The sequence below is a fragment of the Platalea leucorodia genome (genome assembly GCF_965183815.1).
Source record: "Platalea leucorodia genome assembly, chromosome: 6".
Taxonomy (NCBI): domain Eukaryota; kingdom Metazoa; phylum Chordata; class Aves; order Pelecaniformes; family Threskiornithidae; genus Platalea; species Platalea leucorodia.
In genome coordinates, this window is record NC_138828.1 from 86,740,844 (window position 1) to 86,848,557 (window position 107,714).

Genomic DNA, 107,714 nt, shown 5'->3' on the forward strand with positions numbered 1-107,714 from the left:
GTTCGCAGCAGGCGGGAGGAAGGAAGTGGTTGATGCTGAACCGTTGCTTTGCTCACCGTTCTGGTGCCGCGGGGAGCGGAGGGCTGGGCACTGGCCCGCAGAGCCCTGGGTGCGGCCGTGCACCGCAACGGCGTTTGCGCTGCCGAGCCTCGTGCACCAAGGGCCGGGGAGGCAGAGGCGTCGTCCCAGCGGTGCTGGTCCGGAGCGGCGCGGCTGGCCTGAGCGCACGGCTCCCTGCGGCTCCCCGTGCTGTGGGGTGGCCGGGGCTGCCCTTGCTCCGTGCCCCGGGCTCCGGACCCGCGTCCCACTGGCTGCCAGGTTCTGTCAGCGGTGCTCAGCCAGAGGGGCTCGCGGTGCCGCGGCGTTGCCCGCGGCCAGCAGCCCCATCGTGCCCCGCGGGCGGGACCAGTGACCCACCCGAGCCTGGGCCCCTGGGTGGGCGGCGTGGTGGGGTCCCGGGGGCTCCATCCCCACCACCCCTGCCCCGGTGCGTGGGGGGTGCAGGGTGGTCGGGTGGGTCCCTGCAGCACCCAGCTGCGTGTTGAGGAAGCGGAGGTTTGCACAAGCCGGTGAGATACACGTGACCTGGGGAGCGCGGCAGGAGGAACCAGCAGCCGCCCCGCGCAGGGCCCTGGTCCCCGTGGCACAGCCGGCCATGGCCCCGTGGCTGCCCACCAAGGAGGAGAAGTATGGCGTGGGTGAGTGTAGGCTTCGGGGCTGAGCGGGTGCCGGGCCCTGCTGCGCTCCCCAGCTCGCCGGAGGGATGCGGGGCTGGCGGACGAGGGACTCGCGGCCAGGGTGATGCTGCTGGTGCCCCGCGGCTGCGGTGGCCCCGTGACAGCGGGTTGCAGAGGGGCTGGCGATGGTGGGGGTCTGCGGGGTGAATGGTGCCGGCGGTGCCGGGCTGGGTGGGGATGGCAGCGATGCGAGGCGGTGCGAGGCGGGGACTGGCTCCCTGCGATGCCGGCACTGGGTGGGCCGGTGGGTGCAGGAATGGATGGGGGGGCGGCGGGGGGCTGCAGGGCTGGTGACGGGGTGGCCCAGGGGACGGGGGCCGAGCAGGGCAGATGTCAGCAGCACCCGTGCACCCAGAGGCGGAGCATGGCTGATGCTGGGTGGGGATGGGGAGCTGTGGGGCAGAGCACGGGGGCAGGGGGCTTGGCACAGGATCCGGCCCTCCCCTCTGAGATAGGGGCCTAGGCTCAGCCTGGCTGCTGAAGTGGGGGGCCCTCCGCCCAAGGGGTGGTTAGCTCATTAACGGGGATCATTAGCTCACGTAGGACCTGCTCTCAGGGGGGTGCCTGGGGACTCCAGAGCCACCTCTATAATTTGTCCGCGGTCCCAGCTGGGGCTTTGCTCGCAGCCTCTGCATCGGTGATGGCAAAGCCCTGGGCAGCCCCGTTCCCTGCACCACCTCCCAGCTCAGGGTCCCCGCGCCGACCCCAGCCCCCGTCTGGGCGCACGTTCCCCATGCCCCACGTCAACGCTTGCAGCCTCGCGTCTCTTCCCGTTTCTGGCTGGGGCTGTTTCCTGCGCCCTCCGCTTGCAGTGCCGGCAGCACCGGGAGCAAGGGCTCGGTTCCTGCTTGTGCCCGGCAGGCGTTAACCGTCCTGTGAGGAACCCTGCCTGGCTGGGGGCTGGGGGTGGGACGGAGCTGGAGGGGAGCGAGCCTGGGCTGGGGCTGGGTGCTGGTCCAGGCTGGCTCAGGGTCCTCGTGCGGAGGGCAGGCTGGCAGGTCCCGTGGGACCTCAGGGTTCCCAGTGCTGCAAGCTGTGCCGGGGCCAGCACAAGGGGTCCCGCTGAGCGGTGCGGGTCTGGGGGCATCGCAGTATGAGCCGGCCCTGGCCAGGGCTGGCGGTGGGCACAGGCAGCGTCCCAGCAGGGACCACCGGGTGCAGGCATGCCTGCAGGGGACCGTCTGCTGGAGCAGGGTGCAGCCGGTCCTGGGGCCAAGCCAGGGCTGCCTCCACCAGACAGAGCTGTCACTGTCCCCGGGACCAGAAATAGCGGCAGGACTAACCGCAGCCTGGCCCGGTGCAGCCCGTGCCGCAGCAGGAAGTGTCTGGCCGCCAGCGAGCTCCTGCGCGCCCACCGCCTCGCTCCTCTCCGCACCCCGCTGCCCTGCTCCCCCGCCGCCCCCACCGCCCTCGCTGCCCCGTTCTCCCCCCTGCCCTCGCTGCCCCGCTCCTCCCGGCGTCAGCTCCCGCCGCCCCCGGGTGCGGGCCCCGGGAGGGCAGTGCTGCGGCTCCGGCCGGGGCTGAGCTGGTGCTTGCCTCTCCGTGCCACTTGCGGTGGGAGCGAGAGCACCGGGCTCGGCACTCGCTCGGGCCCGTGCAGCTGGGCTGGGCGCCCGGGGTGCGGGTGGCAGGCGGCGTGACGGGGAGGGCGCCAGGCTGGCGACCCTCGTGTGCTGCGGCCAGCCCTGCTCTGCCTCTGCCTCGCACCGCAGCCCGGCCCCGCGCCTGCTCGAGGGTTTCACGCTGTTTGTGTGGGGCTGGGACCCTGCACCGTCTCTCGGGGCTGAGCGATGCCTGTTGGCTCTGCCCCGTGGGGGGAGGCCGGCCGGGGGGCATGACCCGGGTGAGGGACCCCCGCTCACGGCTTCCCGGCCCCTCTCCCCGCAGCCGTGTGGAACTTCCCGCGCACCAGCGAGCATCACCTCCCGCTGCAGATCGGGGAGACGGTGCACATCCTGCAGGCCTCCGAGGGTAAGGGGGTCCGCAGCCCCGGCCAGGCCCCGTGCCATCCCCTGCCGGGGAGAGGCTGGGCTCGGTACCCGGCTGCACCCTGACACGGGGGCTTCGTACACCCTCTCTTGGCTGCGCTGCCGGCGGGCACCCAGCCCTGGCCTGCCGCAGGCTGCTGGGTCCCTGAGCCCGGCTGACGACGTCCCCTTCCCTCCCTCGCAGGCTGGTACCGCGGGTACTCGCTCAGGAACAGGGCTGCCCGGGTAGGTGAGGGGCTGCTGGGGGCCAGGGAGCAGCGGAAGGCGTGGGCATGGCCGGTGGCTGCCCCATCCCTGCTGGGGGTCGCGCCAGGCACCTTGTGGCGTTGCCAGGCTGGGACCCTCTGCGGGACCCTCGGTCCCAGGGCGGGAGCCCCCGGCCGTGGCCCCTGGGGAGGGCTGCCTCCTGCCCAGCCCGGCCCGCGGGTGCTGACACTCCGGCTCCCCCAGGGCATCTTCCCGGCCTCGCTCATCCACCTGAAGGGCGCCGTGGTGGAGCGCAGGGGGTAGGTACCGGGCAACGGGCACGGGCGAATGGGGCCCATCCGCCTGCCCAGCGCGGGGGCCTGCGCGGTGCCGCGGGGCTCCAGGGCTCCCTGCGCCTCTCCCCAGGGCAGAGGAGAGCGTGGTCCCCGCCGAGATGCCCATGGTGCAGGAGATCACCACCACGCTGCGGGAGTGGGCCACCATCTGGAAGCAGCTCTATGTGGTGAGGGCTGGGGGCCGGGGGGCTGGGGGGCCGGCGCTGGCGGGGCGCGCGGTGACCCTGCGCTGCTGCCCGCAGGCAGGGCAGACGGAGCGGTACCATCAGGTGAAGCAGATGATGTGCGAGCTGATGGAGCGGCGCTCGCAGCTGCTCTCGGGGACGCTGCCCAAGGACGAGCTCCTGCAGCTCAAGAAGGAGGTGACCGGCAAGATCGACTACGGCAACAAGTGAGAGCAGGGACAGCAGCGCAGGGGGGCCCGGGCCTCTGCCCCTGCCCCAGGCACGGGCTGCAGGGTGCCGAGGGACGCTCGACTCCTCTGCTGCAGTGTCCCTGCTGTCCCGGCTGGCTGTCCCTGTGTCCCCATCATCCTGTCTGTCTGTCTGTATGTCCCTGCTGTCCTGGCTGGCTGTCCCAGGGTGGCTGGGGACAGCAGGTGCGCTGGGGGTGTGCAAGCCACCTAGCCAAGGGCTACCACCGGTGAGCCCTGGCTAGGGCAGGAGAGCATCCCTGGTGCTGCCCGGCTCTTGTCCCCTTGCCAGGGCTCTGCTGCTGGCCAGGACCCGTTGGGATCTGTCCTGCCCCCACACCGTGCCTGCACCCCCAGACCCCATGCCAGCCCCTGCCCGTGCAAGGGCAGGCGGGTCCCAGGGGGTGCACAGACCCGTCGCCCCCCGGCTCAGCCGGGCGCCGGGTCCTGCCTCACCCTGTCCTGGCCTCCCCAGGATCCTTGCGCTGGACCTGGTGGTGCGGGACGAGGACGAAAACATCCTGGACCCCGACAGGACCAGCGTCATCAGCCTCTTCCAGGCACACAAGAAGGCTGCACAGACCATCACGCAGCGCATCCAGGAGGAGACGGTGAGAGCCAGCGCCGGCTCCAGCGCACCAACCCCTCTGTGCCGAGAGCCTGCTGCCCCACGTGTGGCCGTGCCGTGCTAGGGGCCGTGCCGTGGGGCAGAACCGTGGGGCTGAGCAGCCTCGTGCCCCGCAGAGCCCGCAGCAGAGCGCGCTGGGCTGCAGCACCCGCCTGGCAGCTTCGCCCTCCCACAGCCTCTACCTCTGCGTGCGCAACTTCGTCTGCAACATAGGCGAGGAGGCACAGCTCCTCATGGCGCTGTACGACCCCGGCGAGCATCGCATGATCAGGTGGGGCCCCAGCGGCGCAGGACCGGCCCCGCTGCCCGACCCCTTCCACGGGCTCGGCCGGGTGCCCGTCCCGCCACTCCCTGCAGCATCCCCCGGTCTTGTCCCCGCTGTGTGGGGAAGCCCCTGCCCCTTTGTACCCCGTTGCCCACCCTGGGGCTGCCTGTCCTGCCCAGCCTGGCTGCCCACCCAGCGCAGCACGAGCCAGCACATCTCACGGAGGGGAAAAAGGCATGTCCCTTCCCGCTGGGTTTTCTCCTCCAGAGTGGGAGGGTTTGTCAGCAGTGTGCAAGGCGTGGAGCCACGTCCCGTGGGACAGCCCACGGCTTGCCCTGCTCAGGCCATATATGCCCGACGTGCTGTGGCCTGTTGTGGGTGTGCTGTGGTGTGCTGCCCTGCGCTGATCTGCCCACGGCCCCATGGCAGGCAGGAGCACACGCCAGATGCCGGGTACCGCTGGGGCAGGGTGGCCCTGTGCAAGGGACTGGCGAGCCGATTGCCCAGAGCACCTACAAGCTGCCCACCCACAGGCAGGGCTGGGCTGGCAGCCTCCTGCTGCAGCGGATGGCCAGGCTGGGCCAGTCCATGTGCTGTGACTGGAGCCACTGGTCGGACCAGGGCTCTGCGTGGTGGGAGGTGGCAGGGGCTGGGCCCATGAACTGGGGCCCGAGCAGCCTCCTGCCCGTGGCCGATGTGCTCCAGCCCATGTTGTGGTGTTTGCTCATGGGCTGCTTGCTGGCAGCCTCTGCGGGGCTGGACCCGGACACGCCGAGCTCCAGCTCTGATGTCCTGGTGCCCAGCCCCGGTCGCTGGCTCCTCACCCCCTCGCCTTCCCCTCGCAGCGAGAACTACGTGATCCGCTGGGCCAGCACGGGCGTCCCCCAGGACATCGAGCTGCTCAACAACCTCAAGGCCATCTTCACGGTGAGCGCAGAACCCTCGGGAGCAGCGCTGCTGCTGCCTGCCTCCCCTCCTGCAGAGCTGCCCGTGCCTCCTCCCCTCCCCGCTGCCTGCAGAGCTGCCCCCCACCCCGCGCAGCATTTCGGATGCATCCAGCACCATGCACGGGGGCCCCGAGGCTCCGCCGCAGCCTGTGTCCCCCTCTGAGCACCTGAATCCCTGCTCCTTCCTGCTGCTCTCTCCCTGCTGCTCATTTATCCAGTGCCCCCCAGCCTGGCCAGCTCTGCAGCTCCTGTGCAGACCCCAGTCCTGGCGCCCACATGTTGGCACCCTTGCGGCCTCCCCTCCCAGGTTCGGGGCTGCTGGAGCACCCGTACCCCATCCCCGCTCCATCCCTCTCCCACGGCTGGGCTCGGCGGTCCCTGGCCGCCGGCGGGAGGAGGCGCAGGCAGCGCCTGCTGACCCAGCGCTTTTCCCGCTGCACCAGCAGAACTGAGCTGACCCTCAGGACAGCCCAAGTAGAGCTGTCGATATGCAGATGAGCCAGGAAAATCAATGCTAATGAGCAACATCAGCACTTCCAGCCCCCGCGGTCCAGCTCCCCTGGCTCTCACTCACCTCCGACCCCTGCCCGCTGCTGGCATTGGCCGTGTGTCTCTGCGCGCTGCGGCGTGACCCTGCCCCGTGCCACAGCCCTGTGCCGCAGCCCCGCAGGAACGTTCTTGCGCAGGGGCAGCGCCCGCGGGACCCGGCCCCCCCAGGCTGCCCGGAGCTGGGGTGCGTGGCCACCCCACAAAGCCCTACGCCATGTCAGACCTGCTCCCTCCCAGGGTAGCGTGCCCCCCTCGGCCGTGCTGCCTGGCCCATGGGTGCCCCATGGGGCCATCGGTCTCCACCAGCCCCAGCATTGTCCCCATCCCTTGGGCTTGGGGCTGCCTCGAGTGCACAGAAACCCCAGGCTCCCTGAGGCAGGGGGGCTATGTGCCGTCCAACCGAGCCCCTCGGCTGGGCACAGTGGCAGGGGGACTCCCCAGCCCCTGAGGGCAGAGCCGGGGTACCAGGAGCAGGGCCCCGTGGTGGCTCTGCGCCCACTGGTTCACCCTCCCGCACAGCCCCGGGTACCCCACGGCCACCCAGCGCCGGCAGAGGTGCATCCCCGCACGGTGCTGCTCGCGCCCGGCTCACGCGTCCCCTCTCCCCCACCAGGACCTGGGCAGCAAAGACCTGAAGCGGGAGAGGCTTTTCCTGGTGTGCCAGATCATCCGGGTGGGACGCATGGACCTCCGGGAGACCTACAGCCGCAAGCTCAGCACGGGCCTCCGGCGGCCCTTCGGCATCTCAGGTGAGAGCAGGGTCTGCTGTGGGTGCCGGGAGGAGACCCCCCAGTGCCATCCACGCCAGCACCAACCTCTTGGCCGCGGGGCTCCATGGGGCTGGCTGGCTGTGGGGTGCAGTGGTTCGGGGCAGCAATGCCCCAGGGCTGCTCCTGCCTCTGGCCGGGCAGCCCCCATCCCCACGCGTGGACCGCGACCCTCGCTTGCCACTGCACGGCCACGCTTGCCCCATCCCCCTGAGCTCGCTGCCCCGTCTCCTTCTCCCCAGCCTGACCCGCAATTCCCCACGGTAGCACAGGGCCTTTCCCGCACGTGCCTGGTGCTGGGGTGTGGGGAGGGATCTGGCACAGTTGCTCCGGCAGCCGGGAAAGCCTTGGCTCCCTGCTCCCGCGACGGCTGGAGCCAAGTGCTTCCCCCGGCCGCCCTCGCATCATCCCCCCCAGGCTGTCCTGGCCCTGCCGGGGCTGCAGCTGCAGGGCCCGTGGGGATGCAACGCCCCTGCCCCGGCAGAGGAGAGGGACTGGGGGGCCCAGCCGTTCCTCCTTGCTGCGTGGGGCAGGGGACCCCCAGCCTGGCGCTGCCAGAGGCGCCTGTCCCAGCGAAGCGGGGAGCTCCCCTGCCTCCGCCTCGACCCATGGTCCTGCTCTGGGTATTGATCCCCATTGGATGGGCTTGCTAGGAAATTATTGATTTTACTTGGCTAATTAGCCTGTGCTAGGACCTCAGCCACAGATAAATTACCAGGTGAATTATGATATTGGTGGCTAATTGTGCTCTGAGCTGAGCGTGGCCCCGGGGAGGGGCCAGATGGATCATCCTGGTGCCCACTCTGCGATGCTCCGTCCGTCCTGCACCAAACCCCCGTCCGTGGGCGATGGAGAGGTTCTGGGTATGGCTTATTTTGGCCAAAGTCTGCCCTGGAGCTCCAAGGTCACCTGTGGTGGCCATCCGGTTGGTGGCCACACCATATCTGCGTGCCATCCCCCAGGGGTGCACAGCTGGAGGGGACGCTGGGCGCGTGACGCGAGCCCGGGGCGGCCAGCTCTGCCCCGGGGCAGCCAGAGAAGCGCAGGGCGAGGACGGGAGAGCCCGAGGGGCGGGCAGCCTTCAGGCTGTGCCCCAGCACGGCACCCTTCCCTGCGCTGGGGGCTGATGCCGGTGCTGCTGCAGACCCCCCCGGGAGCATTTCCCATGGGTGAGCTCTGCTGGGATGCTGGGTCCCAGCCCGTGTTGGCAACAAGTCCATCCGCCGCGGAGCCATGCGGGGTTTCTCCCTGCTGCGAGCCCCACGCTGCTCGGTGCCCTCTGGCATGGGGTGGCAGAGGGGTCTCTGTGGGGCACGATGACCTCCCCGTGGAGCGCCAGCCAGGACACAGCAGGGTCGGTGCTGGGGGCACAGGCGAAGCGGTGGCTGCAGGACGGAACAAAACTGTCCTGGGTGCTGGTCCTGGGAGGATTTGGCACGGAGGGCCCTGGAGCTGGGGGCTGGGGCTGCCCGCCCCCGTGGCAGCCACCCCACGCTGCCGCCTCTGTGCTGCTGCAGTGATGGACATCACGGACATCACCAAGGGGAAGTGCGAGAGCGACGAGGACAAGCAGCACTTCATCCCCGTGCACCTGTGAGTCCCGCGGGAGCGGGCAGGGGGCAGGGGGGGCAGCAGGCAGGGGGGCAGCGGGCAGGGGGGCAGCGGGCAGGGGGGCAGCACTCTGTGGGTCAGGCTGGCACAGGGACAGCAGCTGCAAGGGGCAAAAGGTGCCAGGATCAAAGCGAAAAGATTTTTCTGTTAAACGTGGCTTTGCAAAGGGACCGTGGATCCTTGGGACACGATGTCACCAGGTCCAGGACCTCAGTGAGGTTAGAAAGGGGTATTTCTATGGGCAGTGCCGTACCCAGAGACACTGAAGCCCTGCCAGAGCTCTGCCTCCCGGCCCCTCGGGGCACGCGTGTGCTCAGGGTCCCAGGTCGGCTGTGGATGCAGTCCTGCACCTCCCTCCCGGCGGGCTGGGGGCCAGCAGGTTGGGGAGCTGCAGCGGGACCCAGGCTGCTGTTCGCTTTGCTGGTGGTAGGTGCCTGGCCGGGGGGAGCAGCCGTGTGGGGTTCCCCATGTGCGCCCGGCAGGGATCTCCTCCGAATCGCCCCGCTCCGGTGTTTGCAGGGCGGCTGCTGACAACGATTTTCTTCACAACATGATCAGGAAAGCAGTGGAGGGGAAGGACATCAACCACAAGGGACAAGGTAGAGCCCCCGTGTCCCCCTGCCCTGCGTGCCCGCGCTGCGCCGTGGTACGCGATGGGGATGGGGTGAGACCCCTTCCTGACCCATCCTGCGTTTCCCTGCGGCTGCTGCTTGTGCTCGGGGTCCCGGGCTGCCCCCGGCCCCCGTGCTGGGCAGCCCCCCCGTGCCGCTCCTCGCAGGGTCCAGGGGCTCGCTCTGGTCCCTGGCCGGCCCTGGGCCCCCTCCCGCTGCCTCCCCCAGGCTCTTGCATGCTGTTACCCATTGAAAAACCACAGTGGCCACGGGGGTGCGAGTTTGATCCTGGGTGCAGCCAGGGCTCGCTGTGTGAATTGTCCCAGCAATCGGGATCAGAGCTGTACGGGGTGACCGGGAATTGGCCACCCATCCAAACGCATCCAGGGCTGAGCCCCAGAGAGGGGCACCCGCAGGAGGCACACGGGGCCAGCAGCCTCGCCCGGCGCGGCACGCCATGGCACAGCTCGAGCTGAGCTGGTGCGGGCCACGGGGCTGACGTCTCGCACTCTGTCCTGGCAGGGTTCTGGGTGTCCCTGAAGATGCTGTGGGGAGACCTGAGCCAAGTGCGGAAGGACCATCCCCACCTTGTGGACCGCAGCACGGTGGTGGCACGCAAGCTGGGCTATCCGGAGGTCATCATGCCAGGCAAGCAGGGTGGCGCGTTGGACCATCCGTGGATGGTCTCTGGGGGTCCCGTGTGGGGTTATGGGGTGTCCTGCTGCAGAGGGGACCCGGCCTCGCTGACAGGGCTGTCCCCCCCAGGAGACGTCAGGAACGACATCTACCTGACGCTGGTGCAGGGCGAGTTTGACAAGGGCAACAAGAAGACGCAGAAAAACGTGGAGGTGACAGTGTGCGTCTGCGACGAGTCGGGCAGCGTGGTGCAGGTATGGCAGGCGCCGGATTAGCCCTGGGGCGAGGGACTGTCCCCCACATCACCCCACCTCGGGCAGAGGCAGCAGCTCCGTAGCATGCCGTGCCAGTGTTGGTGCCAGCATGAAGCGGCTGGAGTAGCCTCTTTGGCTACTGGAGCCCCTGAATCTGCCCTTTAGAATAAAGATCTGGGAAAGCGGTGGGAGGGGAAGGAGAGAAAATCATCTTCCCTTGGGGACAGCCAGAACCCCTGGCCACCCCTGGAGGCCCCGGGGTGTGGGGTGTCCCAGGTCTCCATCCCCGGGAGAGGCAGGAGCAGGAAGGAGCTGGGGGGTTGCCAGGAGGGCGGGGGGAGGCTCAGACCCAGTTCCCCCCGCCCCAGGACTGGCTGCTGCCTCGTCTCTCTCTCCAGGCTGTTTGCTTTCATTTCAAACACAATTCTCTCCCGGCCCCTGAGGAACAGGCTGTGAACTGCTGAGGGTCCTGCTGGGCTGGTCCAGGGGCGCAGCCCCCACCTCCTTCTCCCACAGCCCGGGGGAAAACCTGTCCCTTGCTGGCTCCCTTCGGAGGCTGCACCAGGCCTGGCGGAGGTGGAGAGGATGGGGACTGGGAAGCCTTTTGCTGCCCCTCTGAGCCTCCTGGGAAGGGACAGTTGGAAAAATGTCCCCGTGCTGGCTGGGTTGTTGTAAAGGGGCACCTGTGCTGGGGGGGCTCGGGTGGGGGCTGCTGTGGCGTGGGCAGGGGAGAGTGGCTTGGGGGGGCTGGACTGCTCAGGGGCTGGCCCGGGTTAGCAGGGGATGCAAAATTCTTCAGCCCTTCGATTTTATTCGATCTGCCCACAAAGCATCTCTTCTGCTGCTGCTCTCTCTGCAGAACGTGATTTACCACGGCGCAGGGGACAAGCCGGCGAGTGAGTACCGCTCTGTGGTCTACTACCAGCAGCGGCACCAGCGGTGGATGGAGACGGTGAAGGTCTGTACCGGCCCAGGGTGCTGAGCTGCTGGAGGGGATTCCCCAGGGCTGGCTTTTCAGGGGGCAAAGTCTCCGGCTGCCTGGCTTGGGGGGGACGGGAGATGCTGCCGGTGTCACGGCTGGACCCCTGGATGGAGCCTCAGGGCCACCGGCAGCAGGGGGGCGACGGCTGCCTGATGAGCAGTGCTGAGGCAGGGGCTCCGGGTACGCTGCATCGCCAGCGGTGCTCCTGCATCACTCCTCCCTCTCCCCGTGGGCTCATGGACGTGCACCACCGGCACAGACACCTGTGTCTCCAATTCAGCCTCATTAATCGAAGGGAAAGCATGTGGGTTAGGATTTAAGGAACTGACAGCACAGCCTTTGCCCAAGCACGGGGGGTCCTGGCCAGCCAGGTCGCTCAGCCCGCACCCTCCTGTCCTCACGCGGGCACACGTTCACTCTCAGATTGCTGTTCCCATTGAAGACGTCCACAAGACTCACCTGAGATTCACCTTCCGGCATCGCTCCTCCAGCGACTGTAAGCATCTCCTTTCTTCAGGTCTTCCTCCGCTAACGTTCCCAGCAAGGGCTGCGATGGAGGCGCGCTGTCTGCAGCTCAGAGGCTGCAGGAACAGCAAGGCCCCGCGAGCGGCCCTCGTCTTGCACCGTGTGGGGATGCGTCAGGGATGCTGGGTTCACGTGGGGGGGGAAGGAAGCCGCCCCCCCGTTCTGCTCTGTACCCGCTGCCCGCGGTGAGGCAGCAGACCTCTGGGAAGCTGCTGCCCCTTGCAGGCGGCTGCTGCCTGGGTGCCTGGGCTTGGCTCTCCGGAGCACCCGCTCTGCATCCTGTGGCTTTGGGCTGCAGCAGGGCCGCGGGCTGCAGCGTGTGGCCAGGAGGACGGGCTGCTCCCAGAGCAGGGGTGCTGTGGTCAGTGCCTTCGCAGAGCTGAAAACCGCACGTGATGAGACATGGTGCAGCACATCCTGCGGCTGCGGGGACCTTCCCCGGGGCCCCTGCGGAGACCTGCAGCTGAGGCTGCTGCTCTGTGCTCTGATCCCGCGCAAGCCAAACCCTGCCTGCCCCAAACCCTGCCTGCCCCAAGCCCTGCCTGCCCCAAGCCCGTCTTGTTCCCGCAGAGGCGGCTCTCTGATGGCTGCCTGCCCGGGCAGTGCATGCGGGCGGCCGGCGGCTCCTCTGGCCGCACATCGGCTCATTGCTGCCGTCTCTCCCCCTCCAAGGTTCCCAAACCGCTGCAGCAGCTGCTTCTCCCGAGTGCCCCGGGGCTCTCGCTGTGCGTGGGCACAGCCTGCGGGCTCCAGGAAAAGCAACAGGATTTCCCCGGCAGCCCCCTCCCCGCCCCGCTCTGGCTGCCGGGAGGGCAGGAGCCCCCGGCTGCGTTGCCCTTTCCCTGCCCGCGCAGTGTGTCCTCGGGCTCCTCCTGAGCTGGCTTCACCTCGCCCCGTGTTTGTCTCTCCCAGCCAAAGACAAAAGCGAGCGGATTTTCTCCATGGCCTTCGTGAAGCTGATGCGACCAGACGGCACCACGCTGCGTGACGGGGAGCACGACCTGGTTCTGTACAAGGTACAGGGGGGCTGAGGTACGGGGGGGCCAGGCGGACCCCCCTCGAAGCAGGGAGGCAGCTCTCCCGGTGCGCGGGGCTGGGGTCCCAGTCCCTGCCGGAGCTGCCGCGCCGGTGGCGTGTACCCAAAGTTCCCCGGAGGGTTTCCAGTCTCTCCCTCCCTCCCGTCCTTGCTGTCCTTGATGGTGTGGGCTCCTGCCACAGCTCCCTGCACATGGCGTCTCCAATCTCCACGCTGTTCCATTGCGAATGACAAGTTTTGTTTAGAAAATGGTAACTTAAATTTATCTGACTTGAGAGGGAACGTCCCCATGAAGATATTTGCTGCGCTTTACCTGATTTCACCAGTGTTCATCTGCCTAAAACCGCTTGGTTTTTCTTCTGAGAGAGCAGAGAGAGAACACGAGGAGGGAAAACTCACTGTTCGTTTGGAAAAAATGCAGTCAGCTCTGACACCGGGGCGTGAAAGACCCCGTGAACGCGCTGCCCCCCTTGCCTTGGTGTCCTCCTCTCCCAGGCTGGGGCCGGCCGCGGCCAGGGACCGGGAGGGGCGAGCTGGTACCCGCTGTGTGTCGGCACCGCTTCAGCGTTCCCCACCGGCAGCGGAGCTCCAGCCTCCCCAGGAGGTGACCTTCCCACCTCAGCCCCTTGGCTGCTCTGGTATTTAACTGAAGTTTTCTCTAATTTTCCCTGCTGTTCCTGGTGATGTGACCACAGTTACTCAAGGCAGGCCCATCTCCCTTCCCAAGTCCTGCATCTTTTTGGGACAAGCAGATGTCTCCTGCCTGCTGTGGCAGCTGTACAGCTGGCCTCAGCCAACGCTTCCCATGAACTTGATGGAGGAGTTCCTCCTCTTCATCACTACGTTTCCCTGTTAGCACCCCGATGCTGCTTCTGCAGCTACGTAACGTCCCGGCAGCAGAGGTGCCCCAGCAGACGGGCTGCTGCCAGCACACCGCTGCGCTCACCGTCGTCCCCCGCCGCAGGACTGTGCTGTGGGTCTGACGCGGTGTCACCCCGCTGCGCTCCTGCCCCGTGCTCCTGTAGCTGCCCCGCTGGGGGCTGAGCTGCCCACATGCTCCTGCAGGTCTCTGCCGTCCATCTGTCCGTCCGCACCGGGCCACCCTGTCCACCTCCTGCCCCGAGGCAGGACCAGGCCTCCCCGAGCCCTCCTCGGGCACGCTTCTGCCGATGGGACGGGCTCGCCCCACCCGCCCGGCCGGCCTCTCCCGGCGCTGCCGTTACCGTTCCTCATCTACCGCTCTTGTGATGCCCGTGCTCCCTCCCGCAGGGAGCCCGCGTGCCCTGCCCGGGGACGGGACGGGGCCGCGCTGTTCTTCCCCAGCAGCTCCTATGCATTTGAAATTGTTATCGTCTCCCTCCTCCTTGTTCTTTTAGGGGAAAACACCCAAATTCTTTAAATGCTGCTGTGGCCTGCAGAGCTGCAGACACGGTCCCTGGCTCGCTGGGGGACTGTCCCCTCTGCAGCCCGCGCGGTGGCAGGAGCACCGAGCGCCTTCGGGACTTGCCGGTGCCGGCTGAGGCAGCGAGACCAAACCCTGCGCACCTCCCTCCTGGGTGCATTTGCTCCTTAAAGGGTTGCTGCTGCCCTGGCTGAACCGTCGCGTTCACCAGCATCCTCCACCCTGAGCAAGTGAAAGCCGGCGTGCTTCGCTTCATCTTCTCCCCGGCTGACTCCTCTCTTCCCGGCAAACACCGGGGCTTGTTTCTGGGAGTCAGAAGCTATTTCATCTTTTTATCTTTGTTTGCCAGAGGAATGTGAATTATATGCTTTTAGCTCCTCAGACCTCTTGATCTCACGCTGGTCGAGAAATGTCTGAAATTAAGCCAGTTTACCCTACGAGGGCTTAGCTGCCCTCGGAAGAAGTGCAGTGCCGTGGGTAGGCTCGGCTGAGAGAAGCCAACAATAAACAATTTTGTGATCTTCATCTGACCTTCAGCAGGAAGAATTTTATTGTGCAAGGTTGCAGGCGAGGAAGGATAAATGCCTTGTTGCCCAGTCTTAAGCGAGCGCGGGGGAGCTCGGGGCGGCATGGCCGCGGTCCATCGCCATGTGTCTGGCTGTCTCTGGGCATCCACCATGCCCCAGTCTTGCAAACGAGCACGGAAGGATCATTTAGAAAGTCACCCCAGTGAGTCCTCCTAGATGTAACATCATCTTAATTCTTCAACTTCAGAGTAGGGGACACAAAGAAATAGGCCATTTTGCTGCCATGGAGAGAGAGCCCGGCGTGCCCACGCGGGCAGGAGACGTCCTGTTGGGCTGATGCCAGCGGGACCGCGCTGGCTGCCTGCTTGGCGTCCTGCCGCGCGTCCGTCCCCACTGCGGTGCTCAGGCACGCGTTCCATTCCTCTCGCCCCGCTGCCCGGCCCCCGGCTCCTGCACCTCGCTGGCCTCCCCCCGCGCTTTTCCTCCTGCCACTTCTTGTGTCCTCCCCGGTGGCGCTGGCCAGGATTCGGCGTCTTTCCCAGCCGGTTGTCCCAGCCGAGCACGGGTCCCTGCGGAGCCCCGCAGGGAGCAGCTTTGTTGGATGCTCTGTTGAAATTGATGTCAGGCAAGCCCACTGCGCTGCTCTGCCTGCGCAGGGCTCTGCACCGCGGGCAGCGATTCCCCTGGGCCAGCTCCCGCATCCCAGCAGCTCCTGCGAGCCAGAGGTGACCAAGCCGTAAGGATGCCATTAGGTGGGAGCCACCGTTACCTGTGCAGACCTCCTTGCCCGGCCCCATTCCGCACAGCAAAGTCCCCCACACAGGGGACTTGACGTGGGGTCAAAACCGAGCCCACCTGGCTGCGCCGCCCGCTGCGAGCCGTGCTCTGCCTTGCAGGGTGACAGCAGGAAGCTGGAGGACGCCAGCGCGTACCTGACCCTGCCCTCCACCAGGAACCTGTCGGAGCCAAAGCTCCTCTCCGGCTCCTCCTTCCGCGTGAGCGGGGGCACGTCAGGCTTAACCGTGTCGGCCCGGGACAGCTTCCAAATCTCGACGCTCGTCTGCTCCACGAAGCTGACCCAGAACGGTGAGTGCTGCCTCTCCATGGGGGTGGCAGCGGGGCCGTGCCCCCGCCCCACGGTGCATTTCCAGCTGCCGGACCGCTCTTCTCCCAGCTCTGCCGCTGCTGTCTGCCGGCACATGCCAGCTGCTCCGGGACACAGTGCCGCTGCTGCTGCTGTGGCAGCAGCGGGAGGCCGTGCCGGGGATGGGGGAAGGCTGGGCTCTGCCCACCAGAGCAGAGACATTTGTCCTTAGGCCAGGGAACGGGACCTGCCCTGCCCTCCTTCCTAAACCCATGCAGTGAATACAGCTTGTACCCCTCTGTCCTGGCTGGGCAGGCAGCGGCCGTCATCCCCTCACGAGGGCACCCAGCTGCAGGCGGCTGGGCGAGTTACTGCCCCGTGTGAGAAGGCGAGAGCGGGGGGCTCTGCAGGGCCCGGGGCAGCTCGGCTGCTGCCCACGCTGGGGTGCTGTGCCGGCCCTGGCCCCCTCCGGCACGGCACAGCCGGACCAGGGCTCGCCCCCGTCACAAACGGCACCGGGATGGCATGCTGAAAATGCAGGGAAAGCAGGAACACTGACCGCTGCCTTAGCGTTTTGACATGGTCGGGACTGCCAAGGCTGACAGCTGCTCCTGGGGAGGGGTGCCGGGGGCTTCGGGGGCTGCCATCCCCTGGAGAGGAGCAGCAGCGAGCAGGAACGCCTGCGGCCGGGATGGTGCTGCCCTGCCCGCCGCCCTGGCAATCCAGGTTTGCTGTCCTTGCCCCGTGGCACGGCTGCCGCAGCACCCTGCGCCGTGCAGCTCTGGCACCCGCACTGCTCGGGTGGGCTGTGGTGTGCTGCAGGCTCTGTTTGCATGTCGCTGGGTCGATAGCTCCAGGCTGTAATTCAGAGAGTTTCTCACCTTTTTCTCTTTTTTTATTAAGGTTGTCTTTTGGCTTATCTGCCTCCCGAGCCCTCCTCAGTTAGCAGCAGATTAGTTTTCCAAGGCAGGGGAATGAGAACAAACAGTAACAGGCTGCAAGTGTTTCCAGGCGCTCTCCCGGCTCGGGGGTGCGGAGCTGCGGTCAGCGGCTGTGGGTAGCTGCAGGTTCTTGGCTGGTGCAAACCCTTGCAGATTGTAATTAATCTGCTCTTGCCCCCGGGGGACTGAGCCACTGCCTCCGATCTGCGAGCTGGAGCGAGCTGCTGAGCGTTGCTGTCGAGGGCTCCGTGACCTTCCTTGGGCCCTCCGAAATCAGGGTGGGAATTGGGACTCCTTGTTTTTAAACCCCGTCCTCTCTCAGCTGGCACGGGCTTCCAGCCCCGGGGCGCTTTGCATAGTTCGTTGCAGGGCAGCCAAGAGCGTGCGTGCCACCTCAGCACGGACCCCTCTGCATTTGTAGATGGGATTTTGCCTTGTACAGCCTGTTTTGGGAGGTGGCAGAACAAAGAGGTGTCAGCAACCTTGAGCGAACGCTGGCGGTTATCAAACTGCTTCCCATGCCCCTCTGAAGCGAGCGGGGAGAGCGGGGCCGGCAGCGAGCAGCCAAGCACCGGCCCCGTGGGAAGGGAGGGCTGATGGGGCCGCGCTGCCCGCGTGCCCTCGCAGGCGTCCAGCTCAGGGAAATCGCGGCACGCACACCTCCGCCGTAACGGGGACGAGCAGCCCAGCTGTTTGCCAGGTCTAACTGCACCGTGCTGTGTGGTGGTACCGGTGCTCAGGCCACTGCCACGCTTTCGGCGCGTGTCGGTGTTGCGGCAGAAAGCCCCGCAGCAGCCGCCTGCCCCTTGGGGCGGGCGACACGAACGCCTGGAGGTGATGTCTCCAACTGCCCGGCTAGTGAAATGCTGCACGGGAGCGCCAGCGGGCTCCGCGCTCGGGAGGCAAGCGGCAGCGGTGCTCGGGCAGGGGAAGAGCGTGCGGAAAAGCCGGGTTCCCTCGGGTCCAGCAGCGCCGCCTCTGCAAGGCCAACGGTTGGAAATGCCTCGTCCCGCTTTTGCTGAAGCGCAGTGACGCAGCTGGGGAAACCGCAGCCCTGGCGCGGGGCTCGGGGACCGCAGCCTCACGGCTCGGGGGACGCAGCGCGCGGTGACTCATCGCTGCCGCGCTGACGGGGTCTGGGGCCGCTGCGGTTCAGTGCAAGCGGGGCTCAGGGCCTTTGCTGTTCAGTTAGTTCCCCTCCTGCAGCACAATTACAGCTTCTACAGTAACAACCTTTTATTTAGCTGAGTTTTATGCTTTTATGGTACTGAAGTTAGGAGGCCTTCTGTGCTGAGCAACAGTTGTACAGGGAGCTGGAGGCTGGCGGGGTCCTGGCTGCTCCTGGCAGCGCTGTGCTGACCAGCAGCTGCTGCCGTGCCGAGGCCGCGCTCTGCATGTGCCGCGGCCGCTCCCCAAGAGCGGTGCCGACAGGTCGGCACGCAGCCCCGTGCACATCTGACCGGCAGCGGTCAGCTCTGCTTGGCACAGGAGAGGAGCTGCGGAGCGGCTGCCGTGGGTGGGCAGCGCGGCCGGGAGCATGGCGCAGGCACCGGGGGTGGGTGCCGGGGAGCCGCGAGGGGCATGGGGGCCCTCGCCGGGTCCCAGCCCTGGCATGGTCCAGCTCTTGGAGGGCACAGGTTGGGGGAGGATGGTGACCCACGGCCCCTGTGCCCGAGGTCCCTTCTTTGAAGGGTTCCTGGGGAAGCCGCAGCTCCAGGGCTGAGTCCTGCTGTTTCAGGTTTCGGTTTCTCTCCCATGGGAGAGAGGGAGAGGAGGGCAGCACCTGCCCGTGCCTGCTCGCGTGGCCACAAGACGGAGCAGCGGGAGCTCGGGCATGATGAGTGCTTGCCCTGTGCTTCCCCCGGCATGGGGCCAGCGGGGAGCAGCACCGTGTCCCCCCGGGATGGGGCCTCTCCCGCTGGATGCCTCGGGCAGCGAGGGCGGGGTGGGGGAGCCTGGGGGGTCGGTAGCCTTCGGGTCTGGCAGCGCGTGAAGCTGTGCTGACTCTCCCCTTCCTCCCACCCAGTCAACCTGCTGGGGCTGCTGAAGTGGCGCTCCAAGCCCAGCCTCCTCTCCGGGAACCTCCAAAAGCTGATGAACGTGGACGGAGGGGAGGTCATCAAGGTACAGCTGGGACCTTCCCCCCGGCCATGCCGGGATCTTCCCTCCCACCTCCTCCCTTCCCTGCTCCTGCGCCCACGTCTCCAGCCACGTCCCCAGTCAGCTGCTCCCCGCTGCGGCAGAGGGATGTGAAAGCTCCCAGGGGCCGCAGCCTTGGCACCAGGCGTTTCCCCGCAGCCTGGCCGGGCATGCCGAGAGCAGTCGCCCTGGCCTGGGGCTGGTCTGGGCACACTGGGAGCATCCTGCATGGCCTCAGCGCCTCTTCCCCGGGGAGAGATGCTGCCTCTGCCTGCGGCGATTGCCCCATCGGCCCCGGGAGCGCCGCGGGGGCAAGCAGGCGGATGGAGGGGCAGTGCTGGGCTGCCTGCCAGGGGACAGGCCGAGCCGGGGAGCTGCGTCCTGGCAAAAGGACGGATGCCCCAGGCTGAGAAAAGCTGAGGATGGGCACAGGAGCTCTGTGCCCAGGCAGGTTGCTCCCACGCTCAGAGTTTGGTCTGGGACGATGCTGGGAGTTAACACTCAAGTCCTCAGAGTCCTCTTGTCTCCCCCAGTTCCTCCAGGACACGTTGGATGCCTTGTTCTCCATCATGATGGAGAATTCGGACACGGATGTCTATGACACGCTTGTCTTTGACGCCCTGGTAAGTGGGACCTGCTTTCCCGTGAGCGCTGAGCGTGGGTCTGACCCCACTGTCAGTGTGGGTGCCCAGGACGGGCTGAGGTCAGACTGGGGCGGGTTTGAGATGGGGCTTGCTGATCTGACCGGACAAGCCCTGCTCAGAGCTATGCAGCACCTCCAGCTTCACCGTGGTGCCATGGGTCAGTAGAGCCCGGCTGACCCGGCACGGGGCAGGGCCATGGCTCTGCGGGGACACTGTCCCTCCAGGGGACAATTCCAGCAAGATTCCCAGAGGTTTCTCCTGCACCAAGACAGGAGTGACCCCAGTGACGGGACCAGGGGAGGGTCGGGGCAGCCCTCGTGGGACACCCGGGGTTGGTGATGGTGCGAGGTCCGTGCAAACTGGCTGTGAAAGAGTCCTGCAGCCGCGGGGCTCGGGGCTTGTTTTGGGCTTTCTGTGTCTCAGAAGCCTGCCCATCCCGGCAGGCTGGCTGGGCGTGCAGGGGGCTCTGGCGGCCTCAGCAGCCCCCATGAGGGGTCAATGGCGCTCTGGCTGTGGCTGTGGGCACCCGGCTGTCCCTGGGCATCCTGCTGCCCGCACCGAGCCGTGCCCGCTGCCCGTTCCCTCCAGGTTTTCATCGTGGGGCTGGTGGCCGACAGGAAGTTCCAGCATTTCAACGCCGTCCTGGAGGCCTACATCCGCCAGCACTTCAGTGCCACGCTCGCCTACAAGTGGGTACCTGGCCGCCGCGGTGCGGGGAGAGACAGGGCTGGGACGGCAGGCGCGGGGAGGGCCGGGGCCGGCGCCTGGGGAGCACCCGGTGGGTGGCACGGCATGGCTCAGCGGCCGCCCCAAAGGCTGCTTGGCTGAGGCTGGGGAGCCTGCCGAGCCCCGGCCACACGCGTCCCCGTCCTGCAGGAAGCTGATCTCGGTGCTGACACAGTATGTGGACCACGCGAGCCGGGGGGAGCCCTGCGAGCCGCTCATGCGCACCTTCAAGGCCTTGGAGTACGTCTTCAAGTTCATCGTCCGCTCCCGGCACCTCTTCGCCCAGTAAGTACCGGCATTGCTTCCACTGGTCCAGGTGCCGCGCTCTGCTGGGCTGCTACGCCAGCACCGCGTGTCGGCAGCACCACTGAGGCGTCGGCCCCTGGGGATGGGGTCTGCGGGAGGGAGGAAAGGAATGGTCCCACAGGGGTCCCTGTGCCACGGGAGAGGTGTTGGTGCTGACCGTTGGCCCCAGGGATGCAGCACTGGCACCTTGACCTGCCTGGTGCTGGTGCCGGCTGCTCGGATCGGATGCGGCACCCAGGGGTGGCACCCGCAGCTCCTGGCACGCTGTGGACGTGCTGCCGCGTTGGCCGGTCCCCAGCCAGGCTCTCCTCCACCACCGCGCTTCCTCTCCCTGAGGTTTCCGGCAGTTTTCTGCTGCGCGCTCTGCTCCGGTTGCTGCCGGAGCGGTCGTGGTCTGGCGTGGGCGGCAGGCAGTGCTGTCCGTCTCGGGGCGGGAGAGCTCCTGCAGCGTGGGGGGCTGCGGCTGGACGAGTGCTGTCGCACAAACCGCTCTCCGGCCGACGAGTGGTGTTTCACAGCATTTGCACAGCGCATCGGCGGCCCGGCAGTGCACCTGTGTTAGCACAAAGCAAGCCTGTGGTTTGCTGTCTGTCAGGCTAATTGCTGCCGGTTCCTCCTGCGCGGGCGCTGATCGAGAGCCTCGGTGCGAGGTACTGGTGAGAGCAGCTTTGGTGCCGCAGCTGCGGCGCTGCCCGCAAGCCCTGGCTGCAGTCAGCCGGTGTGGAGCCCGCAGTCCCTCCCCGCCATGCCAGCAGCTTCGCTCTGTCCCTGTGTGGTCAGGCCCTGCTCCGGCTCCCACTGCCACGTGCCGTGGCGTTGGGGAATGCCCAGCTCCTTTGTGTACGGCTAACCCAAATGCCCTGTGAACAAGGCCAGGGGGACCTGCAGTGACCTCCTGCCCAAGGCAGGGCTGGGTCTGCCCAAGCCGCCCCAGGAGAGGTGGTTTTTTCCAACGTGCTCTTAAAAACCTCCCACGATGGAGGTGGCAAAACTTCCCCGGGCAGCCTGCTCCCCGGCGCAGGCGGCACTGCGGCTGGAAAGGTTTCCTGGTGTCCAGCCTCCCTCTTCTTGCGCGTTCCCAGAGAGCTTCTGCCCGCCCGGCCCGTGCTGTTCAGGAGCTTTTTAGTGGATTTTTTTCCTTGGAGAGGAAAGTGTTGCATTTGCCCTCAGTGAGGCTGATTTTACTGTGGAGCAGTGCTCCGCTCGGCTCAGACCGTCTCAGCCTGTTGTTGGCCTCCGTGCCGCCCCTGTGGCATCTCCAGCTCTGCCAACAGCGTTACCCGTGAGCCTCCCCGTTTGGCACTGACGTTGCTGTTCGCGGCTGCGGGTGGTGGTGTGTGTGGTGACAGCGATTCGGGCAGTGGGGTCTGTGCAAAGACCACCCCAGCACATCAGTGACAGACGCCAGTCTGGCCTCAGAGGGTTCGTATGAAGCATCCTCTACCTCTGCAGCTCTGGCAGCACCCATGGCTCCCGGACCTCGTCCTGGGTTGCTCTCGCGCTTTAGCTGGTCACTGGGGTTTCAAATAATTTCCGGTGCTAAGTGTGTATTTGGTCTCGGGGGTCTCTCACACCACATCAAAACCAGCGGCGGCACGGCGCCTGCCCCAGGGCCTGGGGAAGGGGTGCCTGGGCCAGCCCCCCGACTTGTCCTGGCTCAGCAGCTCATCCCCCCGCTCAGCACAAGCTCTAAAGGGGGCTGTAAGAAAGAGAGAGAGACTTTTTACCAGGGCCTGTAGTGACAGGACAAGGGGCAATGGTTTTAAACTGAAGGAGGGTCCATGTAGATTGGACATAAGGAAGAAATTCTCTGCTGTGAGGGCGGTGAGGCACTGGCACAGGCTGCCCAGAGAAGCTGTGGATGCCCCGTCCCTGGAAGTGTTCAAGGCCAGGCTGGACGGGGCTTTGCACAACCTGATCGAGCGGAAGATGTCCCTGCCTGGCAGGGGCTTGGACTGGATGATCTTTGAGGGACGCTTCCTACCCAAACCCTTCTGTGATCCTGTGATATGCAGCATAAGGGGCTGGGAGCCTCCTCAGCTCCTTGTTGCTGCTGAGGATAAGGTCAAAGTCCCCCTGGGTACCCCCAGAGTCCTCCTGGGACCTGGTTTCAGTTGTTCCCTGCGGACACGAGGTTCCCGTCCTAATCTGTGTGATGGGACAAACAAGCCTCCCCCTGGGCAGGCGTGGGTGAACCTGTCTGTGCCGTTGGGCTGAAGGGGAAAACTGAAAACACAACTGATCAGAATTACCAGAAAAAGCAAGTTACGTTCCTCTTTCATTCCAAGTACATGGCACCGAAAGCTGAAGCATCCCAAGAGAGAGGCGGGAGGCGAGCTCCCTCTGCACGCGGCATCGCCGGGCTGCGCTGGGAAAGCAGCAGGGTCGCCCCGTGCCCTGGGGCCACGGTCCGGCAGGCGGGTGTTTTCTGGGGAGCGGAGCGAGAGCCCGGGGTCTGCCTCCTCCACCTGAAATCTCAAGAACCACACAGAGGTGCCAGACGGGCGTTGGTGCCCCATCGGTGCTCTGTGCCCTGCTCGCGGTGAGGAGCTGTGTCGAGTTCCCGGCGTCCCCAGGGACTCTCAGGCCTCATTTTGCCCCCACTTTGTCTCTGCCATCTCACTTTGCTGTCTGCCGGTGTTCCCCGGGTAGCTCACGCTGCAGAGTGCCGGCCCTGCCGGCGTGCGAGCTGCTGCAAGCCCTGTCCGTCCTTCCTCATCGCTCTCGCCTGCCCGCCCTTCCCAGGGTCTGGTTCATGGCCAGGCGGCTGCTCCAGGGCTCTGGGGTGCTCCAGGTATCTACCGCCCCGTCATATATGAAAATACAGAGCAAATTCCCCAGCTTATAGAACTTCTGGCAGAGAAAATTAATTATATGGAGCATTTGCAAACAGCCCTGTGAATTAGTTTGCATTGGAATGAAGACATCCCTGAAGACATTTAATGTTTTTATTCATCTTCCCTTTATCTTAATGATCTTAACAGTGCAATAACATGGACTCCTCAGATCTTCTAAATACTTTAAACGGTGCTACAATTTGTACACAGTCTATAATTTAAAGAAATTAGATTGTAATTATAATAAGTTACTGCAGATTGCTGTATCTATTTGATTATGTGTGCTACCGCTGGAATCAGCTGCGCAGCTCAAGTGGCTCACAGGAGGAGCCCAAGTGGCTGCGAGGGTGACCGAAGCAGGGCCCGGCCGGTGTGGGGCTGGAGGTTCGTCGCGCCTGTCCCATCAGCAGCTCTGTGGCCACTGCGTGGGGAAAGGGCTCCCCAGTTCCCCTTCCGCCTCGGGCAGGAGGCGTGGGGGCTGGGGGGTGGCGAAGGGGCCGGATCCTGGCGCCGGCCGTGGGAGCTCTGTGCCCAAAATGTGCTTTCCCGTGGGAACGTGCCCCCAGCCCTCGCTCTGCAGGGAGATGCCGTGCCACGTCTCCAGCCGCCTTCCCCTTCGGCACCCCATGCACCGCACCAGGGCACGCGGGGACCGTCGGAGGCCCCCAAAGCTCCCCGCGCCCTTCCCGATGTCAGGGAGCTCTCCCGTCCCCTGCGCCGGCCGTGGTAACCCCGACTCCCCTCAGAGCCCCCCCGGCACCCGCGTGGCTCCGTCGCCTCGGGGAGGGGGCTGGGGGAGCTGGGGCTTTGATGGCGGGGTGACATGGTCTCCTGCTCGCTGCTTCCTCCCTGCCGGTTCCTCCGGCTGCTTCTGCTTTTTGGTTGCCACCGAGGGCGGCGAAGTTTTCCTGAAAGTGCTTGTCGTCACCCCAGGGCTCTCCCCGCGCGGGGTCCGCTCTCCTGCCAGCGTGGGGGGAGCTGGGGTTGCTTGTTCTCGCCAGCGTCCCTCCACGGCCGCCTGCTTCGCAGCTCGCAGCCCCCTCGCCCAGCCTCGCTCAGCCCCCCTGGTTCCTGCAGCCAGCCCCCCTCCAGCAGCACCCGCAGCCCCCGCCACGGCCCCGCTCGTCCCCTCTCCTGTCCCAGGGCAGCCCAGCGCCCCGGCGATTGCTGGTCCCTTACCCGCCCCAGCCAGCCACTTGTGCAGCCCAGTGTCCCCCCGGCCCCCTCCCGCGGGGACTTTGCTGGGGTCCCTGGGCTCCCCAAAGGCTGTCGCAGCTGCTGGGCTCCAGCTGCCCTCTGGCTGGAGGCTCCTGCGGAAGAGCTCCGGGGGATCGCAGGCAAGGCGTCCCTTCCCGGGAGCCACGCTGACCCTTCCCAAGTAAATCACGTTCAGCATGGTTTTTATCGCAGTCCGTACTAATTTGCTCACTGTGCTGGTGGCCGGATAATTTTTCCTGCCACTTCACTGTCGGTGCTCGCGGGATTTCTGTGCCGCGCCTCGAGCTTGGTTGCGTGCCGGAGCCTGAAGCTGTGGGAACCGAGGCAGGAGCATGCCCCATGTCTTTACACCCCAGAGGCATTGGGCTCACGGACTGGGCTCCGCCTGCCAGTTTTCCTGATGAACTCCTCCAAACCAACAGGTCGGTGATAAATTAAAGAGCGCGGTGACCCACGTCTGCTGCAGCGATGCAGATCAGCTGTTATCTTGGCTTCACTGAGCTGCACGCTCTGACTGCTTTATACTGCTCTGGTTTAAGTCATTGCACTCTTAAAAGTTCAGAAATCGGTGTTGACAACGTGTCTTACAGTTGTTAAAATAGCATATTGTATTCGTGCGTGCCCTCTTTAAGATAAAAATGCAGAATTTTGTAGGCAGGAGTTTACGGTGGAGGTAAGCTTGAAAAGCCATGCCAGTCGGTTGTGGGTAGGTGCCTTAAAAAGAGGGACTGCGACAAGTCCAACAGATCTCTAATGAACGACCATCGTTGCGTGCCAGGCTGCAGGGCTGCGGGACGGGGCTGCGGGGAGCGGGGCTGCCGGGGGCTCCCAGGTTTGACACAGGGGACGAGAGGGGGGACCTTTGCTGCGTTAGTCTAAGCTTTGCCTTGACTTGGAAGCCAGTCAAGGGCTGCGAACCAGCCGCTGCTCAGCCGCTGCGTTTGTCTGAGCACATCCGAGGCGCCTCAGGCAGATCAACAGGCTTGTTACCGCTGCCAAACCTGCCCGGTTGCCTCTGTTCCCTTGGGCTCCTTTACCAGATAGGAAAGATGAATTTGAAAGGAGAACTATCCAACTGTAATTACATAGAACAAAGCAGCATATTTTTTACAAAAATTAGACTCAATAAAAATAGCCGCTAAGCAAAAGATGACAGATCTTGTTTGTTCTGCTGCTTTGTACGCACAATTAGAAACCAGAACGCAATTAAGAACCAGGCACGTTTCGCTTGCCGCGGCGGCGGTCGGCGTGCAGGGGTCGGCTCGGGCTGGAAGACCGCGGCCGTGGGGAGATCAGCGTCTTATCCCTCATTTCCCCCATCTGTACCTGCGAACCGTTCCCCAGCGGGGCTCGCTGCTTCGCTCACGGTGCCAACGGATGGGGTGAATTAGCTCAAATATGACCTGTTTTTCACAATGAGTTATTATGGTGGCTTTATTCTTATGATTATGCATTTGATTAGCAGCTTTGAAACTTTCTCACAGTTTTGCACATCTCATGGTTAAAATTCCCCACGCGGTTGGTTTGTCCTGCGACTGGTCGTGCTGGTCGCGTTCAGGCTGGAGGGCGCAGGAGGTTTCCTGCTCAGGTGGAGAGATACTAACTCCTTTGAGAGGACTGCGGTGTACAAAATCGTGTAAAAGAGTATATATCTGAGTATGTACAAGTGGTGTATATAAATACTGCAAGAGAGCAGATAGCAGTCTTTAATACGGGTAATGCTGCACATCGGAAGCATTGCTTCTGGCTGGCCCCGGGGCTGGGCAGTGGCCGTGCCGGGGCAGGGGCCGTGCCGGGGCAGGGGCCGTGCCAGGGCAGTGGCTGTGCCGGGGCAGTGGCCGTGCCGGGGCAGGGGCCGTGCCGGGGCAGGGGCCGTGCCGGGGCTTGCTGCTCAACCCAGCTATGGAAAATGGTCACAGAGGAGCGTAATTAATTGGGACCGCAGGTGACACCCGCAGTCCCCAGGGGAAGGCGTGCGGTGCGGTGGCGGTGCGGTGACTCTGGCTGTTGCAGGCTCTACGAGGGGAAGGAGACGGCTGAGTTCCAGCGCTCGCTGCAGCAGTTCTTCCTCTCCCTGAACCAGCTGATGAAGTCCCCACTGGAGGGTCCTACGCTGCTCTCCCAGGTACGGCGGGGGGCTGGTGCCGCGGGGGGGCTCAGCTCTGGTGCGTGGCGGGATGGACGGTGCCCCAGCGGGGGTGACAGCGGCTGTGCCTGTGCAGGGGTGACACCAGCCGTCCTGCATGCAGACCTCCCCATGCACGGGGCGTCACAGGGAGCTGCCACCCTGCGCGGTGCCTTGCTCCCCCCGGGGACCCCCACTTGTGCCCCTGGTGCAAAGCCCCCCGAGGCCCCAGACCACAAAACCCTGCATTGCGCTGGTGCCGGGGGCCACGGCGCGGGTTGGGGTCAGCAGCTTGGGCAAACGCTCTCCTGGCCACGCATGTGCCGATGCCTGGAGAAGAGGGTCTCGGGAGGGCTCCTGGGGCTCGTCCCCGTCCCAGACCTGGCCTGGCCCCGCTCCCTGCACCCCGGGACCAGGCTGGCGCAGGGCGGGCCAGGGGGGAGCAGAAACGGTGCCCGTTGCACTGCGGGTCCCCACGAGCACGGCTGCGTCCTTTACCGGCAGCCGGTGTCGAGGTCCTGCAGGCACCGGTGCGACGGTGCCGGGGGTGGGAGCGGCACAGAGAACGCGACGGAGCCACGTGCGCTCTGCAAGGTCAGTTAGCGAGAGCAGGCAGGAGTCGGTGCTGGGCTGGGTCGGTCTCGCTTTGGTGCCGTGCCAGGGGCGAGGATGGAGAGCGGCGCTGCAGGGTGCAGGTGGGGACCTCGTCTGCAGGCTGGGACGCGCGGTGGCCCCAGGACAGCTGGCACAGCACTCCTGCTCCTGTGTTGCATTATTTCATGGCATTCTTAGATAATCCCTTATAAACTAATCTAATTTAAAAAAAAGTAGTTTGAAGAGCAAGATGACAGCTATCCTCATGGAGAGGAGGAGGGCTGACCCTCCTTATCCCCTCTCCCATCTAAACGCTGATCATTATTCTGATTTCCATCTCAATACCGTTGCTCTAGAGACTCTGTGCTATGGTAACCCGAGGTGCTGCAGCGCTGCCGACTGCACCTGTGCGATTTCGGCGTCACTCAGCACCTTGCTCAGGTCTGCAGAAAATAATTCTTGCACATGCATCCAGAGTGGAGAGGCCACTGTCCAGGGCAGAGGGGAGAGGTCTGCTGTGCATCACCAGAAAAGGCACCCCTGCAGCTGCCCTGTGGCTAAGATCAGGAGCAGCAGTGGTAAGAGCAAATAGTAGCCCCGAGGCACGGGCAGTGCGGGCCACCAGCCGCCTGTCCGAAGTGTCGGGGAGGAGGCAGAGGACTGTCAGGAGCGGACGAAGCCCACGCCTGGGATCCAGCCGTGCCGGGTGTCCAGCCGAGGCGTGGGAAACACACGCGTGCTTCACCCCGGGCGCCCTGAGGCTGCAGCCTTACAGCAGATGGCATTAAATTGGAAAAGATGAGGCTGGGCTGGCATCTCAGTGCTGGGGGAGTCAGGGTGAGCCCCTGTGCCACGGCCAGCAGCGGCTGCCCGTCTCAGCAGGACAATTTTCCAGTTGCAGCACTGTTGTGGTTCCTCCGGTGCGCTGGAGGCACCGTGGGTGCGCGCAACAGCCGAACGTCGTTAAAAAGCAGACTTGAAAATGGTATTTTCTCATGTACTGTCGCACTGCTGTGGCTTTGGGGCAGGATCCCTTGGTTCGGGGTGAGGATTTGGTGGCAGCCGCCCTCCGCCCAGAGCAGCCTGTAGGAAGCTGGGGACGGCACTCAGAAATTTGCCCGCTGCTGCTGCTGCTGCTGCCAGGTTTGCTGAGTCTGACCACGCTTTCTCCTGGGAACGGCCAAATTCTGCAGTGGGATCCCGACTGCCGAGCAGGAGCTTCCCCTGTGAAAATGGCTTTTCTGGTTGGTATTACTTTGTTAGAGAGAGCAGGAGAGATTGAAGCTCTCTGGCAGACCTGTGCTGTTCTCTTTAAGGGAAACATCCCCCTTGGAAGCCCCCCAGGCTCTTCTTTGGGGATTGCTGGAGTGTTGAGCAGGCCCAGGGTCTGGGGCCACGGTCTGTAGTGTGCGCAGGGCTTCAGTGTTGCACAGCAGCAGGACACAGTCCTTCAGGGAGACTTGCCCTCTGCTCCCATCTCTTCTGGGTCTGAATACGTGGGCTCAGATCTCGTCACCAGGCTTCTGGCTTGGTGGTGGCTCCTTGGAGGGTGGCAGAAAGCGGAGCTCGCTCCATCAGGACGGGGCGGCATTGGCGTTGTTTCTCATTGACCTCCCCCAGCTCATTTTTGGCCATTGCCTCCCAACTTTAAAGTCGTCAATTTTGTCGATGCAGCTTGTGTTTGCTATTTCTGAGCGTGGCTTCGCAGTCAGCTGCATCGCAGTGTGCGGTGTCGACTTGCCCCGAGCGTGCTGGCAGCCAGGTCTCGTCCTCGCCATCGCTTCTCCTCCTCGATGCTCACCACCGGCTCTGTTGCTCCGCAGGCGTTATGGTGACGGGGTTTCTCCCACGTCACCGACAAAGTGTTTCTCTGGGGGAGAGACTGCCCAGGTGAAATTATTCCCTGTGGAAGTGAAAATCAGAAAATGGTCTTAAAAGCAAGAAATCCCTTAACTTTAAATGCATGGTGATGGGCTCCGAGCTGACTGATGTGCTGGCAGATGGGACCTGGGACTATAACGGATAGTGCTCCGGCAACGTCAGCTCCATGCCTGGCACCCGTCAGGGAACGCTCACTCAAAGTTGGGAATTATCTGGAAGGGACTTGAGAAGAAAACAGAAAACGCCCTTTGCCGCAGCCTAAGTCCCTGTGGTGCATCTGTGTCCGGTGCCCGCGCTTCGGAGTGTGCAGTCGGGCTGGAAAAGCCCCAGCGAAGGGTGACCAGGCGTACGGGGCAGCTTTCGGGTGGGATCACCTGCCTGGCCAGACCAGACCCCTCCGTCCCAGAACAGAGGGGAGCAGAAGGCTGGGACAGGGAGCTGCCGATTCACCTCTGCTGTGGGGAGGCGGGTAGCAGATGGAAACGGTTGCTCGAGGTCTCTCCCGACTCAGGAAGGAGGGAGCATCTCGTGAGACGGGCACAGGCAATGCTTGTTCATCTGTGGGTGATGAAGCTGTTGAGCCCCTTGTGATGGTCTGTGTCTGCTCCTCGGAGCAGGCTGTGGATGCTGAAAGTTTGTGCAAGTTTGCAAACAGCTGTACTGATCTGTGGAAGAAAAATCCACCCAGGATTATTTAAATATGAAGGTATTTCTGACTCAAGAGGCCCTGACCTTGAGAAGAAACGCTGCGGGCTTGTGAGCCAGCAAGGTCCCATCCCCTTCCCCTCTGAGCCTCAGACCAAGTGCCCAGCCTCGCGCTGCCTGGCTCCCGGTGCCTCTGCCCGGCCTCGCCGTTGCTCCCCGCTCCGGAGGGTCCCGTAGCTTCCCCGGTGTCCTGACCCACCATCACCCCAGCCACAGTTCTTGTGCTGCATCCTGCACGGGTTCCTGCTGGACCCCAGCCACTGGGTCTTGCTATATCCAGCCCTGACGGCGTCTCCTGAACGTCTTGCGCAGGTACTGCAAGGAGAGGACTTTTTTTCTTGTTCTCTCAGTGGACTTTGTAGCTGCTTTACAGAGCTTTCAGACACCCTGCATCTCTAGCTGTGACGACCAGCTCCCATCTAGCAGCTGAAGGTGATACCCAAAAGATCTGTTAGCGGCTGACGTAAGCTCTGCAGCTTCATCCTGTTCTGCCTACTCTTTTTCTTAAAGCTGCAATTATCTGATCAGCCCAAGGCAGAGCTGATAATAGCTCGTTAGCTGCAACACTCCTGCAAAGGCCACCTCTCAGTGGAGGGAGATGGTCCTCTGTTGGGCTACTTCAGGCTGGGAGGTTTTGTACTATTTTGACTGCTCGGAGCCGTGGAGAGGAGGCTGAGTCTCTTTTGGCTCTGCTTGCTGGTGTCAGACAGGCTGGGGCCAGGGACAAACCCACGGCATGGTCCTAGCCGGAGAGCAGGAGCAGCTCTTCAGCCAAACACCTCCAGCATCCCCAGTAAACGCTGTGACCTGGAGGGTGGCCCTGGTCGAAGGAGACAGAAGGCTCCCCGCTCCCTGCCTGCAGCTGCCTTGCACATCTCCAGCCAGGAGGCAGGGTTCTGCTGCAGCTGCTCCCTGCCGTGGCCAGCGGGCCCTTGGGAAGAGCTTCACTCATCCCCCGCTTCCCTCCTGGAGCCCTGGTTTCCTCTGCACCCAAAGAAGTTGAGTTTTGAGGTGGGATTGGGGTACGGACTTCAGCAAACACTGGGGGCTCATGCCAGCCGCCACAGCGCTGAGCAAGGCGGAGCAGAGCATCACACTGCTGCCAGCACAGCTGGGAGCTTCAGGGGACCCAAACTGGGCCCCGTGCCTGGAGGCAGCCCGCGCAGGCGTGCAGGTCACTGCTTGTGGGTGCACGTTCCCCTTGTTCGTGCTTGAGAAGGACACCCTGCTCCTCTCCGTCTTTCCTCGGTTTGGGTCCAGGCTTAGCTGCAGCTCGGCGGAGCGGAGGGGATGGCCCCAGCCCGCTGCAGCCCCTTGGGGTGGTTGGGTTTGCATTTCACAGCCCGGGTCAGGGCTGCGTTTTCCTGGGGGGGTGCTCACGAGCGTCCACGGTTGGAGCTTCGCTGAGGTGGCTCTGACTCTTCCCTGTGGCTGCTGGCACGTGGCGGGGTTTCTGCAGGACGCCCTGCCGCCGGTGTTGCGCAGGGGTGACGGTCGCTGCCGCGTGCACCGGAGGCAGCTCCCACACCAAGCTGGCGACCGCCGGGCTCTGCGCCCATCCCCGCTCTCCATCTCCCTGCCCGCTCCCACCGGCCCCAGCGGTGGGTGCTGGCGGTGGGTGCCGGCGGCCCACCCTCCAGCTCCCCCAGCGCCGCCGGAGCATCACCAGCGACGGCGCAGACAGGGCGGCTGGTTTGCAGAAACATTGCTGTTCTGCAGCTGGGGAGATATCGTACACAATTTGTACGTCGTGGCCAGGCTGACACACTCTTGCCACGAAAAATCCGTAAGAGGGAGCTCATCTTCAGTGGTGAAAGAAAGACATTTTCAGTTCTGCAAGGCCAGGCAGTTACCTTGGCAGTTACCATAACAGCCAGAACCAGTCTGATGAAGAAATCCTTTCTGAGACATAGATGCCGATGTTTAAGAAGTCTTGTAACACTGGAAAAATCCTAGAGGAATGGAAAAAAGTCTACATTAGCTCATTTTTCAAAAAGTGAATCAGATGACCTTGCTAACTGTAGACCAAAGAGGCTGAGCACTGGTCCCAGCTCAGCCATGGAGAGGATGCAAGCAATTCATAGTTAAAGGGTGGCAGTAGAATTAATGTTAATCAGTCCAGCTTTTCTAAGCACGGAGTTTAATAAAAAAAAAAATCAAATTTAGCTGTTACTTTTTTGAAGTTACAAATGTGACTGACTAAGATAACTGACATAATAGGCGAGACTAACAACTGTTTGACTTGATACGGCACTCTGATTTAAAATTAGCATTGTATAAGTTTGTTAAAATAACTACTTTTAATCTCAGTTCTAAAAAAAAGTCATTACAAATGGAGAACTGTCGTGCTGGGATGGGCATTTCTTTTGGGTCCCAGGGGAATCGGCTCTCTCAGGCGTGCCTGTGTTTGCCGGTTCGCCGGCCGCGGCGGTGGCCGGTGCAGGGGGCACGGGCGGCAGCGGCAGTGCTGGATAACGGGGAAGCCTCTGCTCCGCGCCCGGGCTCTGCAGGCAGAGAGGAGCCAGGGCAGGGGACGGGGCTGTGGAGCAGCAGCTGGGAGCAGAGCCGGGAGCTGCCAGCAGCGAGTGCCAAAGGCGGCTCTGAGCGTGGCGTCATTGCAAAGAAATAAGTCAGTCCCTGGGTTTATAGGCAAAGAGGCGTTAAACGGAAATATCTGGAGGGGCACATGATGCGAGCGAGGCTGTTGGTGCATGATGTGCCCAGCCTTGCTGCCCTCAGTTGCAACAGGTATCTGAGTATCGGAGAAGGGCTTGCGCGAGCTGCAGAAATGACTCAGGGTCTGGTGTGTTTGATGGCAATTGACACCAGTTCAGCCAGCCAGAAGAGGACAGTGGAGAACTCGATCACAGTCTTTGCAAACCCAGAGGGAGGAGACGTTGCTGGAGCATCGCTTAGTGCCGCAGGCAAAGGCAGAGCCCAGTCCAGCACTGGGAGCTGGAGCTCACCGAGCTTGCCGGGAAGCGGCGCCGGGCAGCAGGACGGGCGACCACCACCGCTGGAGCCGGCTCCAGGCTGGCAGAGCCTCTGGGATGGAGTTTTTAATCACACCTGGAGATCTTCACAGAGCCGTCCTGGCTTGGGCCGAGGGCGCACCCTGCCCGTTACCGCCCTGACAGGGGCAGCGGCCGCCCAGCAAGGGGGCAGAGCCAAGCAGAGGTTTCGGTCCCGCTGCAGGGTGCTCCCAGGGCAAACCCCTCCAGGGGCTCGCCCAGCCTGTGCCCGTAATCTCCATATTCGCTGGGCTCCGAGGGATGCGTCTGAGGTGAACTTGTCCGGGCGCTTTTCAGAACGAGGTGAATTTGCAACAGGCACCAGCCTCTCAAACTCCTACTGTAACTCAGAGGGAGACAACGGACTCGATGCCGAAACCGCTGGGTGAAAATTCCTGGAGCTGAATCACACAGCGGTTGGCCCCACGTGGATCTGCAGGCATCGAACCGCCTGGAACTGATGTTGAAGTGCGGAGTTGTGTGGAGACCCCCTCTGTCACCCTGCTGCACCCGGGGGCTGCAGGGTCCCCAGCGCCGCTTTCGGCACAGCTTGAAGCCCGGGCAAACCTGAAGGGCCAGCCATCCTGGCAAAGCTAGAGATACGCAGAACTCGGCCAGTCGTTTATGCTACTCAGTCACGTCATAAACATAATGAAGTAGGTTTTAATGCAGAACAATTTGTGGTCAGTGCGTTTGCTGTTCCAAAAAACAGATAGCCGTGTGTCCCCCACCCTTGCAGCCTTCCAGCGAGGGTGCGGAGCTGGGCTAGGTGCAGGGCAGCCTCGGCTGCGGCAGCAGCGACTGCCGCTGGCTGTGAGCGGTGCTGGAGGGTTTTACAAGCGGTGCATGCCAGGGCCTACGTACCTGGTAGTCGCGTAGTAGGAGTTTACGTGGTTGCAAAGTAAAAGCTGGAGATGGTTATTCTTATTGGCGATGGTAGAGGTACGTGTCCGTAGCAGTTCTGGGTGCTTTGCTGGACGCTGGTGGCTTGGCAGGGGAAGCTGCTCCCGGCTGGACGCCCCTTCCCCGGGGACAGCGAGGGCGGTGGGCTGCCGGCCGCGCCAGGCTGAGCGCAGCGCTGCTTCAGCAAGAGGGGGCTGAACGAGGACGGTGCTGGCTCAGCACCCACAACCTGGGGGGAGGCAGGAGGGGCCGGGTGTCACCCCCTGCCCGCACGGCGTCCGTCCGTCCGTCCATCCTGCCCCGCGAGCGCATGGCGAAGCGGGGCGGGTGCAGGCAGCTCTCTCGTCTCTTTGCAGGGAGCAGCCCTGAAGTACCTGCCTTCCATCCTCGAGGACGTGTTTGGGATCTTCGACTCCTCTGCACTGGGGTAGGGTCCCCGTCGCCCCCGTCCCCCCCAGCACTGCTCTGTGGCATGCTCGGCGCCTGCCGCAGCCACCTCTGCCCCCGCTCCCGTCCCTCAGCGACCCCCTGTCCCCCAGTGACCCCCCGTCCCGGAGCTGCCGGCAGGGATGAGGCTGATGCCATCGAGCCGAAGGCGAGGGCAGGCGGAGGGGTCTGGGTTTCCTGATGCGGGGAATTGCCTCCTTATCCCCTTCCTAGTGCCAAACCAGGGGAGGGTTTTGCTCAGCTTTAGCAGTAGCTTGTGCTTGAGGCAGGGGCTGAGCCTGGAAACCCTCCGTCCCAGCCGGGTCCGTTTTGGGAATTGAGGCAGGGTTTTTAGGCTGGGTGTCTCTGCGCGGCTGTCTGCGGTGGGCACGGGCTGCCTCGCGGCTTCGTGCGTGGGCCCATCGTGCCCCGCGCCTCCCTGCACGGCTCTGCCCCCATCGAGTGGCTCCCCCTGCCCAGCAGCCCCGGCCTGACGGGAACGCGGGGCATCGGTACCCGACCCCCCGCTGCGCATTTGTCTTCTGCAGAAGGAAAGGGGCTGCAGGCGCTCGGGACCACAAAACAAGCGGGGTTCTTGCAAGCCCCGTATTTTACACTCGTTAAACCCTCTTGCCCGGACGGCAGGGCCTTGCTGCGGGACTTCATTGGGAACCTGCCGCCCCAGCGCCTGCTGAAGCAGAAGCTGCAATCCCTGACCGACATCGTCAACAGCAAGATCTTCCAGTCCTACGGTGAGAAGGGGCACCGGGGGTCCTGGCGGCACTGCCCGCGCTGAGCTCTCCGGGGGGCCAGGGCGTCGGGCGGGGATGAGCCCCTGGCGCAGGGACCCCCCCCCGCCCCCCAGACAGCGCCGTGCCCGGGGCGGCTCTGCAGAGGCGATTCCCTCCAGCTTGTGCTGGGACCGTGCGCTGCCCGGCCCCTCGCCAGGGCGCAGCTGGTGCCGCTGGGGCGAGCCGCTCCGGCTGCCTGACGCGCTGCCAGGCTGCGGAGGGAGGCACCGTTTGGCTGAAGCAATATGCAGCCGGTGCGACGATGGTTTGGGAGTGGTGTCGGGGCGTGCTGTCAGACTGGAAGGATGTACTGAGTAGGATTTCCCAGGCCTGCCCTGACTCTGATGCTGTTTGATATTCTTAGGAGTAGTCTAAATGATGGAAAAAAGAGTAGACTTGGTAAATTTTGCCCTGCAAGGCAGAAGCGACTGGAGGTACGCTGGAGGACAGACTCAGGATTTAAAATATTCTCAACAAGCTGGAAAAAAGATAGAGACCATTTTTAAGTTAAAACCAGTCCCACGAAAGCGATCACTGAGCAAGCAGCGGAGGGAGCCCAGGGCGGCAGTGCTGCAGGAGGGGCTGGGGCCGGGGGCGCAGCGGGGCTCGGCAATGCCGCCCTCACGGGGAGGGCATCCCTCGGACACGCAAACGCCCCGCACCCTGCTCGGCCTCAGCGAGGCCTCGGCTGGGCTTACTTCCCAGTGCGGTTTGGGGTGGCACAAGAAACTTGTGGTTAAACTGGAGAAAGTCCAGAAGAAAGCAGCAAGAGAAACAGAGCTTAGACGACAGGGTGAGGAAGAGACTGAAGGGCTTGGGGCAGGGAAGGGCACGGGGGAGATGCGATGAGCTTCCAAATACCCACACAGCATCTTCAAAGAGAGGGGGAGTGGGCTGCCTTGGGGAGCTGGGCTTCAGCCGCAGCGGGGAGGCTCAGGGGAGCAGCTCAGCCGTGGGCAGCAGGAACCGTTTTGTGTCTCTGCCCACGGAGACTTTGAGAGCCGGCAATGTGAACGTGGCCTCCTGCCGCCTGCTCCAGCTCTGCTCTGAGCCGCCGCGATCCTGCGAGCGCTCCCCGCATCCCTCCCGGCATCCTTCCCGCATCCTACCCTGGCTCCTTCCCCGCATCCCTCCCCACGCGCCCCGGGACGCGGTACGACCCCGCTCCTCTGCACCCCACAATGGCAGACGGTCGTGCCAGCAAGAAAACAACAGAGAAACGTTTTCCCCCACTTTCCTTCCCCTTGCCCCCACTTCAGCGGTGCCATCGTAGTGATAAGCAGCAACGTGGAACCGTCAGTGCAGCGTGGTGTTGCAAACACCAGCCCCGGGCAGAGGAACAGGGTAGTATGTAATAGGAAGACCACAGGTTTTTCATAAATTCGGCACTAAAGACTCTAGTTTCTCTAGATGGTGTCCAGTTTAAAAAGCCTCCATCTATTTAGTTAAACTGTAAGCACCTTTAACAGAGCAGAGAAGCAGAACAAAGTGTTGGCAGAAACTGAAGCAAGAAAGGTTCAGGTGAGGCTTTTCTATTTCAGTTTAGTTTATTTTAGCAGAGGGGATAAGTAGCTGTGTAACAGGCTGCAATGAATTCTCTGTGTTGGAGCCTTCCCACCAGGATTTAATGTTTTCCCAAAAACCCTGCTCCATCCGAGGAGGAAGTCAACAGCTCCGTGCGCAGGGGTCGCGGCCCGGGCCAGGCATCGCGCTGGTCCCGTCCATCCTGCCGGTCCCTTTCCTGCGCGGTCCTGTCCCACGCCGGGGCGGTGCCGGTGCGCCCGCCAGCCCCGTGCCTCCCTGTCCGCCCCAACAGAGTGCCGGGAGCTGCTGCTGCAGACAGTGGTGCCCATCCTGCAGGAGCTGATCGAGAAGGGGGAGGAGGAAGATGCCTGCATTGAGCTGCTCAGCAACATCCTGGAGGTGCTATACAAGGCCCAGAAGGTAAATCCCATCTTCTCCGCTGCCTCCTTTTCCCTCTCCAGTAATCGCCTTGGAAATGACCTGACTAAACGCGTTTGAGTAGGGCTAAGCACCAGTTACTGGCCACGATATGGTTGGGACTGATCGTGGTCCATCCAAAGTCAAAGGGGGCTGTTGGTGCCCACCATCCCAGTGGGAACCTGCCCGAGCTGGGGGTAAAAACCTTTAGATTTCCACCTCAGCTGGTCTCCGGTGAGTTCCCGTCACTCCCCATAAGTGGGGAAGAGGCCTCCAAGCCAAGGGACAGCACCGACCCGAGGGCAAGAGGGTGCATCGCCAGCCATGCCTCTCGCTGTCCCTGCTCTGCGGGCCCAGGAGAAGGGCACCGGCAGGGGAGGGGGCGATCGCCTGCTGGCCCCTGGGCAGCGTTGCACTCCAAGATTGGCAGTGATGGCCCTAAACGTGAGCGAGAGCCCCGTGGCGCAGGGGTCCAGCCCAGCACACTGCAGCAGGGAGCCGACCGTGCCCGGGCGGCGGGGACTCCCGCGTACCCCCTTCCCCCGCGCTGCCTGCGGGAGCCTGCCTGCTGGTGCGGGGCACCGAAGCAAGGGATCGCAGTAATCACCAGCCCAGCCGCAACCGAGGGCTGGGCGGGCTGGGTGTCCAGCTAGGCACGGTCCTGCTGCGGGTGCCTGACTTGTCCCAGGCTGGCCTCCGGTGGGACGGGCTCGTCCGTGCTGGGCATCAGCCTGACTTCCCGGGCTGCTGTTTGTTGCAGAGAGCGGAGGAGCTGCGAGCACAGCATGGCGCAGGCGAGGGACGGCACAAGGACCGTGGGGACGCGGAGCTGGTGAGTGCCTCTCTGGCAGGCTTCGGCACTTGGCAGATGGTGGGAAGGAGCCAGGCACCCCTGCGCATCTGGGAAGGGCTTATCTGCATTGCACTACAGTGACAAAGCCTGTACGGTCACCTGGAGTCAACGTGCAGAGCTGGGCTGCTGGCAGGGGCTCTGCAGTGATGGGGTCAGGCCTGGGAGGTGCCCTGCAGGGCTGGGAGGCCAGGGGAATGCGTGGCTCTAGGCTTGCTGTGAGCCCCCAGTGCCCCATGTCCTGCCCTGGAGGGGGTGACTGTGCCCAGACCTTCGCCCTGGCCCCCCGCGGCCTCTGTGCTTTGTTGTGCACCGGCGGGTGGGCTCGGGCCATCCCGGCTCGTCGCTGGGGCAAGGAGCGAGCGAGGTGTCACAGCTCTCGGGGGGCACTGGGGTGCGGGGTGGCCAGCGGCGTTCCCAGCGTGGCAGACGAGGCGTGTGCGAGGCATGCCGGCGCTCCAGAGCTGGCTCGCGCTGGGGTTGTGGCCCCACCAGCGTGCCAGTGGCCCCACTTGGCCCCGCTGGACTTGCTGCTCCCCAAGCGCTGGAAGGATAAAGCGTGGGCTTGCAACCCTGGAAGCAGCGTACTAAAGACAGAGCATAACGGGTGAATGCCGACAGCCCCGGCAGCGTGACCTGCGGTCATGGCTGTCCTTGTAGGCTCCTGCCCTGCCAGCACGGCTGTTTGGGCTGAGCACGTTGCAGTCACAGCCCGAGCACAGCCCTCGCACCACTGCGCTGGCAGCTCCCTCCCTGGGTCACCCTTCTCCTCCTCTGTTTCTTGTGACACAGGAACGCGGCACGCTGCGTGGTGTGGGATGCTGGGTCACATCGCTGTGGTGCTGGGCTGATGTACCTGGTGGGGCCAGGCATGTCCGTACCTCGGTAGCCATCCCCCTTTCCCTGTGTTGCCTGGGTGCTGCCTTCCGTCCCCTGCCTTTCTGCAGCTAGCATCGGGCATGTCCCTGGGCCACCAGTGAGCCCATTACCATCTCTCCCCGCAAGCCCCAGTCCACCCCCAGCGGGGCCGAGTGGCTGGGAGCTGCACGGCAGCTGCCGGTGGTGGCCGTTCCTGCAATGTTTGGGGAACGCGCAGGGATCTGTGCTCTGGCTCTGTAGGACACTTCCTCCGTTTCTGTCCTTTTAGGCTGGTCTGTGCTTTGGGGTCCCTTTCTGGGAGCCCTGGGGAAGTCCAGAGGTCAGACCTACAGCACAGTGGCCAGCGCTGTGGAAGCTGCATTAGACGCGTGCCACCATGTCCTGGGTGGGCGAGGTGGCTGCGTGAGCGTGGCTTTCTAATTCCTGTGGCACCGGGAAGCCCAGGCAATGGAAGGGAAAGCTTGGAAATTGCAGTTGAAATGTCTTGTTTTGGCCTTAACTTTTAAACCTAAAATAGCCTTTAAGGAGAAGGTAGTCAGGGTGCTCATGGGTGAGGATAATTCTCTTGTTTGAACCCCGTGTGAGCTGAAGCCCACCTTTGTCGGCAGCGCTGACCGCTCTGGGGACAGCTCTGGCTAGCGCGGACGCAGCCGTCCCCAGCCGCCCCCAGCCAGGTGGCCGGCTTTGCCAGGGAGGCGTACGAAGCCGAGCCCCATATTTACAGCGGAGCGCGTCGCCTTGTTCCAGCTGCAGCTCCAGCTGGTCACCCTGGTGCCGCCAGCCCCCCGCGCAGGGATTCAATGAGCCATACCTGCTGTGCTGGAGTGGACAAGCCTTTTATTTCAGTATTTCATATAAATCACAAATCTTCAGCGTCAGCTCGTGATTTCCTGTCTCCCGAGGTGCCGCGAGCCTTTCCTTGCTGGCAGCATGCTCCCGCCCGGCCACTGCCAAGGACCAGAGCTGTCTGGGCCCACAGCTGAGGATCCCAGGCACAGGGCTCGTCCGGCGGCCACGGTCCCCCACATCTGGAGCTGCAGAGGTGTTAGGGCTCGTCTGACGGCCACCGTCTCCCGCGGCCGGAGCAGAGCTGGTTCCTCCACGCTCCCTGGGGCACTATGGGGTGCTGAGGAAGCTTGTGCCCTCAGTCCTGGCTCCCGCACGCCCTGCCAAGAATAACTGCAAACACTTTGCAACCTCCTTGCCTGCTTTTTTTTGGTGACTGCAGTAATTGCGGCGGTGCCACGGGGCCGATCACACGTGGCCCGGGAGGCGGCGTGCCCCCAGCCCAGCCTGCCAGCGCCCAGTGCCTGCGGGGCTGGGGACCGTGTGCCGGCTCTGTGCCACGGGGGTGATTCCCGTCGGCTGCGGTGATGGTGCTGTCACCTGTGCCCTCCCTCCCGGCACCACGGCAGGCAGCGTGACACCTCTTGCCTTGCAGGTGAAGGTGAAGAAGCACATCCAGCTGATCCTGGAGCGGCTGCTGCACACTGTCAATCGGAGGGTGATCGTCCTGGACCGGGAGAACATCCTGCGGGTGAGTACCACCGCCGCCACCTCATGCTGCGCCGGGCGTCGGGGCCACGCCGCTTCCCACGGCTGCCTTTGGGGGATGCGGGAGGTGCAAAAGGCGTCGCTGATTTAGGGGTCTGGGACGGGGTGACCGATGCTGCTCCTCAGCTGGCACTGCAGCCTGGTACCCAGCTGGCTGGGTCTGGATGTGCAGGCAGGGAGGGGCAGCCATGCCAGGAGCAGGTCTGGAGCAGAGGGTGCGCTGGGAGGAGCAGGCAGTGTTTGCGATGCAGGAAGCCCGTTTTGGAAGCAGATGAGGGGTTTGGGCTGTATTCTTCTGAAAACCAGCAACTGGACGTGGTGAACCGTCACACTTTTACATGCCAAGGGCACGTGGGAGGAATGTGCTGCGACAGCCACCTCTCGTGGGAGGGGTGGGCCGGCCAGAGCGCTGCTCGGCTGAAGCTTCGCGCAGAGCAGCTGCACCGGGTGCAATGATCTATCGTGAAGGAGGGGGAAACAGAGCTGGCCAGCATGGGTTCGTGGGCACTTTGACGTGGACGGGGCGGCAGGCCCAGCGTGCTCGGCCGGGCAGCGGGGCGTGGGCCCCACAAGCTGCTCTGGGTCGCGAGGGTGGGCGAGGAGCGGGGTCTGACTGCGTTCCGGGAGCCCGGAGCGAGCGGCAGGGCCGTGCAGCAGTGAGAAGCACCGTGCTGTGGGGAAGCGCCGTGCTGCGCTGTGTGCCATGCCCGGGGAGGTGTGGGCATCTTGGAGTGGCAGCTCAGCCCTTGCTTGAGCCTTCTGGGGATAAGCCTGCAGGTTTGCCCCCCTGTTCTTTGTTCTCGTTAATAAAGACCTAACTAAACCGAGGCAGTAAAGCCAGTGGGCAGGACAGGAGCTCTATCCTCACTGGCCCTGCCCATGCTCTCGAGCAGATGAGGCTGCCCTGTATGCAAGCATCCCGGGTGCTGGGATTGCTCCCGCCGACACACCGAGGCACTGGCATTGCTGCTCCCTGCCCGGTGACCCCTCCTTGTACCCCCGGGCGACAGGGGAGGCACGAGGTCTCCCCTCCGGCTCCCAGCTCAGCCTGCCCTCCCCTGCCCGCTCGGCCAGCACAGCCCCAGCGGTGCAGCCCCGCGGCGACGTTTCCTGGCAGCGGCTCTGCTGTCCTGGGGTGGCTTTGCTGCCTGAGCCGATGGCGGGTGCCGTCCCTGACACGCGCCCGTGCACGAGTGGCCTCGTGGCCAGGCAGTGCCGCTTCACCAGGCGTGCCCGCAGCTGCGCTGCCGAAAGCTGCGCCGTGGGGCTGTGCCGGGCGTGCACAGCGGGCGCTCAGCGTCGGAGTGTGATTCAGGCAGGAGATGTGACTCAGGCAGGAGATGTGTACAGGGTTGCATTTGGTATCGTCTTGCTTTTAGCCTTTGTTCCCAGGCTGCGTGATTCAGCGCCAGAGGAAGCAAGAGCAAAAAGAGCTGTTAGGCGTGCTCTGCCAGGCTGCGACAGAGGCGAGGAGGGATGCTGGGTGCTGAAGCGTGGCCCCATACACAGTGTGGGAGAAGAGAAGAGCTCCTTTGGCTGTGCCTCACTCCCACCACTTGCTCCCTTTCCCACGCGCCGGCCCTGCCGGGCTCCAGAAACGCCATCTGGCAGCTTTCCGAGTGTTGTTCGTGACTTCCATGCCGCTGCTGCAGCCCCTGCTTCCACCCCGGTGTCCGAGGCCCCTCAGCCCAGGCTGCTCCAGCAGCTGTGGCTGCCAGGAAGGCTCGGGGGCACCAGGGACACGTGCCCATGCTAGGGGTGGCCTCTGTCCCTCCTGTTGCTGCTGGGCAAGAAGGGAGAAGTGCCCCCGATTCACTGTCCCGGGAACTAGGGCGTGGAGAGGCCTCTGACCTCCCCTGCCCCTGCCTTCACAGCTTGGCCCCGTCCCACGGGGCTCACGAGAGCCCGGCAGGGAAGGGACAAGCTGCCGCAGGAGAGGCTGCGGCTGAGGCCCGGGCGGCTGCTGGTGAGTGGGGCTGGCGCTGGGCGCTGCAGCATCTCCCACAGCCGAGCAGCTGGGCCCCTCGGCACCGCGGGGGCCCCTCGGCACCGCCGGCCCCCCTCAGCACTGCCGGGCTGCAGCCCCGCGAGCGCCAGGCGGGTCCCCGGCACAAGGGATGGGGCTTAACGCCGTGTCAGCTCCCGCACGTGTGAGCCTCCTGCTGTGGGGTACCGTGGTGCAGGCGCCAGCTGGAGAGGCCGTGGCCAGACCCTCCTGCCCCCTGCCCGCCCTCACCAGACCGCTGGTTACAACAACCGCTTGCTGTGTCCTGGGGTGCCCGGCACCTCCCGGAGGAGGCTGGGACACATCCTCCTCTCTGAGGCTGGTGGCCCCGCTGGGAGAGCCATGACTACCGCAGACGCTGAGGTGAGAGCCCCGGTGCCGCGTACGGGCAGCATCGCCCGGTCCTGGGCTCTGGGGACGGCTCACCCGCGGCTCCACGGCAGCGGAGGGTGGTCAGGGCACGGCGCGTCGCAGCGGGCTGGGGGGAGCACGGGGAGTACTTACTGCGCCGCACTCAGCGTACACTCGCCTCCCACTGCTGCCGCCAGCCGCTTTGATTTGGGACCCTCATTAAACTGACGCTGAATTTCTCCTCTCGTGGGCAGCCTTGCAGAGGCTGGAATATTTGAGCTGCTAATTCCTTTCTCTCTGTAATTAGCCAGCGCATCCTGCGGCCAGGGAGGCCCCGCCAGTCGGCCGCGAAGGGGGAGAGGGAATTCCTAGCCCTCGCAGCCCCACGCAGCCCCTGCTCCTGTGGCAGCCCCGGGTACAGGCAGGCTGTGCGGGGCTCGGCCCCCAGCCCCCCGGCCTCGCACAGGGGAGCTTGCTGGAAGAACACGTCCCATGTCCCCTGGGACCCCCACACAGCCCGCCCTCCCACCTGGGAGGTCTCGGGGACAGCTCTCCTCTCTCCTGGCCAGGTCCCACAGAGACCATTTTCCACCGTCTCTGACTGGGGGTGCAGGAGAAACCCTGGGCACTCCTGGTTAACCTGCAGGCAGCAGCCTGGGGGACAGGCGGGCAGCCACGCTGTGGGGTGCAGGGACAGGCACTGGTTTCAGCTGGGAGCACCGGGGCTGCAGGCGGCCCCTGGGGAGCCCCAAGGCAGAGGGGCCCAAGGCTGCTCTCACCAAGGGGCTGTGGGTGCCTGGGGCTGGGCAAGCACCACAGCCCGTGCAGCGGAACAGCCGCCAGCCCCTCCTCATCCTCATCCAGAACAGAAGTGCACAGGTGGGAGAGGATGTAACAAAAATAGCGTCTCCGTAGAATTTATTGAATTCTCATTAAATACAGCCATTGTTCCCCTCGCCTTATTTACACAGGGGCTTCAGTAGATTAAACTGAACGGTTAAAAATATAAAAGCTGGTGCTACCCAAACCCTACCGTCAGAGGGAGGGAGAGGAGGAAGGAGACGTGGGCAGGGGGTCAGTGCTGGGATGGTGCCCCCGCGCTCCTGGACCGCCAGGCACCGCTGGCTCACAGGAACCAGAAGCATTTGCGCCTGGATTTCTTTGCATCCAGCTTCGCAGGCAGCTTCGTCACCGGCGACGGCTCTTGCCTGGGCGGCAGGACGGCCCCCACCGCCGCCGCGGGGGAGCTCGGCGTCGTGTCGCCCTCGATATGGCTCAGCACCCGCTGGAAGCGGCCCTCCTGCTGCCGGAAATCGTGCTCCACGCTGCGGGCGAGCAGGGCGAAGGGGACGGCGTTAGAGGGCATTGCCTGCCGCGGCCCCCCGCCCGCCGCGGCTCCACGCCCCGGCACCCGCCTCCACCCCTGCGCCCTGCCACAAGACCCCCGCATGTCCCCGGGGAGCTCAGTCCCCTGCACATCCCCAGGGCACGTCCCGGGGACCTCAGCCCTGCTGTGCTCCCGAGGCTGCTGCACGGGGACGGCACGCGTGGCGGGGACCAGCCTGGCTTCGGCGGCTGTCGTCCTGTGGCCGGAGGGGATGCCTGAGCCCGTGGGAAGGGCAGGGGCCTCACGCAGGAGCCTGCGGTGCAGCGTGGCTGTTTGAGCATCTCCCTGGCAGCTTTCTCCAGGGCTCCCAGCATTTCCCAGTGGGCAGCCTTCCCAGGGTCACCGTGTGCCCCTGCGAGGGGAGGTCCTGCTGGCATGCCCTTCAGACAGCTCCTGCCCACCGCCCTCCCCTCAGAGGCTGTAAGTGGGGGGGCGGGGGCCGGATCCGTCCCAAACAGCCATCCCGCCTGCAGCAGTGCGGTCTGCAGCTGGGCACGTGGCACTGCATGGCTAAACCTGCTGTGCTGGAGCATCCAGGGGCCTCTCCTTCCGGAGGGACAGACCGACAAACAGCCCCTGATGTGGTGGCAGGGGGTGATTTGGGATGGGTCACCCTCAGCTGCCCCCTCAGCACCTTCTTTCTTATCTAGCCTCAAAGCCTGGCACTGCCTCTGCTTTTCTCTTGGGCCAGACTGTGCTTTTTCTGCTGTTTCACCCGCTCGCCAGATCTCCTTCGCCCTAAACACCTGCCCTAAGCACGGACAAACATGCCAAGTCCCTCCTGGGCAGCTGATCTGCTGCAAGGGGCCTCCCTAAGTGCCAGGGACTTGTTCCCGGCACACTGTGCTGGTGGCACCGAGGTGGCACTCAGGCACCGGGCAATTGGGGTTTGCTGCAGCAGAGGCAGGGTCCCCCACTTGGGAGAAGAGCGGCTCTTTGGCCCTGATCAGGCCATCAGCGGCGATGCCCATTAGTGCCCCGCAGGGACTGCTGGCACTGCTGCAAGGGCTGGCCGTCCTCGGCAAGGCAGCCACGCTCCCCGCACAGAGGGGAGGGTCGAGGAAGGCTCTGCACACACCGGGAACACTGCAGTCACCAGCCACAACAGCGTGCTTCCCTTGCTGCCATCCCCTCACTGCAGGACCGCGATGTGCTTCCCCGAGCAGGGTACAGCTTCTGGTGGTGCTGCTCCATCCCCCGGGGCTGCAGGGTCCCTCCCGGCTCAGCCTAACACACGCCGAGACTTTACCCGCAGCCTGCCCGGAGGGAGGAGCCGGCCAACCGCCCTAGCTGGGAACCGGCGCTGATGCAGGGGGGCAAGCCCAGGGTCCGTGGGACCCCGGTTAGCACTGAACCCCCAGAGAGGGGCTGCCCGTCCCTGGGGCCAGGCTGTCTCACCCTGCGGCTGCTGCCACCAGCGCTGCGCCCGGGCCCGATGGGCTGAGGGCAGCTGCAGCATTAGGAGGTGGCCCAAGAGGCAAGGGCTGTGCTGCTGCCTGTCACACCACTGGAGAGGCAAGGGGTAGGTAAAGGGGCCTGTGCCCCCCACCACAGCCCTCAGCTTTCCTGCAAGCGCCGGAGCCCTCCGGTGTCCCTGCAGCACCCCGCAGTGCGCAGGCTGGCTGCTGGCGGCCACGTGCCGTGGTGCTTCCTCACACCGAAAGTGCTCTCATCTCCTCACGCCAGCCACGTCCCATCAGATCAGCGAGGTGCTGCGGTGTGTGCCCGGGACCGTGCACATGGCGCGGCTGCCCCACACACGGGGAGCACCCTGCGAGCCCCACGCGGCATGCTAACACCTCCCGTCACCTCCCGTCACCTCGCCCTGCGAGGACACTGATTGTCCCCAGCTATTTCTAGCAAAAAGGGTGAGCTGTGACAGACAGCCCCTTAGCAGGGGGGCAGCGTGGGGAGGGACCCCGATGTCCCAGCACAGATGCAGAGGAAGGGCTCGGGGCCGCTATAGGGGTGCACAGCTGGCACGTTCGTGCACGGCCTTGGGATGGGATGCAGGTGGGCAGGTCTGCCCCCCGCTGCGGGTGATCCCCATGCCGGGAGCACTGCCCCGGCTCCTGGCACCCCGTGCACTCTGCACTCAGTGCTGCCCCTGCTCCCCATCTCCCACCAGAGCCTCCTATGCGGACGGCAGCGAAGCCCAGAGGGAGTCCCCAGCGGAGCCTGGCAATTACAGGGAGCCACCTCCCCCAGATGTGACATCTCTCCCCACTGCAGTGCCGCGCGGAGACAGGCTCGTCAGACCCAATTAGCACTGAAGTCCCCCACGAGCTACAGCGGGGCAGCCTGTGGTGTAAATAAGCAGAGAACAAGAGAGACAGACGCAGCACCGCCGCGGCGGCACAGGCGCGCGGGGCAGCCGGCGCAGGGGGTGCGAGGATGCGGGTGCGCAGCGGGGGCCGGTGCCGGGGCACCCCCAGCCTGGAGGTGCCCGGAGAAGAGCGCGTCCGTCCCACGCACAGGCGCTCACAAAAGCACAGCGGGGCAGCGGCTAAACCGCCCCGTGTGCACATCGCGGACCGCTGCTCAGTACCGGCTCTGCACGCGGCACCCTGCGCTTCCGAGCGCGAGCAAAGTAAGCCTAATTAATAGCAAAACGAGAACGCGCCTGGCCAGCCACCTGCACATGCACAGAGGGAGATGGCCAGCTGCACGGCCAGAGGGGCAGACGGGCACCCACGGACGCCTGGATGGGCAGAAGGCTCGGGTGAAACTGCAGCTCCCCGATTCCCACAGGCCTGACAGGGAGAGGGCCCCAGCCACGTCTCTGCCTGCACCGCGAGGGCGTGAGATGCCTTTCCCGAGACCAAATGGGCTCTGAGAAGAGAGGGCAGTGGACGAAAGTGCTTCCATGTCCCAGCCCAGTGCCAATGCTGGGGAAGCAGAGCTGAGGCCTCACGGTCCCCTGGCGAGGGGTAGAAACCCGCTGCGTGACCGGCAGCCTGTCTGCAGTGTCTCTGCGGAGCTGGTACAGGGACGACGTGAGGCAGCCTGGACTCAGAGCAAGCGAGCAAGCCCACCCACCAGCCACTAATGAGGCTTTCCCCGATATGTTGCTTCTACAGAAGATAAATGCTCTGCCACTAAACTGGAGCAGCTCTCCTTCCAGCTGCAGCCAGTCAGCTGTCCTTCATGAAAATCACCCCATCTACTCCTGGGAGCGGGAGCTGCTCTCTGCAGAGATAAAGGGACCAGATTCAGGCCAAGTAACACCAGGACCCTGCTCTGGCCTTTCGACACGTGGTAGGAGCTGGCTGCAGAGCACTGAGGTGCCTGCACCTGTGCCGGGAGCGCTGGCAGCACGCTGGGGAAGAGCTGGCAGCGGTGTGCCAGAACAGCTCTTGGCTGGGCTGGTGAGCCAAGCCCTGCTCCAAGGACAGCGAGCATCCGCACCCTGCTAGCACCCGTGCCCCTCCAAACCTGCCGCTGAGGTCCCGGCACGCCGGCTGCCAGCCGTGTCCAGGCGCAGCTTCAGCGTCCTGCCTGGCACGGAGCTGGCAGGGCAGATGTGTGACCGTGCCCCGGCACGGTGCACCCTGCCAGGGGAGATGCTGCCTTTAGGGCCACAAAGAGAGCCATGAGGAGAGAGGGGAGGCTGCGAGCTCGTGGCTGGAGCGTGGCACTGGTGGGGAGCAGCCCGTGAGCCCCGTCTGAGGACTCCTTGCAGAGGAAAGGGTCACCCAGCAAAGACAGAAATAGTCCAGGGAGGGGCAGCTGTGCCATCCTGCCCTCAGCACAGCCCAGGCTCAGGCTCTGGCTGAAATGGCATCTCTGTCCCTGCTGTCCCCATCCCGCCTGCCCTGGTGCAGCAGCCCAGCTGCCTGGGCTGGGGCCGGGGCTGGCCCCTCTGCTTGGCCTCGGCTGCAGCAGAGCTGGGGGAACGGCAGCCCGGGGAATGGCAGTCCTCCAGGTCCGGCTGAGGCACGGGAATGCGGCCCCAGCTCTGCCACCTCCCTGGCTCTGCTGCAGCTCTGCCCGGGCCCGCAGGTTACCCTGTGCTGGCCGATGAGCACACCTCTGTATCCCTGGGGGTGCACGGTTGCCCGCTGGGCCCCAGGCCGCGATGTGGGGCTGCATTTTGCACCGAACTCTCTTTTGGCATGACAGGCGCTGCCATCTTCTCTCCAGTCCCATGGGAGCCTCCCAGCAGGCGCAGGGGCCTTGGCAATGGCCCTTCCGTACGTGGTGCCCCCCGACACCCGCGAGCGGTCCGTCTGTGGTGCCCTGGGAGCAGGAGTGGCTGCGGGGACAGCAGGGCTGACAGCCCTCTGCGTACAGCCCTCTGCAGGGCTGCAGATGGGACGGGCCCCTTGGGACATGGATAAGCAGGATGAGGTTCAAGGACACGGCACTGCACACGTGGCACGGGGACAGCCGCTCCCTGTGTGCACCTTTTCCCTTGAGCTTCCTGCAATGGCCTCTGCCAGGGACCTGTCGCAGGGGGTCTTAGCTGGTCCTGTGGTCCTGTACAGCTGAGTTTGTGTCTGTCCTAAGGTGCTGGAGGCATTTTTGCGACAAAGAGAGCACTAGGAGGGACAGGAGAGGAGGGACCGCTGAGACCCTGCAGCCCCTTGCAGCTCGGGATGCCCTGAGCATCCACCCTGCCACGGGGACAGGAGATGGAGCACAGGCAGGCAGGTCCCCTCCATCGCCCAGCACGGTCCCCAGGAATGAAGACTCGCAACTCCCCTCCGCCTCTGCCTCTTAGCCAAATTAGGAGTCTGAGGGGCGGAGGAGAGCAGGGCCCCCGCCGGGAACGTGCAGGGTGCCAGAGCTGGCTCTTACCTGTAGATGATGCAGGCACAGTCCCGGCAGGTCCCACAGTTGGCGATGTCTTGCCCTGTCCGGTATGAGTGCCGCCTGCGACAGAGCAGAAGTGCTGTAAGCCTGGAGACCCGGCCTCGGTCTCTGCCTGTGCCTCCCCAGCTGCCCCCAGGCCCCTCATCAGCATCTCGAGTTCATACTCCAGCAGCTGGGAGCTGGGACCCAGCTCCTCTCTTCCCTGGGAGCCAGCTCCTCTCTTCCCTTATATCCAGCTCCTGTTCTCCCTGCGATCCAGCTCCTCTCCTCCCTGGATCCCTGCTCCTCTCCTCCCGAGAGATGCTGTTTGATGCCAGGCCAAGTGCAGTGCCTCTCAGCTCCGCAGATTTCTTAGATGGTTGCAAACCAGAGACAGGCACAGCAGAAGCCCCGAATCCTTCACACCTCCTTTCATCTCCATCCCAGAGCTGTACCTCATGCCTGTGGCCTCCCCAGGCCACCGTGCATCTCCCCACACACGGTGCCCTGAGGAAGCGAGACCGTGGGCAGCGCGAGGTCTGCGTGGGGGCACTCACTGCACACAGCAGTGCCCTGACAGATGGGCAGAGGGAGATGCTCCAGACTAATCCCCAGCCTACACCAAACTCAGGATTTATCTCTTTTTGATGCTTTTGCACCAGAGAAGCATCCTCCTCCAGGGAAGGAGCACGGGACTCAAATTAAGCTGATGAGCCCCAAAGCTCAGCTCAGCCCCAAAGCAGTCCTCCTCCCCGATCTCTACAGAAGGTACCTGCACTCCAAATGTTTCTGCTGCTGGTGCTAAACGCCAGCCCCAATGCATCCCCAGGCCGTCTGCACGCTGCCCAGGGAGCACACGCCGCGCTGCCCGCTGGGCGAACGCCTGTGCCCTCCTGCCCAGAGCTCCCCGGCTGCCCGCTCCCTGGGACCAGGTATGCGCCCCGGTCCCCCCGTGCAGAATAAGCGTCCCGGCATCCCTGCTGCCTGCCGGCGGCACGTCCCAGCTCCTGCTGCCCTGGGAGCGCGGCAGGGTCCACCAGCCACAGTGCCCTGGCACCCCAGAGGCCAGGCAGCCGCGGGGCGCCAGGGACTGGCAGCAAACCTCTCGCCCGGCCACAGAGCCAGCCCGATGCTCCCCTGAGCTCAGCAGCCTCCACGCGCCGCTGCCGGCCCTGGCTTCGGCTGCCGGCAGGAGAGCCACTGCCTCCCCGGGGAAATGGCCCACCGACATCTCTCCTTGCTTAGCAGCCTGCAGCTTCTCTGAACGGCGCTTGCGTGCCTTTGGCTTTGCAGCCCTCCCGAGCCCCCAGGGTGCCGGGGCTGTGCCGGGGCTGTGCCGGGGCTGTGCCGGGGAGCTGCCCGCGGACCCCCAGCGCCCCAGCACTGCCGGCGGGGGCTCCCCGCTGGTGCCCCAACTCTGGTTGTATTGATAATTATATTGATAATTACTCTCAGAGCTGTAAGAAAAGGGCCCTATGAAATGCTTTTGGTCACTCTTGCGGACTCCGTCTCCACATCGCCGCCGCCCCTCGTAGGCAGTGCAGGCTGCGGCTTTTGGGGGACAGCTGAGAAAACACCCCCGTGTCCCACATAGCAGTCACGTTTTCCTGTTTAAATCTTCCTCCTATTACTCGACCTTGACCATGATTGTTCTCAGCCCTCGAAAACTAGGTCTTTTAATGCACCAATTTATATATTACAATTGGGATTATACTCTTAGCACATAAATTAGATCATGATACCTTTTTATATATATATATATATATATAAGATACATACGTGTGTGTGTGTGGGGTATCTAACGTTGTATAAACTGCGCCTCTCTACCAGGGTGAGCTCTAATCCCGAGATAGGTGTTTGGTGTGGGATGTTGCTGGCGGTCGACGCCTGGACCCTGCGAGGACACGTTACACCGTCAGCGGCATCAGGGCTGCTGGCACTGCTCTGGTGTACAGCAGGTGCCTCAGAGCCACTGGGCGCCCGCAGGACGCTGAGCCGTGGCAAATGAGGCCACGCCGTTCCTCAGCATCAGGACACCAGGATAATTTTTTATGTGATTTCCTATCCCATTCCTTATGTCTCCGGGCATCTCGTTTGCTCATTTGACTGCAACAGTATACAGAGCCGAGATCTTAATTAAGCTGCCCGCAGTGAAGCTAAATCAGTTTCCCAAGCAGACAAACTCAATTCTGACCGCGGGAGCAAACCTGTGCTCTCACCTAGCACTGCTCTGCACGCGCCCTCGCCGCACCCCGCAGGGACGAGGCTCGGCACGGCCACGGCCACGGGTCTGTGGGCACCCCAGAGGGCAACACCGCAGGCGGCGGGTCGCTCCTGGGCCTTTCTCCTCTGAGCACAGCCCCTGGGGCAGCAGACCCTGGTGCAACCCTGACAGGCAAGGGGCAGAGGGGGCCGTGCCGGGGCTGTACGGTGATGGGCAAGCGGGCCGTGCCGGGGACTGCACGGCGAGGGGCAGAGCGGGCTGTGCCGGGGGCTGCACGCTGATGCCCCGCAGCAGCAATCGCGGGAGGAGCGAACCCCAGCCCTGGCCCAGCTCCCGGCACCGCTCTCAGGTCCCCGTCCACGGAGGCAGGAGCAGCACTGCTGCGCTCGGTCACAAGAAGCACTTTTTCAGCGCTTTGCTCTGAAAAGCCAGGAGAGCGCAGGTGGGGTGCTGGGCTCCTCCGGGAGCCAGGATGTGCTGAGCTGCTGGTGCTGCTCCTCTTTTGGGGCAAGCAGGGCCAAGCCCCGCAGCACGCTCTCCCCCCCTCCGGTGCGGTCACCCGTGCTGTGCCGGGGCAGGAGCGGCCAGGGCACGCACAAAGCCGAGCGGGGCAGGCAGCTTCTGTGCGGCCGGGGGAACGGGTGCTCGGGGCACAGGGAAGGGCCCGTGGGAGCCGGTGCCCCAGGGCTGCTGGCAGCTCCCGGCCGGGACGGGCACACACGGGCTGCACCCGCGGCCGGGCATCCTGCGCCAGGGAGGGGGCATGGTGCTGCACACCCCGCCTAAACACCCGTGTGGGCTTGCACACTCTTGCTAACGCCTCCGTGGGATCCACACCGCCTCTATTGTCCCTAATTGGAAGGAGGTACTTAGCAGTCATTTGTTTCAGATAAAACAATTAAACACATGCGAAGACACCAGGGCCAGGACTACCAGGAGCTGCCCATCTGGCAGGTCCAGATCTCCCGTGTGCCACCCTGCCTCCCCAAAACCGCATGCCACGTTAGACACACCAATACCGCCACGGCACACTGAGCTCGGTGTTCCTGGCTTTCTCTTCAGCACTTCTTACCCCGCGAGGAGCCGAGGGCACAAGCTGCGCAAGCACTAGAGGTTGGGAGCACGTTTTCACCCCGAGGGTGGTCAAACACGGGGACAGGGGCTCGAGAGGTGGGGGATCTCCATCCCCCCAGACTCTAAACCGCAGCTGGGCAAGGTCCCGAGCAGCCTGCCCGGGCTGCACCCACCTTCGGTGGGCGTTGGACCAGAGCCCTGCGGCGACCCCTTCCCACCAGCGCTGCTCTGGGAGGTGGCACGAGGGCAGCTTTGCCTGCGCTTCAGTTATGGCCAACACAGGCTTCGTTAGCTGTAATGACGGGATCGTTCCACTGCCCTGGTTGGAGCTTGCTGTCTCAGGGTGTGGGGAATACATCCCAGAGGGTTTTACAGGAGTGTGCCAGGACCGGCATGGGGCGAGCAGCTTCTCACATCTCTGAGGAGGTTGGTGGCCCTTGTGTGAGATGAGTTTGGAGGGTCTCAGCTCTGGGCCGTCACAGACTAACCTCTACCACCTTGTTCTGTTTGGCAAATCTAGCTGGGAGGCCAAGGAAAATTGGCCCAGGAGATGCCCTGCCCCACCACCCATGGAGCAGGTCCTGTGCAGGGCAGGGCAGGGCAGGACGGGGGTGCACGGGCACCTCCCTGGGGCACAGACACATCAGTCACTGAGGCACCGGCCGCTGAATTTGTGCCTTGGGTAACTCAAAGAATGGGGCTGAAAGCAGGCATGAGAAATAGGGAGTCTGTCCCCGGGGCATGGCAGGGCGGCTGCCCCTGGGGAATGGCGGCTGTCCCCGGGGCATGGCAGGGCGGCTGTCCCCGGGGAATGGCGGCTGTCCCCGGGGCATGGCAGGGCGGCTGTCCCCAGGGAATGGCAGGGACGTTGTCCCTGGGGCATCGGCCATGGCTGAGCTGAGCCTGCAGTCGGGATGCGACATCCCAGGTCTCTACTCGCAGTGACCGATGGGCACGTCAGCTGCACCAGAGCCGGGCAGGGGACCCAGCTCCCCTCGTCCCCCTGGTCTGCACCCCCCTGCACCCCTTCCCTGGGCATGGGGAGGGCACCGCGGGCACAGGCAGAACAAGTCGGGGCGGGCGAGACATCGCACCAAGACACGGCGTCGCGTGTGCGTGGACAGCAACTTCGAGTTTCTCAGAGGGAAACGCGTCCGGGAGGCAGCAGCACCCAAATCTCTGGCAGGGCCCCCCCATCCTCCATCCACAGCCCCACCAGGGACATCGGCCCCCCCGGCCCCCACCTCCATCCCTGCCTGCTCACCCGTCCCGCTGGGCCTCCTTCTTCTCCAGGTCCTGGATGACATCCAGCAGCACCCTGATGGTTTGTTGGCTGGTCTCCAGCACCCCTTCCAGGGACTGCAGCTGGGACTGCAGGTCCCCCTGCTCCCCGGGCCCCCGGGGGCCCTCTCCCTGAGATGTCCGGGCATCCTCGTCCCCCGCTGGTGGTCCCACTGGCCCCTTGGCCACCACCACCAGCTGCAGAAGGTCCTGGATGTGGCGCAGCGTCTCCGACTGCTCAGCGGTGAGGCAGGGCTGCCCATGCCGGGGGACCTCCGGTGCCTGCCTGCCTGGCTGCGTCCCCACACCGGGGCCCTGTGGGGCCAGGGGCAGCGGCTCCCCGGGCCCCTGCAGTCCTGCCTGGCCGTGCCCAGGCTCAGCGGTGCGTCGCTGGCTGCAGATGCCGTGGGGCTCCGGATGGCCGAGTGCAGCTGGTGTCTTCTCCGGTGCGGCTGTGGCAGAGCCGTGCCAGCCCGGCACGGGGGCTGGCGAGGTGCAGCAGGGTCCCCCCCAGGGCGTGCCGCAGAGCTGGTGCTGGGGTGGCGGGGGGTCCCATGGGGGGTTGCCCTGAGCTGGCTGGCGGAGGCCGTGGGTGTCTGCGGCAGGGACGGTCTGCTGGCGGTGCGGCGAGGGCTGGGGTGGTGGGCGCCCGCAGGGCAGGCTCCGCTCCGAGTCGCTCCGGCCAAGCCCCAATGGCTCAGTGGGTGGCCACGACTGGCCACAGGGCACAGAGGATGGGCGCGGAGGGGCCCCACGGCCACTCCTGGGGTTCCCACGGAGCCGGGTGCAGGCAGGGGGGGGCGGGCAGGGCTCAGGGGTGCAGCTCTGCACCGGGGAGGTGCAGCGGGCAGCGGGGCACCCGGCCGTGCCCGGATAAGGGGGACAGGGATCCCTGGGTGGTGGCGGTGGCACGCGGCACACTGCGGCCTGCTGGGCGAGGGCTGCGGCATGGTCGTGCGTGAGCAGGCTGCCAGGCACCCGCGGGGGCACAGCCCGGCTGGCGCCAGTGGGCACGGCCCCCCCTGGGCACCAGGTGCTCCCTGCGGCGGCAGGCAGCACCGCGTCCCTGGCCACGTCGCAAACGCTCTTGCTGTGGGGCTGCGAGGCTGGAAAGGGCTTCTGGAGGCTGGGGGAGGTCTGGATGGCGGTGCTCATGCACGCCTTCCTGGGCATGGGCAGCGTCAGCGAGCCTGGCTGGGCCTGGGGCCAGCTCCGCCGCGAGGCACAGAGAGCCGCCGGCTCAGGGGTGTCCCTGGGGGGCGGTGAGGCACGTGGGGTGTTGGGGCCGGGGGCGGCCATGGGCCCCGGGGTGGGGCTGGCCGCCTGCTCTGCGCTGCCCTCCACCAGGTCCTTGAAGCGGACCTGCTGCGTGCGGTTGCGCCGGCGCCTGAGGCGGCTCTCGATGTCGGGTGAGTCGCGGTTGAGCAGCACCGAGCGCACCGTCATGGCTTTCTCCTGGCCGCCCTCGCCGGCGGGGGCCGGGCCGGGAAGGGGCTCACGGCTGACCATGGCTCAGGGCCCCGTGGCTGCTGCCCTGCAGCGGAGCGCTGCGGCAGGGTGCGGGGGGCCGAGCACCGGCGGCCGGAGCCCTGGGCTGCACCCGTCCCCGGAGCTGCCCGGGGCAGCGGGCGGCCTCATCCCGTGCCACCGCGGAGAGGGGATGCTGCGCGGGAGGTGGGCAAGGGGCCGCTGGGCATGCTGCCTGCCGCCCGGCCCTACAGCCCCTGGCACACCGCCCCGACAGCCCTGCCCGCCGCCGTGCCTCCCCGACGGTGCCGGCAGCCCATGGTCCCACCGCCGTCCGCCCTGGCTCAGTGCTGCCCGCGGCGGGCTGCCCGGAGTGCCGGGTGCTGGCTGTGCCTACCCATGGCTCCTGGGCTCTCGGACCTGTGGGGACAGAGAGAGGTGGGTGAGCCCTGGCCCCGCTGCTGCAGCCCCCCAGGACGGGAGCGTCCCCTGCGCGCCGTGCTGCCCTGTGGAGCCGCTGGCCTCTGCCCGCCTCTGCGCGCTCCCTCCCAGCCCCGCCATCACAAAACGCAGAGAGACAAGCTTTGATCTCTGGCGCTGCCTCTTCAGCACAAAGAGAGAAGGAAAAAAAGAAACCCCTTTAGCATAAACACGTTACAAGTTCACAGCTCAAATCAAGCAGAAGCAGCTGTTAAAAATAGCTCTGCCTCACTGGGGCTGGTGCCTTGTGTTCGCAGGGTGCTGGCAGCAGGAGGGCAGGCACGGGGCCGGCACAGGGGGCTGCTGCCCGTGGGCACGGGGCACAGCTGGGCTGGGCACGGCGGGCTCCTGCGTGGGACGGGTGAATGTGGGGCATCTGCTGTGTGCGGGGCACCGGCTCTGCATGGGGCTGGACAAGGTGTGGGGTGCCCAACCTGTGTGAGGCACGGCTGGAGTGGGCACGGGACCTGTCGTATGCGGGGCAGGGCTGCACTGGGCACAGGGGACCCGTCTTGTGTGGGGCATGACCGGACTGGGCACAGGGGACCCGTCCTGTGTGGGGCACTGAGCACAGGGCCCCATCCTGCACACGGCACCCACCAGAGGTGCGGCAGGGCTGGCTGGGCTGCAGGCGTGGGGGACCTGCTCCGTGGGCAGGGGCTGAGACCGTGGCTCGGGGACACTGAGATGCTTTGGGCGCGTGAGAACCAGCTGAGAGGGAGAACAGGCATCGCAGATAAGACAGCGACTTTGGTGAGGCCAAGGGATTGCTCCCTGCCCCTCACCGTGGAGAAGGGCGGTTGCTGGTGTCTCTCCAGCTCTCACCCCCGGCTCTGCCACAGAGCTGTGGCTTGGGCAGGCTGCGGTGGGGCTGCCTCTGGAGAGCGAGGTCTCCCCGGGGCATCGTACCTTCTGCCATCGTGCGGCTGCAGGCAGCCTGCCCGCCCGCGCCGACCGCAGCTCTCTGCCTGCCCTGCCTCGTGCGCGGGCACGCGGCACGGCTCCCGCTCGCAGGCCACCGCCGGGACCTGACTGCAGGATCGAGGCCACAGCTCGTGCCTGGGGATGCATCCCTGACGCCAGCAGCGCTTCCCAGGCGGCAGAGGGGCAGGACCAGGGGGCTCTCACACAGCGGGGATCACACCCAGCCATGTCCCCATCCCTGCCGTCGTTAGTGCACAGCTATGCAGGGCTTCTCTTCCCGGCGCAGGCAGGACAAACCTCCCTCCACAGCCCTGTCCTGGCCATACCCACACACCAGCACCAAGCCCCCACGCCCGACTTGCTCTGCCTCTGCCCGCCCTGGTCACCAGCTGCTGCCCTGGCCCGTCACACTGCTGGGGCATAGGACACGGGCTGCCCACCGGCAGCCCTGCCCGGGATGCCCCCGGGAGCAGAGGAGGTTAATGGCTCATTTCGGGAAGCAGCGTCAGGGACAGGGTGAGAGAGACAGAGACGCCCGCCCCGGTGGGCAGCGGCGCTGCTTCGCCTGGCGGCTCAGTCTCCCAGCATTCAAGGTCTGCAAACAGCCAGAGGTACCTGTGGCGTGGGCAAGGAGCAGAGCGACGCGGGCTCCCCCGTGGCATGGACTCACATCCTCACACCACGCTATGTCCCGCATCCCGCAGCACCGCAGCTGGCACCAGCAGCCCCTGCCCCAGGCCACAGCCCACTGCTCCCCCGGTGCCCCCGCACCCTCTTCAGCACACCGAGACGGGAGCCTTGCTGGCTCCGCAGCCCTCCTGCCCTCACTGCAGACAGACACACGGCACCTGCCAGCCCCCCCGGCCCCCCTCGCCGTCTTGCCTTGCTCCCGCTGTAACAAAGCGGCTGACTCAGCACAGCAGCCTGAAGTCACCCTGTGCTGGTAATGAGCAAACTTCCCGAGTGCTGAGCGCGCCGGTGCCCGGTGCTTCCCCAGGCCAGCAGCAAGCCACCAACCCAGCGGAGCAGGGGCCTCCCGCAGCCCTCCCGGCCCCCCGCCCCAGCGCCTCTGCGCCCCCCGCACAGCATTAGTCAGGATGCTGCTCCATGCGCCGCCCAGCCGCCCGGCACTTTCCTTCCCGAGCTTGGAGCCGTGCCCAGACACCGGGAGATGTTTGTGAGGCAGGACGCGACGGAGATGGGGACAGCAGAGGGATGGGGCACCTCGTTAGTATGGACAGCAATAGGCAGAGGAGGGAGCTGGCTCGGGGACGGAGCCAGCGCCACCTGCCCCCGTGCCCCACGCTCGCCGCAGGCTGCGTGCGAGTCCAGGAGGAGCAGCCCTGCGTTCACGCCTGCCGGCGGGCAGTGGCCGTGCCGGCACCCGCGCGGGACGGGGCAGAGCCCACCGGGATGCCGAGGGGCCGCGGGGCGAGCCCCTGCCTGAAGCCCTGCTGCGGCCACGGGGTCACCTCTCCCGGCTCGTGCCGCAGCAACGGCCTGTGCCCAGAGCTCAGTGCCCCCTGCCCAGCTCCCGCTGCAGTGTCCCTGGCTGCATCTGTGCCAGGGAGGCAACGTGCCAAGCAGCAGAGGGGGGCTGGCTGGCACGTCTCTGCGCTGGACCGGCCTCCTGAGAGCAGCCTGGGACCAGCACGGCCGGGATGAGCGCTCCGGGAGGGCTGCCTGCATGTGGCCAGCCCCATCCAGAGGTTTCCTTAATGAGAGCGCTAACGGGCACGGGGCAGAGGGTGCCAGGAACCACTCCAACAGCTGAGCACGGGGCAGGAGCGCTCCTGGCACCGTCTGAGCATGGATGCAGCCCCCATGAGTCCACAGCACGGACCTCGCTGAGCCACAGCCGACGGCAGAGCGAGACGAGGCTGTTCCACTGCCTACGCAGCAAACGCGATGCTGTCAGTCAGCGGGGCCTCCGCTGAGGCACCCTCTGCCTCCCGAACCGCACCACTGGAGAGATCAGAGACAAGCCACAAGGACAAAGAAAAAGTCTATAAATTATACATGCGCTAACTCCATTTGGGAACAGCTCTGAGGATGTCAAACACCAAAAGCTAGGACCCTCCCACTCGTCTCTCTGCATATGCTTTATGGTACGCTTAGATTTAGTGCCGCGTTCGGGCGCTGTTTGCAGCGTGCCAGCATCTTCCAGTGCTGACAACGAGCCCTGCTGCAGGACAGAAGCAGGACTGTGCAACCCCGCGGCTGCGGTGTCTGCCGGGCCCCACCGTACTGTAGCTGAATCCGAGGAAACCGCTCTGCTGATGGATCCGTCTGGAAGCGCGGCTCCAGGGACATTTTGGATGCACAGAAAGGGCCACCGGGAAGGGGCGGTGCAGGAAGCAGAGGCACCCAGCACCCAGCCGCACCAGTGTTTTCCAGCTGCTATCCTCAAGCCTATTTACTGGGAAATGGCACTCAGCCCCCCGTTCCTGGGGCTACGCGCTCACCCACGCCCCCCACGCGTTCGGCTACCCCAGCCCACACACTGTGTGTCCAGCATGCAGCCACGCTCCCCGCTCGGCGCCCGCTCGGAGCCCACGGGCTCCTGCTTGCCCTGCCAGCGCTCAGCCGGGGAGCGGGGCTGCGCCAGCTCCTGAGGCCGCAGCAGAGGCGGGGGGCTTAGTCCTGGTGCTCTGCTCTTGCGTGCCCCGCTGGGCTCTGCGCCTGTGGGACACCGGGGCCCTCCCTGGGCCGTCGGTGGAGAGCGGCCTCGGGAGAGCCCGAGCGCGCGGGACGGGGCAGCGGCAGAGCCCCAGCGCCGCGGGGAGCCAGGAGGGCGCGGGTGGGCTGGCACCGGCCAGGGCACACACCGCCAGCCCGAGGCCGGCCGTGGGAACGGGCTGGGAGCTTGACTAGCAACAGCTGGAGGACGGCAGCATGTACCAGCCGTGCCAGTCAGCACAGAGCCATGGAGAACACGGCTCATCAAACCAAGTTGCTGTCTGTTTTGATGAGGTTCCAAGTTTAGCCGATGAAGGTAAAAGCCTCGATGGAGCAGACTTGGATTTCTGTGAGGCATTTGACATTTTGACGAAGAAAGCAGAATAATACGAAAGCAATGTGGCACACATTAAATGGATTAAAAACTGGCTACCCAGCATGTCTCAAGACATAATCATCCAGCGATCATCGCCAATTAGCCGTGCTTCTGCCCAGGTCCTGCAGAGGGGCAGCCGGGCCCTGCACGGTGCTGGCTGCCACTGACCGCACAGGAAAAAACTCGGCACTGAGAAAACGTGCGGATTATACCAAGGCTGAGAGGAGGGCAAGGAAGGAAAGAGACAAACAGGGAGCCATGAGAGGGGCACGGAGTGGACGCTGTGCAGGAAGGGTCTCTGCCGTGGAAGCCTCGGGCTCCTCTCCGACCGAGCAGGCACAGTGCAGCAAAACGCGGTGGCTGAAAATCAGGGGCCAGCGCAGTCAGAGGAGCGACTGTCCTAAAAAGTGAGGCCGGCCGGCACTAGAGCAACTTGGAAAGGATTTGCATGGTGGTGGATCCTCCACCTTGGCAATTTTTTTAAGGTCTGAGTGTTTTTCTCCTCTAGTTCATATGGGAATTAGGAGTGCACGAATAAGGTGAGACAGCCGGTCACATCAGATGATGTATGGATAAAACCAGATGACGCCACTATAACGCAATAGATGACACGAGTACTTCAGCGGTGGGTGCTCCGGTTCAGCTGGATGCTCAGCGCAGCCGGGAACGGTGTCTCCTCCGCTGAACGGGCCCGGGAGCCGAGGAAGCGTCAGGGACTGCTTCCTACGACCTGGCCACGGGCACCACTGAACTTCAGATGCCGACTCCCACCCAGTCCTCAGATCGTCCTCGCTCCCTGCAAACATCGAGCACTCCTCAGAACGACGGGGATTTGTGAGCAGCACCGGGGCCGTGAATCACCCACCAGCTCACCATGAACCGGCCGCTCCACTTTGGATGGTGGGATCCAAAACCTGGTCCTGCATCGCCAGCCCCTGCTTTGCTGGTGCACTGTCAGCTCCTACCTGCAGCCTGTAAAGGGCTTGTGAATCTCCCCTTGCAGAGCCCACGGGCCCATGACTGGGTCACTCCTCTTTGGCCAGTACTGGTTGATGGTGAATTTTGTGAGAGGGAGGCACCAAATCTCCTGCATTTGTGTCTTGAGACTTGTCTCTCATGGGCTGCAGGGTTGACCTCAGAGGAACAGAGCCCCGTTTCACACCGTGCTGTCCAGAAAGTTACCAGCATCCACCAAAAATACTGCAGAGCAAAGGGAAAGCCTCCAGCTGCCTCCTCCTCCAGGGCAGCAAGGCCCAGCTCAGCTCTTCCCCCTGGCTCCACGGACGTCGGTGTCCTGTGGGAGAGACCAGCCCGGGGCTGATGAGGCTGCTGGGCAGACCCCAGCTACGGCCATCGAACAGCGGGACTGCAGGCACCGACAGAGGGTCCAGCTGCCCCCCCAGCTGTGAACGACCCTGCCCGCCCCCCGCCAGCTTTGGCCCTTTCTCCACCCATCCTCCACCTCGTCCTCCTGGTGATGTCTGTGGCAGAGGGAAAGCCAGAGCAGACACATAAATCTTCTCCTCAAGACGCAGGAAGCCAGGAGATTAGATTTATGAGAGAGGAAGTCATATTCTCCTGGAACTGCAGAAGAGAACAGCTAATTACCCCGGTTCACTCGCTGGGTACAACGGCTTCTCTTGGGACAAAACCTTTGCTTTTCCTGATCTCTGGAAAGGAAAGGGGTGCTGCTGGTGCTGAGAGGGGCGGCACCCGAGGATGAGGCATTTGCTCCCAGCGGAGGACCGGGCAGGAGCCAGGTTCACAACACGTCACTCGGCAGCAGAGCTTAATCCCGCTTTGGCTCTGAGAGGACTCGATGCGTTTGTACTCGGATCGGAGCATCTGTGGTACCTGAGGATGGAGGACTGAGAGCATCTCCTCGGGCAGCTAGCAAACCCAAAATCCGGTTCCTCGCTGAGGAAGCTCCACCACGAAGCCAGCTCATGCTCTGCCCTCGCCGTTCTCTTGGAGGCTCTTCCAGAGCCCGGCTGCTCAGAGGCTCACAGACCTTCTAATTTCCTGCAGGCACTTAATCACGGCCAGTTTATATCTGACTGTGCTCGTGCCAATGTAGTGCTTCCGCCTGAACAGCTTTTCTCCCGTCTCAGCGTTCAGCCCTCGTGCGTTCACGGCGAGGACACCCGTTCTTTCTCCGGCCACGCTTCGCAGTGCTCAGCAAGTCCAGCTCTGCCAGCATCCCCCGAGGCCAGCTCCCCGTCTCTCCAATGATGCTCACAGCCTCCCTCCGCACCCGCAGCGCTTGACCTCCTCCCTCCTGGGAGCGCCCAAGGTGAGGTCTTCGGCTCTGCTCGAACACTCTGGGGCTCCACCAGAAACACCCGGGCTGGCCCGGCTAAGGAGGGCAGGCGCAGTCCCCTGCAGCCGGGGCAATGCCCTGCCTGCCTCGTGCTCCCCAGCAGCCCCAGCGAGCATCGCCCGGGGCCTCCGGGGACCCACTGACACGCGGGTCCTCCCCTGTGTCAGCCGGGGCCTGGTGCAAGCAGCAGCTCGCACGAGCCAAGGGATCTGCACACATCTCTATTTAGGTCACTGGCTGAAGTGCTCTGCAGGAAAATTAGTCACTCTCCCAGCCACGGGGCCCAGGAGAAGGCTCTCGTCGCCCGGCTGGAGCAGGGAGCCCCCGCCACCCGCCTCCCCGCAGCGCCAGCGCCCCCGGGCTCCCTGCGGGCACCTCTCCGGGGCTGCCCGGGGCTCCCGGCCGCACGAGCCGCCCGCGCCACGGCCGATGCCCCGCGGAAGGGATCCCGTCAACTGGGGAAGCAACGACGTCCTCCTGCCAGCACGCAGAGGTCATCGACTCTCGCTTGCGTCGCTCCTCTCTCTTTCAACTGCAGATATGCTGGTGCTGTCAGATGGAGACTTTACGTGGTCAGGAGACACAGTGAAGTACAAAGCCTTTGCACAAAGCCTTCGGAAGCCTGCGGAAGCCAAATTATTCCTCTGTCTCCCATGGATGCTAATACGGCTGTCATGACAGTAGTGTCTCTGTTCTCACTGCTACCCGCTGCCTTTCCCACCTCTCTCTGCCAGGCAGAGGAGCACCGATATCACCATTTTAAATGATACATGAAGAGGTAGGGTGACTTGCCCAGGGGAACGAGGGCAGACCGTGGCAGACAGCCCGTACGGAGTGGGATGAGGTCAGGAGGAGTTTGTTTAACGTCCCAAGTCTTCCTTCAGCCGCCTCCATGGAAGAGCGGGCGAGCGTCCCTCGCACAGTCTGCAGCTGCTGCTGGGCACGGCGGGTCAGCGCTTTTCCTAGGGGCTACAGGAGAGACCACCGTGGGAGGAAGCAAACCCCTTGTTTGGCTGCTTCCTTCCCAGCGAGCATGGCGTGGGCAATACCACGTTCCTCCGAGTCCCGGAGACGCCTTGCGCAGACGTGGGAAAACACTTGACGCAGAGATCTGGCCCAGAGAGCGGGAGAGCTCGGCCGGCGCCCAGCACCGAAGCGCACGGGCTGTTCCTGCCGTGATTGCAGCACAAGGGAAGTAGGGCACGGCCCAACTCTCGGCCACGGGAGACGGGGCTCATCACAAGACTTCCCGCAGCTCCACGCTCCCCTGGGGAGGAGCGAACGCCTCAGCTCTTGGAGAAAGGCACTCAGGCACCCACCTGGAGTCAAACTGCCCCAGCGAGCGGAGCAGCCGGCCGAGCTGGGGAGCCCTGACAGACTGGGACTCCGTGTGCTCCTTCACATGCCAGAAATCTTGTTAGAAAGCCACAAGCTGCCCACAAAGCGCCTTTCTGGAAAAAGCTAGAAAGGCTTTGCCGCCCGGCAGTTCAGAGGGGCGACCGCAGCGCCCTGGTCGACGCTGCGTGCGCCAGTCCAGACTCCTGGGGGCTCGGCCGCGGGCGCAGGCTGCACCCCCCCGGCGGCCTCGTCCGCCCCCACGGGGCAGCCCCCGTCCCGCCGGCGCTTGCCCGGCCACCGTCCTGGCAGCCGGTGCGGGAGGCCTCTGCGGCTGCAGCCTCCCAGCACAGATAGGGAGAATGTTGTTTCAGAATACAAATTCCTGCCTTTAAGTGGATTTCCAATGCCATCTAGCAGCTGCCCCCCCCCTTTATCTTCATGCGCTTTAGACAACGCTGCCTGCCAGGGGAATTCAGGAATTAGCAAGTGTATTTCTTCGCCATGTGCCTCGGTTTCCCCACCCACCAAACAGCCAGGATGATACGGACCATCTTCGTAAACAGGCAAGAGAGACCCCGTCCAAAAGCACCATTTAGGACTGAAATAGTATTGTTACTACAGATGGGAACAGACCCGCTAATTATTTGTGGCCTCTGGATGCTACCATGCTATTAAATAATTATAATAATTATAATTCATAAAGAAGATAACCTCAGTCTAAAGGAGCTTCTGCATTTAAATCCACTCTGCTCCTCCGAACGCGCTGGAAGGACTGAACACTTCCCGCAGAGAGGAGACACGCTGGGAAAGGACGGCGGGTGCCAGCCTAAGTCCGGCTCTGCCTGGGAGACGCTTCCCCGGCGGCGGCTCTCCGGCCCCTCTCCTCGGGCAGCACCAGCAGGGAGGGAGCGCGGCCCGCGGTCCCCAGCGTCCCCAGCTGCCGTGGCTGTCCCAGCCCCCGGGAGGTGACAAGTGTGGAGACCACCGGGAGCTGCGAGCTGGCAAGGAGCACTCTGCGCCTTGGAGTGCAGGCAGGCAGCCTGGCTGACGCCCGCCGTCCCTGTGTGGGCACACGCTGGCAAAGCCCAGGTCTTGGTGACTACTCATACGTGTCCACCTCGTGCTCCGAACATCAAAAGGGTTCCGTGGAGACCTCTTCTGCAGCCTGCCCCCGCACCTCTGCGAGGAGCCGTGGCTCTAACTGGGTTTTATGTGTGCTCCCGCGGGGAGGAGAAGGACTGGAGCAGCCCTGAAAGCTGTGCTTTCCCATTTCACGGAGAGCAGCTAAGGCTGCACCCGGCTGCGTTCCTGCCTCAGCGGCTGCCGAAGCCCCACCAGCAGACACAAAGGCCTTGAATGCAGAGCACGGCGCTGGGAGCTGCTGGGAGCAACGTGGGCTGAATCCCTCCAGCGCGAGCAGCCGTACCCTCGGCCGGCGTCAGCGCGGCGTGCGGTACAGAAAGTGACATCCCTGGGATCATGTGTGTGCGTGTGTCAACCAAACACAGCCCTGGCTGACGGACGCGTCTCCTAACGAGATGGAGCAGAGCGCCAGCCAGCCGGGCTGAGCGAGGCAGGCTGCTCCCGGAGCGCAGCTCCCTCCCTGCATCTCCCGCACGGAGCCGCTCGGCAAGCGGAGGTGCCGCGGGCCGGGGCGGCACAGCAGGGCAGGCGGAGCGGGCACGGGGCTGCAGCGCAGGGGGGCCCGACCCTCGGGGGTCTTCGGCTCCTCTAACACAGCAGCTCTCAGCACAGATTTACCTTCCTCGGCTGCACACCACGCTACCGCCTCCGGCATGGCTGTGTCCCCCAGAGACCCCTGCCATGGCAGCCAGCGGCTTGCTCGCTGCAGGGTGCCACCGGCCACCTCGGTGCGGGGTGCTTGGTGCAGGGTGCCGGGTGCTCTGTGCCACGGGCCACCTCAGCGCGGGGTGCCGCTGGCTACCTCGGTGCGGGGTGCCCAGCGTCGGGAGCCCGGCGTAGGGTGCTCGGTGCGGGGTGCCACCGGCCCCGTGCCTCCCGCGCTTCCCCGGGCAGCCGCTGCCCGGCGGCGGGGCAGAGGAGGGGAGGGCAGGGCCCGGGGAGCGCTGCGACCCCCGGCAGCACGGGGCGCCGGGGCGGCCGAGGCCGCTCGGGGCCGGGCACCGGGCACCGCGCACCGGCGGCGGGGGGGCAGGGGCGCGGCGGATCCCCCCCCGCCCGCCCAGCGCGGCTCCGGGCCCCGGCCCCGCCGGCCACCGCGCATCCCGCGCACCGCCGCGCCCGGCTGCCGGCCGCGGGTGCCCGCACCGCCCCGGCGCCCCCGGGGTCCCCGCCCCGCCGCGGAGTCCCGGTTTCGGCGCTCCCCGTACCGCTCCGCGGTTCCCGGCCCCGGGGCCCCCGCCCCGCGTCCCCGCCCCGCTCCGGCGCCCCCGGCCGCGGGGCTGCCGCGCCGCCCGGGGTCCCGGTCTCGGTCCCGGCCCGGGGGCCGGTGCCGCCGCCGCCGCGGCGCTCCCGGCGCGGCGAGCGGGCGCCGCAGGGCCGATGCCCGCAGAGCCGAGCCGAGCCCAGCCCGGCCCGGCCGCCGCCCCGCTCCGCCCCGCCGGTCGCGGCCCCGCTCCCCAGCCCGCCCGGTACCTGGTGCTCGGCGGCGGCGCGGGTCGGGCAGCGGCAGGCGCGGGGCACGGCGGGGCGGAGCCGCGCGGGCTCGCCGGTACCGGGGCGGAGCCGGCGGGGGCGGGGCGGGGCGGAGCCGGTGTCGGCGCCGGAGCGGCGGGCGGGCGGTGCCGGCGGGACGCGGGGTCCAGGGCGCCCGGGCGGGGAAGGCGCTGGGTGCGCTGCCCCGCAGCGCCGGTACCCGCAGCGCCGGTACCCGCAGGCTCTCGGCCGGGTGCTGCCGGGGCCGGGCTCCCCGGGCGGCGCGATGGCTGCACGCCCGGAGCCGCGCATCCCCGGCCCCGCGCTCCTCCGCTGGCACCGCGCTGTCGGGCAGGCGGCGGGAGCAGAGCTGACCCGGGCCGGGGAAGGGACCGGGACCGGGACCGGCGAGGCCCTGGGCAGCGCCCGCCCCGGGGGGTGGGGGTGCCCTGGCGGGGGGTGCCCGGGGCCGGGCACGCGGTGGGGCTCAGCCCCGTCCCCCCGCGATCCCCAGTCTGCCCAGTCCAGCGGCGCCGCTGGGCCCAGGAGCCGCTGCGCGGGGCCGGGAAAGGCGCACGGCCGCCCCGGGGCACGGCGGCGCGGCGTGGGCGCCCGGGGAAGGCGGCCCCCGAGCCGGGGAGCAGCGGGCAGGAGTGCTGCCTGCCCCCCGACACCACAGACCCTCCTCTCCGGCTTTCGGCCCGTCCTGCCCCCGGCCCTGCTGGGCGCTGGGGGTCCCAGCCGCGCTGGGGCCGTGCCGGGGCTGCAGCAGCTGGTGCGGGGGCTCCGGGAGGTGCTGGGCGGTGGGGCTGTGGCTTGGCTGGGGGCTGGCTGGGACCATTCGTGCCTGTGACCACCCAGCGGGTTGGGGGCCCCCGTGCTGTGCCGGGCTACCCCCGGGCCCGTTCCCGTTCCCCATGCGCATGCCATCCACAGGAGAAACCACATCCATATGTGCAGCAGTGCCTGGCTGTGTGGCTCCCAGTAATGTAATTTAAATGTAAATACAGCTTCCCTTGAAGAAGGTGCAGCAGGCGGTGCAGGGAGTTCACCTGAGTCTAATTCCAGCAGCCACCAGAACAGCTGTTTCCAGATGACTGAACTAACCTCATCAAATCCCCAGAACAGACTGGCTCGCTGCAAAAGGTCCCTCCCGTCGCCGTCCTGCCTTGCCCCGTGTTCCCCACGGGGCCGTGCTGGTCGCCCAGCGCTTCTCTCTGCGGGGATGGAGGGTGACGTGCTCCCCTGGCTGGTACGTGAGACCTGGCCCCCCGAGCCCCAGCGAAGGCGAAGGCTGCTCCTGCTCTGCCCCGGTGAGCAGCGTGGCTGCGCAGCCGGGCTGCGGGGAAGGCGACCCCAGCTCCCACCATGGGGTCTCTCCCGAGAGCAGGGCTCCGTGGCATCGCACACACGGACGCTTAGGGAACATAGGTGGATTTGTGGCATTTTCCCCACTTTGCCAGCGCTCAGTGCTTGCTCCCTTGCAGGCAGGGCATCCCCTGCTCCCGAGCTGAGTCCTGGAGCAGGCCATGCTGCACAGTGAGAAGGGACTCACCTCCAGCTTTGCGGGCAAGTTGTAGTCGCTTGGACTCGTGCGGGCAGCCGCAGGCAGCCCGTGGCCTGGGTGTTTGCAGGGTCCCTGCGGCGTGCCTGCGCGGCCTCCCTGCGTGCAGGTGCTGCTGCCCCTGCCGCGCGCCAGCCTTCAGCAGGGAAGCCTCGGGTCTGTGAGGCTGTTTAGCGTCACTTTGATGCTAAAAGGACTGGGATCTGTTGGGTTTTATTCATTTGCTTCTCACAAGACAATTCCCTGCAAACCTGCCCGCGCCCTGGGTGGCAGCCAGGGCTGGCTGTGGGGCACAGTGCTTCCCCGCGGCAACCCCCTGCCATGTGCCGCAGCCCCCCCGAGGAGCTCCCCCGGCCCCACTGCCGGGGCTGCCACGGGGTGAGCCCGGGGCCCTGGGTCGCAGGCAGCAGCCGAGTGGCCCTGGGCTGTCCCCTTTGGCCTCTGAAACGCCCCCTCCACTGGCCGCTCCACGCAGCTGGCCTGGGGATGCGAGGGCTCCATCCTTGCCACGGAGCAGAGAATGCCGGAGCCGCTGGAATGAGCCAGGAGGAAGCTCTGGCAGCGGCTGACCTGCCGGGGCTGGAAGGGGCCCGCGTGGCCCCGTGCCTTTGTGCGGTGCCGCCGGGGCTGCTCCTGCGCACCGGGACAGGCAGTGGTGCTCAGCGCCCAGCGGTGCCTTCGCAGCGCTCACAGCGTGACAGTCTCCAGGGAAGGGCTGGCACCCGAAGCCACCCACAAAGCTCTGCCGGTGACACTGGGGCACGGCAGGGCCTTCGCTCCTCCTGAGCCTGCCAGACGATGCTCCTACCCCAGGAATAGCTGCCCTTTTCCCGCAGTTTCCAGCCCCGGGTGCACCCCCAGGACAGCTTTCTGGCTGAGCCGTCACACGTGGGCTATGCCGGACACTGCTGAAAACCGGGTCTTTAATAACAGGGAGCGTCAGGCGCTCTCGCGGCCAAGCGGCCACCCCCGTCAGGCCCAGCAGTGCCAGGCTTTCCACCACGCTGGAGTGGCCTGACCGACCCCGGGCTCTGCCCGTCCCCGGCACACCATGGTGCTTCCAGGGGTGTTGGGCTGGTTTGTGTGTTCCCCGGCGTGTGCGGCTCTGGTGGCGGTGTGCGGGGTGACAGCACCCTTGCAACGGTGGTTGATGTTGAGAGCAGCCAGCTCTTCCACACGCTGACTCTGCTGCTGGACCGGGGCTGCTGCACCCCCGGGCGACCTCTGGGATACAGGCTCCTAAAATGTCGCACGAGGTCTTGGAGTTGCTTTGCACGCACCCAGGCGTGGGCTGCGGTGGTGTCTCTTTGCAAACTGCCCCAGCAGGGGACCGACCCTTCTGTCCGGCAGCAGCCGTCCTTTGGGGATGTAGTGCTTTAAAGCGTCTCTCTGCGCTCGGTGCTGCAGTTGGCCATCGCCTGAATGAGCAGAGCTCTGGAGGATCCTGGCAACTGAGCAGCACCCCGGTCAGTGACCCGGAGCCCTGATCCCGTTGGCTTTCGGGCTTCAGTCGCTGCTCAGTTCCCCACGGAGTTTCCTGTGGCTTTGTCCCAAGAGCAAGCCTCTTGCAGACTCATCTATGTTAGGAGTATCGTCAAGAAAATGCTGTGCTAATTAGCTAAATGGGAGATGAAACACTGGTGAGCAGCAGGTGGGTGTTGCACCCTGCCACCCGCACCTCTCATTTCACCAGCAATGCAGCTGAGCACAACTTAAGAGATCAGGCACGGCCTTTCTCAACGTGCCGGGACAGGCATCCTGGTGTCGGAGCCGTTCCACCCTCGGACTGGGATGCGTGGGACTGGGAGAGGAAGGGCTGGCTGCGGGAGCTGGGGCTGAGCGGGGCAGGAGGAGAGGTCTGGAGATCCGGGGAGGAGGGTACCGGGCAGGCAGGGGGCAAGGGGCCCCCAGGGCAGCTGGGGCTCCAGGGTACGGACCGGCTGGAGGGACACGGCTGGGTGCGTGGGGTCCCCCTCGGCCCCAGCGCGCCCCACAGTGCTGGCCACCGGGGGCCCCCTCGGCCCCAGCACACGCCGCGGTGCTGGCTGCGGGGCCCCGGCAGGGCCTGACCAGCCCCTCTCCCCCAGAGTCACTATGTGGCCTGCATGGCCGCCATCCTGAGCCAGATGGACAAGGACCACTACAGCTCCTACATCAAGGCGTTCCCTTCCCGGCCTGAGCTGATGGTGAGTGCTGCCCCGTGCAGCAAGACCTGGGCCCTCCATCACCGGCACCTCCCTGCCTCTCCACCCCACGGCTTGACTGGGGCATCCCACCGGTCCCAGTGCCCTGCCTGCACCTGGGCACCCGGCACTGGTGCCACCTGCCCTGGACCCTGGCACACCCCATATCCCCGCTCCATGGAGGTGAAGCTCTCACTGTTGGGTGGCCAGGGTCACTCCCAGCCCCGGTGCTCAGCACAGCATCACCCCGGGAGGGCATCATGGTCGAGTCCAGCTCCTGACATCTCCTTCCCAACAGGACTTCCTCATGGAGACCTTCATCCTCTTCAAGGACCTGATTGGCAAGATGGTGTACCCCTCCGACTGGATGGTGATGAACATGGTGCAGAACCGGTGAGGACCTCTGGGCTGGGGGGCCGTGGACGTTGGGGCTGGATGCGAGAACCCAGGGTGCCTTGCTGGGGCCTGGGAAGAGGGCACGCAGGCACTGCAGCATGGCCGCGCTGGGCAGCCCCAGGCCAGCTTAGCCCTCTCCAGATCCCCCTCCAACAGCCTTGCGTCCGTGCTTGGGCTGGCTCAGGGCAGCTCCAGGCGCTTCCTGCTCCATCCTGGGACAGTCCGGCCCCATCTGGGAGCCGGGTGGCAGAGCTGCTCTCTGCAGCCCGTCGGTGTGCCTGGGGGCTCCCAGGGGCGGTGGGAAGCTGACGCCAGACACCCCATCCCTCCCACCCTGGCTATCTGCGCGCGGCGGGGATGCCGGGCGTGCAGGACCGGTGTACCTGCGCAGCGCTCGGCTGCAGCACAGTGGGCAGAAAGGGCTAGCTGGGGTGCGGGTGCGGGCAGGAGCACGCTGCCAGCCCCAGGGCGCTGCAAGACTGGGCCCCCGCCTGCCCCCCGCACCGATCCTTACCTCTCCGTCACCGGGAGCCACCAGCCCGGCTCTCCCCTCGCTGCCGTTCGGCCCCGCCGCGGGCGGTGGGCAGGCAGCACCGCTGCCCTCCACTCAGCGCCCCGCGACCGCTCGCCCCACAGGGAGTTCCTGCGTGCCATCAACCAGTTTGCTGCCACCTTGACGGAGATGTTCCTGAGCAACAGCAGCTTCGAGCTGCAGGTGAGCAGGCGCTGCCCGGCCCCGGGGCTGCCCGTGCCCTGCGGGGGCCGGGGAGGGGATCCAGCCTGGCACTTGGTGCTGCCTGCCTCCCCAGCCCCCTGCGCCACCGGGCCTGCCATTTGTCCCCGTGTTTTCACTGCAGCTTTGGAACAACTATTTCCACCTGGCCGTGGCTTTCCTCACCCAGGACTCCCTGCAGCTGGAGAACTTCTCCCAGGCCAAGCGCAACAGCATCCTGGCCAAGTGAGTCACCCTCGCCTTCGCTGGCCCTCCCCAGCCGGGCTGCCTGCCGGCATCGCCTCAGGGCTGAGCTCTGCAGCTCTGCTTCAGGCATGGTGTGCCTGCCTGCTGCCACACCGCGGGGTCAGGGATTTTGGGATGAGCTGGTCGGGCTGTGCTTGGGCTCCTGGCCTGGATGCTGTGCCCCAGGCTGCAGAGCGATGCTAACCAACATCCATCCTGGCAGGTATGGGGACATGAGAGCCACGATCGGAGCTGCCATTCGGGATATGTGGTACAACCTAGGTGAGCTGCAGTGTGGCCAGCAGTGAGGAGGCTTGGCGAGTCTCTGCAGGCTGACATTCGTCAGCACTGTCCCCAAAATGGGTGCCGGGGAGCGGGATATTGCTGGTGTGGGGCATGGGAGCCTGCAGGCATGAGCAGGTTGTGGGAGCCTGCAGGCGTGCAAATCTGCAGGTGTGCAAACCTGTGGGACGTGCGAGCCTGTAGGATGTGCGATCTGTGGGATGCTGCGGGATGTGGAAGTCTGTGCAATATGTGAGCCTGTGGGATGTACGTGTCTGCAGGCGTGCAAGGCCATGGGTGTGCGAGCCCGCAGGCGCTGTGTCCGGTCATGAGCTCGCACGCCCTGCGCTGTGTCCGGTCATGAGCTCGCAGCCCCTCTCCGGGCTGGCCTCTGCCTGCAGCCCTGCCTTCCCGCTCCCATCCCGCGGGCTCCTGCCTTGCCTTGATTCCCCTGCACGGTGCGGGTCGCGCTGCCGGCAGCATCCCGGGGCCGGGCAGGTGGGGAGGATGCAGCACCTCGGGTCTCTGCCCCACGCCCCAGCAGAGAGCCGGGAGCTGCGGGGAGTGTGTGGGGCAGCCCACAGCGCAGAGTGGCGGTGGAGCAGTGACAGGTGCCCGCAGGCTCCTGCGTGGGTTGTTCACATGTGCCAGGGCCTCCAGGACACCAGCACAACCACAGCCGAGTGTTTGCCGTGCCGTCCTGGCCATACAGCATTACCTGCCCACAGCATGGCTGCCCCAGAGGATTGCCCAGCTCTGCTGCAGCCACCTGCCCCGGGCGTGCAGACCTCCTGGCACTGCTTCCCCTCCTCTTCCACGTGTTGCTGCCTGTTTGCAGCCGCGGGGCCCCAGGCCAGGGCTGGCCCCGGGATGCCGGCTGCAAGAGCCCGGCCCCCTCAGCCCTCCCTGCCCTCCCCAGGCCACCGCAAGATCGAGTTCATCCCGGGTATGGTGGGTCCCATCCTGGAGATGACGCTCGTGCCGGAGCTGGAGCTGCGCAAGTCCACCATCCCCATCTTCTTCGACATGATGCTCTGCGAGTACCAGCTGACCAAGAGCTTCAGCCGGGTGAGTGCCCAGGGCTGCGGCTGGGCCGTGGCAGGAGGCCAACGTGGCCAGATCCTGCTCCTTACCCAGGCTGGACTGTCCCTTTCGGGGTGGGTGGAGGCGATGCTCAGCCTCCTCTCTCTCATCCTGGGATGCGGGGCTGCAGGAGGGAGGAATGAGGGACAGGGGATGGGGGGAGCTGGCGGGGATGCCATGAGGAGCAGGGAGAGCCGCCGGGCGACGCAGAGGATTTCCCAGGGACGAGCGGGGACAGGTCAGGCGTCACCCACTCAGCTGGTCTGGAAACAAGAACACAGTGGGAGGGGGGAGGTCTGCGCAGCCCCCCTGCATTTCCATTTGTCTTCCCTGGTTGCTGTGAGTTTTTTCCATGCAAAAGGCTTTTCCAGGTTTTGATTAGGTGGCATTTGTCTCTTCTGAGCTGGGAGCCTTTCGCCCTGTTGGGGCATCCCATGGGCGGAGAGGGGCTGGGACTGCCCACAGAGCCATGGGTGATGTGGGTGCTGCTGCAGCCCCTTCCCCAGCCCCATGCTCGCACCCGCGTCTGCAGCCACAGGAGAGCTGCGCTGGAGGAGCGGTGTGGGCACGGCTGGGCTCAGAGGACCTCAGGCCTTCGCGGGGGATGTCCCCAAGCCATCCTGCTGCAGCACAGGGGCTCTGCAGCTCAGGAGCCAACCATGGCATTGCCCCTGGCCCAGGGGGACAAGGTCCCCCGAGTTTGGGATGTGCAGATGCCAGAGGGACCCAGCGTGGAGGCAAGGGGTACCAAGGGGTACCAGCAATCAGATATCTGCTCCAGACCCCCCCATCCCATCCTGTGCACATGCAGGATCCCCCAGGCTTTTGGGTGCATCGGCTGCAGCCGGAGCACAAATCCCATGGACCTGAAAGCTGAGCATCAGCTGGGAGTTGGGGGACCCCGGGCTGGCACAGCCCTGCCACCACCGGCAGGGAAGGCTGTGGCTTTAGGGGGCACAGGGCACTGCCCAGAGACCTCCGGGGTCAGCCGGGCCCAGGCTACTGGGGGACGGCGATGAGGCCAGCGCGGGAGCGGGACGGGGGCTGGGGAGCAAGTCAGGGGCCCGGAGAGCAGGATGGGGCCCTGCCTGTGCTGGGGCAGTGTGGGGACCCATCCGCACCAGGGAGGGGGGACAGGGACCCTTCTGTGCCAGGCAGTCCCGGGGGAAAGGGCTGCAGCAGCCCAGCCTGGGGGCTGTGTGGGGGCCCGAGCTGGTTCCGGCTCCCGCAGCCCCTCCTGTCCCAGCGCTGTGGCCCCATGTCCTGGGGGGCTGCGGCCGCGGCAGCCTGGGGCCAAGCTCAGCACCTCCTCGGCTCCTCGGCCATGCTCATGCACATCTCTGCAGTTTGAAGACGAGATCCTGCGCAAGCTGGACAGTGAGGTAGAGGGCGGCCGGGGAGATGAGCAGTACAAGCAGCTTTTTGAGAGCATGTGAGTGTGCAGTGACATCCCCGCAACCTCCTCTCTGTGGCACGACCCTTTGCTTTCTACCATCCTCCTGCCCTGCCTGAATCTCGGCCATCCTGCTCCTCCTCATGCTGTGCTCTGACCCAGAGCATGCCTCTCGGGGAGCGGGACCTGAGAGGAGGAAGGCTGCTGCCCGAGCAGCACCATGTGCCCCTTGCACACTGCTGCTGCCCTGGCCAGCCTGCCCCTGCCTGCCCCCGGCAATGCCCCTGCCCCAGGAATTGCCCCTGCCCCAGGAATTGCCCCTGCCCTGCCCAGGCTTTGCTCCTGCCCCGTGGTGCCCACCACAGCTCCGTGTGGAGGGTGGCTGGAGCTGTCGGGTCTCTCCCCCACCCCGATGTGCCTGGTGGGGGGCAGCACGGGGTTTGCTCTGTCTCGCTGCAGACCAGGATTTGCTTTTTATCCCTTGTGGGGGGATCCTGCCCACCCCCAAATCCCTGCACCTTGAGGGAGCTGAGCCGGGGCAGTGGTGGGAGCGTTGCAGAGCCGAGCATGCAGTGAGACCCGTGACCTCCTCTCCTCCCCAGCCTGCTCAGCTGCTGCCGGAGACACCCTGAGCTGGCCAAGCCTGGGGAGAACTTTGTCGAGCTGGTGACCGGCCTCCTGGAGCGGCTCCTCGACTACCGGGCTGTTATGAATGATGAGAACAAAACCTACAGCATGAGCTGCACCGTCAACCTCCTGGTGGGCACCTGCCCCATGCCCCCAGCTCCCCCGGGGCTCAGTCCCGTGTCCCCCCAGGTCCCCCCAGGGGCTGCGGTGCCCCTGGCACAGCAGAGATGGGGTGCACAGGGTGCCAGACCCAGTGTCCCCTGGGAGGTGCTTGCTGGGAGGCACCATGCAGCTCCCCACTGCCGAGGGCAGCCCAGATCCCACACAAGGATGGTCCCGGCAGCACCATGACCCAGAGCAAGGCGTGGGACAGTGGGGGGGCTGCGGCACGGGACCCCTCCTGAGCTCACTGAAAACAGCCTCATCTGCTCTTCCCCAGAACTTCTACAAGGAGATCGACCGCCAGGCCATGTACATCAGGTGAGCACAGCCCCAGGGAGACCAGCATCACCCCGGGGTGAGGGGTCCCGGGGCCCCGAGCTGCCCCAGCTCCCCACCACCCTGGCCCCAGGCACGGGGACGGGGATGGTGGAGCGGCCGGAGTGGCAGGGCACCGGGGGCTCTGCCCCTACCCGGCTGCCGGTGGGGCGTGCTGCCCCGTGGGGTAGCACGGGCCGGACCCCCAGCTGCACTGGCTGTCGTGCCCCGCACACGGTACCCTCGCTCCCAGGTACCTGTACAAGCTGAAGGACCTGCACATCAGCTACGAGAACTACACGGAGGGAGCCTACACCCTGCTGCTGCACGCCCGGCTCCTCAAGGTGGGGCACAGGGGGCACAGGGGCTGCGGGGGCTGCCCAGCCGGGGCCCGAGGGCTCGGCATGACGGGCTCCCGCTGGCTCTGCGCAGTGGTCGGACGAGGCGAACACAGCCCCCATGCAGGGCTTGCACAGCCCCAGCCTGCACACTCAGCGCCAGTTGAAAGAGGCTCTTTACAACCAGATCATCAACTACTTCGACCAGGGCAAGGTGAGCGCGGCCGTGCGCCCCCAGCAGCCCCCTCGTCCCGCCCAGCTGGTGGGAGCTGGGCTGTCCCAGGGCGAACCTGGCTCCCCGGCCACCGCTGCCTCCTGCTCCGAGCCCCCAGCCTCAGCACGGCCCACCCGCCCACCCCACCACTGTGCTGGGGCTGGAGCTGCCCCACAGCGAGCCCGGGCTGGACGGTTCACCCCACAGCCACCTGGCTGCTGCGGCTGTCCTTCCCCCCATCCCGTCCCATCCCGTCCCGTCCCATCCCGTCCTGTCCCGTCCCAGCCTCAGCCCCCAGCCCTGACACTGCCCGGGGGCCAGTAGCTGGGGCACCCCAGGAGAGGGGCTCGCCTGGGCAGGGGGCTCAGGTGCTGGAGACAGCGGGAAGCTGAGTCCTGCTGCAGCCCACCAGTGCCCAGCCGGACCACCAGCCCGCACGGGGAGAATCTTCCTCTTCTCGGTCAGGAGCAGGGCTGTGGGTGCCCCCACAGGTGGGGCTGGTCTCTTCTGGAAGCCCCCAGTGCCCCCCCGCCCCAGTTCACCCGGCGGCCCCCACCCTGACCCCGTCTTCTGCAGATGTGGGAGGAGGCCATCCACATCTGCAAGGAGCTGGCGGAGCAGTATGAGAGCGAAGTCTTCGACTATGAAATGCTGAGTGACATCCTGGTGAGTGCTCGGCTGGGCTGGGGGGGCGGCTGCCGGCAGAGCGGGCTGGGTGCTGCGAGCTGTGGGGAGAGACGGGGGGTCTGCAAGGCTCCCGTCCCGCGGCAGGGCGCCGGTCCATCCCCCCTCTGCCCCTCTCTCCCTGCAGCAGCGGGAAGCCAAGTTCTATGAGAAGATCCTGAAGGTGCTGCGGCCCAGCCCGGACTACTTCGCCGTGGGCTACTACGGGCAAGGCTTCCCCACCTTCCTGCGGGTAAGCGGCTCCCGGCTGCCCCGAGGCCAGCGCTGTGCCAGCAGTCGGCACGCTGCGCCTGCCCGGGCCAAGCCTCACGGCTGCGGCCATCGCGGGGTGGCTGAGCCCTGATGGTGTCCCTGCTCCCATGGGACGGGCTCCTCGCCGGGGTGGTGGTGACGACCGGGTCGCCAGTGCGGGTCTGCGCCGTGTCGTATCGGGGCTGCAGGGACAGCTGTGTGTTGTACCCTGCCTGTGGTGCAGAGATGGGTCTGTGCTATTTATGAACAGATTCGGGTACCTCTGGGGTCTCTGTGGGAGCCCCGACGACCCTCTCCCCGACGACCCTCTCCCCGACGACCCTCTCCCCGATGACCCTCTCCCCGTCCCTGCAGCGCGGTGCTGTAGGCAGGGGCTTGCTCAGCGCCTCTCCCTTTCCCTGTGCTGGCAAACAGGCTCCTGGCGCCCACCGGCGAGAGCAGGGCTCATCTTTCCGGAGGAGAGCAAGGTGTTTCACCCCCATTCCCTCCTGTTACGTTCCTTAGGTTTTTAATCCACTCAGATATAAGTTGGCACGGTTGGTGGGCATCTGCCATCCAAAGTGTTAGTCCTTATTTTCCTGCCCCACTGTTACGGCCACAGCGAGGACGGCATCATTTTCACAGAGGTCATGGTGGCTTTCAGGGGCTCCTTGTGGTCTCCTGGGTGGTTTCTGTATCCACTGACCGCAGACCCTGGTTGCTGCGTGCCCAGCCAGAGACCTTCGCTCCAGAGCCTTCTCTGCCCGAGCCAGCCCACACTTTAATTCCTTTTTCCTCCAGTTGCTGGGTTTGGGGAAATATTTGGTTTGAGAGGGGGGTCTCCCACTCAGCCAAGGGCCCAGCCTCATCGGCGCCTGCACCCCTAATGCACCAGGGCTCGCTGCAGCCAGAGCACGGGGCCGAGGGCTCCCCGGCCCCGCTCCACAGCGTGCTGGGACAGGCTGCCATCTTCCTCCTGCACAGAACAAGGTCTTCATTTACCGGGGAAAGGAGTATGAGCGCCGGGAGGACTTTGAGATGCGGCTGCTGAGCCCCTTCCCCAACGCCGAGAAGCTGAAGAGCACGTCTCCACCCGGCCAGGACATCACCGGCTCCCCGGGCCAGTGTATCCTCCGAGTGTGGGGATGGGGCTGGGAGGGCGGCCGGTTCCCTGTGCCATCACCCCCTGCGCGGGTCCCGCAGCGCCTCCCCCCGCACCCCTGGGGCTCTCCCCGTCCGGGCCCTGGGGCCCCTCTCCCCCACAGCCCCCAACCCCGCGGTGCATGCCCATGGCTCCTTCACTCCCGCAGATATCCAGTGTTTCACCGTACAGCCAGTGGAGGAAGCCAAGGTCCGGTTCAAGGACCGGAGCATCCCGGAGCAGATCACCAAGTGAGTGCCCCGGCGCGGGCAGGGTGCACCCGCTCTGCTCCGCATGGGAGGGGACACGACAGGGGGACCTCTCACGCTCTGCCCCTTCCCTCCCCTGCAGTTTCTACAAAGCCAACCACGTCCAGATGTTCAGCTACTCGCGGCCCTTCAAGAAAGGCCCAAAGGATCCAGACAATGAATTTGCAGTGAGTGCTGGCGGGGGCTGCCGGGAGCCCTGGCTGGGAGGGACGGGGAGAGCTGGGGGGGCCCTGTGAGGAGCCAGGTGTCCAGAGGAGGGGGGATGCAGGAGAGACAGGGGGTCCCCCCGTCCTGGGATGGGGAAGGTGGTGGTCCTGTGCCCATGGGAAGGGGAGGTGGGAGCCCCCCGCCCCATGGGGCAGGCAGGGGTGTCCCAGGGTGATGGGGAGGAGGGCGGCGGGATGACTGCTGCCCTCCCCACAGAACATGTGGATCGAGCGGACGACCTTCGTAACAGCCTACCCCCTGCCCGGCATCCTGCGCTGGTTCGCAGTGACCTCCACCACCACGGTGAGGAGGGTGGGGGGGTGCGGGGCCCTCCCAGGCCATCCCTTCCCCAAGTAGCACCACAAACCCCAGATCCAGGTGGGCGCGCTGCCCCCAGCCCTTCCAGGCTTCCCAAGCTCAAGTGGCTAAAGCTGGGGTACGGGGAGCACATCCCGCCTGGTGCCCCATCAGTCTCTGCTCTCGGCGCAAACCCAAGCCAGCCCACCCAGCGCTCGAGCCCCCAGACCCCACAGCTCGCTCCTGTGCCCCTGTGGTCCCTCGGGTCCCCGGGGCCTCCCCCCCGGCACTCAGGGCACGGAGAGCCTCCGTCAGCTGGTGCCGGTAGCATCGACAGGGTGACAGGGACTGGTTTGTGTGGCTCACCCACCGGAGTGCACATCTCCTCCGTGGGAAGCAGGAGACTGCGTGCAGGGAGCAGCACAGGCCCTGGAGGAGTTTCAGCAGACCACTGCTACTTCTGGCACTGCTGACAACAGCTCCGCACGTGGTTTTACGCCTCTGTCAGAGGGACGTGCTTGGCCAAAGTTTCAGGTGCTGCAGCAAGGAAGATCTGAAATGCACCAGCAGGGCTGTTGTGTGACAGTTGTGCTGCGGGGCGACTGTACGGCTGCACGAGTGCTGCCACACACGCGTGTGCTGCAGTGCTCAGGCTGTGCACGACGACGTTACCCAGGTGTCCCATAAGCTCACCGCTGAGCTGCCACTGCCACGCATCCGCCAGCTGGCCTGCAGCCTCTTGCCGGCAGGGCTGACGCTGCCGGCAGCCTGTGCTCGGAGCCAGGGACCGGCACTTCCAGTGCTTCCCCCATGCGCCTCGGCTCAGCTCCAGGCGGCCGGTGCCAGGGGCCCGGGGGGCTTCGCGGGGTGAGATGCACAACCCCAGGGCCTCTCTCCTGCAGGACCGGGGAGAGACCACCCTACCAGCCTGCACCAGGATGGGCAGGTCGCTGGGTCAGCCAGCTGCTGACCTTCCCTCCTTCCCTCCCTCCCTCCCTGGGCACAGACCATCATCTCCCCCCTGGAAAATGCCATCGAGACCATGATGAAAACAAATGAGAAAATTATGAGCGAGATCAACCGACACCAGAATGACCCCAGCCTGCCCATCAACCCGCTCTCCATGCTGCTCAACGGCATCGTGGACCCTGCTGTCATGGGTGGCTTCGCCAAGTATGAGACGGTGAGGACACGTGGGTGCTGTGCCGGGCACCGGCACCACTTTGTGCCATCCCCTGCCTGCACCGAGCCGAGCCAGCCTGTCAGCGGGACTGAGAGGGGGTTGTTGCAGGCCTTTTTCCAGGAGTCCTACCTGCAGGAGCACCCTGAGGACGAGGGGAACATCGAGAAGCTGAAGGACCTGATTGCCTGGCAGGTACGGCCCACAGCATCCCTCTGGCATCCGGAGGGGACGGCTGCCCCAGGGCGCCAAGTGCCAGCGTCCCTGTCCTGGGGAGCCCCACCAGCCCAGGCAGATCCGTCCCTGTTCTCCCGCAGACCCCGCTGCTGGCAGAGGGTATCCGGATCCACGGGCGGAAGGTGACGGAGGACCTGCGGCCCTTCCACGAGCGCATGGAGCAGTGCTTCGTGCAGCTGCGGGCCAAGGTGGAGAGCCAGTATGGGGTGCGGGAGATGGTGAGTGCCAGGGCAGTGAGCACAGCGCAGGCACAGCCGAGGCTGCACCGGTGGCGCATGGCACACGTGGGGTGATGCTGGACAAGCCAACGCAGGTTTGGGGCAGCAGGGAACAGCTGGATGGGGCCGCAGCTGCAGCAGCAACAGGGTGAGGGGCACTGTCTGTGGGGGACCTTGGGGTCCCTGCCTGCCCTGGGTTGGGGGACAGCACTGCCGTGGGGTGGCTGGTACTGGCACAAAACCAGGACCGGGCAGAGAGGGCACTGCTGGCCCTGGCTGAGCCAAGGGAAAGAGGGGGAGGCTCTGCACTCTCATCCCTCCTGGCTCTCTCTCAGGCTCCCTGTGCTCTCAGGTCTGCTTTGAGGACCGGCGGAGTGGACGACCCCGGTCCATGGTCTGGGGACCCGACTGGGACCGACTGGGCCATGCTGGAGACAGGTGAGTGCTGTGGTGGGGAGCGCTGGCCCCAAGCCACCCTCTTTCACCACCCTCAGCCCTCCCCGCTGGCCCTGCGCCGCTGAGCCAGCCTCCCTCTCCTCCCCCCCAGACGCTTCTCTGCCACCTCCCCAGTCCACTGCCCTCCCCGATTCCCTTTATGCCAAGCTGCATCTCGGGGTCCATCCCGCCATGCCACCACGGTGGCCCTGTCCCCGTGGGGGGCACGGAGCAGAGACACCCCATGTGCAGCCCTCAGGCTCCCCTGGACACCGCTGCCACCTGAGCCATCCACGCCTGTCTTGCTGGCTTGTCCCCCCAAGCATCCACTGCTAAGCTCTGCTGGAGATGGTGCTGGTGCCTGGCTGAGGGCGGCCACTCCTAGCCACGGCCCGGCTGGCCCACAGCGTAGCCCTGCTCCCGTACCCCTGCCGCCTGCCTGCCCCTCACCACCCGCAGTTGCTCCACAGCACGGAGGCAGCCCCGACCCCAAAGCCTGCTGCTCGCAACTCCGAGAGCGAGGACCGCAGGAACGAGCGCAAGGAGAACCGCTCCAGCACCTTCTTCGGGTACTGGCGGCAGGACACACGCCAGTCCATCTCAGAGCTGCCAGAGCCCAAGGTGATGCTCAGCACAGCCCTGGTGCCTCCCCCAGGCGTCCTGCTGCTCCTGGAGCCCCCGCCCAGCCGGCAGCACCCGGCCTCAGGGCAGCCGGGACCCCTTGGGGGCTGGCGGCGGCCCCCGCTGCCGGGCGCAGCCAGGACGGCAGGGAGGGCAGGAGCAGAGGCTGGTGGGGCCCAGGGCTGAAGACCCAGGGCTGCGGGCAGGGGCCGCCTTTGGGCTGCGGGCAGGGCGCTGCGGAGCGTCGCACCCTGCCAGAGGCTCCTGCGCTCCCTGGGCTGCGGTGCTGCAATGCAGCCCGGCCCCCCGCGGCGCTGAGCCTCCCCTCTGTGCCCCAGGATGAGAAGCGGAGACTCTCCCGCCACATGAGCGAGACCAGCCTGGGCAGCTCCGAGGGGAAACAGCCCCCGCCAAGCCGCGACGCCGCTGGCTCTCAGCCCAGCTCTGCAGGTACTCCCCACCACGGCTGCCAGCTCGGGGCGCCGTCCTGGCCCCCCACGCACCCCTGCCGTGGCTGGGGGGGCCCCTTCCCTAGCCCCCACAGCCCCAAACTGCACCCAGCCCTTGTCTCCACGAGCAGGGCCGTGCCCCCACCCCAGCACCGCAGGTACCAGCACCCTCGCCCCATCCCCACAATGGCGCAGGCAAGTCCTGCAGCCAGGAGCGGGCAGGGAGGACTTGGTACCAGAAGCACGGGTTACCCCACGCGGCTCGCGTGTCCCCCACCGAACGCTCCCCGTGGAGCTGCCGGTCGTCGATCCCGGACCTCGTGCCGCTGGGTCTCGGTGCCAAGATCAGCTCCCAGCGGGAGCCAGCCCCCCATCCCGGCTGGGCTCCTGCCCCACAACCACCCCCAGCCTCTGCCCAGGGCCGTCCTGCTCCCGCGGGCAGGAGAGCTGGCCCCGGGAGCCCAGGGCACCTGGCAGCCCGGGGCACGCAGATGGGCCCCATGGGCCCTCCCAGGGCCCCCACGGCCCCCCAGGCTGGATGATCTACCCAGCCCACCTCCCCTGCCCGCGCAGGGCTGTCCCTGTCTCCCACTGGCTTCGGCGGCCGCGTGAAGAGTGCCAGCAAGGCCCCGCCGCTGCCCCGCAAGATCAGCCCCACCGTGTACGAGACGTTCCTGGAGCAGAGCGACGCTGCAACCGGAGGGAAGGTACCGCCCGGCCCAGGCCCCCGGCCCCCGGCCCCCGGCCCCCGGCCCCCCTGCCCCGGTAACTGCCCGCTCTGCTTGCAGGCATCCATGTCGCCGACAGCGGATGGAAGTAAAGCGTTGAAGTCACCACCGCCTCCGCCACCGAAGTCCAAGCGCATGTCGCAGCTCTGACCCGGTGCCTGCCTGCAGCTGCAGCGTCCACTCGCAGCCACCCCTGCCCACGGGGACAAAAAGCCCACGGTGCCCCTGCTCCCAGCTGGTTGCTGGACAAATGGCCCTGCTTGATCCTCGCCCGCTGGACCACCCCTCGCTCACCCCTCTTGCAGCATTTACACCACAAGCATTCTGCACAGCCGCGGGACTGCCTGTGCACCCCAGTACCCAGGGCAGCACGGGGCACTGGCACCCTGTGCCCAGCCAGGTCTGGCCACTGCCACCCTCCAGGTGCCCCCCGGGCTGGGACCCACCTGCCCCCGAATGCTTCCCCACCCGCGTTCTGCATCAGCCCTCAGCCTTCCCGCCGGGGTGAGGCAGCTGCACGCCAGCCCGTGCCAGGACGCCTCTCCCGCGCCGCGCCGTGCTCCCACCCACGCAGCCCTTTCAGCGGTGCAACCACACCATGCCCAAGAGGACCTGCCTCCCTCCACCCGGAGCTGCCAGCGGACCACCCCAGGCGCAGGGCGACAAGCAAGCTCCCTGCCGGCGTGCCGAGCTCTTCCCTCCCCTCCTGCTCTCCCCCCCGGGGGCAGCTCCCGTCCCTCGGCTGCCCACCCCATCCCGCAGCACCCGGACAAATCCTTCTGGCCTGGGCACTGTGACTGCATGGAAGCCAGCCAGGCCTGCGAGCGGGCACGGGCAGCGTCGTGCTTTGCGGTGTCAGCTCTCCTGCCGGTATCTGGCCTCGCAGCCCTGCCTGGGCCGGGCTGGCACTGCTGCCTCGGCCAGCGGCGCTGGGCTCCAGCCCCTGCCTCCCTGCTGCAGCAGGCCACAGCACTAATAAAGGACTAACGCATCAGCCGGGCACCCCGCGGTGGGGCTGAAAACCCTGTCTGAGCCCCAGTGCCCAGCCCAGCCAGGGCCCTTCCCACAGCCAGGCACCACCCCGGCACCGTGCCCCAGCACCCCAAAGAGCAGGGACTCGCCCTCCTGCAGCCGGAGCCCCGCGGCAGGGAAAGCCCAGGGTAACCCCATGCTGCTGGGGAGCACGCTCTCTCTCCCCTGGCCGGGCTGTGCCGGGTCTGGCGTGGTGACTGCCGGGACGCTGCTCTGCCTCCCGAGCTGGCACAGGGCTGTTTATTCGCGCATGGTGTTGCAGGCTCAGGAGTCGTATTTACAGTCTTATGTTAAAGAGGAGGAACCCGGACCCGTAACCAAGGGATGGGGAGGGCAGAGGCTGCCTGCAGCAGGGGGCTGCCATCAGTGGGTTCCTGTCTACACGGGAGAGTAGAATCAACTCCCTAGGCTGGGTCTAAAGGAGGAACAAGGGGAGACAGCGCCTCGTGCCACACACACACAGTCTGGGAGCAGCTGGGCTGCGCTGGTGCCTGGCCTCCCTCCGCGCGCTGAGCGCAGGAGCGGGGCGGTAGAGCCACCCGTCTGTCGCCGAGCCCAGCTCTTCACAGCGGGTTTGTCGAGGAGGCTGCCAGCCGCTTCCCGATGTAGATCCTGGATTGGAGAGAGCAACTGTAAGGCACCCGCGTGGGGACAGCCCGCCGGGCCTCAGCAAGCCAGCAGTGAGGGGAGAGGGCAGCAGCCACGGAGACGACTGTGGCTGCTGGGAGGAGCGGTGCAGAGCAGCACCCAAGGATGAACGGTCCAGCTCCAGGAGCGTGGAGTTGTTCCCACGGGGACAGCCCCCTGCGTCGGGGCAGAGGCCCCCGGACAGCCCCAGGCTGCAGATGCCCAGGGCTCACCCTGCCTGTGCCCAGGGGGTTGGTCCTGGCCTAGGCCACTCGAGAGCACAGGTCGGGCCTATCAGAAACTCACCCCAGTCCCAGGGTCAGCACATGGCTGAGCAGCAGCGAGGGGATGAAGAGCAGCAGCAGCTCTGAACTGAAAAGTCTCTTCTTCCTCCCCACTGCGCCTCCCTGCAGGCTCCACAGCACCGGCTGGGAGGAGCACACAAAGGCAAACTCCCTGGGAAAAGTGCACGGTTAAAGGGGGTACGAGGGAAGAGCGCCGAGCGCTGCAGGGGGTACGGGGACAGCAGGACGGGGGTGGCGAGGCAGACAGCAAGGGCGAGGGACAGCAGGACATGCTGGCGGGGGACAGGGGCCTTACTTTGGAGACAGATGCTGAGGGCGGCGGGCACAGGCCCAGCGGAGGGATGCTGGCAGGCGTTGCTCCTTCTGCTCGGCTTCCTCCAGCACATCCCGCTAGGAGGAAGCACAGGGCAGGTGAGGGCAGGGGCACGGCCCGCACAGGGCAGCGGTGCGGGGGGCCGGCTCCCTTACCTGCTGGGGGTGCGGGCAGCCCAGCTGCGGCTGGCTGCGGGGAGGGAGCAGCTTGCTCTCCCCAGGCTGCTCGCTCGCCTGGCCGGCTCCCTCATCATCCCAGGCCGGCGAGCCGAGTGTGAGCAGGGCACTGCAAACATAAGGCCCTTGTCACCAACCCTGCGCTGCCCCTTGGCCCCCCGACGCCCACTCTGGCCGGGCAGGACTGCGGGTGCCCGGGCTCCTGCTCGGGACTCACCCGTCGCCGCTCTCCGTCTCCAGCTGGGCCTCCAGCAGCATCCGCTCCACGTCAGCGTGGCAGGAGGAGAACCGCGAGGGCTCGGGCTCGGGGCACCCTGGGCCACTCCGCAGCTCCACCCAGGAGCCTGGGGGGGGCTGTCAGCCCGGCGCCCGCCTGGCCCCCTGCCGCCCACCCACCAGCGCACCCCACTGCTCCGTCCCAGAGGCCCCCGCCCCGCCCGGGAGCGCTCCCTGCTGCATCCCACCGCTGCCCAGGGACCGCGGGAGCACCGGGCATGGATGGTCCCAGGACATCCCGTGCACCCCGCTCCCCCGGGACCCCCCGGCCCCCGTCAGCCCGCCTGCCCAGGGGCCCTGCTGAGCCCCGCCATGGAGCCGGCACCCCGGGTCACGCCAGCCCGCCGGGACCCCGCGGCTCCCCGCTGACCCAGAGCCCCGGCGCACGTCGGCCCACCCGGGACCCCCCGACCTGCCCCCCTCCCCGGTGCACGGCAGCCCTCCTGGGACTCCCGTCGACCTAGACCCGCCCCACGGCAGCCCGCCCGGGACCCCCGGGCTCCCCACCGACCCGCACCCCCCGGGACCCCCGGGCTCCCCACCGACCCGCACCCCCGGCCCGGGCTCCCCACCGACCCGCACCCCCGGCCCGGGCTCCCCACCGACCCGGACCCCGGCCCGGGCTCCCCACCGACCGTCGTCGCCGGCGCACGCCATGGCCCCGCGGGTGCAGCCGCGCTCAGCCCCCGCCGGTCACGTGGCGCCCGCCAGCCCCCATGTAAATACAGCCACCGGCACCGGGCGCCCGCGTCTTAAAAGGGCACCGGCTCCCTCCTCTGGGGCCCGCACCGGGCGGGAGCTCCGGCGGAGGCCGGGCCCCCCGCGGGGCCGCCGCCAGCGCCGCCCCGCTCCCGCCGCCTCGCCCCTTTAAGCGGCGCCTACGTGCGGCGCGCGAGCGGGCGGCGGCCGCGGCGCGTGCGGATCCGCACGGAGCCGGGCTGGCCCCGCCCCCTCCCGGTGCCCCGCCCCCTCCCGGTGCCCGCCCCCCGGTGCCCCGCCCCCCGGTGCCCCCCCTCCCGGTGCCCGCAGAGCCGAGCCGCGCCAGTCGCTGCCGCCGTTTATTTCCGCCGCCGGGGGGGAGCGGGGGGCGGCGGGGGGCGGCCCGTCCCGGCCCGTCCCGGCCGCGCAGGGCACAGGCGCCTCCGGGCCCGCCCCGCCGCGCCGCGCCCGCTCAGGGGCTGCCGCCGGCCCGCGCCGCGCCGTGCTTCTCGGCGAACCTCCTGCGGGAGAAAGCGCCGTCAGGCCCGGCCCCGCCGCCCGGCAGCGCCCGGCGACCGAGCGGGCCGCCCTCCCCCGCCCCGGGCGTGCGGCGGCGCCCCGCATCGCCCCGGCGCCCCGCATCGCCCCGGCGCCGGGCGCTCCCCCGGCGCCGGCCGGGCCCCGTTTCCATCCCCAGCCCCCGCGGAGGCCGAGGGGCCCGGGGGACCCCGCGGGCAGGGCCCGCTCTCCCAGCAAAGCCGCACGGCGGCATGAAGCAAGCGGGCCGCGAGAGCCCGCCGGCAGCCGCCCCTGCCGCCCCTGCCCGCCGCCCGGCTCCCGGGGCCGAGGCTTCGGCGGGGCCTGACAGGAGGCCGCCTGCCAGCACAGCCCCCGGCCGATGCCCAGCACGCCCAGGCGCCGTACCGGCCGGCCCCAAGATGTCCTGCCCGGGTGAGCCAACCAGCCCCGGGAAGCGGTGCGGGTGCTGGTAACAAGCTACCAACGTCCCCGAGCGCGGGACCGTGAAAGCTGAGCCTTACCCCGCGCTTCGGATGAGACACACGTGCACAGCGCCCCAGGCCCCAGGGGCGGGAAAAGGTGCCAGGCCAAAGCCCCGCTCCACCGGGGAGAGCGCGGCAAGACCACCAGGCCCCTGCGACCACCAGGCCCCTGCGACCACCACCCTGAACCGGCCCGTGCCCCGCTTCCGCCGCGTCCTGCCTGTGCTGCCGTTAAACACCGGCCAGCGGGGGAACGAACCGTCCTGAAAAAGCAAAATCCTCCCCCGGGAACGGCCACGTCTCACTGTGAATCGCCAGGACTTTCAGCAGCCCGGGCAGAGGGCTGCAGGGAAATCAAGCGTTCAGCAAGCCTTGAGCTGCGAACCTTTCCTGAGCTCGAAACGGCCGCTGCTGCTGTCACCCAGAACTCGAGGCAGACGCATACCCGCCCTCGAGTCTAGGAGAGTAAGGAGGGCCCTTCTTTGGAGTAAAGAGAGACGAGCAGCACAATCGCCTTTCCAAATCCCGCTGGGATCCCTCCCTCTCAGAGAAGTACAGAGATCGCTACTCTACAGCCAGGAGTCAGAAAAGCCTCAGAAAAGGGACATAAAAGATCGGCACGCAGAAGAGCAACAAAGTCAGGTGAGGTATCCACAGGAAAGGATTTCCACCCCCTTCTCTTTGCTCTTGAACAGACCGTGCCCGGTGGATCCAGCGAGAGCCCTCAGCCATCTCTGCGCTCACGTCAAAAGGTCTGGGGGGCAGCTCTGACGATGAGTCTAACGTCCTCTATGCCGCAGGGCTATTCTGAGCTGTAATTCCTCTAAACTGAAATGATCTTTCAGAAAAACAGACCTGTTTAAATTAAATTCTTGGTGACCAAGAGCTACCCGGAGTCACCTAGGGCTAGCCCTTTAGAAATGGGCACCTAGAATTCTTCTCGCTGCAACTTCCAACCCTGGGAATTTCCTGGACTTTCAACAGTAGGGAGAAGTTGATGCGGTGTCAAAAAGCCACAGGATCTCAAAGGTTTAACTGATCCCCGAGCCTCCGCAATCTTCTCCCGGAGCGCTCTGGAGCAGAGCTCAGTGCGACGCCCGAGCGCGGCACCGGACGGGCCCTCCCCTTCCCAGCAAGACCCTACGGAGCGGAGACCCGCTCTCGCGGCAAGCAGGCCTCCCGTCACCCCGGACGGAGCCAAACGCTCCGCTATCTCTACCAGCTTCTACAGCATCCTCTAAGGAGTCAGCCAGGCCCCGAGAAGTCGTCATTTCTGCTGGAAGCTTAGTCCACTGGTTAATCAATGTCCTTTTCAGAAACGACTGCTCCGTTACCTGTGCGAAGTCTGCCTGCCTGCAGCTTCTAACCGTTCGTTACTGTTCTGCTTTCCTCTGCCAGACTGAACAGCCTGGTTCCTTCACCCAGAATTATACATAGTGTGCCGCCTCATGGACAGTAAGTTTAACAAACTTCCCCTCCAAATTCATTCTGAATTTTCTCTATCTTTTCCAAAAAAAGACCCAGACACCAGAACTGGACGCTCATTCCAGTGTTTGCCTCATCAAAACCATGCACAGAGGTCACACTCGCTCCCTGCTCGCTGTTTTTCTCCACTTACACTGAGGAAGATTAATTGCACTGTCCCTGATGCCGAACAGCAAACTTCTTTCTAAAATGAGCATTCCATAGCATCAATACTAATTTCAAAGAAATCTATAGTCCCACAACGACTTCTATCCATCAAATCCATTACACCAACGAACCAAACGAGGTTTCTTTGCTAAGCCCTGCTCCTCAGCAGCTGTGTTTCTGGCAAACAGCTTCTGTCCCACCTAGTCCCCAAAACCAGAAGCGCAGTGGCAATTCAGGAGACAGGGTGCTTCCCAGGAACGACGAGGGGCTGCAGGCTCGGAAGAGGCGAAGCAGACAAACACCTGCCTCCTCTCTCCTTCAGCCATGGTTCCCTGCCTCAGCCCCACTGTCCTGGGCCAGAGGAGAGGAGCGGGAGGACAGGAGGCAAAGCAAGCGCTGCCCCTTGCTTGGGGCGTATCGGGGTACTGCTGGGGAGGGACTCGGACAGGGTGAAACGCAGGTGGGCTCTCACCTCCTGGCATAGTCGTACAGTGCTCGTTTCCGCTCCTGCAAGGACAGATGCCGCTCCACAGGGGACTTTGCAAATTGCTTCGTAGCTGGCTGGAACAGAAAGCACAAGAGCCATCAGGAGACAGTCAAACAAAGCCAGGAGCCCTCCTTAGGGGCTCGGCAAGGACCCGGCATGCCAATTCGGTCTCCAGCTTAAAATGCTCCCTTCCCCTGACATCATGGCTAGTCCCGAACACAGGCCATCATGCTCTGGCTGTGAGCCATCAGACAGAGGAGACAACACAACCACCACAGTACCTTGGAAGGAGGCACAGCTACGGAGCCCTGGATGCCAGAAGCAGCTGCAGCCTGGGAGGTAGACGGGGCGGGCAGGTCAGTACCAGCCTCCTTACTTTCCGGGAAGAAGGGTACTCTCCCCTCCAGCAAGTTGGCAATGGTGGTATCCACGCAGTTGGTTTGGGCTGTAGGGACAAGGAGGATCTGTTTAGAGAGGGAGCTGCTACATCAGGACACTCACATCCTTGCTGCCATCGTGCCCCACAGTGCAGCAGGGACAAGGTTTCTGCTTTCAGGTATCACAGAGACTCGGCATGGAAGGCGGCCCTGCCAGTACCCCAGGCATCGCTTACCCAGGTCTATCCTGATGACCTCCAGAGGCACGTGAGGCAGCACCTCCTTGACGCGCTGAGCCATCGCCGTGATCCGCACATCTTCAGGAGCAACACCAGTCAGGCTGGAAGGCATCCTGGGCCTGGCTGCCAGGGGCTGGCTTGAGGCTGCAAGAGAAAAAACAGTGGGCACAAGAAGGTGGCCTAAAGGTGCACGGCCTTCAAGTTGCAACAGCTCCCCTTTCTCTAGTGTGAACCGGTGAGAGAGCAAAGCCGGACCTCCTGCACACCACCGCCACGTCTGAGCTCAGGAGCGGCGGTCCTCTCCCTGCCAGCTAGCTACACCCCCAGCCTAGGGCACGCCGGCAGCCCCTGCTCCCCGGGAGGATGTCGGACGTGCCCTCTCCTCCCCCTCCACGCATGAGTACCCAAGAGCAGACTGAGGCCTCCCCCAAGGCAAAGCCCAAATGGCAGTTCCGCTGTCAGGACACTACCCGGGACACCCACCTGGGGCAAAGGGGAGAAGCGATGTGTGTCTCAGCCTCTTCATGTGTTCAGTTTTATCTGCTGCAGTGAGCCGTGTGGATACCACACCCAGCTCCATGGCCAAGAGCTGCAGAAACGCAGAAGAGAGTTACATGTACACGGCACACAACACGCACGACCCAGGCATTCCCATCTTGCAGGGGAGTGTATCAGATGTACAGGCCTGCACGGAGCCACGGCGAGGGGAAGAGGGCTGGGGACTGATTTCTCCAGGGCCTCAGTGATGCATTTCAGTGTTGCATGGAGCACGTGAAGGACCAGGAGTAGGCAAAATAGAAAAATAGAAAATTGAAATACATGGGGAGAGCCTTGATAACTGGCAGACAGGACAAATGGGGGGTAGCAAGTAGGCCATGGAAAAACTGAATAATTATAAGGGGCAATAAATACGGGCCAGAGTTCCCATTGTACAAATACACCCATCCAGAAATGCCCTTTGCAACTCTGCTCGCACCCCACTCTCCTCTGTGACCATCCCAAATTGCAGCAGTCCTACACATCCCTCTCCCACGTCATCCTCCTACCTCCTGAACTCGGAGCGCAAAATCCTCACTCAGTTCTTCAGCTCGTCTGGGGACAGACGGCATCCACCTGAATGGGGACAACAGCACTGGGCTGACTGCTTCAAGGGCTGCTGGAGGAGCCAGCCCCATCTGGGATCAATAGTGCAACGGTGCTATCCCCACCTCAGCTCTCCCTGCTCACCCCAGATCTCTCCCCACAAGACAGTGTCAAACCTCAACACTAGCTTGCAAAATTAAGGGCAAGGCACGGCTCAGAAGACAAAACTAGCTCAATGAATCTTTATTAGCACTCAAGCATAACTCGCAAAGTATCTCCTAATTAAGTTCCCAGAAAGGCCCCCAATGAGGAGACACTGCCATTTACATGAGAGTAGAAAACAGATCGGCAAGACTCAAGCCAGACACGGCTGGGGAAAGCTACAGCACAAGGCTTTTCTTTGCTGCAATACCCCGACCCCTAAATTTGACTCCAAGCCCCTTCCGCAGCCTACAGACCCTAATTACACCGACGCTACTCAGCCAGGCTGGGCTCACCGGGGCGATAGACAGGTGTCTGAACCACCTCTGCAATGCACAAGGGATTGCAGGGAAGAGACAGAGGCTAGAGGACTGAGCTGCCTGCAGGGAATCACCCATGGGACCTGAGCAACCCTGGGGTGAATTACAGCTGGCTTCAAAAATATACCCGGCAAACTCGACATAAAAGCCTCAAGAGACTCCTCTCCTTCACCAACTGAGCGCAGGAACCAAGAGCCCTCTCCACTTCAGAAGCTGGGTGAAGCTGGTCCAGAAGCTGGACCTGGCATGGACCAAATCACGCTGAACAAAGCCATGCTGAGATACCACAATGAGGGTGTGCATTAGCGCGTACCAAAAGATCTCTTACTACAACAGCAAAAACGTCAGGCGCTCTGCCCACCCTACACCCTGCCCCAAATGAAAGAGAGAGAGAGAGATAGTACCTTACTTGATAAACTGTGAAGGGGACAAAGAAGGTCCAGAGCAGCTCTGTAATCCAGGAGGAGTCAGCCACACTCTGGGGAAGAGAGCACAATGAGATCCGGCCCACAAAACACGAGCTAGTCAGGTCTCCATCAGGGACGCAGGCGGACAGAACACAGCGAAGCCACGGCAGCGAGTAACAGATAGGCGGGTACAGAGATGTGGAGGACTGGGAAAGAGGGAACGGCAAACCCGGCGCACAGCGAGGGCCGGCCCCGGGGCAGATTCACCTTCATTAGTTCTCGCCAGGCAGAGCAAGAGTGTCAAAGTTTTCACTGCTCCGAGTCATCTTTTCCTCCCACTAGGACAGGATTTTCCCTCAATATCCTCACATTCTCTGCTAGACCGTGCCTTTAGAAAGGACCGAAAATGCCTTAAGATCTACTAACGCTTCCTTAGAATCATGAACGATCCTCCCTTATTCTAATGGGAACAGCCCGTGCAATGTCTCAACTCCCATAAGCTTTATCTCTTCATTCCCAAACAGGCTGCACTGTGAAGTCTTAAACAACTCTTCTCTCTGAAGACAAATCATTAAAGGTGAGCTGTAATTTATTACTTTCTTCCTGTTTCTAAAAATTAGTGAATAACCTTTTCCCTAAGAAGTACTGCAACGCCCGCCAGACGAGAGCACTGGACAGGCGCTCCGACGCGGTGGGCTCTCCATCCTTCTCGACGGGGCGCAGACCATAAGCCAGCCTGACTGTGAGCAAAAAGCTGAACTAAAGACCTCCAGAGATTCCCTCCAACCTACGCTTTTCAATGATTCTGAAGAATTTGCTATTGCATGGACATTGTTCCAAGGATTTTTGTAGTTGGTTACTTTTATCCAGCAGTGAGCAAGCTTTCCACAAGCTGGTGAGGACAACATCTCAAGATCCACAGCTCGCAATGCAGCTGCCTCAGCTTTTTTTACACATGACTTTGTCCTTGACCAAAGCAGTGTGGCTGCAAGACAGGCATCGTGCCTGGTTTATTCCATGGCCTGGAAAGAGGTGCTACAAATGAGAAAAGCCCAGAAACCACAGCCACCAAGGGTAACATAAAGAAGCCTCATCTCCTGGATAAACAGATCTAAGAAACCTAAAATCAAACGCCCTATAGCGATGCCAACAGCCAGGCTTCAGTTACGCTGCCTTGTGCCACAGAACAACACCCGCCTTCAAGGTTCCAGCCAATCGGAGGTGGAGAAAATTCCTTCTTAAACCCAAATTTGGTGGTTTGCTCAGCCCAGTGTCTGATACATATCACCTAAGTGTCTTTCTGTAAAGCACTGATCGAACCATTCAAAGTATCGCATCTCCAGTCCTCAAAAGTTTCTGATGGTTTAAAATTACATGAGAAATCCCCTAGGATTTACTTAGCCAATGTGCACGAAGGGAAAAAAAATCGTGCTCGACCTCTGAAGGTAAAAATCTGAGCCAAGAAGTGACTATAACCAGTATCTTCAAACAGATCTGCAGTTATGTGCATGCTGTCCTTCCTAACATTCATGAAGGAAAGGATGCACAAGCAAATATACTTGTCACATCTCACAGAATTTCTCAGAGGAGCCAAAACCATAAAAAGATAAGGTATTCATTATAACCAGTCCAGAACAGGACAGCTATCCGACTTCTCTGGAGCAGTCATTCAAAAATTTAAAGTATCCTCACTGTAGAAAACTGCATCTTAATCCAAAACTGAACTTGTGCAGTACCAACATTTAGTCTCAGCACCTGCAAAGACTGCTACGGTGTGCTTTGTCAGAAAAAAGTAAGAATTCTCCACTCTTAAGCCTCTCCTCCAATGTGCGAGCAGCTATCCACAATAATCTCTCTGCCTTTTCTCTGATAAGCTGATTAAGCTGAGTGCCTTTAAGTGTTGCTCTCTGGATTCTGCATCATGCTTATGGCCTCCTTGAGCTCTCTCCACTACTGCCCCCCTTCCTTGGCAGCAGCGTTACCAGAGCTTCACGTAACATTTCAGCAGTTTTCGCCATCGCACACATGCAGCGAACACCGCGTTCCCCGCCCTGCCAGACGTTCCTCGCGTCATGCACCCACAGACCACATCAGACTTACAGTAACAGCCGTTCACTGGCAGCTAACAGTACTTCACCGGATCGCAATCAATAATCCAGCTTCTTCATTATTCACTAACCTGAACGGCACCAGCAGGGGTCTCAATATTGTCACTGCAGCACTGACAAAAGCACTAAATAGCACTGGGCAAAGAACTAATCCCTAACAGAATCTCACTTTAAAAATACCTGCATGCTGATGTCTTAGTATGGGCAGCGATGTTTTGGGACCTGCTGGTAAATGGCTTTAAATCTATCCACTCTGCCCTGCTACCTTAAAAAGATGGACAATAGAGAATCAACTAAGACGTCTGACAAATATAAATGTGTCTTTTAATGAAGCAGATCCATAAATCATATCAAGAGGTAAGAAATTCAACAAAATCTCACTCTGTAAATAAGCTGAGAACAGTTTTATTGCAATCTATTTAGCAGCGCTAGTACTATCATCATGAACTTTGCCACTTTTCTGAAGCTAACGTTGCATCATGTTACACAGCTGCATTTCGGAGGCACGAGTTCAAGAACCTAATCCAGAGCGCCTTGCATAACCTTTGGCACATCAGCCACTCTCCAAGGTGGCTGGAGCTATTCTTTCAAAGCACTTTAAAAGAAGGGAGCTCGCAAAGAGGAGATGACACAGTCACGCTACGGTCACGGAAGCCAGATGGCACATCATTAGACAGCTAAGCCACTAAAACCTTTATCAAAATTGCCAGTGTAACTGAAAGAGTATTGACTTGGCGGAACTTCCCTGGGAAAGGCACTTGAAAAACAGAAGTGTGAGCACCGAGAAGCTCGTCCTTGGCCAGGCTGCACTACGCACAGGCTTCAAAGCAGAAGCAGAATTAACGGCATTGCCAAGACCCTCGCACAGTGCACGCCTCCACAGCTCCTCCTTGCCCTACGTCCCTGACTCACCACAGTGATCAAAGGCCTCTGAACTTGTAGGGCAACTGGCTGTACCACATCCAAGATTGAGAACGGCCAAGAGCTGAAAAGGAAGAATTCAGCAGTGAATGACCCCAAAGCTAAAACAAAGTGACAACAGCCCCGCCGCAGGAACATCCATTCCTAGTACCTGAAGCGGAGCAAGCCAGCCCGGCCGTTGGTGGCAGCCTCCTCCGGGAACAGCAGCAGTGGAGGGTTTCCTCTGTGGGACGAGTACACCTTCAGGGAATCCACCAGCTCTGCTCGGCTTCCTGTTACTCCCAGCTCCATGAATCCCCGCGACCAGCAGATGAAGCCAGGGGCACCGTTCAACGCAGGCTGCAAGGAAAAACACAAGTAAGGAAGAGAGGCTGTCCTGTCCTTCCCTCAAGGCCTACTTTCCCAGATGACAGTGGGAGACAAAGCTCCTGCTTATCAGCAAAAATGCCTCTGGGGGCTGAGGGAGCAACCTGCACGCTGAAAGCACTAGTAGCAGAGAAGAACACATTACTGCCAGGCTTCAGTAACTGCTCTGGCCCCAATTCCCTAGGAATTTGATTCCTAATCTTCAGTTCAGACTGTACCCTGTCTGCCAGAGAAACGAACTCCCCTCCTGCCCTGGGCAACAACTGTGTTTCTCCATGTTCTCTCTAGTAGTTCCCGGCACGCTTGGCAAAGGATACGCTACTTCCAAGCGTTACTTTTCTCCAGGTAAGGAGCAAATCTACTGCTGTTCAGGACACAGGACCGACAAACTCACTCCTGGGCACATTCGGAGCTTGTTGATTCAGGAACTCCGCACATAAGGAATTTCACAAGAGTACAGGGAAAATTACACAACCACCAGCTCAGCATGATACCCCGAGCACCACCGCCCCGCCACGCGGCTCCCCTCAGCACTCCCCTGCAGCCCAGCCGGCTGGCCACACGCACAGCGGTGACACCCAGTGCTGGGGGAAAACCCCACAACCAACCCTGCTTCTGACACCTATTTGAAAGGCCAGAAAAAGATACAGATGCGAGGATTTGCCCACTCTCTTTCAATAAAATCAATACCCACTGTAACATTTCCTGTTCCTCCTTGCCCTGCTTTATTTTTTCACGCGCTTTTTTAAAGCGTGACGCTGAACCACAGAAAAAAACTCAAGGCTTGTGCAATCCTGGGTTAATAAATAAGAACTGAAGAGGACCATGGCAACACCTAAATTCTGAAAGGGCTCTCTGTGCACTTCTCTTGGAGAGAGGTGCTTCCAGACCCGCCACGCTTGGCTTCAGGTTACTCACCGTATTACATGAGGTCAGAAGGTTGATGACGTTGTGATCGAATTGTGTCACGTGGTTGGCGATATACACCCTCACATTGACATCACGAAGCTGGGGGTCACTTTGCCGCACAAATAAGCCCAGCACCGAGCACATCACACGTACAATAAACCTGGGGGGGGGGGAAGTAGTTTCCTCAAGTCCTGCAGTCTGAGCCATCGCTGGCTTACACATCCAACAAACAGAACAGAGACCTGGGAATTCACGTGACTTGGAAAAGGACACTGGTACAAAAAGGAAACGATACGACAAATGTCTGGGACAGGAATTGTTGGGGGGCTGCAGCTGGGACTGAAGGCTGCCTGCACAGCTGTAGCTGCAGCATGAAGTATGGGCCAGCAAGCCTCACGCAGAATTTCCTAGCGGGATACCCAGCTGATCGAAGTGTTTCAGATCAGTCCTTGAGCGCTCAAGAGGCAATTGCCAGCTTTGGTCTTGGCAGAGAAGGCACCTTCCTGGGTCCTGGGGACAAAGGATCCCAAAAGCACAGCTCCCTGTAAACCTCTGCGTGAACCAAGCCTCCGTGGCTAAGGACCCCAAACGGGTGAGGGCAGCCCTCCCGCCCCACGCTGCCCCACGGCAGCGGCTGCACACCACATCCCCACCCCGGGCAACAGCAGGAGCTCCGCGCCCTGGGGAGAGCCGGGCTCACGCACCGTCGCAGCACGCTGTCAGGCAGGGCGCAGCTGACCAGAAAGACGTGCACGCCGATGAAGAGGCGCAGGACGAGCAGGCAGAGCCCCACGGGCGCATAGAGCAGCAGGGCCAGAAGCAGGAACCCATCGGTCGGAAACCTGTAGGGCCAAAGAGCAGCACAGACAGCCTGAGCACGGCTGGGACACGCATCGGACAGCCAGACCCCCAGCTGCCCTCCCCAGGGACCGCCCTGCGTCCCCCGCAACCTCCCGGGCCTCCCCAAGGAGACACCCAGCCCCTCCCGGGCCTCCCCGCGGGCCTCCCGGGCACACCCTGGACCCTCGCTGGGCCCCCCCAGGACGCCCCGACCCTCCCGACGGAGCTCCCGCGGGACGCCCCCTCCCCCAGCGGGCCCCCGCCCAGGGACACCCCGCCTCCTGCGTGGGCCTCCCGCGGGCCCCCTCGCACCCGCGGCGCACCGCCGCGAAGCACGGGGCGGACCGCGCGGACCCCCAGGCCGCCGCGGCTCTCACCGGTGCGAGTCGAAGAGCCGCTCGGGGCCCGGGGCCGCAGGAGGCTCCATCCCCGCCGCACCCGGGGCCTCAGGGGCGCCCGCCGCCCGCCGCCATCTTCCCCCGCGGCCGCCCGCCTGGCCCGCGCGGGGCAGCCTGGGGAGGCGCCGCGCCTTCCCGGCGTGCACCGCGCCGCCCCCCGCCCCGCCGCTGCCTCCCTCCCGCCGCGGGCCCTCGACGGCCGGGGACGCAGAAAGGGCGGTCGGCGGGCCCGGCGGGCCCGGTGAGCTGCTCTCGCCGCAAAGCCTCCCCTCCCTCCCCCGCCGGCCGCCGCGCTACGGCTACTGGCGCGCCTCGCAGCGGGACTACAGCTCCCAGCGTGCCCCGCGGCGGACCACAGCTTCCGGCAGGGCTCCGCCTCAGGACTACGGCTCCCATCCTGCCCCGCGGCGGGGCCACGCCTCCCGGCCGGCCCGGCGGGGCGGGACTTCACCTCCCAGCGTGCCCCGCGGGCGGGGCGCAGCAGCATGGCGGCGCTGGCGCGGTGGGCGCGGGCTCCGCTGCGGCCGGGCGCGGCGCGGTGGTGCCGGGCGCTGTGCGGGGCCGCCGAGGGACCCCCGCCGCCGCCGCCTCCTCCCCCCTCCGCCGGGGGCCGGGCGCTGGCGGCGGCGCTGGGGGCCGGGGCGGCGGCGCTGGTGCTGCTGTGGGCCCGGGAGGGCGAGGGCCGCCGGCCCGCGCTGCCCGCGCTGCGCGCCGCCGTGCCCGCCCCGCCGCCCGCCTCGCCCCGCGCCGCCTTCAACTTCATCGCCGACGTGGTGGAGAAGACGGCGCCCGCGCTGGTCTACGTGGAGATCGTGGGCAGGTACCGGCACCGGGCGGCCGCCCCCGCCCGCCCCGCAGCCCCCGCCGAGCCGGCCTCCCCGCTGCCCGGCGGGGCAGTTTCCCCCTTGACCCCGGCCCGGTCCCCTCCCGTCCTGCCCCTCCGAGGGGGGTCTGGCCCCGCTCTCCCAGCGCCCCCGCGCAGGCAGCCCCCGGCCCGGCCCTCTCCTCCCCAGGCGCCCGGGTCGGGTCCCAGAAGCGCCGCGGGCGGGAGGGATCCGTCCCCTGGCCGCCGGGACACGCTGCTCCCGCGCCGCGTCCTTGTCCCCCGGGACGGCTTCGGCAAAGCTGCCTGCGGGCAGCAGCCCCGGGCCGTCCCGTGGCGCAGGATTACTCTGGCTCAGGAGCAGCGCCTTGCATTTACCTTTGAGCTCCATAATGTCCTCGGCAGCCTGTCAAGGCACCTCTGAACAGTAGCTCTGCCCTTCAGCTTGCTGACCGCTCCCTCCAGTGCGGTGTCGCCTGTGGGCTTGCTGAGTGCCTGCAGTGTCCCAGCCTCCGGTTCATGAACACGGAAGGTGTTAAACGGTGTTGGTCCTTCCCTCGGCTCCTGAGGCCTGGTGTTGGTAGCTGAACGCCACCTGGACTTGGACCTTGGCGGTCCAGCCAGTTTTCCATTCACCTTATCTGATTATCAGCCCGCATGTCGCCTGCGTGGCTAGGAGGGTACCACGGGAGACCGTGCCGAGAGCCTCCTTAAGGTAAACCATAGCCACGGCTCCCCCCTCACCTGCACAGCTGCTCATCTGTTTGCAGAAGCCAGCCAGGTTGGTCGAGCATGGTTTGCTGTTGGTGAGTCTGTGCTGGCTGCTCCCAGTCCCCTTCTTGTGTGCTGGGAAGTGTTTCTGGGAGCATTTGCTCCGTAACTTTCCCAGAGATGGGAGTGAAGCTGACTGACCTGCAGTTCTCAGGAGCCTTTTCCTTGGCAGTCTTGCAGGGTGGTTTGACATTTGCCCTTTTCCAGCCGTCGGGAGCCCCTCTTTACTACTGTGACATTTGAACCCTCGCAGGGACATCAGCCGTCCCCCTTGCGTGTGTCCTGTCTGGTGCCGTGGACTTGTGCATGTCCAGCTGGCTTCAGCGATCCCTCCCTTGATCATCTTCTGTGTGATGCTGCATTCCCACAGGCTGCCTGTGGGCACAGGGACTTGGGAGGCCCAAGGAACAAGGCAAAAAGGCACCAAGCACCTCAGCCCTTTCTGTGTCTTGTGTCACTAGGTCCCTTGCCTCACTCAGCACCAGGCCTTTCCGCAGAGGTCAGGGTGATGCGTGTTCCCCTTGGGGACCAGGACCTGCAATCACGAGTCTTCCTCTCTAGCTGTCTAAAGATGTACCCGTCACCTCCCAAGTGGTTATTACCTGCTCCGAGGCAAGGCTCTGTGTGTTCAGGCTACTTCTTTGTGCAGATCGCAACCCCTTTTACTTACCTCCTTGCCGATCTTTCCCAAAGAGCTGCGCCATCCGCTGCAGCTCTCCGCTCGTGTAAGCTGCCCACCGTGCCTCTGTAGTCCCCGTGGGATCGTACCTTTGCAGTTGTGCATGGGCTCCTGAATCTTCCTGCTTGTTCCCCTCTTGTGTGCGTGTTCGTGCGGACCCTTGAGATGGGGACCTCTCACGGGGAAGTGAAGGAGTCTCTCCCACCGTGCTGTTGCCCCGACATCCTCACTATTGCCCTTTTCTTTCCAGGCCTACCAGCCCGGGCCACCCTGCCTGCCCCATCCCCAGAGACCCCACCAGTCCCCTCAGGGTCCCTGCCACCCCTCCCTGACCTGTGCCCACCTTGCAGGCACCCCTTTTCGGGCCGGGATGTGCCCATCTCTAACGGTTCGGGTTTCCTGGTGTCTCCGGATGGGCTCATTGTGACCAACGCGCATGTGGTGGCAAACCGGCGGCGCGTGCGGGTGAAGCTGGCCAGTGGCGAGCAGTATGATGCCGTGGTGCAGGATGTGGACCAGGTTGCAGACATCGCTACCATCAAGATCAAGCCTAAGGTGTGCATCGCAGTTGTGGAGAGGCTCCCTTCCTTCCCTCCCATCCGCTCACCCACCTTCTCTCTTCCAGCACCCGCTGCCCACCCTGCCCCTTGGGCGCTCCTCCGAGGTCCGGCAGGGCGAGTTCGTGGTGGCCATGGGCAGCCCGTTCGCCCTGCAGAACACCATCACCTCCGGCATCGTCAGCTCTGCCCAGCGGGGCAGCCGGGAGCTGGGCCTGACTGCTTCTGACATGGAGTACATCCAGACCGACGCTGCTATCGATGTAAGGGGAGCTTGCAGGGCGCGGCGGGTTGGCCCCTCATCCTGGCTGCCCTCTTTGGGGAGGGGGGAGCTGGGGAAGGGCTGGGGGTGCCGTGAGGTCAGAGGAGGCTGGACACAGAGCACTGGCAGACAAAGGGATTCTGGCCGGTCACCCAGGAGGCACTGGCTGTGTTTCTCGGCCTGACCCTGTTCTCTGGACTCTGCCTCCCTGCCGCGGGTCCTGCTGTGTGAGGGTGTCGCTTTCATGGCCTGTTTACTCCTTTCTCCTCTGCTGCAGTTTGGGAACTCCGGGGGACCCCTCGTCAACTTGGTAAGTTCTGCTGCTTGCACCTTCGATGGCCAGGGCAGAGAGGTGCCACGTGCCCTCGGGTCTGTGCCCCTGGAGCTCGGTGCCCCTCAGTGGGAGCACTTGTGTGTGCTACAGCTGCCGGGAGGGAGGGACTCTGCATGTACCAGGCTCCTTGTGAGGAGGAGCGGGGGAGCAGCCCAGTGGGGGAGCCCCGTGCAGCGTCTGTTTCAGGGAGCCTGAGTCGACAGGACTCTGGCACGGCGGAGCCGAGCCCTGCCCTGGTGAGGCAGGCATGGCTGGTGCTGGCAGGGCAGAGGGAGGGGCTGCGTGGGCTGCAGCCTGTGGGACCGGTCCCTGCCCAGCCTCAGCAGGGTCGGGCAGGCTGGGAAGGGGTGGGCGCACAGACGGGACTCCAGACTTGCCCGGTAGTTCCCCTCCTCTCCGCAGCGATGCAGGCTGGATAGCACAGTGCCCTTTCCTCTGCAGGATGGCGAAGTGATTGGGGTGAACACTATGAAGGTGACATCGGGCATCTCTTTTGCCATCCCCTCAGACCGGCTGCGGAAGTTCCTGCAAAAGGAGGAGCAGCGCAAAAGTGAGTTGGGTGCCTCCCTGCTCGGTGTTGGGGGAAGGAGGCCAGAAGGAGGAGGATGAAAGAGGGAAGCTCTGGCACAGCTGGGCTCTGGGCTCTTCTTCTGAGAGAAGGGAAAGCAGAGCGGGAGAAAGAGTCTTTGGGGGTAAGAAGATTCTGCCATCTGGCATGAAATTCCCCTCTGCCTTGGGAAAGCTGTGCTGCTACTTCCCTGCCCACAGGGGCCTCACAAACTGCAAGGAGGGTGCTGCCCTGCATCTGCTGCAGGTAAAGGCTTTTAAAGTGTCCCACGTAGCTTGCACTTAAAGCCCCAGGAGTAGGTGAGGATTTTTTTTTCGTTTGTTGCTACTTTTCAGTAGATCTCAGCATATGGGAAAATCAGTGGACCATTATTTGGCGTTCAAAAAAGGGAAAGGATGACCTGGAAACTGGGGGCTACTTAGCCTTGTGCGTGCAGGATTCAGCTGTATCATAAAGGACAGGTAGTTAATTTAGTCCTGTAGAATATTGCCCCTTTTTGTTCCATTGTGTTTGTGATAATTTGTTTAATGCAGACTCTTGCTTTCTGGTTCTCACGTTGACACCATGGAGTGATATTCTCTGTCAAAAAAACTACAACTCAAACCAGGAAAGCAAAGTATGCAATGCCTATAAAGCTCTAACTGGTAAATGGAACTTAAATAAGCTGTTGGTAGGGAATCGGGATGACTCCCTCCGCATGGTGTCTGCCTTGAGGTGTGTGGGCTTTGTGACTCGGCTGGCTCAGCCCAGCACTATTTTGAGTGCGTGTCTGTTTTCAGCCTTGTCATTCGATGTCCTTTCCTTCGGCAGGCTCTTGGTTTGGCAATACAGAGACAAAGCGCCGTTACATAGGAGTGATGATGCTGACTCTCACACCCAGGTACGTGTTTGAAAGTCGGGGGCCAACAGACCGGTCTTGTTGGGGCGTGGTGACTGTGTGATGGGATCTTCCAGACAAACTGACAGTGCCTCTTTTGGGGAGGATCATCTTCACAGCTTAAGCATTCACTCTCAAATCTCTTTTTGCTCCTGTTGTGTTTAGACTCTAGGCTGTGTCAGAGGTGAATTAGAAGCTTGCAAGTTTCTACACTTGTAGCAGAATCTGCAAGCAGATAAAAAGTCCCTGAACCTACCCCCAGAGTGCCAGATCAGTCTATAATTGTCATCGAGGAGAATTTGATAAAGAGCCCTTGCAACGCAGCATGAATGAAAAGCCACAAGAAACGTTGTGTAATTAATAGATATGCAACGTGCCAACTGAAAGTTGTGATGAAAGATTTGGGCAAGTTGTACTCTCTGGGAGGAGGGATCTACCAGGTGAATTGCTGTGGTGCAGAAGCAGTTCTAGAATATGGGACTTTCAGAATAAGAAATGGCAAATTTGCCTTCAGTAGTAGACTGAGGGAGGAGGTGAACAGGTAGGAGAGCAGGCTGTGTTGGCACACACAGCGTGGCTGCGACCCAGAGGGTGGCGTGAGGCTCCTGGGCGTCAGGAGGGAGGCTGGGTGCTGCCTCTGGAAAGAAGTCATCATGGTGGTGACCAGTACAGCCCTGGCAAGTGGGAAGAGGATGACTTCTTGTGGGCCTAAGACTCTTCGCCCTCGTGGCTGTGGCTTGGAAAGGCCATTGTGTTACCTCTGCATCTCAAGGAACGCTCTGGTCAGCAAAGGGCGCTGTGAACAGACAACCTCCTTGGGTCTGATGGAAGGGTCACCTGCTGCCCTTGCTTTAGCCGGTCCCCAAGGTGTGCCTGTGGCCTCGGCAGCCAGCCGAGCACCCTGACACAGGTGCCCTGCAGGCAGTGGCAGCTGTGCCGTGCCGAGGGCTGGATGGCCCTGGTCAGGCCTGCACGGAGCTCCTCTCAGGGCTGCGAGCCCTGCAGGGGAATTGCTGCAGGAGCTACACCGGAACGCCAGCCAGCAGCCTTCTAGGTGCAGCAAGTGCGTGTGTTAGGAGCGTGCTAGACCTGTACTCTCACCTCTGAGAGCAGTTCTCCTTTTCAAGGACAGAGTGCCGGCTCTGGTTCCTTGGCTCCTGCAGCCGTCTTTCAAGAGACCTTTAACTGGCTCTTGGGGCTAAGCATGCTAGTGGGGTTGGTGGTTGTAGTGTCCTTGGCAGAAACGCCTTCCAGGGCTGTGCTCTGCCCTTGCTAAAGCTCTCGTGGCTCATGTGTGTTGGTTGGGTTTGCAGGCTGCCTGCACCTCTGGAGGCCACGAGCAGTCTCTGGGGTTCCTGCCTGGGACACGAGCAGACGAGCAGATGCTCTGCGCCTCCTGACATTCGGGGCGGTGGGGTGGGTGGGAGAGCACGGTCAGCATTGCTGGCATGCCCAGTAGATGCCCAGTAGATGGTGCTGGTATTCAGCAAAACCTGTGGGATGTGGGAGCCCAACCCCCCCGCCTTCACTGGACAGGCGTGCGGGATGAAGTCTGTCAGGGAAAGAAGCGTGAAGTGCTTAGGACATGGCTCCTGGGAAGCAGGTCCAGCTTCAGCATAGCCAGCGAGCAGTCTGGCAGCTGGTCCTGGGAAACCATCTGACCGCAAGGCTTGTTTGTGCCCAGCTGCTGGGAAGGTCTCCCACCAAGGGATCGCTCGCCTTGGAATCGGGTGATTACGCTGTCTGAACGTGCTCGTTTGAAAGGCCAGAAACTTGCCCTAGCACAGGAAGAAGGAGAAGCTCCATGTTGGTAGCTCCTCGGCATCCTGGTCCCGCTGCACAGATTGTCTGGCAGGCAGGAGCTGCCTGAGACAGCAGGCCTTTGCTCTGCTGCCTGGAGGGAACGGAGGTGTGCCGATGGCTGTGAGCTCAGCTGTGGTGGAGCTCATAGGTACCCTCGCCTTGGCCACAGAAAGCCACGGGCAGAGACAGGGCCCTGGCTAGCACAGCCCTCTGCAGTCATCTTACAGCATGCAGTAAGTAGGGACTGAGGAAAGGGCTTTGAAACCAGCAAAGGAAAGAGGCGCCGATTATTGGGAACAGGTTCTACAAGAAGCTGCTGCTGGGGTGTGTTGCTGGTCAGGGCCGTTACTAGAGGGACGCCCAAAACATGGGTTGGTTCTTCATGCAATGTGTGATAGAACTTGCTGATGTTGCAGGGTTCAAAAGAGCAACTAGAAAACTTTACAGAAGAAAAATCTTACTGGCTTTCAAATGCAAAGGTGCAGCGTTACAGCTCGGGAGCCTCTTGAGCCAGGCAGCTGGAGGCCATAGGTATCTGGGGAACGATCTCATCCACGGCTGGCACTGTAGGTGATAGGGTGGTGGGGAAGACGGACCCCTCGTCTGACTGACCTGTGGACTGGGTCTGGCTGGGGTGGAGTCATTTTCTTCATAGCAGCCCACGTGGTGCTGCGTGTTAGATCTGTCACCAAAACCTGGTAACACACAGATGTTTTAGCTGAACAGTGCTTACGCAGCGTCAAGGCCTGCCCTGTTTCTCACTTGGCACCTCCAGGGAGGAGGCTGGGAGGGGACGCAGCTGGGACGGCTGGCCTGAACTGACCGTGCCGTGTGACGACATGCTCAGCAGTAAAACCGGGGGCGTTTTTCCAAGGTAGCCATTGCTCGGGGATTGGCTGGGCATCAGTCTGCTGTGGGAGGTGGTCAGCGAGTGCCTTTGCGTCACTTGGCTTTTTTATTTCCCCTCTCCGTCTCCCTCTCCGTCTCCCTCTCCTCTTCTCTCTTTCTTTGCCTGTTAAACTATCTTTATCTAAACGCACAAGTTTTCTTGCTTTTGCCCTTCAAATTCTTTCCGCCATCCTGCTGGGGGACTGACCGAGCAACTGGGTGGGGACTTACCTGCCAGCCAGGGTCAACAACCCACCACAACCAGGTGCAGCCACTCTTAGTGCTATGTAGCCTAAAATCACAAAATCACGCATTTACTATGTTTGTACAAGGACCTGCTTAAAGGCATGTATTGTTCAGTTTTAGTGACTGAGGGGAAGAAGCAGACTTGACTCAGTAAACGTGCAGACCACATCAAATCGGGAGTTCTGTCAGCAGTGCCCGGTGACGGGACAAGAGGCAACGGGCACAAACTGAAACGCGTGAGATTCCATCTGAACACAGGAAATCACTTTTTTACTGTGAGGAGGGTGGTCAAAGCCTGGCACAGGTTGCCTGGAGAAGTTGGAGAGTCTCCAACCTTGGAGATACTCAAAACCTGACTGGACATAGTCCTGGGCAGCCTGCTCTGACTGAGCCTGCTTGAGCTGGGGGTTGGGCTAGATGATCTCAAGAGGTCCCTTCCGACCTCAGCCATGCTGTGATGATGTGAAACCAAGAATGGCAGCTTGCAAAGGTCTGTGAAAAAGTACAGTAGAGTTCAGCAAGGACCAGTGCGACACGGGGAGCCATAACCGAGAGAGCAGGTACCTGATAAGGAGCAAGGAGCTGGGCAGAGAGACCGTGAGAATTTCTGGGGCTGCAGCGGATCGGAGCTGATGCACAGTGTTTGAGGGAAGAATGCTGTTTACACGATGCACGGTCCCTCCACTCTGGTGAGATCCAGCTGGAGCACTGCGTCCAGTTCTGGACACTTTCAGGAGGGGTGAGGAGCAGTTGGAGAGAGTCCAAAGAGGAGCAGTGAGAGGGGCAGAATTGAAGCTAGGTTTAGAAAACCTAATCTGCGGCAAGATCGGAGGAACTGGGATTGCTCAGTCTGTAGACTCCAGGGGAGAGGTGTGGGTATACCTCTGCTTGACACATCTGGCAAAAAGAGGGGGCGTAGCTTTTGTTCTGTGTCCTACCCGCCAAAGGCGGAGACGGGAAACTGCCGCAGGGAAGGGCCCGATCTGGTACCAGGAAGGGCGGTTTGACGCGGGGCTGCTCGGGCAGGGGCACTGCCTCACCAGCAGCTCTGATCCGGCTGGCGGCTGCGCTGGTCGTTTCCAGCTCTCCCTGGCACAGTTAGGACTTCTGTCCTCTAGTTTTTGACAGGAAGAAGGTGGTGTTTGGGTGCCTCTGGGTTTTGCAGCTGGTCACTTGTGCTTAGCAGCGTGCAGGGACGCAGGAGAGGTTCAGTCTCCAAGCTTGTGCAGCCGTGGTGGGGTGGGAGCCCTGCTCTGCCTCCCAGCTCCTTACCGTGATGCTGATTTTCACTCTGCAGCATCCTGGCTGAGCTGAAGCTGCGTGACCCCAGCTTTCCTGATGTCTCCTACGGAGTGCTAATCCACAAGGTGATCATTGGCTCCCCGGCCCATCAGTAAGTGCTGCCCTGTGCCTTGGGGGGGTGGCATTGGAGAGCAACTATGCAGGATGGGATGTATTTAGCTCTGAGTGTTCTGCTCCAGAGCAGCAGGGCTTGGGCCCCACAGCCATCAGTCTGCAGCAGAAGCTGACTGGTGACCCTTGCCCATGCTTGGCGTCCTGTTGGCCAAGGTACCTGTGTGGCTGGAACGCCTGGTGCAGCAGCCCGAGCCTCCTGTAGTGCCTGGCTCCCCTTCCTTCTGGGAAGACAAAGCTGAGTGTTTGCTTTGCCCGACGGTGCGTTCCTGTCATTGTTCTCCCCACAGGGCAGGGATGAAGGCAGGTGACGTCGTGCTGGAGATCAACGGGCAGGCATCACGCCGCGCAGAGGATGTGTACGAGGCAGTACGGACGCAGCAGAGCCTGGCCTTGCTGGTGCGGCGTGGCTACGACACTTTGCTGGTGAGCGTCGTCCCTGAGGTCACGGAGTAGCGGTGCTGTCGCGCAGGCTGCTGCGGGCGCTGGCTGGCCGTGCTGGCCGAGAGCCGAGGACACAGGACCGAGCCGTGTCTGTGCGCTGGTCAGGAAGAGACGGAGTTTGTGAGGGACTGGAAGGGGCCAGGCAGAGGGGCCTGGCCTGGTGCTTGGGTGGACTCGTGGTGCAACCATTCCCCTCCCTACTCAAATAAAGCACTTTTCTAGGGACCCCCAGTGCTGTGTGGCCTCCTTCCCACGGCAGCAGCAGTTGCCTAGGGGAGGCTGGGCTGTGGGGGACCCTGCCCTGCGGAGGAGCACGCCAGCTGTGCCTCCAGGGATCTCCTCCGTGTTAGGGGAGAGGTGTCCTGCCACCCACTCGGCACCCGCGCAGGCTGGGATCTGACTTCTCCATCTGTAACACGTGGGCACCCATCGAGCCATGGCTTGTGAGGCCACCTGCTCTGTGAGTGGCACTGGCCCTGGAGCTGCTCCGGGCTAGGCTGTGCCGGGGCGGCTCTCCCTGGTGCAGCTGAGCTGCTCCTTGGCAGCGCTCGCTGCTGTGGCTGCACCCATGAGGCCAGAGGGACGTGGCAGATGTCTGCCTCGTCAGAGTGCTTCCCCTGGGAGCGTTGCAAATGCTGTAAGGTCTGCATCTACATCTGCACCCATGAAGCAGCTTTCTGGGCCACGGTGAAAGGGGTGCTGATGCTGGACTCTGAGATGGCCGGGGCAGCGTCTCGCTGGCCCTGATGTTGGGGAGGGCCAAAGGTGGGAGACTGTGCTGGGACTAGGCTATGCGTGCCTCGTTGGCGCTGCCTGTCCCTCCCCCAGCCCGCTGTCTGTCTGTGCTGGAGCGCTGCTCTCCCACGCATGCAGCCTGGCCCCTGGGGACCGGCCGGGCCCTCCCTGTGCTCTGCAGCTGGCGGCCAAGAGCCCGGCCGGCTCTTCTGGGAAGGAGCAGCTCCGGCTGTTCCTCGCCTTCCTGGAAGATCCCCTGCTCCACTCTGGCCCCTGCCAGAGGCAGCGGGAGGCAGGCAGCTCTGTGGCGAGGGCTGCCTTGGGCTGTGTCCGGCCCTGCTCCGGCGGGAGGAATGTGCACGTCGAGCCAGGCCCTGCCCGTGACGGGGCTCCTCAGCCCTCGCCCCTGCCTGTTATTTTTAGGAGATGAAAGAAGCTCAGTTCCTTGGGGGTGCTGTGGCGAAGGGTGGCTCGGAGCGCTGCTCCCCCCGTTCGCTCCTCCCGCCCTGGAGAACAGGCCTCCTTTCAGGCGGCCCTGGCCTCGCCAGAGGAATTTGCTCCCCCGGCAAGCCCCAGCCGGCTGCTTGCAGGGGAAATAGCTGAGACGCCGGGCGGCGTTTCTCACATAGCTGCTCCAGCAGCGCTGACCGCAGCGCTTTCCACTGCCTGGAGCCAGGGCCTGCCCCAGCCCACCCGCCGGCTGCCCCTCTCCTCCTCCCCGGGCGCTGCTGCGGGTGGGACCAGAGCGTCTGGCTGAGGTGCGAGAGCTGCAGGAGCTGGGGTGTCTCTGCCCCAGCTCTGCTCCCTCCGTGCCAGCCGAGGCGGCCCGTCTCTGCTGCGAGACTGCAGTGCTCATGAGTCACAGCCCCACGGTGGAATTTCTGCTCCATAACATTTGCGTTGCATCTGGTGTGGGGGAACCAGCTCTTCACTGTGTCCCTGCTGCGCCAGGGTGGCCCCGTCTGTTCCCTCCAGTGCAGCCCCTTGGGGCTGCTTCAGGCCAGAGCAGCTACGCTTGGGTTCGTGCTGCCCCCTCCTCTCACCCGCACAGGCTTCTCCCATCTTTCTCTAGCCCAGCGCTGGCTTAGGCTGGTG

General features: G+C 64.0%; 4 protein-coding genes across 10 annotated transcripts; 2 read left to right on the forward strand and 2 right to left on the reverse strand.

Moving 5' to 3' along the window:
* The first annotated feature begins 615 nt into the window (after positions 1-615).
* LOC309591926 (dedicator of cytokinesis protein 2-like) lies at positions 616-82,380 on the forward strand. 2 transcript variants are annotated; one of them, XM_082314891.1, is made up of 53 exons: positions 616-698; positions 2,625-2,708; positions 2,910-2,950; positions 3,176-3,231; positions 3,338-3,434; positions 3,510-3,658; positions 4,155-4,290; positions 4,424-4,578; positions 5,418-5,499; positions 6,682-6,817; positions 8,353-8,428; positions 8,966-9,045; positions 9,580-9,705; positions 9,823-9,947; positions 10,807-10,905; positions 11,353-11,425; positions 12,367-12,470; positions 15,316-15,505; positions 18,471-18,568; positions 19,117-19,206; positions 19,816-19,916; positions 20,104-20,238; positions 26,328-26,439; positions 33,890-33,960; positions 34,605-34,711; positions 36,567-36,694; positions 37,452-37,523; positions 39,862-39,957; positions 68,942-69,040; positions 69,336-69,430; positions 70,070-70,148; positions 70,291-70,391; positions 70,615-70,673; positions 71,593-71,741; positions 73,103-73,188; positions 73,752-73,908; positions 74,216-74,256; positions 74,507-74,597; positions 74,686-74,805; positions 75,382-75,471; positions 75,617-75,721; positions 76,705-76,846; positions 77,031-77,112; positions 77,213-77,297; positions 77,554-77,640; positions 78,641-78,817; positions 78,926-79,009; positions 79,132-79,269; positions 79,622-79,707; positions 80,175-80,325; positions 80,664-80,775; positions 81,348-81,481; positions 81,563-82,380. In XM_082314891.1, exons 1-53 carry the CDS (start codon positions 656-658, stop codon positions 81,650-81,652), a joined length of 5,502 nt encoding a protein of 1,833 aa, XP_082171017.1. In that variant the 5' UTR covers positions 616-655; the 3' UTR covers positions 81,653-82,380. The 2 variants fall into 2 exon arrangements, with proteins under 2 accessions (XP_082171017.1, XP_082171018.1); XM_082314892.1 differs by lacking the exons at positions 616-698; positions 2,625-2,708; positions 2,910-2,950 and having other exon boundaries at positions 3,171-3,231; positions 3,343-3,434.
* Positions 43,457-54,599, reverse strand: LOC309591927 (uncharacterized protein; the record flags this gene model as incomplete). Its single annotated transcript, XM_082314893.1, has 3 exons — positions 43,457-43,655; positions 48,518-48,592; positions 53,074-54,599. The coding sequence occupies 3 exons, from the start codon at positions 54,597-54,599 to the stop codon at positions 43,457-43,459; spliced, it is 1,800 nt and encodes a 599-aa protein (XP_082171019.1).
* Positions 82,381-82,759: 379 nt separating the features above from the next.
* AUP1 (AUP1 lipid droplet regulating VLDL assembly factor) lies at positions 82,760-96,321 on the reverse strand. 3 transcript variants are annotated; one of them, XM_082316314.1, is made up of 13 exons: positions 96,199-96,321; positions 95,686-95,823; positions 94,991-95,141; positions 93,858-94,045; positions 93,698-93,770; positions 90,675-90,748; positions 89,713-89,779; positions 89,150-89,255; positions 88,664-88,810; positions 88,332-88,495; positions 88,036-88,124; positions 83,468-83,617; positions 82,760-83,146 (listed from the first exon to the last, which is right to left on the reverse strand). In XM_082316314.1, the coding sequence occupies exons 1-13, from the start codon at positions 96,246-96,248 to the stop codon at positions 83,098-83,100; spliced, it is 1,446 nt and encodes a 481-aa protein (XP_082172440.1). In that variant the 5' UTR covers positions 96,249-96,321; the 3' UTR covers positions 82,760-83,097. The 3 variants fall into 3 exon arrangements, with proteins under 3 accessions (XP_082172440.1, XP_082172441.1, XP_082172442.1); XM_082316315.1 differs by lacking the exon at positions 89,713-89,779 and having other exon boundaries at positions 90,680-90,748; XM_082316316.1 differs by lacking the exons at positions 82,760-83,146; positions 83,468-83,617 and adding an exon at positions 85,263-85,451.
* A 383-nt stretch (positions 96,322-96,704) lies between these two features.
* Positions 96,705-106,109, forward strand: HTRA2 (HtrA serine peptidase 2; the record flags this gene model as incomplete). Of its 4 annotated transcripts, none has more annotated exons than XM_082315428.1 (9): positions 96,971-97,039; positions 97,487-99,047; positions 99,118-99,312; positions 99,589-99,621; positions 100,087-100,195; positions 101,024-101,093; positions 103,669-103,767; positions 105,325-105,420; positions 105,731-106,109. In XM_082315428.1, the coding sequence occupies 8 exons, from the start codon at positions 98,658-98,660 to the stop codon at positions 105,894-105,896; spliced, it is 1,158 nt and encodes a 385-aa protein (XP_082171554.1). In that variant the 3' UTR covers positions 105,897-106,109. The 4 variants fall into 4 exon arrangements, with proteins under 4 accessions (XP_082171553.1, XP_082171554.1, XP_082171556.1 ...); XM_082315430.1 differs by having other exon boundaries at positions 96,990-97,039; positions 98,275-99,047; XM_082315429.1 differs by lacking the exon at positions 96,971-97,039 and having other exon boundaries at positions 97,087-97,757; positions 98,275-99,047.
* Positions 106,110-107,714: the final 1,605 nt, after the last annotated feature.

Excerpts from the sequence above, each read along its gene's own strand:
- LOC309591926 (XM_082314891.1), top strand. The coding sequence starts at position 656 with ATGGCCCCGTGGCTGCCCACCAAGGAGGAGAAGTATGGCGTGG. Across the intron at positions 19,207-19,815 it reads CGCTTGTCTTTGACGCCCTG|GTTTTCATCGTGGGGCTGGT; the intron begins GTAAGTGGGACC and ends CGTTCCCTCCAG. Across the intron at positions 80,326-80,663 it reads CAGAGCTGCCAGAGCCCAAG|GATGAGAAGCGGAGACTCTC; the intron begins GTGATGCTCAGC and ends TCTGTGCCCCAG.
- AUP1 (XM_082316314.1), bottom strand. The coding sequence starts at position 96,248 with ATGGAGCCTCCTGCGGCCCCGGGCCCCGAGCGGCTCTTCGACTCGCAC. Across the intron at positions 93,771-93,857 it reads GCTGGCTTGCTCCGCTTCAG|CTCTTGGCCGTTCTCAATCT; the intron begins GTACTAGGAATG and ends CTTCCTTTTCAG. Across the intron at positions 89,256-89,712 it reads TTGCGCTCCGAGTTCAGGAG|CTCTTGGCCATGGAGCTGGG; the intron begins GTAGGAGGATGA and ends GCGTTTCTGCAG.